We start from the raw sequence: 140394 nt of genomic DNA, 5'->3' as shown, positions 1-140394 counted from the left end.
TCAAAGAAATGGAAAGCATTTATGTTGAGACAAAGATCATTTACATCTAAAATGCTTTCCTAGGAGACAACAATGGAATAAACAGCTTTAAAGTGTTTTTCTGTGGACTCCATCTACATGTGGGGATTTTCTCCTACATCACTGAAGAGGTCCTGTCAGAGGTCCAGGTGAAGGATGGGTTCATCATGTTAGCACACGTTGAAGATGCAGGAATAAATAAAACTCAACAGTTTTAGCCTCTGAAAGTCATGTCTCTCAGAAAATGTATTTTTACCTGACTGTTGGTTCTGTTGGACTGAGTGGTTTCTGGTTCTGCTGATTAAACATTTAACTCTGGGGCCTCTGAGAAGAATGTTTTTATTTTAAGGGAATTAAAGGTTCATTTAGCAGCTTTTCTGTCTATTTTCTGCACAGAATGACAATAACAATAAAAGGAACATTTATTTTGCTGTTCAGTTATTGTTATTTTTAATCTGCTAATATAAATACGGCTCTGAAATGTCTTCCTTTTTTCTCTGTAAAAGTTAATTATTTTTATTTTATTCTAAAACCTAAACTGTTAAACAAAGTTGTGTTTTTTCAGAATAAAACCCACATGTAGACGTCTAACATGATGCTGCAGCTGCATGTTTGGAGCAGAAAACTCTGCGCACTGCTGCCCCCTGGTGGCCATGCCTGGAAATTTGAATCATTTCCATCGCCTCCTCTGGCTCCTTGAGGACCAGATTCCTTCCCTGTCACATCTTTCTGTGTTTGTTGCTAATAATTAAATTAAAAGGAACCTCCTGTTTAAAACTGAGCAGAATCCAAATCCTGACCCAGTTCTGACCCGCCCTGTGTTTGCCCTGGAATGAGGCGTTCAAGCGTTTTCCTCACATCTGCTCTGGGATCTGCCATCTAGTACTGGATCTTATTCCCATCTTACTGTTAGAACTTATTCAAGTTTAATGCTTTTCAGTTCAGAACCTGTGACCCATTGGATCAGGACACATTTGGTTGTGCATTCTTTAATTGGTGAAAAAAGGACCCAGAGTGGTTCTGAAACTGCTTGAATGAGCAGACTCGGTTTACTGCAGGTTAATGGTACTATGCTGTAAGTTCTGGTTCTAGGAACCTTTAAATGGTTTGGTTCTGTTGTCAAAACCTTCTCTTCTTTAGTTTATTGTATTAATTTGCTGCTCTGCCCACATCTGCAGATGTGAGGAACCACAGTAGAACTTCGCCATGTTGGTGCTTTTCTATTCGTCTTTCTTAGACCTGGGAACCTTTACCGGTCCTGATCTTTACTGTGTTCTGGTTCCGAGCTTCACGGACAGTTTCCAGGCTCAATCCTACGCAAGGAATCCGGACTTATTGAAGTTCTGTGAGAATAAATGAAGAGGAACACGTGGAGCTGTGGTGGACTCTCATTTTATTCGAACAGACGCTGATTGGCTGCATCACTTAGTCAAAGAGGAGGAGGTGGACGAGGAGGAGACCACCTTCCCATCGATGGTCTCCTCCACCACGGTCACCACTCGCCGGGTCGTGGAGGAGGAGGAGGAGGAGGAGCTGTGGATGAATCAGAGCACAGAGGAGCTGAGCCTTTGGACCACCTGTGGACCTCAGGGTAAATGTGAAAGGTGCGTGAGCCTCACCTGCCGCCTCCCTCTCCTTCCAGCAGCCGTCTGTACTCAGCGATCTCCATCTCCAGCTGGGTCTTCAGGTCCAGCAGCATCTGGTACTCCTGGGACTGCCGCTCGGTGTCTGCCCTCACCATCACCAGCTGCTCCTCCATGGACGACACCTGCAGACAGCACAGGTTAGACTTGAGCTCCTCCCACTTGGACCTTCTCACAGATCTAGAACAACAGAACCAAACGGGTCTCACCCGGTTCTGGAACCCAGACAGCAGCAAGCCGTATCTGCTCTGAGTATCAGCAAGGGTCGCCTCCAGAGATGCTTTCTGCACAGAAACCACAGAAGAACAAAGGTCATCCAAAACTAAAACATTAATTAAGCAACAGCATTAATCAGAGAAGTAGGAGGACCATGGTGGCTCTGGACGAGCTGCAGAGAGCCCCTACTCAGGTGGGATACCCTGTTGATAGGACAACTTTTAGTTGTACTCAGAAGATCTAATCTTCATGGAAGAAATGTGAGAAGAAAGCAAGAATAGTTCCTTTTAGCCACAAGCCCTTTCAGAGACACTGCAGGGATGTGGAAGAAGCTTCTCTGATCAGTTTCTTTGCTGTGAAACATGGTGGTGGCAGCATCATGCTCTGGGAAGACTCTTCTTCAGCAGCAACAGGAAAGCTGAGCTGCTGGGAAGATGGATGGAGCAAAAACAGGACCATCCTGGAGGACTGAGGTGGGGGTTCACCTTCCAGCAGGACAACCAGCCTGAACATGCAGCCTGAGGTATTATGGGATGGTTTAGAACAGAATCATGTGACTGAAAATGGCCTAGTCAAAGTCCAGACCCAAAAACCACCTGAGAATCTGTAAAAACCTGAGATCTTCATCCAGTCGAGATGTCTATAAAGAAGAATTCAGCCTGTAGACCAGGGGTGTCAAACTCATTTTGGTTTAGGGGCCGCATTCAGCTTAATCTGATCTCAAGAGGGCCACACGAGTAAACTCATTGCAAGATTAAATAAAACTAATAAATGTAGACTTGTTGTTGATTTTTATTAAATTAATTTCACTTTTACACAATATATTATGAATAACCTCAGCGTTTTTAAGAAAAGTATGTGCAATTTCAACAATACTTTTACAAGTTAAACATTTACTTGTGCATTATGCATAAGAACTGATCACAGTGATTATACAATGTTGAAAAACATTTATTCACATTTTTTGGAACTTAAAAACACTGTCCTGCATGACAAAATACATCAAACAGTTAAAAATTAAGAAATGATTTGAATTTTTCCACACCTGAAACTTAATCTGCTAATTAAAACACAGCGCCCCTCGTGGACAATATAGGAACTGCAGATTTTCAATTAAATGAAGTACATGTTTTTTTCAATAATTGTTTTATCATTCTCTTCCTTTTATCTTGTCCACTTGTGAAAGTCAAATCTGATGAGCTCTTTGTGGCATCTTATTGCCACATTGCCAGACAGGACACTGGGAGAAAAAATAATAATAATTTTTTATTTTTTTTTTTATAATGATAATGCATTTAGCCACAGGGCCGGACTAAATTGTTCGGCGGGCCGGATCCGGCCCACGGGCCGTATGTTTGACACCCCTGCTGTAGACGTTCAAAGCTGGTGAACATAAACCCCCAACAGACCTGCAGCCAGAGTAGGTCCTGCAAAGTTTGGACTTGATGGGCTGAATACTAATGCGTGCTTTTCATATTTTTACGTATAAATATATTTTCATCCATAATCTGGGGCCGATATGAGACCAGATGGGGAGAGTTAAGGGTGTGAATACATTTGTAAGGCTCTGTAGGTGTTTGTTTTCATTGTGGGTGTGTATCTCCTCACCATGCCCAGTGCGGTCTGCAGCTCCATCTCCAGAGACTGCTGCGTTCGTTTCACATCCGTCACTTCGCTCTTGGTCTCCTGCAGCGTCACCGTCTGGGCGACGACCTCTTTGTTCAGGGTCTCCTTCTGCATATATAGACACACACACACACACACACACATACGGATATACACACACACACACACACACACACACACACACATCCTTGTTTAATATCATAGTGGGGACCGTGCTAAACTCTAACATTTACGGGTCCATACGAAATACTTAGTCCTAAACCTAAATCCTAGCCCAGAAAAATAGAGAGAACATTTTTTTTTCAGTCCTCACTTTACTAGTAAAATGAGTAACACATGTGAGCAGTCTGAGGACAGGAAGTGCTGTCATGGCGGCTCACCTTGGTCTGGAACCAGGCCTCCAGCTCTTTTTTGCTCTTGGCGGCGACGGCCTCGTAGTGCTCCCTGATCTCCTCCATGACCACAGTGAGGTCCTGAGCCGGGGCGGCGTCCACCTCCACGTGGACCTGGCCGCTCATCTGGGTGCGTGTGGCAGTTAGCTCCTGCACAGACACACAGATCAGGCCCACATGATGTTAGGAGACCATGTGATCGTGATGTTGGAGCTAAATGTCTCCATGGCATCGGTCCTCGTGGTGCGTCCAGCTGTCTGTGGGACCTTCAGCAGCTTAGACACCAGAATCATCTTCAGCTGGAACCATCAGCTGCAGTGAGACTCATGCTGGACATTTTCTTGCAAAGCTCGTATTTCAGACATTTCATCTTCAGATGGAGGCTTCTGTGGGTCCTTCCTAAAGTCTCACCTCCTCATGGTTCTTCTTCAGGTAGATCAGCTCTTCTTTCAGACCCTCAATCTGCATCTCCAGGTCCGACTTGGACAGTGTCAGCTCGTCCAGGAGCCTCCTTAACCCGGCTATGTCAGCCTCCACCGACTGACGCATGGCCAGCTCGTTCTCGTACCTGCAGGAGGACCATGGAGGAAAAGTGAGATGTTTGATGTGGTAAACACCTCATCAGGTTCATGAAAATCTGATTTGGTTGATAAAAGATCTGCAGCCGAGCAGGACTCACTTGGTCCTGAAGTCTTCTGCAGCCAAGCGAGCGTTGTCAATGCTCAGGTGGACAGCGCCGTTCACTCGGAGAGCCTCCTGGATCTACAGACAGGAAGTTGGAAGTTACTCCTCTGGAGATTGAGAACACCTGAAGCAACAGGTGAGTTCTGATGTCGACAGGCTAAATCAGGGGTGTCCAAACTTTTTTTGCACATGGGCTGAAATCATCAAGTCAAAGGTACTCGAGGGGCTACAAAATGAATGAATGAATAAATAACCAAAAAATTATGTGAACTTGTTGTTTTTTACCTGCTCTACAAAACATGATGATTTTATTTAAACAAACGAGTCAGAAATTCAGCCAGAAAGGGATGTGTAAATCATTGTAGATCCGAAGTTAAGGGTTTAACTTCAAATTATTTTCACCTTGATTTAAAATAAATAAATAATTAAATAGATAAATACCCCGCCTCTCGCCCAGTGAGATCTAATGAATTAAAGCTTAATGAGAATGTAAGAGAGACTGAATCTGAAAGCTGATTCACAGATTAGACCCAGAAAATGTTGCATTTCTAAAACAAATACCTGCACAAGTCCGATTCTTTGGATGAGCCTGCATTAAACAGAGAGAGCTGGCTGAACTCTAACGAGCTGGCTGAGCCTAACGAGCTGGCTGGGCTTAACGAGCTGGCTGGGCCTAACAAGCTGGTTGGGCTTAACGAGGTGTTGCTGATGATTGACTGGAGAGAGCTGTCAACTGGAGCTATGGAAGGATCCTAAAGGTCCTTCAAGAAGCAAAATCTCCACAGAAGAAACTTCCTGCTGAACCCCAGTAAGAAACACTAGGCTTCACCAAAAGATGCATTAAAGCTTCAGGAGAGAGAACTCAGAGAAATTTGTCTGAGAATGGAAGCAGAACAAGAAATGCTTTGTTTTTTTCTTTTTAGCCAGAAATTTTAAATCTGCAGGAATTTGCATCTTCTAAAAGAAAAGTGTTGTTTTACTGAACCTCTCACAGTCTTCACAGCTGCTTCCTCACCTTCTCTGTGATCTCGCTGATGGAGGTGAAGGAGCCACTGTGGTCCCGGGTGGAGGGCCCCACCTTGCTCTCCACAAACCCCTTGATCTTCTGCTCCAGCTCAGCATTGGCCTTCTCCAGCTTGCGCACCTTCTCCAGGTAGGTGGCAAGGCGGTCGTTCAGGTTCTGCATGGTGAACTTCTCATTCCCCACCAAGCTGTCCTCCATTCCAGAGGAGCTGAAGCTCATCTGGGAGGAGAAGCCTCCTCCTCCACCACCACCACCCATGGAGGAGAAACCTCCACCACCACCCATGGAGGAGAAACCAAAACCTCCACCACCACCCATGGAGGAGAAACCTCCACCCAGGGAAGCGGCAGAGGAGATGCGGACCCCTGAGCCTCCAGCCCCTCCATACACGCTGCCAGCCCTCATGGACGAGAACCCTGCACCTCCTCCGTAGCCGATCATGGAGCCGCCGCCAGCCGAGGAGCGTGTAGAGCGGGAGATGAAGGTGGAGGTCATGATGGATGCTGCACTTCTGCTGTGGCTGGAGGCGACACAGAGAGGAGAGTGAGGAGCAGGGAAAGGGGGCCCCTTTTAAAGCTCCAGCAGGAGGCGAGGCTGCAGGAATTTGAGGCGCTGGGTGTGGAGGTGACCTTCAGCCAGACCTGTTCCAACAGAATCCCAAGCTGCAGGCTGTTCACTGAACCTGCAAATTAGACGCTGGAGCGTCTGCAAACGACAGCTTGCTGCTGAGGAATGTCAGAGTGTAGCCTGCAGGTCCAGGTGGCAGCTCAGAGATCTCTGTGTCAGAGAACCAGGATCAGCTTCTTCTCTCAGAGGTGTCCATCATCTCTGGAGAACCCAAGGCCAGGCGGCAACACATCCCACAGACATTTGGGCTGAAACAATCATCACTTTCCATTCAGATGCAGATCCTGGGGAGGTTTTCCCTGAAGGTCTCAGAGGAGTTAGAGGAGCCCCTGTTTGGAAGAAGGTCGTTAACATCAAAGTTTCACACAGAAGCAGTGGGAGGTCCATTCAGGGATGGACTTGAAGGTTCAGCGTTGTGCTGTCTGGTGTCTCTCACCCTCACCAGCACCTTAGGTTGGATCAGCATTCAGAGTTGGACCAGGATCTCCAGGATCATGGCTAGATGGGCATGCATGGGAAGGTTTGGGAATCTCTAGGTTGATCCCTGGATGTCAGATTCCTCCTTACCTGTCTTTCACATTCTGACCTTCTCTGCACGCAACATGAAGAACCTAGTGTGGTGAGATAATGAGGTCAGATCATGGAGATACGAGGTCCAGGAGGGAAACCCTGACATCTCTCCCCAGACTCCAGCTCCTCCTGGAAGATCCCAGCAAACTTCCGGGTCAGCAGGCATGTGGATGTTTCAGGCACAACATTATGACCGTTGGAGTAGACAACATCTCTTCATCCTGGCACCATTTTATCCTCAGAGCTGATATCAGAAGCAGGAAAAGTGGACATGGTGAGTATTTATCAAAGTTTGAACAAGTTTGAACCAAACAACTAGATGACTGGGTCAGAACCTCTGCAAACCTACAGCTCAGGTGAACCGGGGCCAACATGCATTGATGCACATTCAGAGTGAAGGTTGGACCATTTGGGCCGATCCACCAGACGAGTTACTGCAGCTCAAGAAGTTAATGCTGGTCCTGATAGAAAGGTGTCAGAATAGATAAAGCATCAAAAGTCTGTTGTGTTGACCCTGTTCCCCCCTGATAGGACCAACAAGCGGCGTGGAATCCCGTTCTTCTCTGACTGGGTTTGACATGCGGCACCTCTCCAGGAATTGTTGCAGAACCAAGAGTTTCCCTCACAAACTCTTTCAGCAGGACAATGCTCCCTGCCATGAAGCAGAAGTTACGACCAGGACCGATTTGAGGAGCACGGTGGCTTTGACTTGGCCTCCAGCTTCACCAGAGGATCTTTCTTCCTGTTAAAAGGGAGTTGTTCCTTTCCACTGTGGCCACATGCTTACTCAGGAGGAAGGATTGCTGTATAAGCAACATCTTGATTAGGGTTTTCTAGGGCTGGAGGGGACTATTCCAGGATAAACTGACTTCATTAGCTTTGACATTGTTCTATATTGGTTTTATATAAAAAAGTGAAGATATAAATGATGATCTGTTTCCTCTTTCACTCTGATAACATTCTCCCTCCTTCTTCACTGCAAAAGGGGAACAAAAAGGAAGTAAAATATTCTTAAAATGAGTGTATTTATCCTTGATTTGAGCAGGTAAATAATCTTCTCTGCCAATGAAATAAGATTTCTGTTCTTGAAATAAGAGCAACTCATCTCCAGCATCTAATTTCAAGTGCAGTATAGCTAATTATCTTATTTTAGGGGTAATAATACTCATTCCACTAGCAAATAAAATTATTTACCTGCTCAAATCAAGCTAAAATTCTCTAATTTTAAGAACATTTTACTTACTTTTTGTTCCCTTTTTGCAGCATTCGATCTTTGACTCGGATATCTCCTCTTGGTTGCTGCGTCCCAGCGGATCCACCCTGTTTTAAATTCCTCCTGCTTTGATCATCAGATGAACACGATCGGATTAACTCTTCTTGTTGGTGGACCTGACTCGAGCGGGAACCTTAAAACAAGTGTGTGGAACCAAAGTTCAGGGCAAAGAACACCAGAAACTAATTTGGAAATAAAATACAGAGAAATCAGGAAAAGGTTGAGAGTGAGCAGGTTTATTTTTTATTTTAGGGCAGCTCAGACCAATTTGTTGTCTCATATTCTCTAAAAAGCTCAACATGTCCTTTTATTTGTCTTTGGACCAAAGGTTCACAGAGAGCCAGATGGTCCATTGGGACGTCAGTAGCTCACCTGGAAGTGACTCCACCTGCGGCGTTCTGCTGTTTCCCATCATCTGTCGGTCAAACCCTCTGACTCTTCCCAGGGAATGAAACCCCACACCCAGTTAAACAAAGACAGACTCTTTATCGCTGGAGACATTCTCGCCCTCAACAGGACTGTAAACCTAACAAACCCAACCACAGACCCAGTTCTGCTCCCAGAAGCTGACCTTTACACCCCCACTCTGATGGTTTTCATTCCTGGCTGCCAGCTACGACACGCCGAGCCAGCACCCACCTGGATATCTCAGGATCATCTCACATCTATAGCTTCCCACTGTAGTCAGCACACCTGTCAGAGTGCTGATTAATTGGTCCTTAAAAGCAGGCAGGTGTACAGGACCGTCCCCGCAGGGGGCTCTGCTTGAAACTGTAATAATACCCCCAGAAAGACGTCTTCAGGTCGGTAATCCAGTAATTCATCACCCCGGTGATGCTTATTATGGGACTTTTATGGCCTCGGTGGGAGTTTCAACATGACTGTACAAACGACGCGCTACAGTTACAGTTTGTGGAGATTTTTGTGTTTTGCTCCCTGGATGGTTTAGTTTAGCTCTGGAGACCTGGGTCCATAGATTAATCCATTAACTTAATTCAGTTCAATTTTATTTATATAACGCCAATTCACAACAAACGTCAGCTCAAGGCTCTTTCCAAAGTCAAATTCCATAAAATCCTCCAGGCAGATTGATCAAAAAGCTTCCTCTCTAAGGAAACCCAGCAGATTGCATCAAGTCTTGACAAGCATCAATCAATCAATCAATCAATCAATCAATCAATCAATCAATCAATCAATCAATCAATCAATCAATCAATCAATCAATCAATCAAATCTTTTTTTATACACCCAAGGTGACCTAAGCAGGATGTGGGACCAGCTGCTGGTTGAAGGGAGCGTCTACCCAAGCATTAGGACAGTTGCAGAAGGAATATAAACACATCCTGGTGCAGAAAGGTAAGTAAGGTTTAATTTTGCAAATTAACCACAAACTATGAAAGCTAGACTGGACTACTACAATCCCAGGCAGACAGGACGCCGCCTCCTTTCCCGTCTCCTGGGATGGGTTGACTGCTAGAAACGACGCAGGAGAGCCAGAATGTCAGAAAAGGTCGGTGGTGGCGGGCTCCAGGGTCCGTCATCTGACTCCCACCTGAAAATAGACCTGTGAGACGGTCCGGTATGTAAAAGGTTGGCTGTCGTCCAGCAGAACATCACAGCAGCAGATGAGACAATGAAGAAAATGCAAGAAGACAAACAAGTCTGATAGACAGCGGGCCGCACATGTTGCCTCGTAAAGTGAACTGAACTGAGCATCACCCCTGCAGCCTGTTGGTCTGTTGCTCCTCCAGAACCAGAACATTATTCTTTGGGCCAACTCTGTGTCTGCAGCCACTGTACTTTAAATAAGAACCTGTTCTGATTCCCTCAGGGGTTCTCCGGTGATCCGCAGCAACAACTACTGTTAAGCCTGTGAGACTCTTCAGAATCCCAAATGTCCCTAAGCGGACAGGCCCAAACAAAACAGCAGCAGAAACATCCTTAAAAAGCTGAAACTCTGACTTTCTGTCTGATCATAAAACTGTTGAAAAATGGAGGACATAATGAGACGTCTAGGGGACATTAAATGGACAGTGACATACATTTTTCATGATAAACTCATAAAAAGGATAAATATTTGATAAAAATTTTTAAAAGTAATTTCATGGCGATTATTTTTTTTGGAAAACTTTACATTAGACAACAAATCATTCATCTTTCTTTCACTTCAAGTGATGAAGGGGAAAATCCTTTGGACCTGTCCATTTTCCTGTCGTCAGGATGTAACACAGCAGCTGCAGTTAAATATAGTAGCTAATATAATATTCTATAGTGTAGAACAGAGCAATTTTACTGTCCGTGGCAGATGATGACATTTTTTATCTGATCGCCAATCAATATCACCATTTCTTTAATTAAAATACAAAAAATACCATGAATCACGTGAAAGGGGGACAATTAAGAGAAACTGTTTGTAAAAATAGGCTCAGTTGTTAAAGTGTTCAAATATATGTATACAAACATGGCACTCCATCTAGCATTACAAATGCCGCCAAACTCTTAGTTTCTAAATGCATTCTTGCACAATCAAATTCTGCACAAATGGTTTTAAAAAATACTCACCTGTACTCTGTGACTTTCTCCTGCATTGTTTACATTTCAATTGTTTTACTTTTAAATCACTGCTGCACCTTATACTGTAATTTAATTTTACTGCAAATTACAAGCTGTATGCAACAAAACTTTGTTCTGTACGCACTCTGTGCATACAAAATGACAAAGTTGTCTAAGTCATATATATATATATATATATATATATATATATATATATATATATATATATATATATATATATATATATATATATATTTGTGTGTGTATGTGTCATGAATATAAGTGACAACATTTCTAACTCATTTTACTAGTACAGTGAGAATGCATTCATAAACACAGAAAATGTAATAAATGTGTATCATAAAATGAAAAATAATAGATGAGTTTCAGATAAAAATGTTAAAAATATTATACCACAAACGTGGAATGAAATACACAATAAAATCAGCCACATGAACGATGTTGCTGCACAGTTTACTTTTGATGCTCCCACAGTGAATGACTGGAGAGTTTCCCTTTAACATCACTTCTGGTTGACTTTGGGCTACTTTATTACAAACAAATTTGTCAACATTTACTTAGAATCCCTTTTAACTTCTTTAATCCGGATATATTGTAAATTACGGCCCAATTTCTTCAATATCCGAGACCATGGTCTTGAACCGGAAAAGGGTAGAGTGCCTCCTCCGGGTTGGGGAGGATGTGCTGCCCCCTAGTGGAGGAGTTCAAGTATGTTGGGGTCTTGTTCACGAATGAGGGGAAGATGGAGCGGGAGATGGACAGGCGGATTGGTGCAGCGTCTGCTGTGAAGCGGGCGCTGTACCGATCCGTTGTGGTGAAGAGAGAGCTGAGCCAAAAGGCCAAGCTCTCGATTTACCGGTCGATCTACGTTCCTACCCTCATCTATGGTCACGAGCTTTGGGTCGTGACCTAAAGAACGAGATCCCGGATCCAAGCGGCTGAAATGAGTTTTCTCCGTAGTGTGTCTGGGCTCTCCCTTAGAGATAGGGTGAGGAGCTCAGTCATCCGGGGAGGACTCAGAGTAGAGCCGCTGCTCCTCCACGTCCAGAGGAGCCAGTTGAGGTGGCTCGGGCATCTGGTAAGGATGCCTCCTGGACGCCTCCCTGGTGAGGTGTTCCGGGCACGTCCCACCGGGAGGAGGCCGTGAGGAAATTAGGAAGTAGGGGGAGTGGTGGACTAGTAGGATGTTAAACCTTCCCAGGATTAACATCCTGGGAAGGCTGAAAGTTCCCGGTTCAAATCCCACTGGTTGCTACTCTGCAAGACCTGTAGGCCCAGAATGCTCCCCTAGGTCCACCCAGGGTTGGACCAGTGGTCCCTGAGGGACGGGTTAGGGGTGTCAAACTCAAGAGGGCCACACGAGTAAACTCACTGCAAGATTAAATAGAACTAATAAAAGTGGACTTGTTGTTGATTTTTATATTAAATGAATTTCACTTTTACACAATATATTATGAATAACCTCAGCGTTTTTAAGAAAAGTATGTACAATTTCAACAATACTTTTACTCAGTTAAACATTTACTTGTGCATTATGCATAAGAACTGATCACAGTGATTGTACAATGTTGAAAAACATTTATTCACATTTTTTGGAACTTAAAAACACTGTCCTGCATGACAAAATACATCAAACAGATAAAAATTAAGAAATAATTTAAAATCAATTTTCCACATGTGAAGCTCGGTGCTACCATCTGCCGATTAAAACACAGCGCGTGGACAATATAGGAACTGCAGACGTACGTGTTTTTTTTTTTCAATAATTGTTTTATCATTGTCTTCCTTTTATCTCCTCTTTCTTTCACCTTTTGTTTTTTTCTTCTTGTTCTTCCTTTCCTCTTCTACTTTCCCATTGTAGTGTCCATATCATTTGAGATATTCCCCGCAAGAATCATAATAAAACTATTCACATTCATAAATCAAGCGGAGCACTATGGCAAAAGCAGTACTGCTCCACTTGTGAAAGTCAAATCTGATGAGCACTTTTTGGCATTAAGACAACAATTATTATTGCCACATTGCCAGACAGGACACTGGGGGAAGAAAATAATAATAATATATATATATATATATATATATATATATTTTTGAATAATGATAATGCATTTAGCCACCGGGCCGGACTAAATTGTTCGGCGGGCCAAAACCGGCCCGCGGGCTGTATGTTTGACACCCCTGGGTTAGATGCAGAAGACAGAATTCACTAGAATGGACGCTGCAAGGACAAATAAAGCTAACTGTTGGGTAGGACTACCCTCATGTGGCGGTCAGCAGGAACTGCATGTTGAAGGCAAGGCCAGTTTATTTCTGCAGCAGCGTTCATACAGAAAACAAACCAAGGAGCTTTACAGGTCTAAGACAGGACTGTTCGGAGGAAAATAGCAAAGTATAAAATAAAAAGATGTAAAATCACGATGTTATTGACAATTAAACATCTCTGTTTAAAATCCTTCTGAATAACCATCCCTGAGCTTTGACACCTTGTTGGTTTTAGCTTATATTTATATCAGCTGTTTTTAATTGATTTCATGTTGTTTTTTTATTGCATTAAAATAAGAATTTCACTTCTTTAACATAAATTTTTATTTTGTTCATTAACCGAATACCGTTGCATGGTTGATGTTTTTGTTTTATTCTTTTTAGTTTGAACATATTTTCACTGTAAAGACCTTTGGTCCTGTAATGGCTGGAAATCACTCAGATTGTTTGTTTTTTGGGGACCGATAGCAGAATTTATGAATCTGTTCTTTAAATCATTTAGTTAAAGCCTTGATAAAACTTAAGAGTGCTGTAAAAAATAGTTTTACATTTATTCATCCTCAGATTTGGTATATTTGAGTTTTAATTTGTTCTATTGTTAATTAATTAATTTAACCCTTTTCTTTTATTGCTCTGATTAAAGTTTTAAGAGATGTCTTATTGAAGTGTGCTTTTTAAAATTAATTCTATTTAATTTGTTCATTAGTGATTCCTCTTTTTGTTCTTTATTATCCAGTTTTTATCAGCCTGAACGCAGATTTTTGGCATTGTCCACTCAGTGGACCGTGAACCTCATCTGTCCTCCAGCTGAAGCTCGGTCCAGACTTTAGCGGTCTAGTCAAAGTCCAGACCTCCAGAGAGCTCTGTTTGATGCTTTACGTTCGTTAGAGGTTGGATTTATCTAGGTCTGAACTGATGCATCATGAAGCAGCGTTGACCCACGCGGGTTAAAACCCACCAGGAGGTTCTGGGCTACAACAAACAGAACCACAGAGACTCAGAGGTTGCTCAGTAGTGTTTTATTGGTGAAAGCAGCTGGTGATCAACGTCTCACGAATACTCCTGCGTTTCCGTAATGACCTCTCCGTTCTCTGAGGTCTCTTTGGTGACGATCATCACCTTCCGAGTGGTGGTGGTGGAGGTGGTGGAAGAGGAGGAGGAGGAGCTGAGGAAGAGCAGAGAGGAGTTAGATTCTTCTGGACTGGGATGGGTTTGTTCTGCAGATGCTTTGCTTTTACTTTGTGCTCCTTTATTTTTTATTTTTTATCACTCACACAAGAGGTTTAAACTTTTTCAAAGGCCCAAAAGGTGTAGCTTCTTCAGTGCCTAACTGTGATGGGTTACTTTGCTACACCTGTGCCAGGTGTGAAGAGGTTGCTCACCCTGACGCCTCTCCGTCCAGCAGCCGTCGGTACTCTGCGATCTCCATCTCCAGCCTGGTCTTCATGTCCAGCAGCATCTGGTACTCCTGGCCCTGCCGGTCCAGGTCACCCCTCAGCCTCATCAGCTGCTCCTCCAGAGACGACACCTGGTTCTGGTAGCCTGCTAGCATGTTGGAATACCTGGCCTGCGTTTCGTCCAGCGTCCCCTCCAGAGATGCTTTCTGCAGAGATGAGAGGAAGGTGTGAGGAAACGTGGTTGAAGCTTGGCTAGAGGAGAAGCTCCTGGAGACCCACCATGCTGAGCTGCGACTGGAGCTCGATCTCCAGACCCTGTAGAGTGCGTTTGAGTTCATTGATTTCAGAACGCGAGGATTGGAGCGTCTCTGTGCTCACGATGACCTCTTTGTTCAGCTCCTCAGACTGAAAACAGAAAACAGGAAAAAAACATCAGATGAAACTCTGCTGCTCAGGTCTGCTGTTGACTCGTTAACCACATAAAAGTTTTACTTTCCTTTTTTAATCTTTTTATGTTCATTTTAAAATCACGGGATTACATGGTTATGCCGACATCTGGTGGCGGTTAGAGGAATTGCGTTTTGACATTTAAAGTCATGAAATGCAGTTCCTCTTGTCGCCACTAGATGTCGACATAACGAGGACGGGCCGAACGTACGGAGGGCCGAATGTGTCACAAATTAAAAAGTTAATTAAATGAATTCAGTGTTATATATAATGTATTTATGGTATTTAATATTTAAATATATCATTGTTTCATTTTATTAAAAAACGTTGTAAAAATGATTCGGCTGTGAGCCTCGGCCGGCCTGTGGGCGGGGCTAGCACTCATTGTGGGAGGATAAGGCGGGGCTCATCAGAGGAACCACAAACTAATGAAACACTAATGAACTAATGAAGTATTTCCCATCAGATTGTTTAATTGTGTATTTTATTATTTCCAAGTGTCAGTGATTGCAAACATTTGTGTTGAATTTGATCTAAATTCTGATTCCTATAAATAATGAGAGTTATTTGCTGGACTGCGGTGCTTTTTGGAGCTCCACAGGTGAAAGTGTTTCCTCTGTTCAGATTTAGACTTTGGTTCTCTGTACCTGAACCAATAAAACCTCTTTTGGTCCTGATGCTTCACCTGAAATAAAAAAAAAGGCTCTGGGTGCTTTGGGAAAGCTCACCTTGGCCTGGAACCAGCTCTCCAGATCTTTGCGGTTCTTGTTGGCGACGGTCTCGTAGTGCTCTCTTATTTCGGCCATGATGGCGGTCAGGTCCTGCTGGGGCGCGGCTTCCACCTCCACGTTGATCTGACCACCCACCTGAGACCTCATGCTCAGCAGGTCCTGCAGGAATAATGTTTGTGACTGAGGCTCTGCTCCACTGACACCTGAGCTGAAGGCAGTTGGTTCACATCTTCATGCTCACCTCCTCGTGGTTCTTCTTCAGGTAGATCAGCTCCTCCCTCAGAGACTCGATCTGCATCTCCAGGTCGGACCTGGCCAGGGTCAGTTCGTCCAGGAGCCTCTTCAGCCCGGCGATGTCGGCCTCCACGCTCGTACGCATGGCCAGCTCGTTCTCGTACCTGCCACGTGGATCAGACAAGCAGACTGAGTGACAGGCTGGAAACAGGGAGGGGAAAAAGGTTCTGCACGGATCGAGTGTTTGGACTCACTTGACCCTGAAGTCATCCTGAGCCAGCTTGGCGTTATCGATGGACAGAGTCAGAGATCCGTTGTCGCAGGTGGCACTGATGATCTAAAAGGAGAAGAAACATGAACCGGCACGCCTGTGTCTCTGAGTAAAATATGGAAATCTCAGGTAAATGAGGCCGGCTCAGGTGGAGCTGTGGACTCAGGCGGTGTTCTGGGTGTGGTCGGCCCAGTTTCCTCCTGCAGGAAGCTGATCTTCCTGCAGGGCGTGGCCCGGCGGGGAGGATTTGTTTCAGGCATTGTGTTTTAACAAACAGAGCATCTCTAGTTTCTCTGCCCTGACCTAAAAAAAACAGAACCTGGACTCACCTTGCCCTGTAGCTCGCTGATAATCGTCAGGAACCTGGAGTAGTCTTGGCTCTCAGGTTTGGCCTTCTGCTCCAGGAATTCCCTGATCTTCCTCTCCAGCTCAGCGTTGGCGGTCTCCAGGTTGCGCACCTTCTCCAGGTAGGAGGCCAGGCGGTCGTTCAGGTTCTGCATGGCGGCCTTCTTGTTGTCAGAGATGTCCAGGGCGTCAGACAGGCTGAAGCCTCCACCAGAGGAGAAGCTGGCCCCACCACCCGAAGCAAAGCCTGCCCCACCACCAGAGGCGAAGCTCCTGGAGGCGCTGCTGCTGGAGATCCGGACTCCAGAGCCCCCGGCACCACCGTACACGCTGGGGGCCCTCATGGAGCCAAGGCGGCCCCCGCTGGAGTAGGAGATAGAGCGGGTGGAGAACATGGTGGAGATGTTGGAGGAGATCTTCTGCTCTGGATGGAGAGAAAGAGAGAGTGCAGGAGAGGATGGGCTGGGCTGCTTATATGCTGCTGGAGGGGGAGGGATCCAGGTAAGCCATCCACCCCCCCCCCCACCCATCCCCCCCCCACCCTGCCCCCCCCGCAGGCCGCAGGGCAGGATGGTGACAACCCACAGCAGGGCAAGAATGTTAGGCATTTTTATTTTATTGCAACATCACCCTGCAGTGTTCCAGGGACATTTTCCAGAACCAGTTTTTATCTGACATCAGCTCATTCAGACCCAGAACCCCCCCCCCCCCCCCCCCCCCCCCCCATCGATGTTAATCCAGCAGGAGTCCTGCTGTCGTGTCCTGACCTGCCTGTCTTGTTGCTTTAGTTCCTGCAGGTCTGTACACCAACCCCCCCCCCTCCGTTGTCTTATTGTGAAACCAAACAATGAAAGTCAGCTCTGATGAAACTGATGACTCCTGAGGGGAAAACCTGGTAAAGGGACCTAAACTCATGGAAGTCTCACCTTTAAGAGCCGTCCCAATGTGTGCCGTCTCATTCAGGCTGTTCTAGTGTTGTTTCACCACAGGTTTCATGTTTCCTAACAGCCACATGAATATAAGGGTCTGTTTGTCACGCCTCATTTCCATAAATGAGTCACAGCCTTCCCAGCTGCAGGACATATTTCACTCTTTTCTTTTAAATGCAAATATTTGCCGGTTTTTATCTCATCCACATCAAATGCTGCTGCCTACAGAACACTGCAGCTACATATCACCGTACCGCTTAGATTCCCACCAGAAAGGGTCTGATTCACATTGAAGCTTTAAATTCTCGTTTTAAACAGACAAAAAATCCCTGTAGTGAGACTTTTAGTTTTTACTTTAGGAAAGTTATCCAGACTCCAGGTAGATTTAAGCTTAAAAACAAATCTTTTAAATTTACCATCATGTTTCTCATGACTGTAGGTAATATTAAGGTTCTGGAGCGGCCCAGTAAGAGTCTGGGTCTGGATTTGATAAATAAATTGGAGTGAGCAAAAGTTTAGGGTGAACAAGAAGCTGTTTTCTCCTCAGACCAACTGAGCCAGCTTGTAGAAGTATTTTCACCCTGGACCTAATATTAGGTTTTCCTCCCTGGGCAGCAGCCTTCAGCTCACTCAGATTAACTTAAAACTATGTTGAATTTTGCTGTTGGTCTCAATATTTGTTCATTTTGGTGAAGTAGCGAGGAGTGGTGGCCCAGTGGTCAGAGAGCAGCGCGCTCTGGTTTGAATCCCACAGACTGCCACCACTGAGCTATATAATACACTGGAGTGCTGATTTAGCCTAAAAACTGAAGTCACTGGCCGCCATCTTGCTACTCCCTACTCTCACAGAATCCCACAGGATTTGGTTGCAACAACAAGCAGTTTTCTGGCTGTGTGAAAACGTTTCACAGGTAATTCTACAGTCAGTGGATGTACTAACACTATCAACTACTAGGAAATTATGTGCTGAAAAATTGTACATGTTAGTCATATTATATATATATATATATATATATATATATATATATATATATATATATATATATATATATATAAGTATGTGTATATATATATATATATATATATATATATAAGTATGTGTATATGTATACATATATGTAAATATATGTTTTTGTACATTGTTATTTATATATTTATAAATGTTATATATATATATATATATATATATATATATATATATATATATATATATATATATATATATATTTAAATACATTAAATGCAAAATATTTCAGCACATGACTTTCTCAGTACTTGATAGTTTTAGAACATAACATAAAAGTATATGGCATTTGACATTTTAAAAGTTTTAAGCCCCCCCTGAACATGAGAAAATCCTCGTTATTCGATGCTGTAGCGCACATATTCCCTAGTTACTGGAGGAAAATAGGGAGTACCAATATGGCGGCCGGTGGCTTGAAAGCGACTCGTTCTAACAGCGGCTATTAGCACTTCGGTGGATAATATAGCTCAGTGACTGCCACTCCCTGAGCAAGACCCTCAGGCCCAGAATGCTCTCTGGCGCCGCCCAGTGGTGGCCCGCTGCTTCCTGCGGGAGGACACGTCTCACTGGGATGGACGCTGCAATGACAATAAAGATTATTATTAAAACTCGTCTCCTGTGTTTAATAAAGGTTCTTCTTCTGGTGTCATTCCAGGGAAAACAGCAATAACTCGTTTGTTTAACAAAGTTTTTTTTATGGCTGGTTTATGAACAAGAAGACGTTTTACGGATCCGTCCTGCTCTGAAATGTTCTGTCCTCTGATCGGTTTGGGATGAAGGTTGATGGAACGGGTCTGCAGGAGGAGGAGGAGGAGGAGGAGGAGGAGAGAACCGAAGCAGATGAAGAAGCCAAATCAACATGCTTCAGAGTAATGGATGTTGCTTGGCCCCGTTAAATCTCCAGGATTTAATGGATTGGCTGACATGATGACGACGTTCTGAGGCCTGAACAGGCAGAACCTGCTTTCTGTCCATATTTCCTGGGTTTGTTGAGTTTTCAGGCGTCTGTGTTGATCCCTAAATATTTGGCCTGAATCTGACGGTGATAGTTATTCCTAACGTGCAGCAAACAGGCGCTGCCCTCAGACTCAGAGGCCGTATTGTCTTCAGGCCTTTTCTCCTAAAATAAAAACCCGTATTTGTTTCCAGGACACAAAGCGTGCCCTGAGGGACAGAAAACCAGTTTGACCACGGTGTCCAGCCAGAGCCCAGAGGACCTGCTGAACTTCTCCTGGTTCTCTGTCAGTTCAAACGGATCTGAGCAGAGTTTACTGGTTCTGAACGCCTTCGTGTGGCTCTCTCTGCTTTAAAACCAAACCTTTTACAGATCAAATGTTAAAGCTGTAACGCTGTAGGACATTTGATTCGTTTTTACAGCCAAATCTGTTGGGATGGAGACAGGCGGCCGCTGATCAGCAGCATGGTGTCCTCTGAGGGTCAGGGGGGTTAAAGCTGACCATCCTGATCTAATAAACTGCAGAGCGTTTCTGGGTTAAATAAGTGACTTTTACACGTTAAGTAGTTTTGAACCAGTGTTTTTATACTTTTACTGGTTCTGGTGAACTCCAGCATCGTCATGACGCTTTAACACAAACACGTGGTGCCAGTTTTAATGTGGATCAGCCATTTATCAGTCGCCTGTTCTCAGCTGCCGTTTGGGAGCAGCGCTGATGTGAGATTTGATGTTAAATTCGACAGACAGCTGAGGAGACGCTCCTCCATTCATCCTTTGTGTGTCGCCCTGTTGCCTGCAGGCGGTAGAAACTCAGCAGCTTCTGCCAGGAATCAGGATTACGCCACAGGATTACGTTACCTCTCTGGCCCGGTTCCTGGCTCATTCTGGTGCCGCTTCGTGTCAGAATCCTTCATCCAGCAAGACTTCTGCAGCCCATTGTCTACATTTAAATGGTTTACTTTTAAATCACTGCTGCACCTTATACTGTAATTTAATTTTATTGCAATTTACAAGCTGTATGCAACGAAATGTCGTTCTGTACGCACTCTGTGCATACAAAATGACAAATAAAGTTGTCTAAGTCTAAGCCCAGCAAACTTTCCCAGATCCCAGCTCAAAAATCAGGTCCAAAGGTTTTGTCTTGCATTCCAAAAAAAACCTAAAATCATGAAATATTAGATTGTGACATTTTGCCTTCCCAGCAAAAAACAAAAGAAAAACTGAGCCACAATATTTTAATTGAATAAATAAAATGCTGCACATCCAAACAGCCGAACTTAATTAGGTTCATTAAAAGAGAGGAATCTGGTTTGTAAATTGTCTTTGGCTCGATTAAGAAAAATAAAAATAAACTACGTCTGTCCTCAGCAAACAGAACCAGATTCGGGTCGCTCTTTGACCACGCCTCGCTTTATTTAGTCATGATTCTAAACGCTGTTATTAAAAGAAGAACCAAGCATTTTCTACTTTAAGAAGATTTTAAATGTCAGTGAAGATTTTGTTAAAATTATAACCAAACCATAAATAAATCAACATCTGCGCGGTACCGGTCCACAGAAACAAGACAAACGATAAAACCAACGAGTGTAATTCTAATCTACACAGCTCCTAATAAAGAACGGTGTAGTGACTGGGAAATGATTTTAAAACCCGGTTCTGATCTAATAGGAGAAAGTTTCTGAGTGGTTCTAATCCTTCGGCTTACCTTTGTGGTCGGCCGGTACCAGGCGGCCGGTACCAGACGGCCGGTACCAGACGGCCGGTACCAGACGGCCGGTACCAGACGGCCGGTACCAGATGGCAGCTGCAGCGGACCAGAACAGACGCATTGCTGTTTTCAGCTCTCAGACTCGGGTCTCTGTGGATGTGTGGTTCTGACTTTGGATCGCAGCAGAACAATCCTTTAATTTAAGTGACTTTAACGTCTAATAACTGAGTCTCAGCGGTTTTCAACATCCCTTCAGTCTCACATCCATAAAGTTCAATAATGTGAGGATAAATGACCTTTAAAGCGAGTCAAAAAACAGTTGATTAAAGAACAAAATAACTCACTGACGTCTATTCATCACCGATGGGCTAAACTATGAATTGCCTGCCTGTATAGAAATGGGTTTTTCAGTAAGATTTTTTATTCTGCCCGTTTCGTTGCAGGATTACTGGACTTTAACGGACCTTTTATCTTTCAGAGCTTTTTAAATTGAAACTGAGGAGATTTGCTTTATATAAATGAAGGTTTAAAGCATCTGCAGACGGCTTACTGAGGGTAAAAATCTCACATCTTTGGAGCTCTCTGACATCACAGATAAAGAGCCTTTCTGATTGGCCAATATTAGGTTCCTGTTATCTCATTGGGCAATATGGCGCTGCTCAAACGATTTATTGATCCGGCCTGTTGACCAGCAAAGGACCGACCACCATGTTGGACTGGGCCGGTGATAAATGCTTGTCTTGCATCATACGGTGCATAAAGTTGCTTGTTTTGACAAAATTAAGATGCATTATCAAACATTTTGATGAATACTTTGGCTTCTTAAAAAACTTTTAGCTTAACAACTGGATCAACAACCCAGTTCTGAGTCTTAGTCTCCGTAACAGGTTGAGTTAAATGAGACCACGCATTTTATTTACCAAACATACTTCTATCCACCTGGATGTCGTTCCTCCTGTTGGCTGCAGAATAAAGCTGAACTTTATGTGTTTACCAGCAGCAGGTGGAGTCCTAATGCCTCTGCTCCACCGACCAGGTGGAGGTTTGTGATCCGACAGAAACCGGTCCCATTTTACGAGCTGCCAGGGCGTTGCCTCCTTTCCAGCTGAGTTATGTTGGAGAGATGGAGGTTAACGCTGCCTGACATAAACTTTATGGACAGAGGAGGATCTTTTGCTTCCTCTGAGTTTGCTTAAGGAAGAAATTACATGTTGGGAAACAGAACACAAGAACTGCCCCAGGTTGGCGCCGTTGAGCTGACTGATGAGGTTCTCGTCATAAAAAAAGCACATACCTGTTGGATGACTGCACACATGTATTACACCATATGATTAAAAACTGAAGACTTAAACTAGACTTCAGGATGCAGTTCTAGGGGTCTAGGTCTCTAAACAAAACATACTTAGACCCCTAGAACTGAAGACCAAAGAGGAAAGGCAGGGTTGGACGTCTCAGACGACTCATCAGAGGAAGTACTGCTTAGAGAAATGACCAAAACCCCAAGAGATCCAGTTTAGACTCTACTATAAACTCTACAGGCCTTGGCATGTTAAAGGTTTGAGTTCATGACAGGACAGTTAGAAAAAGACTCAACAGGTACGGATGTTTTGTGGTTGACGCACCAGAGGAAGTATGAGTCTATCTGTCCAACAGCTGAAGTTGATCCAAACTGGGTCATCAACAGAACAACGATGCCAAACAGCAGCAGATCTACAACTGGATGACTGAAGGAGAAAAGGATAAAGGTGCTGCAATGCTCGAGTCAAAGTCCAGACCTCAGCCTGGCAGTCAGCTGTGGTGGGACTTTCAGCGAGCAGACCTTCAACGATCTGCAGCTCTGCTGTACAACCTGTGGATTGATGTTCTAAAAGCTGCTGAAGGAGGTTCTGTAAAACTCTGGAGCTGCGTGAGGTTCCCTTCTGCTTCAGTCCTCCTGGGCCTGACGTAACACGCTACCATGGAGTTAAATGAAGACAGCTGGGAGGCCCTGACGTCTGTAGTCATGAAATCCTTTGAGAGATCAGAAGCATCAGAAGGCGATCACAGGCCCCCTTGTGGACTCCCAGCAGTTTGTTCACCGAGGAAACACCTTGGCGGTGTAACAAAGTACAAATACTTCGTTACTGTACTTAAGTACACTTTTTAGGTATCTATACTTTACTCCATTACTTATTTTTCTTCCTACTTCTGACTTCTACTCATTACATTTTCACACAAGTATCTGTACTTTCTATTCCTTACATTTTTAAAACAAACGTTACTCGTTACTCTTGGCTTCAGTTTAATATTTATAAATATTTATTTCACGTAAAGTGCGCCACCCAATGCAGATCATTGGCGCCATCCAGTGAGAACTAGGTGTAATTGGATGAGTCATATAACGCAAACACTCATTGGTTAGCTATTCTATAGCTATTCTCTTTTTCTCTCTCTCTTTCTCTCTCTTTCTCTCTCTTTCTCTTTCTTTCTCTCTTTCTCTCTCTCTCTCTCTCTCTCTCTCTCTCTCTCTCTCCCTCCCTCCGCACACAAACTACATAGAAAGTTTTTGCACCAAAGGGTATAGTTTACCTTAGGTATTTGATAGAACTCACACATTTATGTTCTGGCAGTTCTGCAGGCTTGAATACTACCTCTGTTTGGAATTGAATTCCAATAAAGTTTGAGAGAGAACATGCTCCTTGAGTGACTTTGTCTTTGACTAATGGGTTAATGATTATGTTGTGTCTTGGGCCACATGTAGAACTAATCAGTGTTTAAATTAAGCTTTCAATTCATATAGTGCCATTTTTTTAAAGGTTACTTCATACTTTTATACTTTAAGTAGTTTTTGGAGCACATACTTTTTCACTTTTACTTGAGTAAAGAGGTCAAGTTGATACTTCAACTTTTACCAGAGTGTTTTTAAACTGCAGTATCTATACTTCTACTTAAGTAACAAATGTGTGTACTTTTGACACCACTGCTTGGCGGTAGACACCATCAACTCAGACATCCTCCACCAGAACCTCACCCAGCTCACAGTACCTCCATCAGTCAGGAGATGTCTCCCTACAGCCATCAGCAGCGGCGCCCCCCAGGGGTGTGTCCTCTCCCCACTTCTCTTCTCTCTGTACACTAATGACTGCAGCTCAGCGAACCTGACAGTGAAACTGGTGAAGTTTGCAGATGACACCATCGTCATCGGTCTGATCCTGGATGGGGACGAGACTGCATACAGACAGGAAGTGGATCCGTTTGTCCACTGGTAAAGTCAGAACCACCTGGAGCTAAGCCCGTTCAGGACTGTGGAGATGTTGCTGGACTTACGGAGAACACCACCTTCCCTCACTATCCTCAGCAGCACTGAATCATTGTGGTTCTGAGGATCCACCCTTTCTCTGGACCTGAGCTGGTCCTCACACATTGATACCGTTCAGAAGAAGGACTTCCTGCAGCAACTCTAGAAGTCTTCTCCACTGCTATCATGTGTTCCTCCATCACTGGGTGGTTCGGCTCATCCACCAAACAGACCCGGTCCAGACCACAACAACCAATCAGGTCTACAGAGAGGACCATCAGGGCAGACCTTCCCTCCATACAGGGACCTCTTCAGATCTAAGGTCAGGAAAAGAGCAGCTAACGTCTCTGCAGACCCCACACATCCTGGACAAGGTCTGTTCAGACTTTCACCTCCAGGGCGGCGCTACAGAGCGCTATCTGCTAAAACCAGCCGCTACAGAGGCAGTAACCCCCCAGGCTGCGTCTCTGATGGACACAATAATCACATGACAGCCTGAGCATTCAGCCACACTGCTGTGAAACAAAATATGTTTATTTCACATTCACAACCTCCCTTTTTTTACCTTTCCTACATAAAAAACATGCTGTTTTTATAAAATATAAAAACAGCATGTTTTGCTGTGGAGAGCATGAAGAGCTGTAACCAAAGACAAATTCCCAGATTATATAAATAAAGATTATTCTGATAAAGATCAGGTACTGATGCTTGGTACATTATTTCCTCACAACTTTTCTATTTTGGCTTCATTGTGGAACCAGGTGTGTCTTCTTCCTGATGTTAGATTATTTAATTCCTTTTAGAGCCATTTCCTACATTAATTATGTTTTTTTTTTCAATTTCAATTCCCTCAGTTTTGTCAACTATGTTTTCATCTAAGGGAGTTTATTAACAGAAAAACTTGGATTAATCTAACAAATTCTCAGGTTTTAAGTTTTCTGATGGGGAACTTTTAGAGCTAATATATTTTAACTTGCTTTGATGCAATAGCATTTGTTCACAAAATATTATATTTATTATAATTCCTGCTTATTAATTCTTATTTCCATTACAAACAAACCTACTTTACTAAGCTCAAAGGGAAATAAAATATTTTACCAACTCATATTTTCTATAAAGGAAATGGCTGAACTTTGCTATTCTTCCTTCTTTTAACTGAAACAGCTTATTTTTGACAACCAAATATTCATCTGTGCATTTATAAAATACTTAGTTTTTCCCATAATAAAAATGGCCAAAGCAGTCTTTGGTTTTCACCTGGTGGTGATCAGAGGAATTACAGACACATCAAACATAATTATTTTTTTTAGTTCTTTTTATTTCAAAGCACCTCAGCAGAATTAGTTTTCCGTGTTTGTTTCTGTGACAGCTTCCCCTGCGTGAGCTGGCTAGCCATCCTGTGTGGAGGTGCTCACCACCTTTCCATCCACCAACACCTCTTCTACGACGACGTACCTGGTCTTGGTGGTGGTGGTGCTTGTGGAGCTGGCGGCGGAGGCGGTAGTGGAGGAGGTGGAGGAAGTGACGCTGTAAATGAGACAAACAGGAAAAATACGTTTTTTAATGGATGTAAATATTTAGAATATAGGTCAGCTTAAAACATTGAAATTATTTGATATTGGATCACTTTGCATGAAATGTTGGACCTCGAGTCATAACATATTATCTGACCACATCCCATAAAAAATCACTAAAAAATCTTTTTGATTTTTATCGATACAAAATTAGCTGAAATATTATCTTTGAAATGGGATTTTTTTTTTTTAGATATATTGAAATATTTAAAACAAACCAAAGAACTAAATAAGGTTATTAAATATTTATGGCTATGATTTAGCACTGGTGCGAAAGATTTTCTCCCAAAAGTAAAAAAAAAACAACACATTTAGTATTTTATGTTTCATTTACGCCATGTTTAACAATTCATGAGACAGTAAACAAAACTATATAACAGAAATGTATGGTTTAATTCATAAAGTGTTTGTTTTAGGAGGAACTACTGGTTCTAATTTTAGTAATTTAATTAAGTTTCTTTTCATCTCTTTGCTGCTCCTTGATTGGTTGCTTTGCTGCTCTAAGTTCGACTTTATGCAGATGATGTGAAGCTATTTTTCAGTGTTCTTGGAGTTTTACATGTTTCATAAAGTAAATATATCTTTTTTTTGTAACTCTTAGTCCATGTAGATGCTTTAATAAATAAAAGCCAACACTGCTAAGGCAAATAGTTTTATTCTGACACAAGCAGAACCTTTAAAAGGAACCTGCATTTTTTTATGTTTTTATGAGCGGTCTAATCCAATTTCGCTGCTGTCTTTGGAATATTTTCCTGACAGTTATTTAAGGAAAGTTCTCCAGATGATCCTGTCTTACCCGCTGCCTGCCTCTCCATCCAGAAGTCTTCTGTACTCTGCAATCTCCATCTCCAACCTGGTCTTAATGTCTAGAAGCATTTGGTACTCCTGTCCCTGCCGCTCCAGGTCGGCTCTCAGTTGTGTCAGCTGTTCCTCCATACTCATTACCCTTTGCTGGAAACTCGACAGGCGCATGGAGTAGCGGTTCTGCGTCTCAGCCAGCGTGTTTTCCAAACCGGATTTCTGTTGGAGACACAGAGGAGAAGGTTAATTGTTCATTTACTGTTTGTCAAGGTTTGATCGTGCATGTTTGTCTGTGTTACTGCACCCACCATGCTGAGTTGTGCTTGCAGCTCGATCTCCAGGCCCTGTAACGTCCGTTTTAGCTCTGATATCTCTGACTTTGATGTCTGTAGAGTTTCTGTGTGGACGGCGACTTCTTTGTTGAGCGATTCTGACTGTGTGGAGGAAAAACATCAGAATTTTAGGAGACCATTAAAAGGAGCTATGCCCCCCTGCTGCCTCTAATGCCACAGTTCATTCTGGCAGCATTACTGTACTGCTGTAGTAAAACAGTTAAACTCTTGGTGGCGCTACTTCAAGAGTCAGAGAATCACAGAAGAAGAGGAATTCCTCTTCAGAAGAACTGATGTTTCAATGACTGTGTCTCTTTGAGAAAACAAAGCTATTTCTTCATATTTATAGCAGATAGGATCAATCAGATGCAGACATGTTGAACAGAACATGGACTCCTCACCTTGGTCTGGAACCAGGCCTCTAGTTCCTTGTTGTTCTTGGCGGCGACTGCCTCATAGTGCTCCCTCATCTCCTCCATAATCTTGGCCAGGTCTTGTCCTGGAGCAGCGTCCACCTCCACGTTCACCTGGCCGCTCATCTGAGTACGCATGGCCAGAAGTTCCTGCAGACATAAGCACATTTAGAAGTCAATGAAGCCGGACACGACCACGCCAAAACACCTCCAGAGGCTCTCACCACCCCCTCACCTCCTCGTGGTTCTTCTTCAGGTAGAGCATTTCCTCCTTCAGGCCCTCGATCTGCATCTCCAGGTCCGATCTGGCCAGGGTCATGTCATCCAGGAGTCGTTTGAGCCCGGCGATGTCCGCCTCCACTGACTGACGCATGGTCAGCTCGTTCTCGTACCTGCGGTGGACACAAATACAGATTCTCAGCAGGAACAGGTGTGATGCTGTGATGTCCTCCTAACCTGCAGCTCTGGTCTGAGCAGTTCTAACCTTAAAATGAACTTTGCCTGTTAGGTCTCTGTTTACTTACTTCTGTCTGAAGTCGTCAGAAGCCAGCTTGGCGTTGTCGATGGCGAGGTAGATCCCACCATTTGTTACTGTGGCCTGCTGGATCTGAGGGATGAGAAGGTCCAGTTTCATAAGTTTGTAATCCATGCAGACAAAATGTTCTAGCCCTTATCTGACTCTTTATCCTCACTGATGTATCCCTCAGAACCTCTACGTTAAATTAGTTGGTTTCAGCATCACTGAGCCTACCTTAGCCTGCAGCTCTGCGATGGTGACATAGTAGGCGCTGTAGTCTCTGGAAGATGGAGAGGTCTTCTTCTCCAGGAACTCCTTGATCTTCCTCTCCAGCTCAGCGTTGGCTGCCTCCAGTTTGCGCACCGTCTCCAGGTAGCTGGCCAGACGGTCGTTCAGGTTCTGCATGGTAGCCTTCTCGTTGGCTGAGATGTTCATGTTGTCTCCGCCCCCTGCACCACCACCAAAGCCGGCTCCACCACCAAAGCCGGCTCCACCGCCGAAGCCAAAGCTGTAGCTGGAACCTCCACCTCCGCCTCCGCCTCCACTGCTGCGGCCGCCGCCGTACATGGACATGGCAGAGGAGGCAGAGGACATCCTCATGCTGCTATAGCTGCCGCCGCCGCCGCCGCCGCCGGCCATGTAGCCACCGCCAAGAGACCTGGAGGAAAAGCTTGTCATGATGATGAAGGTTCAGGAGGTGTTTGAGCTTCAGCTGCAGGGGAGAGAGTGGAGATGTGAGGCAGCAGCTGCTATTTTATACTCTTTGGTGGGCTCCACAGGAGGAGGAGGATGGGGAGTCAAACTGGGGCGGAGAAACCTGTCCGTTAGGTGTGTCAGAGACACTCAGGAGCCAATCATTAACAGAATCAGAACAGCTCCACATGCCAACTTTCATTTTACTTCATAGATGCTAGTAAAAGGCCAGTTCAGACAGGGAAACCATTACCATCAAACCACTCCAGGAATGAGAAGTCACAGCCCAAAGTAAAAGGAGTGACCTGCGCGGCTTTGAAGAAGGTGCCAGAAGGATTTACAGACCAACCGGGCCGCATCTGTCAGCATTAATCCTCAGTAAATAGCGAAGGAGTGGCTCAATGTTCTCCTGTCAGAGTTAGGACATAAAATACCACAGAGGGATTATCCGTTTGAACAGAGTCCCCTCTAATGGGAGACGTTTCTGTGAGCAACGATGCTTGGTTTTAATCCAGGATAGAACAGGTGCAGCCTGATTTCATCCTGCTGCAGCGTTAAAGCAAACCTGGAGATGCTCTGGTCTTTAAATCAGAGCTCCGTACTTTTAAACTTTAAACTCTCTGTTTTTACCTCGTTCTTCTGTCATTTCTCTGTCCTGTCAATCCAACCTTAGAGATTTACTTTCAACATCTTATTGTTCTAGTGAGATTTAAAACTTCACAGACAACCCAGGCTGTGCATTTAAGACCACAGCAGCCCGATTTAATGCAGTTTAACTCAGCTATATTCAGCACCACTTAATCAGTGGTGATCCCAGTTTAAATCCTATGATCCAGAATAATCCATAAAATCCTCCACATGGTTCATTCAGAGCTCCGGTAGTTCTGGGTGTCATACTGTGACTTTTCCCGGTCAGCAGAGAGTGACGGCGGAGCAGAGAGGTGCGTTGATTAGTTGATCATTGTCAGTGTGATCGCTGAGTTTCATCAGTTTGCTGCTGTGAGCTAACAGGTGTGTGTTGGCACGACGCCAGGAGGCAAAGATAGCAGCGGCTGCAGCTGTTAGTGTGGGAACGATTATCAGGTCATTTCCAAACGATCTGAAGTCCATTCTGCTGTCAGGCACGGTGGTGGAGGGCTGATGATGTGGGTCTGTAACCTGTGGTTGTCAGGTTGGCCCTAAACTTCTCTGCAAAGCAAATAACTAACCCTCCTGTCTGAAAGCTAAAGCTTGAGCCAGTCTGGGTCACCAAAAGAAGAAAAGAACCAAGGGGCTAGACAAGACTTTACTTTAGATGTTCTACTGGTGCTGAAAGAGGTTCTACTGCTGCTGGAAGAGGTTCTAGTGGTGCTGGAGGAGGTTCTACTGGTGCTGGTAGAGGTTCTAGTTCTGCAGGAGGTTCTACTTGGTCTGGAGGATGTTCTACTGGTGCTGGTAGAGGTTCTAGTTCTGCAGGAGGTTCTACTGGTGCTGAAGGATGTTTTACTGGTGCTGAAGGAGGTTCTAGTGCTGAAGGATGTTCTACTGCTGAAGATGGAGGTTCTACTGGTGCTGAAGGATGTTCTATTGCTGAAGATGGAGGTTCTACTGGTGCTGGTAGAGGTTCTAGTTCTGCAGGAGGTTCTACTGGTGCTGGAGGATGTTCTACTGGTGCTGAAGGAGGTTCTACTGGTGCTGAAGGATGTTCTACTGGTGCTGAAGGAGGTTCTACTGGTGCTGAAGGAGGTTCTAGTGCTGGAGGAGGTTCTACTGGTGCTGAAGGAGGTTCTACTGGTGCTGAAGGAGGTTCTAGTGCTGGAGGAGGTTCTAGTGCTGACGATGAATGTTCTACTGGTGCTGGTAGAGGTTCTACTGGTGACGATGGAGGTTCTACTGGTGCTGAATCACCCTTTCGTGAGGTTGAATTGAGCTCATACTCAGATGAATGGGGTTCTGTAGTTTTCGCCGTCAGTCTAATGGTTCTGAAGGAGATCCAGCAGCTCGGCTTCAGCAGCGGATCACTTCAGTCACAATTGATGAGAATTACCTTAATAAAGTTTCAAACAGCTTGTAGAAGAACCTTTTTACAGACTATGCAGCTCGGCTGTTCTAACGGCTCAGGCACACCGTTCTATGACCCACGGAGGCGTTTCTCTGGTCTCAGGCCTGAAAACGTTAAAAAACCGTTAAAAGCTGCGGTATTTAATTACATTTGGAGGGAACCAGACATTTCTGCAGAACTCACTCAGGACCTGCAGCAACACGCATCAGGCAAGAGTCTCTGGCTGCAGCAGCAGCTCCACTGTCGTCCCGCTGGTTTAATGATTTCTTAATATGTTTTTGTGTGTGTGGTTTGGGTGTAACTGAACACGTCGCCGTCATCTGAAGACGCTGCTCCCAGCCTGCAGGGAAAACTGTCAGGGAAAGGAACAACGCCCAGGCGGAGCGCCGCGCTGCACCTGAACGCAGGTGGCTGCCGCAGGGAACCCTGGATGTTCAGCAGGGGAACTTCAGTTCGACCTTCAGCCCTCAGGACGGACACACAGGGAGATCTCTGCTAAGTTTGTGTCACTTAGTGGCACTATGGCCTTTATTTCACCGCAGGCTCATAGAACATGGGTTAGAGAGAGAGAAGGGAAGACATGCAGCAAAGGTCCACGGGTCGACTGAGGCCTCCGTCTTGTGCCACCGCCATGTCCCCGCAGCTTAGTGTTTTTAATCAATGTTACAGATTATTAAAAGTGGTTTGAAACTTTGATGGACATGAGACGGAGCTAAGGGGCTTTGCAAGACTTGTGGTCGTGATCCAATTCCAGATCATGGTCCAGAACTCAGAGAGCTGCGCACAGTTAGGAGCAGTGAAGTCTGTGGAACATTGTCAAGGTCAGGAAACGTGGAACCAGGCATGAAAAATGCTGGGCGTCTACTTTTGAGGCTTTCAATAGGCTGGGTTTGTCTTTCTGTCGGAGGAGAGTTCACGAAAGAGCAGGTGTGAGGAGTTAGATCTATTGCAGGTGCGGTTAATTAGGTTTAATTAACAACAGAGGTGTGAGGCAGACAGGCCAGATCATGATGGTCTGCTCATTCTTTCCTTAAGACGAGTCTGGACTCTAGAGGAGAAGGTGGCGGAAAGCTGACAACTCCCTTTAAAACAAAAAGCCTGGCCCAGGAAAGCTCCTGGGACATTTAGGCTCGGCGTCCAACCGGCGGCGATTGTCACCAGGTGGTGAAGAGGAATCACGGGTTTCCTACAGATGAGATGAAGATGATTCAGACACAGGATTGAAGGACAGTCACAGAGACAAACAAGTTGGATTAGAATCAGGTTGTGGAGAGAAAGGACATAATGTAAAAGTAGGGGAAAACCAGGCCAGTTAGTGTGTGTTGTGTACTGGTTTATGCTACCTATTGAGGACCTCTAAATCTACTGAGCTTTTGAAGACCATCGAGCATTTTGGGACCTAAGCTTGATCCTGATGAGTCAGAACCCATTCTTTGAGGTTAGGTGTTGGTTTAGAGGCGGGAATTAAGTTTCATTTTTCAATTCAATTAAATTGTATTTATATAGTGTCATCTCAAGGCTCTTTCCAAAGTCAGACTCCATCAAATCCTCCAGATTGGTCAGAAAGTTTCCTCTCTAAGGAAACCCAGCAGGCTCAGTGTGAACGCTCATCTGCCTGGACCCACTGGGATTAGATGTGTGTGTTTGTTCTTCTACTTTCAGCAGAGAGAGAAGATATTTTACCAGAAAAGTGAGGACTTTGGTATAAAAGGTGAACCTTTTTTAGGTCCTCGCGTTTTTTCTGGGCTAGGGGTTTAGGACTGAGGTGTGAGTTAAGTCCTCACTTTGATTTAATCAATCACCTATCTTTGTATTTAAATCAAAAATAGGTGCGTGTGTGATTGCTGGAAGAGCTTGTTAAGATACCCAGAGAAATGTGAACTAGTGTCTGAAACTGGTTGCAAACCCTTTAAAAAGTCTTCAGCTTATCTACGAGGAAAGAAACCCAGGTTTGAAGCTTAAAAAGCCAAACAGACAAACCGGACCAAATGTTTGGTCACAACCAAACGTCTACAGTTTCTGCAGACACATCTTGACGATGTTCTACAGCAGGATCAGATGGTCTCTCAGGACTTCCAGGAGTTTAGCTGCAGAAGATTTATGGACACCTGTAAGCATTCACAGATTTACAGAACCAGCCAACACACTGGTTCTGGATCTGAAGTCGCATGTTCTGCATGTCAAATATTAATTCATCAGTTTGTTCATTTCAGCCTGAACTCACCTGTCAACTTTGTACGTAAGCCTGAAGCAGAAAATGGGAACATCTGGCTGTTTATTGCCTGAAGTCAAAGGGGATTCTGTTTGCAGCTATGGTTGGTATTTACCAGAATAAAGACAGAAAAAATGCAAGTTTTACTAAAAACAAGGCAGATCTGCTCATATGAGGCTTTGCACAAATGCTCTTTCTCAACAACACTTTATTAAATTGTGCACATTTTTTACTCTCTGTGCTTTTAGTGGATATCCTGTATTATGGGATTTTATGGTTGATAGCAACTGATAATTCACTGGTTGACTGGATAATTTTCCTTCTTTCCTTCAGTCTCTAACCTTTCTGAAACAATGTTATGAATCTAAAATGCAATTAATTAAAATAATAATTTATTCATTTTTTTAAAGTTCCTGAATGGAATGGAATTTTTTATGTTTCCATACTTAAATATTTATTCATCAGAGTCAATAAATAAATAAACTAGATTACTACTGTACATTTCTGTCTGATTAATTGGTGTACCTTAATTAAGTCCAGTCTGCTGGTGTGCACTTCCCAGGAATATCAACTTAAAACAAGAAGAAATGTCTTTATTGACTCATTTCAAGCCTTTTTAATGTTCTGAGCTCTGGTTCCTTGAGCTCTCATTTCCACCACCCTAATCCCTAATTTTTATATTGACTTTTGCAGCCATGATGAGCAGTTCCAGTTTGCAGGAAATCACAGACGGTCTGAACGACAACACACAGCAGCAGCGGGAGTTTCCTTCTGCGCCCTCCCTGGAGAGACCAGCCTGCCAGTGTGTGATGAATGATGCTGGTGAGCCTGATATTCAGAGTTACCTTTCTTTAAAAGGTTTATTGTGAGGAATGAATAGTGGTACGCCAGGCAGGCACCAGAACCAGACTTTAAAGATGATTTAATGGCCGATGGTGCCGGCAGGAAGAGATGAGCAGGGGACCAGAGGATGCAGGCAGCGGTAGACCAGAACAGGCGATGTGGACCGGGGAACCACCAGAACGGGCAGAGCAAGCGGCTGGGGAAACAGGCAGCACCCAGACACAGGAGATTTTCTTTAGAGAAGCGAACAGAAGAGTTCAGCTGGCTGAGCACACAGGAAGTGGTAGAGATGAAGCACATCAAACGAGACTAGATGAGATGAAACGAGAAGAGACGTTCTGGCAGGGATGAGTTGGCTGAGGCAGGTGTGTGTAGACAGGTGAACAGAGTTAATTGGTGCAGCAGGTGAATCTGACTGAGAGCAAGGTGTTGACTGGTACAATGTTCCACCTGTGTTCTAAGACACATTCTAAGGAGGCTCCCCCATACACACCTGGATCAGCTCTGGATTTTTACAGAGTAGAGTTCAGCTGCATTTTAGACACAGTATAAATTACACATTACAGAGAGGGTTTTTGCAACCAGGCATTCAGATAATAAAATAACTGAAAAACTCACTACTGAATATCACCACAAAACACGCAGCAATTCACAAATATCCTGAAATGCAAGAGGAAGACTTGAAAGTGCAATTGGCCATGTTTTCTAAGACCAACATTATTAATTAAATAAACCAATCTACAACAACTTTTAGAGCCTCATATCAGAACATTTACTCACGTCAGTCAACTCTGCGTCACATCTGAGCCTCGGCAGGTTTAGTGTCCGCTTCAGTGAACACCAACGTTCAGACTGGATTCACAACGACATTCCAGTCTTTCACCTCCTGGAGTCATACTTTTTTGGTGTTATTTTCAAAGGATCTTTGACCTTTCTTCATTGTTTCGCTGGGAGATGCTAATAGTAGTAACAACTAATATGCCAGCAGGACATGATAATCTTTCATAAAAACTTTTTATGCAACCAGAGCGAGCTGCTGACGTATAAATTTTAAAAAGTCAAATAACGTGGCTATGCACCTTTAATATGTTGTTTCTCTTTCTGAGTTCATTCACAAATGTTTAATAAAACATATTTTGAATAAGGCATGATGTTTTGGTGGGTAGATGATTATGTGCTGTTGCTGTTGAGCACCATCTGGATCCAGCAGCATTTTTCTGTTGTTGACGGGCCTTTTTAGTGCAAACTAATTGCCCATAGGCTATTACAAAAGTAACTACTTAAGTACTACTTAAAGCCCAAATGAAATAAAAAGAACTTAATTGCCCCTGGCTTCAGGCACAGCAGTAGAACGTGTGACACTGAAAGCTTTGGCAAAATTAACAAAAGAAAGATTGTCTACCTTCCCCAATATATTTTATAAATATTGTGTAGAATTAATGTTAGAAATATCATCAAATGCATATAAATGCACATACTTAGTTGTAAATGTTTTATACATAAAGTACGGGGAACGGCAGCCATGTTTTTTCTCACTGATAGAAACTTGATATGTGAATGAATCGGCCAAATACAGCGTAGGACTCAAAGGTATCGAGGAGCCAAATTGTGACCATAACTACGATTCCCCCTGTGGTCCAACGTGGATATTATACGTTTTTCAGTGGGACTGGGCTGAGCCACGTTGTTTTTTAATCACAATTTATTCTTCTTTGGTTTGACAAGTTAAAGACTTTAACAACTGAAACTTTAAAACGTTAACTCTCCTCCCTGAGGCTCTGATTCTGCCGTGCAGCACTCGGGTTCCTGGTTTGAGTCCTCAGGATTTCTGAGATGATCTTTGATCCTGGAAAACTGGTTTCTGGGTGATTGATATGTGTTTTTTTTTCTCTCCAAGCAAACAAGCTTCAGAGTCCTGACAGCAGATCTGTTGCTGCTCGTTAAAGTGAAACAGTGTTCAGACCCACTTTCGTTCAAACTTTTTACTCTCTCTGTCAGCACTTGTCATAACGGCGTTTCTGCAGCAGAGAAATAACCTTTAGGAGGAACATTTAGATGAATGCTTCAACGGCTGTTTATCTGATAAATCATTTATTTGCTTCTCCGTCCTCCTTATGAATTTACTTTGCTTTAAGAAAACCGCTGATGGTTTAAATTATGCTTGATTGATTAGAATAGACTAGAAATAACCTTTATTGTCACACAGTGGAGAAATTCAGGTGTACCAGCGGCAAAGCCACACAGAAAAGGAAGCGTGCAGGGAAACACAAGATGTAAAATATACATTAAAACAGAACAAGAGACTACAGTAAGGGCAGATTTAGAATGTAATAAAAAATAATGTTCTCCATGACCATGAGTTAGACAGTGTATGTTTAACTGAGACGTGGCAGCAGCTGAGGGATTTTAATTCAATTCAATTCAATTCAATTTTATTTATATAGCGCGAGTTCATGAAACATGTCATCTCGAGGCACTTTACAAAGTCAAACTCAATCATATTTTGCAGATTGGTGAAAAATTTCCTATATAAGGGAACCAGTTGATTGCTTCACAGTCCCGACAAGCAGCATTCACTCCTCCTGAAAGAGCGTAGAGCCACAGTGGACAGTCGTCTGCATTGTTGATGGCTTTGCAGCAATCCCTCATACTGAGCATGCATGAAGTGACAGTGGAGAGGAAAACTCCCCTTTAACAGGGAGGAGAACCTCCAGCAGAACCAGAACCAGGCTCAGTGTGAACGCTCATCTACCTCCACCCACTGGGGCTTAGAGAAGACAGAGCAGAGACACAGAAAGCACAGAAGCTCACATTGACCTAGTAATCTGTTCTACATTAGACGGTAATAGCGGGTGATCGGTCTTCCCTTGAAGAATAAGGCTAAATTTTTTTTTACTCTTATAAAGTAATTTCTTAGTTGGCTACTTTTTTATTTGAGTAGAAATATATTGAAGTAATTCTGCTCTTACTGAAGTACAGTGTTTGACTACGACCATCTATCCAGGGTCAGTGCTACCAGCCTGTAGCTGCTGAGATTCATTGTGCGGTTCTGGTACCACACAGGAGGTCCTCCACAGCTGTGGTTCTCCCTCAGCTTCAGGCTCAGGATGGATGCATGTGTCCGAAACGGGTCGGTTCTGCAGACAGGATGAAACATGGCAGCTGGTTGGTGTTAGAGGATCTGAGTCTAGGTGATTCAGCACAAATTGCCAAGCCAGGAAGTAAATGTAAACCATATTCAGCTATAAACTTCTTTTCAATCTCTGTATTTACTATTTGATCTTTTTGTGTCATTTCTTATTTTATAAAGAATGAATGAAGCCATAATTTAACACAGATGAAATCAGAATAAAAGTTCACATGAGGCTGAGTCAGAACTTTCTCGTGCTTTACGACCCAACTTCTGCCTGCAGGATCTTTACATACCGAACAAGTCTAAACACACTGCACCTGTGCACATATAACCTGAGAGGAGCCTGGGGCGAGGGGCGGGGCTTAACATCCTTTTGTTCAGGTGTGTTGTCATGGAAGCGTTTCATTCAGCTCTGCAGACGTAAATTCAAGCTGATAGTGAACCAACATCAATAAAAAAACTGCCAGCCTGCAGAAACCAGAGGTGGTTAAAAGTTGTTGTTGTTCTTGAATCTATAATGATTAAATTAAACATTTCTCATGAAACACTCATGTGGTCTGCCGGAATTCAATTAAATTAAAGTTAGAGGCTTTGTTGTCATTAAACATGTGCATAATGAAAATCAAAGCACCCATGCTGCTCATAGAAAACATTAAAAAAGGAGCATAAAACATCTGCAGCTCCGACAGATCAGGCCAGTTTTAAAACCTTTTAATATTTAGTAACATTTAACATAAAGAAAACTCTTGACAGCGTGTTTTCTTCACCCCATTAGAAACGTCAGCCTAGCGGCCGGCAGCGACCAATGGGGCGTGACGTGCAGTCAGGGGAGGCCAGGCCTCCCTGGTCATCATGGAAAGAAAGAAAATATATAATAATGATAATATAAATTGTGATTCACTCCGTAATTTGTAATAAGTAATTTTTTAATCTAAGTTCCTCATTTTTTATCACATTCTCTTTAAAATCGCAGACGTTTCGCTATTTTTCATGTAAATCCTTGGTGGCGCTTGATAGTGAACCCGGTGAGGCCGCAGCAAGCTTGGCCTCCCCTGGGATTGCGCAATCCCATTAACTGCGCTGGCTTCCATTCTGTGATGCATCTTCCTGTCTCTAGATCATAAATTCAATTGTTCAAACAGTTATGAACTGATTTTCCACAATTTCATATATGTGGATAGCTTATTGTGTTTTGGTCATCAAACTGTGTGCAGGTAACATGTTTTCGTGCTGCTGGCCAATCATAACCAGTAAAGAACTGGTTGTAGGTGAGGCCTGTAGTTCCTTGGCCTCTAGGCAGGGGGCGCTCAAGGAGCACCGCTCCTGATCCTAAAACTGTAGAGTGACAGCAAGTTATGGATGTATAGGGCTTGGGATCCGCGTTGCATTGTGAGACGTGGCGGCCATGTTGATTAACCTGACGCCGCCAGATATCCAGATGTATTTGCTCCGCATATCCATCTGGAAACCTTCCGTTGAAGTAATTTTGGGAAGGGGCGAAAATACTGGTTAGCTGATTGGCCTATGTTGGTGATAGACGGGCCAAATAAACCAATCAGATCAACGAAGCATATGACGTACTCGTCAACATGCTTCGTCGTCGCTCGTAACAGAGCGACAACGAAAAAACAACCACAAGCCAAGCTACTCTTGCTGCTGCAGGTAAAGTCTCGTTAGCTCAGCAAAGAAATACTCTGTAATTCCGATAAAACTTGCTCGATAGCCACGCTAACGCTAGTTTCATCGGCTGAAGCCGCCATGTTCTTTAGACTGAACTGTCGCGCTTCTCGTTGCGTCACACCTCAACCCGCCTCAAAGCCAACACTGATTGGACGTTCGTTTGGTGAACGGCTCCAAATTTTCTTTAACGGAGAGTAGCCAGACTGATCTGCGAGTGAAACCTTGAAAGCTCGCGAGATCAGGATGGTCTCACGAGGCTACATGTTGATGGCAACGCAACGCTAAAATACCTCTGACATAACGTTATTGAACGAAGAGACGTAGAAGTAGAGTTGAGAAAGAATAGATAGAAAAAATATGTTAAAATCCCGAAAAGGATCTGAAATTTACCGGGACACATTAAATAGAGAAACCAGGGACCGGTATGTTGACAAAATCAGCATTATTATGGAGCGCCGACGACCACTTGTTGCCACTGTTTTGCATATCAGACGTCTTCGGCTGCCTTGTTTGTGGTGTGAGCGCCTATACTTCATAAAAGTTCCAAAGCTACAAATCCTTGGAGTCTCATGTGCAGTTCACGAATGGATGGGTTCAGGAGCGGCAGATCTTAAAGCCAGCAAACAGTGGGAACACGGTAATTCGTACAAAGGTAAGCTGCGCTCAGACGGGCTCTGGCACCTGCTAACCGTTAGTGCTAACAACCACTCACGCATGTAATGTACTTTTAACTAGCTGCTATGTGTTTCAAAGGTTTAGTTAGTAACGTTAACTGCCAGCCCTCCCTAAACCCTCCCTGTTTTCTCACGTATTTGAGCCTTTTTCTGCTGCCGTTTTAGTATTTATGTGCATGAATGTGGTGTCGCGGCTGAAGGAAAGAAACAATGTAGGCTATAAAATAAAACCGTGCATCTTTAACTTACCAGAATGAAAATGCAGGGAACACACTCTCATTGACATCGGGATACTGTGGAAAGTTATGATCGGTCATCTTACAGCGAGCCGACGACTCTTTGTTATCTCTGACACTTGTTCTCCGTGGTTCCGCCTCCAGGCAGGAAAGCGGTGGAAAGTTAACCCATTTTCTATGTTTTTCCCATGGCGATCATGTGTTGCGCTGTTACAGCCCACAATACAGCAACGGTTTACCATGGTTGAAATCAAGTTAAGGTAAAATTGATCAAATTAAAACACGACTGAGAGAGGGAGTACAGTGCGCGGTAGTCATAGGCAGTAGTCTGAGTAGCGGCGGCGGGGCATTCAATATGGCGGCTACACAAAGTAATATGTCATGACGCCCAAGCCCTATTATTAGCAAGTTTGCTAAACAAGTAAAGCACTAAAAAGACTCTAAACATCCAGCTGGAACAGGACTGATGAAGGAAGGCTTTCCTCCCTGGCAGTGAACTCCACTGAGACTGAGAGACTTTTAAAACTGAAGAAGATAAAGAAAACTTTTACCGGAAAATGACCGATATTTTTGTGCAGAAAGAGCGCCGCATGGACTTCATTTAAAAGTAGAGGTAAGACAGCGATAATTATTCATGTTTTGTTTTTGTGATAAAATGTGCGTAATGTGGGTTATAGTTTTTAAATGTGTTACAAATGCAGAAATCCATAATAACTCATAAACTGTTACCAATCAAATGACAAATAATTTAGTTTTATTTTTTTTCATCAAAGAATAAGACGACGTGGAGTCATAGATTTTCACTGGAGTGGTCAAAGTTTTGGCGCTACAGAAAACAGAACCAGGTGGTTCTTTCACACCGGCTGAGGTTGCTACGTTCCCCTTCTTCTCCAAGTAAAACCTGTATCTCGGGCTCAGCTGCTGTTCGAGACCGAACTCTGCACCGAAGCAACCGTACCGAGACCACCTCCTCCAAACCGACTCTAGAAAGGTTTGCTCATGGTGTGATTGCGATCCGACTTCTGAAAGAGCGACCAGGTGTTTGCTGCTAGCTAGAGCAACGCCTTGCATTGTGGGATACGGTTAAAGTGAACAAACGGATAAACTATGGCTGCACGATCTTACCTTAAATTAACTCCTCCATGTTTTCTACCTGCTCAGAACATCCGATGCATGCTTTCACATCTGGATCTCCTGATCGGGACGCATCGGAACCATAAACAGACTCAATGTTATGGGTTTGAAGTAACAAGTTAATCCCGCCCAAAGTAAACAGGCTACAGGTGTAGTCGCTAGTCCAGACTTTGTTTTTAACTTTGATCTCAAAGTACGACAGAAACAACACATCCTGAAAACCTTTCCAGGTAAGGTCTGAGTTTGAGTTCTGTTAAACCTGAGATGGTCATCAGTACAGCGCTGTAATCTGCAAATCACACGTTGGATGGAGAGTCAACACCCGTGTTGCTCTGTGTTTCAGATGAAGAGCCCTCCTCCTCTTCCTCCTTTGGGCGTGACAGCCCCTGAATTCCTCTGAGTTTTCCGTCTCATAACTTGATCTCATAAACCTTTTCGTCTTTGTCAGTCAGTTGTCACTTCTTGCTTTCATTTCTCTGCGTTGACAGATTTATGAACCTGAATTTATGAATTCTGGTTTACAGTAATGATCGAGCTGCAGTGCTCTGGAAAACGACTTTGCCCCAACGAAACATCTACAAATGTCCTCATTTAATTTAAATGCATTCCCTGAACCAGTGATGCTGACCTCTGACCCTGCAGCCAGAGGTGCTTCTGCAGACTAGATGCATGCCACATCTTTCAGATTTTTATTTATGTTTTTATTATATTTATGTTGAATCCCCTCCTTTGCAACTGTTGTACTTTGTGTTGTTTTTTTCAAATAAAGCCCCAATAAAACTCCTGCAGTTTGCGGCTGGACTGAGATGAGGCACGGCAAGGCCAGGCAAGGCAGGATTATTTATAGAACACCTTTCAGTAACAAGACCATTCAAAGTGAGATGTAGAACAGAACCCCAGGTTTTATATCTGTTCCCTACAGGTACATGATGGACTCTCCCCTCTGCTGGGCACTAACTTTAGCCAATATGGACCTGATTCTAGGTGCTGAGGTTCTGGAAGGACTTCATCACAACACTCTGCAGGAGATTTTCCTGTTTGACAGAATGTGACCCCACCCAACCGAGAAAACGCATGAGAACACTTAAATAAAACAAACACTGATAAAGGCCGTAAATATGCTGATTGTGGCACGCGGTTGGCATGGAGTCCAGCTCTGCAAATACCTGAAGGCGGTGTTCACGATGTTTCTGCTGATGACAGAAGAAAATAACGACGTTCCTGCTGTATTGTCTCGTAAACACATTGGATCCAGTTTATACTGGTCCCACTTTACCCTGGTCTCAGTTTATACTGGTCCCACTTTACCCTGGTCTCAGTTTATACTGGTCCCATTTTACCCTGGTCTCAGTTTGTCCTCATCCCAATTTATACTGATCCAAATTTATCCTGATCCCAAATTATCCAGGTCCCACATTAACCTGGTCTCAGTTTTAGCTGAACGCAATTTATCCTGATTCCTGTTTATCCTGACACCATGTTTTCCCAATCACAATTTGTCCCGGTCCTAAATTATCCTGGTCTGTTCAGAAGAGAATAATTCCTAACCAGGTCATCACGCCACTTCACAACAAGTCAAGCAGGAGCTGCATGGCTGCTGCACCCAGGACGATGTGTGCAGAACACGTCTGCTTTTAAACGGATCCTAAGGTTTATCGTCTCCCTTAGCAAAAATTGATAAAGCTGCTCCGACAATCACAGCCAACCGTCCGTCAAACAAAGCTATAAAACCTCGGTTAAAAGAACCCGTCACAGCGTCAGCATCCAATCATCTTCACACACTGACTCCACTGAGTCAGAACCGTCGCCTCCTGTGTTCCAGCTTATCTCTCCGTCTTTAATCATTAATGAGATTGATTACTGGGGGGTGGATTTATCTACTTATCGGCTGTTTTACAAATGCAGCATATTTGTGATTTGATTGTTGAAACCACAGTGAGGCGATCAAGATAAGCCTCTGTTGCCTCTTTAAATAGTCGCTAATGTTGCCTCCCAGGTGTTCCTGCTCACCTGGAAGGGTCTGCTTCAGGAACCGGACTCCACAGGTGACCAGCACCTTCTGTGAGTTCCACTTGGAGGATGCTGGTCATCAGAACAGAGCTGTCTGACCTCTACTTTAAAGAAGTTTCCAGCTAAATTGAAAATGTGCTTGATGTTCATCACATCCCAGGTTCTGGAGTCAAGTGTATCTCCTCCCAAACTTCCACTAAATCCCTGCGGTGGAAGCGCAGAATGTTTGAAGACGGCGGGTTTGGTTTAGTTTGCATTTTAAGCAAAGAGGGTCCATGATGTGAAGAACAAATGAGAATCTGTTTCTCTGGAAATGCTCTCTGCTCATCCATCATGCATCACATCTTTGGGTTTTACCGCTGTCATTGGTGGATAATCATGGACTACTTCTGCAGATTCTTTATTCTCACTTTTTCCCTAATTTTTCTGCCTTTGATCATGAATCAGACAGAGGTGATGCTGAAGGAGGCGCAGTCAGAAGGTGACCGGACACCTGGGGTACCTGGGCGTACCTGGGCATACCTTCAGCTGGAAAACACACGGCGCCTTCCTCTCATCAGGAGACTCTGACTGTTTGGAGTCTCTACAGACCTCCTGTTGATCTTTTAGAAAGAACCACTAGAACCTGTTCTTTGGTGCCGTGGAAGCAGCTGGTTTGGAAACTTAACAGTTAAATCAAATCTCAGCTCGACACTTCGTACCTGTTAAGACCACAGGTACAGCCGCGGGCACCTGGCCATCCGGCGAGCAGATGACAAGATGTCGGACACCACAGGTGTTCTGAAACCTGGAAGACGGCACCTGGTTCCACTCTGTAAACTCAACCAACATGTGAATTTTTATAAACTGGTGTTTGTGGGACGATGCAGCAGAAACACTTTAAATAGCCTTCTGTCATCATGAACGCAGCTCCACCTTCAGGTTCCTGCAGAACTGGTCTCCATGCCCACGCCGTTCCAGAAGGAACATATTTACGGCCTGAGTTTGTTTTATTGAAGCTGTTCTCTTGGCCGGGTCACATAACTTTCTGTGATTGTTTCCAACAATCAGTACATTTTGTTTAGACAGATATGGTGTTGGCTGCCAGGCCGTGTCCCTGTTTGCTTTTTGCTGTGTAGGATGGATGAATAAATTTATTCATCTATTCATTTGTTTTAGTGACTCTGATTATCGTGACTCGGCTCTTTCCTTTGCTCTGCTAATTTGTCTCTTTTGAACAAAACAGGGAGGATCATTGGTGTTTGATGCCAACATCCCTGAGGAACCCCGGCGCTATACTGACCGCTGTGTCTGAGAGGCCGGAGTAAATTTCACATGTTCTGGTCCATTAAAAAGAATTAATTTAAACAAAAGGATTTTTTTCAGAAGATTGTGTGGCTGAAATAAAGGCTGCGCTAAAATCATCTGGCATATGCAGAGGAGCTTTCAAGATGTTTGAGAACCAAATCTGAGGAGAATCAGTTCAGGAGACGCTCAGTGGACTCCTCTGTTCACACCAGGTGGTTCTGTTCATGTTTAATAAAGGACAAATGTGTAAAATAAAAGATTTCATGTTCAATCACAGCTGAATCAACAAGTCTTCTTGTTTCCACAGGCTCAGACTGAGAAGATCTGAGCTGCTGGAGGACGCAGCTTCTTCTTTATGTTCCTCTGGTTGTTCTCTCTGCAGCTTTGTGCTCCTTCCTGCCTTCTCCTGTTTCACATCCGGCAGCTCTACGTTTTTACCATAAAAGGAAATGTTACCTGCAGTTCTCCTGTTCTCTTGCCAGCGCCGATCTTCTCCGGCTCTAAACTTCAGCAGCTCCATTCACGTTGTGAGAAACACACCGACCGGGATGATGAAAGGAGACCGTCGGATCAGTCAGAACCGACTGCAGATCCATTAACCACTCAGAATCTGACACCGTCCGCCTGCAGCTGACGGCCCGGCTGTCTGCAGCTGCTCCAGTGATTAAGATCCAGTCTGAACGTTTCTCCAAGCAGCCGGACCTTCCACTAATCTCTTATCGTGATCTGCATCAATGGTTTATAGACATTTTGATTAACGGGCTTTGGTTTCACTCCGTTTCAGTCCAGTTATCGTATTGTTTGCCTAAATCAGAGGTCTGCAACTTGCAGTTCTGGAGCCTCAATGGGCTCTTTGGATCTGCCACTTAGTAACTCTGGCTAAAACAGGATAAAGAACCAAGTAATATTTTTGCCATGATCCTTGGGTGTTTGTGTTTTTGACCATTTCCTTGTTCTTTATTTAGGTCTTAAGGACTTGCCATATTCAGTTAATTTCTCTGTGTTCAACATCGTCTCTAAGGTGTTTCCATATAGGTCCATTCCTTTGTGTTTAGTTTACTCATTTCTTCTGTTCCTTAGATCAATGTTAGTCTTTTTTCCCTTTGGTTTTAGTTTCTCTTAGTTAATCTCCCTTTGTGTTAATTAGCCTCCCTCCCTCAGCTTCCCTGCTTCTCTTCTTCCACCCCTGCATCTGTAACTAAGATCCGTGTTTGTATTTTTTCCTCGCTGGATTCTCCCCGTTTTCTGTCTTGGCTCCATGCCAGACCTGTAAGTTTTCTACTTTATTATTAAAATCCTTCACCTTGATCCAACTTACAACCTATTACAAAACTGTATAACATAAATGCAGTTATAAAAACAAATGCAGATTTTTATTTAGCATTTTTTCAGCATTATGAGTGATATTTTTTCTGGTCAGCAGGGTGGAAACTATCTGTTTTTCTTTTTTTACATATTTTTTTCCCACAAATATCGACCTCCCTTAGAAGAAAATGTATCTTTCCCTCTTTTGCAACAGTTTTATGTTTTTCTTTATTTCGAAACTAAAAATAGAAATAAAATGTTGGTTCCTTCAAAATGACATCACATTTCTTATACTAGACTTATAAGTTGCCTTTAATAAACATTAGCAGCTCTAAACAAGAAGAGCGCCGGACTAGCAGATCAAACCAGGACATTTTGTTGTTTAGTTCAGATAAACTGTATAAACTAGGCCTAATGGTGCTACTTTAATCTTACTGTGCAACTTTTTACATTATCAGGTGAACTTGTTTAGTCTTGCAATATTTATATTGAAACCATGTCAGTGCTGCCCTCTTAGGGTCAAATGGTGGCTATTGCAGTTAAATTTTCCTAGTGGTTCAAACGATCATACTTTTGTCATCATAACCCGACGAAAGCGTCTCAGTCAGACACGTATTGCCCGTCGCCCCTGTGGCGAGTCAGATTAGTGTTTTGTGTTACTGCTTTTAACGTTAGCCAATCTCAGCAACAACGCTGCTAACGTCACTTTATCGCTCAGAAACTGCTCCCATCCTGTCCTCCACTGCCTCCACAGGACCGGCTTCAGACATCGCTGAGTCAGCACCTTGAGCCAGCAGCTAAAACGTATAACGCTCAGCCCCGCTGGGCTCCATCAACCTCCGATGATGAGGAGGGTGAAAAGTCCTCCACCTCAAAAGACTGATCAGTGGCTAAACCACCAGATGTCACTCTTGTCACTCCATGTTTTAACATGTCACTTTCCCTCATCCTGACCGCAGCCTCCACCGCTCATGCCCACGCTTAGCTGTGTCTCATTTTTCAAAATGTGCGGAGTTATATCTTTACCTAGGGGTGAGCTGCACTTTGAATTGTTGGTTTCTTTCGTCTTCAGCGGAAACATCATGAATACAGGCGCTGCCGATTCATGGACGCCACCAGAGCGGAGCTTGCACTCAAAAAAGTGAAGCAGGGCAGTGGTCCGTTTTATGTTACCATTTCATTTCCTGTTAACACATTGAAAAAGTTTTTTTTTTTATAAAAACAAGCAATTATGCATATTTACAAGGGAAATATCAATTTAATGCAACAAACAGAAATGAAATGTTGACATAAAGTTGTTCACTTTTTTGCGTGAAACGTCGGCAGCAGGTTGGTGGTTTGAGGAGAAGACTTGTAGCCAAAGAGGGCATAAAGAAGCATGCTGGGCCTGCAGAGACGGGTATAGGCAATGGATCGATGAATAAACTAAGTGGTGATAGGTCAAAGATCAGAACACTGAAACCTTGGGCCTGCGGTCAGGACCTGAAGTCAGTTCAGGTGGAGAAACAGAAAGGTCCAAGAATGGTCCACCATCAAAAGCTAATACCCAGCAGATCAGAGAGAGCTGATTTCATGTATTAAACAGAGAAGATGATTGAGTGACCTGTAGAGCACAAAGCAATAAACTATAGCCTGACATGATGAGACCCGAAGAGCTGCTGCAGGGTGGAGCAGCCCCCCTGAAACCCCCTTCTATGGTTTCACCCACAGGAATGCTGACTGTTTAGAAACTGTGAATGAAGGTCAGACGGTCTGTGAAGATCTGCTCTGGAGCTGCAGATGTTTATTGTGGGTTTATCCCAGTTTCCCACATGGTTGTGTGCATGTAATCAAGATTATATCACGATTGCTGCAGGTTAGCCTGCAGTGTGCGCTGATATCAGATCAGTAATCTGAGTGTTTATGGCTCAGTCATGCTGCGTTTCATCTTCTTGGAGAAGATCCCAGGATTTGTTCTTCTATTTGTTTTTACTTTCTAAAAAATCCACCTTAAACCTCCCAGATTCGCCGCGCCTTTGAACATCTGTCTGAAGAGATTTTCGGGGGATTTATTTCACGCCGAGTGTTTTCCTTACTGATCCTGGTGCTGGAGGGAGGTTCCTCCGATGTGTCTGAACTGGACCCAAGTGGTCAGGCCATGAGCTCCAGCAGCTCAGGCAAGCGGCTCTGGGTCCTCCGGAGCTTCACGGCTCTGTTCCAGCAGGTCTGTGGGAAATATCTGCCGTGCCACGCCGTCAGGTCCGCACACGCAGGGACCCGCCTCCTGTCAGGGTGGGGATGCTGTTGAGCAACAGCAGGTTTCTGCACGCTCACCCGGAGTGGTTCTGTTTGATGCTCCGCCGCTCATCAGCTGTGTGTTGATGCATGTTTCTGCTTCACTGCACACATGATGGACAGTTTTCAGTTTTCATCAAACTGATTTAAGGTTCTGTCTCATGGAGTTATGGCTGCTTAACTGTCAGGTCTCCAGTCTCCAGTCAGTCAGAGACACACACAGGCAGCATGACTTGCATGGTTTTGGATCGCAGGAAGAACCAGAGAGAACCCAAATAACCACGGGGGGAACATACCAATTCCACGCTGAGGGAAGCAGCCCTGATTGAAGTCAAGGATCTTCTCACAGTGGAGCAAGCGTGCAAACAACTGCACCACCGTGCAAACCAACTTTCAAGTCAACACGGTTCCTTTTCTGAAAATGGTAAACGAGTCCCACATTCAGATCCCACCTGAGATCTGCAGGACTTGGTTACGGTCCCAGCAGGTACTGGAGTCGGTTTACCATGATCTTTAGAAACAGAAACTATTAAACCTGCACGCAGTATGAAAATATACCAGAGCGGGTCTTTGTCAGAAAAATAACAAAGATTTTTCATGTGTTGGTCCTTCAGGACAAGTTGAATATTTTCAGAAGATCAAGTCTGCAGCTGGAGATCCAGGTCAGACGTTTCTCACCAACCCTGACCGCAAAATCCAACAGGGAGTTGAGATTTGTATCTCAATAAATAATTATATCTGTTTAAAATCTATTAAAAAGTTACAGGACATACACCAATGTTTCATAAAAGAAAGTTTATTTTAAAAACGAATAATACAAACAACCTTTTTTTAAATTAACACTACAAGAATTAAGTTTTCAGCTTTTAGGTGCATCCCTTGTCCAAAACATCTGAATAACTTGAACGTCTCGTTAGCAGGCCTCTGCAGAGCTGAATGCTGACTGTTGGTGCAGGAATGCATCTAGAAGCTGCAGCATAGCAGCTCTGGAGGACTGGACTTGGACCCTCAACCCGCCCCCTAAGGCCAATAGATTACTGGTGGCAAACTGCCACATCTGGGGTCCTTTTAATGAAACAGACATTCCTCCAAGTGATGTTTTAGATCTTAACATCTAAAGGGCTCCTTGTCAGGATTCATGCTGTTAGGAGCTTTGAAATCATTTGACTAATCAGCTCTGGAAAAAGGTTTTTAACATGTATGAAAGTCAACTATAGAAAAGACAAATGTATAAAATGCATTGGCTCTGGTTCCAAAACGTTGAACTGCTGTTTGTACGATGACACGACTGGCTTTAAACCCGATCTGCTGGTTCGGCCCCAAAACAATTTAGCTGCATGTACAGACAAATAGGATCTTATCAGTGGAAAGCAGTTAAGAGTGATTTTTATGGTTTGATAAAATTTCTAAATAAGAGCCTCCAGTCTTAGTCAGACATCCACACCCATTAATATTTCATCTCATTTACCCTTTGGGTTTCTTTGTTAATGATTAGAACAATTTAAAGGGTCTCCAAACACACCAGGTGTACCAGATCATTAGTTGTGACCTAAGAAGCCACCAGCCATTCCTCCTGGTTCCTCTCAGTCTCTCTTCATTTCACATGTGGATACATCCAAAACTATCTCCACCACATTTCTGTTTTAGAATGTTTCTGAAGAAGCAAAGGGGCTTTAATAAATCATCACTGGCTGGAACTTCCATTGAATCAAAGTTGTTTTTTTACTATTTATCTGGCTAGTCGTTAATAACCACGGTAGCTAAGGTAGCTAAGGTACCACCATCAGTCTTAGACTGTTTCCACAGAGGGTGTCTGAATCAGGAATATGTTATTCACCTTTAACAACACCTTCCCAGCACCACCTGCAGCCGTGAAAGAATACAGGAGCTGTTTGGGTTGTTTAGAGTTAAAGCCTGATCTAAGGTTTGAGTCACATCTCTGGACATTAATGCCAGGCGATGCACTGATTAATGAGACCTTACAGGAATGATTGGCCTTAAATAAAGTCCCTGATGTTAAATTTGAGCTGTGAGTAGATCAATAAAGAAACCTTTGATCATGTAAAAAGGTAATTCTCATAAAGGTGTTGCTTGTTGGCTGAAGAAAGAATCATAAATCAACAACTGGCTGCATGTTCCTCAGCTGACAATAAACTGTGCAACTGGATGGATGGATGGATGAATAAATGATGGATGGATGGATGGATGGATGGATGGATGAATAAATGATGGATGGGTGGATGGATGGATGGATGGATGGATGAATAAATGATGGATGGGTGGATGGATGGATGGATGATGGCTTGATATATGATGGATGGATGGATGGATGGATTAGGGATGGCTGAATGAATGGATGGATTAATGCCCGGTGAAAAATGACCCAACAGGTGAGAGGGTGGAGGACAAGGTTACATTGTTAAAGTCCTGTGAAACCTGAGAAAGAGCCTGGGGGGTATTTTGTTCACTTTCTGCTCACAATAGTGTGGATGACGTCACAGGCTGCTTCAGCGTTTGTAGGTGGAGAGGTAGGAGCTGCTAGCTGTTGGGCATAAAGACCTGACCCCGACGGCTAGTCGTTTAACATCTGTGGTGCAAAGTGTCTCTTTAATTGTAACACGTCCTGAGCTGCACCATCTGTTATTAACAAGCAGAGCCACGCCCACTCCTCGCTCCTTACCGCTGTCACTCTGATCACATGGAAGCCGTCTAGATCTTACATTTCCCATGATGATAGAAGGAAACACCATTCTATACCTTTTCCTCAAGGTATGTCGACTTCTCCCTGCCCGTCTCCAACAACTCCTCATTTTTATCTCCCTGGGGATTTATGGCTGAGCCGCTGCTGCCGTGGCTGGGTTGTTAGCAAGAGCTAGAAGCTAATCCCTGCCATAAACAATGGCTGCACGCCAAATTTCATATAAAAATGAATGAGCAGCAAAATTGACCAAAAATGGTTAGATCCATCTGTTGAATGCAAAAGGAACAGGTAGAAATGATTTATAAAGTTTGTAGAAAATCTTGGTGGAAACATGGAGCCAGTGACACGAGCCGCTTGCTGTTGCAGCGCTCAGGGAAAATAAAAAATGGTTTCCAGTAATTTAACTGACAACTTATAAACCAGATCACTTGGATAAACTTAATTAAATTCCTTGTCACCAACTGAAACGGTTCCTCTAAATTTTCTCTTTTAAGAGTTTAAAGCAGGTAACTCTCACATAATTATTCTAAAACATTAAAAATCTTTAATCCAAAGGACCCAACAGGGTTTTCAGTCCTTGTTTCCTGACCTGTGGAGTTCTGGTTCTGGTCTGCATTGAGAAGTAATGTGAGGACTGGTGTAATCATTCAGCTGCGTGATTGGTCACATTTCAACAGAGACCAGCGAGGACCACATCAGAGCCATCTGATAATTAGGGATGCCGCAGCTTTTCTGGACCCTGGTCTAACAGGAAACCCTTCCTGGTTTGGTTGTTTTTGGAGATTTAGCGACAGACTAACAGGTTGCTGATAAATTTCAGCTCTGAGTCCAGAACCACACCCTGGTTTCTGACCTGCTATGTGGCTTTTTTGGCCTCATTGGGCCTCATTTAGCAGAATCTGGAGCAGGTCTGGTTGTCGCAGGTCTCCCGGGTCAAGGTCCATGTCAGAAGCTGTGTGCATACGGGCCAACCCCAGTGTAGAAATAGCCGGCTGTTGATTAATGCCTGTTTATTTATAGTTTCAGTGGCTCTGTCCACACCGTTTCAATCATAGATGAAGTGACGCAATGAAGATGAAGTGACGCAACAGGACATTACTGACGCAGTAAAAGAGGCAAAAACTACCTGAAATGATGCTTATTCAAACTAACTCAGTTGCTCCAAATGTTTATATATTAACGTCTGACGGCCCTCGGACCCAGATCAGTTGATCGGAGCATCAGTCTGGGCCAAAATGAAACCACACCTGTTCTCAGGTATGTACAGCAGCGTTCCTCAGGCCGGTCTGAAGCAGACCCAACACTGAAGCAGCGCCACCCACAGGCCGTTGTTTGAACATTTAATGTTCTGTTCGGCCCGTAATCCCTCAGAGTTCAGAATCACGCAGAAACAGGGTTTCAGGTTCAGCAGCTATCCGCTTGAGTTTAGTCACAGTTGACCAGAATATTTCCTGTTTCACAAAATAAAACAAAGACAATTAACTTTTTTTTTTTTATATATACCGTTTTCAAAGTAAAGCGATAAACAGTAAAATCTAGGAAACACCTGTTTGGGCTGCATACGATAATAATTTTTCAACAAAGCTTGAATTGTTCTGCTGCACCACCCTGATGTGCACCTGGTGAGCAGGTAAAGGTGTCATCAGGTCAGCTCACCTCAGCGTTGGTGGCTCGTTGGTTTGTGTGCGACACAGTGGTGCATTCTGGGCCTCGTGAAATGCTAGTGTCCAATAAAGCTGAAACAGAACCAGTGAGCTCCAGCTTGTGCATCTTCATGTCTGATGACCTTCATCTGTAAACGATGCACAGAGTTCCTCAGTTTCACTGCATCAGCCAGGGAGGAAGAAAGTTTACTGTCATGTGGGAAAAAGTTGCTGTGCTGGACTCACATGACAGAAATAAAAATCACCAACTTCATGCTTAAAGTTAACTTCAATCCTATTTACTAGTATTTAAGTGCAGATTTAAAGCAGTTTAAGTCATTTTAACTTTCAGAGCTCTAAAATCAAATTTTATTATGCTCATAAAGCCAGTGGTGGCCAGATTTAGCCTCATGAGTTTATACCTTGAGGCCTAATGTGCCCACAGCGCCCCCTGCTGGTCAACACTTAAATTGACATTTCAGCAGTCTGACGGTCTCTTGGCTTCTATGCAGCAGTGACAGCAAGGTAAAAATCCTCCAAGAATATTCATTCATTCATTCATTCATTCATTTAATGTGATTTTGACTGTCTGGTTAACTCGTCACACAGAGTTTAAATAATATTTTCCAGAGGTGGGTGAGCCATGATGCTTATGATTATGTGGCTGATTTTGTCTTCATTTATTTTCATTCGGCGGCGGTATTTCTCCGCAGAACCAACCTCTTTGCTTTGGAGAAAAGCTTTCCAGACGCAGCTGAGGAGCCAGAATCCCGCATCAAGCCTGTACTGAGGGGATCCTCTGTCTTGGTGACTGGCCTGGGTTCTGCCAGGTTCTACCTGTGCACAGAATGAGCTCCTCTGAACTCCGTGACCAACGGAGTCTAGAGAAACGGACTCCGCTGGTCACTGTGTACATGTTTTCGTCATGCTTAAATTTCCCCATCATGGGACAACAAAGGTATTTCTATTCTATTCTATATTGGTCTCATGAAAGAGAACCCGGGGTTTGAGTTTGGTTGGCAACCATCACTGCACTGCTCAGATGTCAGCACAGGCATGTCTACAGAGTCTGGGCCCCTAGGTCGTTGGCTTTTGGCACTTCATTTGGACTTGCCTGTGTTTCTGTTGTGAGGCAGGCCTACGGCTACTTATCTGAAAGACAGAACTTCTCCTTTGATGTACGGTTCTGCATAAGAAATAAAAAAAAACTAAGCCAACTTGATCTAAAGCTTTACCTTTAATGATCTCAAACACAAACAGGGGGAAATGTGCTTTTGTCATCTTTGTTTCAAAATAAGAGTCCCACACAGGCAACAATCATGGACACCAAAGGAAATTTTTAAAGGTAAATCTGCGCACAGAGATTCAATTCATTCAATTTTATTTATATAGCGCCAATTCATGAAGTCATCTTAAGGTTCTTTCCAAAGTCAGACTCCATCAGATCCTCCATGTTGGTGAGAAAGTTTCCTCTCTAAGGAAACCCAGCAGGTTGCATCAAGTCTCTCCAACCAGCATTCACTCCTCCTGAAAGAGCGTAGAGCCACAGTGGACAGTCGTCTGCATTGTTGATGGCTTTGCAGCAATCCCTCATACTGAGCATGCATGAAGCGACAGTGGAGAGGAAAACTCCCCTTTAACAGGGAGGAGAACCTCCAGCAGAACCAGAACCAGGCTCAGTGTGAACGCTCATCTGCCTCCACCCACTGGGGCTTAGAGAAGACAGAGCAGAGACATAGAAAGCACAGAAGCTCACATTGACCCAGGAGTACTTTCTATGTTAGAGAAGACAGAGCAGAGACACAGAAAGCACAGAAGCTCACATTGACCCAGGAGAACTTTCTATGGTAGATGGTAATAGAGGATGATCTGCCTCCCCTGATGATGTCACAGCTAACAGAACGCCAGACCAGGGGTACCTTCTATGAAGAGAAAAATGACAGAGAACAAGAAGTTAAAAGCTGAATTAACAACAAACAATGCAGATTGGAGAGCAGTAGGAGAACTCAGCAGAGAGAGATAAATAGGCCCTGATGTCCTCCAGCAGCCTAAGCCTATAGCAGCATAACTATAGAGGTAGCTCAGACTTCCTGATAGTAAAGAATTACAATAGTCCAGCCTTGAAGTAACAAATGCATGGACCAGTTTTTCAGCATCACTCCTGGACAGAATGTTTCTAATTTTGCTGATATTCCTGAGGTGAAAAAAGGAAACTCTGGAAACCTGTTTAATATGGGATTTAAATGACATGTCTTGGTCAAAAATAACACCAAGATTTTTAACTTTATTACCAGAGGGCCAAGATAATGCCATCCAGATTAAGTGATTAATTAAGAAGTTTATTTTTTGAGGACTTTTGAGATGATTGTTCTTGTCTACAGCATGAATCCTGGACGGCACCAAGGAGAGGAGAGGTAAGTGTGTTACTATCTGGAACAGAGAACAGAAACGGGCTGAGGACGTGTTGTAGAAGCAGTGGAGATGTTAACCTTAGTCCAGTGTGTTAAATTACCTCTTTTATAATAAAGCAGGTCAAATACACAGAACATTTAAAAGTTATGGCCAACAGCGATGGTTGAACTGAGGTCTAACCACAATAATTATCACCAATCACACAAAGAAAAGACAAGATGGGATGAAAAGCCTGCGGCATGCTGGGGGTTGTAGGCAGGACGTAGCTTGCTCCTCCGTTATTCGTGCCCTCAGCAGCCAAAGACACGCGATTCCTCCACTAAACCTGAAAGGCAGGTAATCATCCGTCTTTTCTACTCCTGGTTATTCTTTGAGGGTCACAGGAGGCTGGAGGCTAGATCCAGAGTCACTGGGTTAGAGGTGCGGTACACCCTGGAGAGGTAATCAGCGTTCTTTTAATGACCGCAGACTGACGGGTAATTAGAAACAGACATCACTGGAGGAGCTTTGCACCCATCCTGGGCTGGAAACACTTTGGGATCCTCCAGAAGATGATGGAGGCTGTTCCTGATGAGACGGACATCTGGGTCTATTCTTCCTTACAGATCTGGAAGAATAGACCAGGCCACATTGCATCGTGGGTAACGTAGTCCGTTACCGCTTTCTGTCACGTCTGAACTGGCACAACATGGTGGAACCGGGTCAGGTTTATAGGCCTTGTTCACAAACTTTTTCAGCTCTGCGTGATTTCTCTGGGACTGCGACCAGCGTTTTGTGTCTGGAGATGTTTCTTCAGCAGCTCCCCATACTCTTCTTTCTTCATGGTTCCACCTGTTTTTCTAAAAGCATCATTCCCTCCTACATGAAAACAGCCCCACATCATGATGCTGCCACCAACGTCCTTCACAGCTGTAATGATGTTCTCTGCATTTCCCTCTAAATGCAACGATAGCGGTCACGGCCAAACGCTTCAGTTTCATCAGACCAGAGGAAGTTTCTCCAAACAGGGAAGGTCTTCATCTCGGTAATGGCTTCTTCTTCTCTGAGCGGCCTTTCAGTCCAGGTTGGTGCAGAACTTGCTTCACTGTTGATAATGACGATGATGTGGATATCTGACCAGCTTCAGCAGGATCTCCACAAAGTGATCCAGACATTTCACACCAGAACCCGTTCATCTCTGGAACCCGTCCCCTTTGTGAACCATGTGACGGCTGGACATTCTCATGCTGTAATGCCGGCATTGTTTGAGCAGATCATGCTCAATGGCACCTTTAGACACCTGGAAACTGAACCTGGTGGATGTCCATTAGTTTCTTCCTGATCTGGTGGCTGGTTTCTCTTGAGTTTTCCCTGATGTCACACAAAGAATCAGTGTTTGAGGTTTTGCCTTGAAAGACATCCACAGAAGGGTCTCCATTTAAATCAAATGTTACCTGTGTGACCTGATGTGACCTGTCAGAAGCTTTCAAAGTCATGGCATCATTATGTAGGCTTTCCCAACTTGTTTAAAGGCACCGTAAACTGAGTAAAGAAATTATCTTTCACTATTTTGACATTCGGGACGTATAACAGCCATGCATGCGGTCATATCTAAGCACAATTTAGATTGTCCTTAATTGATGGACATGTTTACGGACCCTGGCACATTAACTTTGTTTTGACTAAGGGGAAAACAAGGTTGGACCTGTTTATCTTGTAAATGCCTTTAAATTATTTTTTTTTAATGAAAAGTTATAAAAATAACTGTATTGAACTGGAGTCCTTTCAATATCATTTCAGCTGCCGGCGCTGCTGTTGGGCCATCCTCCTGTCATTTAGCAGCAACAGCTCAGTAAGGCCCAACAAATCTTCCATTGATTCATTAAAAACATTAGCATCATTGCTCCTCTATCTGATGTGAAAGAATTACGTGCTAGTAATTAAAATAATTTATTTTTTGAGTAAAGTTTTACAAAGCCAGAATGCTCAGGTGTTCATTAAATATTTATAAGAGGTCTGTTTTTTTCTTTTCTTTTCCTTTTTAGGAAGTAAATGAACACCGTTCAGCGGCAGCGACTGTGTTTGAGGCAGAGGTTTTTTATTTTTAGCAGGAGGAGTGGACTTGGGTTTTGTTGTTGCGCTTCAGCCGCTGACCGGCAGGGGGCGCTGGGAGCGCCGTCATCTCATCTGAACTCAACACACGAAGCGGAGCCAGCAGCCAATCAGCGGCCCGCGTTCAGCCGCTGCGCTGGGCTAATTGTGTTGTCATGTCGGCCGCTGGGGTTTAACCTGCGTTCCTGCGGGCTGAGGCGACCCAGACAGCGGCCTCCTGTGCGGGATCCGGCCCCATGGAGACCCCCAGAGACCCGGTGAGTCCCTGCCTCCTCTGCCCGGAGGCAGAGCTCTCTTCCCGCCTTGCTCTGCTCGTCGGAGCGGCTGCTCCAGAGAGCAGAGGCGGAGTGATCGACAGTCGGTGCTGACAGCCTGACTGCTGCGCACACTGCGGGCACAGAGGCGGTGCGTGTCTGCCGGATGAAAGGATGAGTGTTGCTGAAGGAAACCAGGCTGTGGTTCCGAGTCCAGAACCAGGCGACCGGACCCAGAACCGGCAGGAGGCTGGAATTGGAGGAATGCGGGAGGGACTCTGGTGCGGTGTCCTGTAGAGTCAGGCACTGCAGTGCAGAGCTGCAGACATCTGATCATTAAGGTGTTAATGAGCTGCAGACGGAACCAAGGTTCTGATGAGGTCAGAAATTTAACCCAATCAGGCTCGTTTCATGCATGATGGGAACAAAGGCTGTCAGAGTGACTGCTGCTGCTAACAAAGCAGGAAACCTGAGCGATTCAGACCCAATCAGCCTCAAAGACTGAAACAGGAGGAGAAGGTCCAGAGAAACCCCAGAGAGACCCGTTAACAGCCCGGAGAACTGCTGAGAAAGCTCGCGTTCACAGATCAGAGGAACCTCTCAGCCCCAGCGGGGGATGTTGAAAGAATAGTTTCTGAAGTTTGTCTGATGAATAGTCAGGATTTCCCTGAATAAGCCAGTTTCTGCAGATTACAAGCAGGAAGCGTGGCCCTCTGCAGCCTGTTGACACTGACGCCTCTGACTCTGTCCGTCCTCAGATGGAGCGTCCGTCCAGGAAGCGGCAGGATTCCTTCGGGATGCTGGACAGTCTGGAGGAGGACCGCAGCAGCTGCAGCTCTGACTCCAGCGGCGGCAGCGGAGCGTCCAGCCCGGAGGACAGCGAGGACGAAGACTTTGGAGTGGGAGGGGTGGGGAGTCAACTCACCACCTCGTCGTCGTCCTCCCTGATGCTCATTAAGACCAACGGACAGGTGTACACCTACCCGGACGGCAAGGCGGGCATGGGTCAGTCAGAAGGACGTCTCATTTCCAGGAGACGATAATTAATTAGTTTTAGGTGAAAACCCCGATAATCTCGCAGTTATTCAGTGATCAGCCTGGACCCGGCGGGTCTCTCTCGTTAAAATCAGCCGGATTATAAACATGCAGGTTCATCCGGCCCTCAGCAGACGGGGGTTCTTCTCCTGGATCAGGCGGTTCCTGCTGCTGAGAACCTTCTGTCTCTCTGTCCTCAGCCACCTGTGAGATGTGCGGGATGATCGGCGTCCGGGACGCTTTCTACAGCAAGACCAAGCGTTTCTGCAGCGTCTCCTGCTCCAGGAGCTTCTCCTCCAACTCCAAGAAGGCCAGCATCCTGGCCAGGCTGCAGGTGAGCCGCCGGTCCGAGCCAGAACCCCCGGTGGTTCTGATGTGTCGCTAACCCGGGGAACGTGTCTGCCTCGTGTCTGTCGCTGCAGGGGAAGCCGCCCACCAAGAAGGCCAAAGTCCTGCAGAAACAGCCTCTGGTGACCAAGCTGGCCGCGTACGCACAGCACCAGTCCAGCCAGCAGGGCGGCGCCAGAAAGAGCGGTGGGTGAACCGGGGCCTTCGCTCGCAGCGGCCCGGCTTCTCCTCATCAGACGCGTGACGCCGTGTGTTTGTGTCCCGCAGTCTCTGTGGACGGCTTCGACTGGGGACGCTACCTCGGAGACGGAGACGTGGCGGGGGCGCCGGTCAGCTGCTTCAAACACGTGAGCTCCTCCCACACGGCGCCGCGTGGCACCTGGGTAGATCCGACAGGTCATCCTCCCAGCTTGTGGGGATCCTCCCTGGGTTCTGGTTCTTGCTTTTAGAAGGAAGGGGAACCGTTAAAGTAAATCATCACAATGACTGAGTTAAAGAACAGCGACGAGTAAGATGAGATAAGATAGTCTTTAATGATCTCACAGTGGAGAAATTCACTCTTCACACGTCGGCTTAATAAACAAAAGAAGGTGCTAAATGGAGGAAAAGGTGCATAAGGTATATAGAGTGTGTCTACATATATACAATGTATCAAAACAGATGAAAAACTTTAAATCTGAAGGTTTTATTTGGGCGTTTCCCCTAAATAAAAGCTCCTGCTGCAGGTTCCTGGTGCTCTGAGCTCCGTGCTCCGTCTGCCTGGGTCACACCTGGGTCACACCTGGGTCACACCTGGGTCACACCTGGGTCACACCTGGGTCACACCTGGACTTTCTGTCTGTGTCTCTGTCTGTTCAGGTGCCGATGGGGAAGTCGTGGGGCAGCGTCAGTGAGGGGGTCCGGGTGGAGGTGCCCAACACCGACAGCGGTCTGCCCATGAAGGTCTACTGGATCGCCAGCATCGTCAAGCTGGCCGGTGAGCAATCCGAGGCCTGTTAGCGACATTAAAGCTTCCAGCTAAAATATGAACATATATTTCAGGATGTGGTGCATCCCTGTAAATATAGAAATTAAGAAACCTAACTTTCTGGGGGGAAAAAGCTGTATAAAGGCACAACTTGCCCCCAGTGCGGGGGAGAATATGTTAAAGGTAAATTGTGCCTTTTGATCAATAAAGTGAAATAAGGATATTTTATTCCCAGAAACTGATTCCATATAAAAATTAGACAGATTCAGTCCTAAACGACTAATTTAAGGTTTATTTAAAGTTGTTTAACAACATCAAGAGCCAATTTCCTACAAGCCTGTTTTGTCACAAGAGCTCCTCAAAGGTCAGTTTTCTTAAAGGGGACATGTAACATTTTAAAATTCTTACTTTTTATCATTTAAATTATTAAATTTTGGTCTGAATCTCTCAGTATTGTGGCTCTACGTTTCCCCTTTTTACCCCCATTCTAAGCTGCGCCAGAGAACAACTAATTTTGGTGCCGGCCCTTTAAATCTAAGGGAGCCCCCCCCCCCGGTGTATTTTTATTTTTGGTCTAATATTAGGAATATCACACAGTTTAACCTGAAAATGGAAGAATATTTTACAATAAAATAACAGATTTGAAATATTTACAAGTGGTGCCAGTGACACAGCTCACCCGACCCGACTATTTTGAATAAAATGCATCATCCAGCAGCTTTGAGCTAACTTTATGTTTGCTCTGTAGACTCGTAGTGTAGCTTAACGGAGCACTAAAACTTTTATCTAATGTTTTAAACTAGTCTATAACTGTTCAGACGCAACAATCAAAAAACATCGATCATTGAAATTTTACTTTGAAAGGCAAAATCCCGTTTTTAACCTTAATTCTCATGCAATGAGGCTCTCTTCTCTGCAGCAGGAGTGAAATGGCGGACTCTTGAAATGTGTGGTCAGGTTCTGGTTACCTAGAAACAGGTGGTGGGGGGGGGGTAAGGAGGTTCTGGTCCAACCCGACAGGTTCTGGTTGTTCCTGCAGGTTTTAAGGCCCTGCTGCGGTACGAGGGCTTCGACAGCGACTCGACCCGGGACTTCTGGCTGAACCTGTGCGTGCCGGACATCCACCCTGTGGGCTGGTGTGCAGCTGGAGGGAAACCTCTGGTTCCTCCTCAGAGTGAGTAATCCCGGGTCGGTTCTGCAGAAACGGCTGGACCTGCAGGACCAGATGAGCAGAGAGCGTTTCTAGTTTGAATACTAACTGACGGTGGCGCCGGCCCGTGATTGGCTGACGGAGTCTTTCTGCCCTCAGCCATCCTGCACAGGTTCACCAACTGGAAGACCTTCCTCATCAAGAGACTGACCGGCTCCAAAACTCTGCCGCCGGACTTCTCATCGAAGGTGAAGCACAAACCCTCCGGGTCGGACCCTCTGCTGGTACCGGGTTAGGTTCCCTGACCGTACCCATTCAGCGCTGCGGTTCTCCTAAAACACGTGGAAACGTCATTCCAGCAGTTATTGATAATTTGATGCTTGAAATATGATTCAGAACCAAGCAGCTCCGTGCAGAACATCAGAACTCAGAACTGGATCAAACAAGGCTTAAATAAACCGATGCTTTTCATCACGCTCAGGAGCTACAGCATAAACGTTTGTTATTGCCGTATTTTTCGGACTATAAGTCACACTTTTTTCATAGTTTGGCCAATCCTGCTATTTATAGCCAGGTGCGACTTATATGGTTATATGAAATATAACCATTTATATAAATATTAAATGGTTAAATATACTGACCAACAAGAACTAAGGAGTAAACATTACCGTCTATAGCCGCCAGAGGGCGCTCTAGGCCTGTGAAAACTTTATGCTGCTTCTGTACCGCTTAAAAAAATAATTAAAACATTAATTTTTTTTAAAAAACAAAGACTGAACACATGTTTGTATGTTTCACTGTTTCAGTCTGTATTCACGCAGCAGAGCGTTGTGGCTCTAAGAACACAGACAGCGACAGAACCTGTTATTGGGCCGTGAAGCTAACAGCAGCTAGCGCTAGCTAACAGCTCAGTTGTCCAGGCGATTAACAACTTTGCTGATGAACGTGAGCTTTATGTTGCTCTGAAACATCTTTATTATATTGTTAGCTTAGCACGTAGCACCGTTCCAGTCACGGTCTGATATCAGCGTAATAAAGAAAATAAATAAATAAATTATATATATTTATTTATTTATTTATTTATTTATTTATTTATTTATGAGCGTAATTAGACTGAAATGCTCTTACCAGAACTTTCCCGGCTGTAGTTGTTGGCTTTTTGTGCTAATTTAGGTTGAATTTACTCCATTCAACCTCCCTTACCAGATTTAAATGTTTTTAGTCTTGGATTGCGTGAAATAAATTCCTAAATAAACCGACTTATAGTCCGAAGAATACGGTAAACATAGATATTGGCTGAAAATGCAGTAAAGAATCAGTACATTTGTAGAATTTTGACCCGTTGAATGTGAGTCTGAGCAGCGAGGTCATGTGGGCGTGATCAGAAGAACGGATGTGATGATGCGGGTTCTGGGTCGCGGGAACCGGGCCTGCTTGTTAGAATCAGAATCAGCGGTTATTTAAAAATGTCTGAGAAAGGACAGGAAGCAGCTGCTGTCCTCCTGTGTGACGCGTCCTCCTGGTGGTCCAGGTGAAGGAGAGCATGCAGTTCCCCTTTAAGAAGCAGATGAGGGTGGAGGTGGTGGACAAGACCCACCTGTGCCGGACCCGGGTGGCCCTGGTGGAGCAGGTGAGTGCCGGTCGGAGCGCCGGTCGGGCCGCTTCTGTCCCCCTGACGGCGGTGTGCTCGCAGGTGATCGGCGGGCGGCTGCGGCTGGTGTACGAGGAGTGCGACGACGGGACGGACGACTTCTGGTGCCACATGTACAGCCCGCTGATCCACAGCATCGGCTGGTCCCGCTCCATCGGGCACCGCTTCAAACGGTCAGGTGGGTGCGGCCTTAGGCGGCGGCCAGGATGGCGGGCGGACGGACGGAGGATGACGGTGTGTTTGCTTTCAGACGGGACCAAGAAGCTGGACGGACAGATGGACGCTCCTGGACAGCTGTTTGCTAAGGTGAGCCTCAGCGTGGAGGAGGCGCGGCCCTCACAAGCTCTCAGCGGGTTCTAGGAGCAGGGATGGGCAACTAGCGACCCGGGGGCCGCACACGGCCCTCGTCATCACTCAGTGCGGCCTGCGAATAGATCAATAATAATTTAATAATGATTTAAAAAATAAATAAATAAATAAAATGTAATTATACTTTTGACCGATAGGGGGCCGTACCCAAACAATAGCAGGCACGGGCCGCTTTGCAACAGCGAGGAAGAAAGTCAGGAGCCCTGGCCACTAGCAGTGGCATAAAGGGAAAACTTGACGAGAAAGTCAAATTTTTCAGACAAAATGGGAAGAAGTATGGACATGGGGATTTTTTTTTTTGGTCTCTTGTCATTCACACACAACATAAACCGTGAGAGCTGACGTGAGTTTTGAAACTGCAAAGCTTTGTCTTAAGCAGATGATCAAACGTGCAGCACCGCGTTCACAGACCAATGTGATGCATTCGTGAGCGTCAGAAAGCTATGGTGCATTCAGGAGCATGGGACATTAGATTTTTCAGAATAAAAAGCTAACAGATGTGCATAATCAAAAAGTAACAGAAATACAATTATAGAGCATTCAGTATTGTAAGAAAGCCCACACAGTTTCTGGATAGACACATTATTGTTTGAGTTAAGTTCTGTTCCGTTTTATGCCTCTTTCCTTGTAAATTTGAAATCACCCATGCTCCTGAATGCATTGATATGGAGGAGTTTAAATTCCTTTTTTACAATTTTTTTTTTAAAGCAAACGGTTTGTCTTTTGCTTAAGGACATATTAAAATGCATTTATATGCAGAAAATAGTTATATGTTGGTGCAGTAAACATACAGATATAAATTCATCTAAAATTTGTTCTTATTGAGAATAATTTGTAGCGTCTTTCATATCCAGTTATTTGAAGTGCGTGGTCATGTGGCCCTCCAATGGTCGTGCTGAAAAGAATGTGGCCCTCTTTATCATGGAAGTTGCCCATCCCTGTTCTAGGAGCTCAGATTTCAGGTTTTAAACAGATTTACTGTCTTTACGCTAGTGCTGTCAGTTAAACGCGTTATTAACGGCATTAACGTAAACCCATTTAATTTTTTTGTCGCAGTTAATTGCACGTCAAAACAAACACACCGTTCCCTAATGTTTTTCCCCCCGCCGCGCTCTCCGGACTGTGTTTCTTTTACCCTCGGCGCTTTCCGTAGTTTCAAGAGTGCTAGAAAACTGTAGCAAAACAGATTTGTTGTCTCTGTATTTGACAAACTAAGGATGAATCACGTTGCCAAACGAAGGACCTGGAGTTACTAAACAGTTTCTAAACAGTCTCATTCAGGATATTAAGCTCCTGCCCAGTTGCAAGCACAGTGTAAGACTGGAATGACCTGGAGATTTAAAACCTTTTTCCAGGCTTAAACTGTATGAATATGGATAGAAACAGCAAGCAAAAATATTCAAAGAAATTATTGTTGTTGGTGTGAAAGCTCAGAATTAGATTTATGTACAATTTTTATTAATTTATATGTTTATACATAATACCATGTCTGTCTTTAAGAGGCAAAAAATATATATATCGGCATGAAAACAGGTATATATTTACACACTGTGTAAACATCAGGGCGTCATGATTAGTCATTTAGCCATTATAGTCCAGAGTTTAACATTTGGCACCAGGATGTTTTCATTCCAATTCTGAAAAGTGCTTGAAAAATAACAAAATAAAAATATTTTTTGTACAAGCATGTATTTTATTAGTGTCATTTATTGCAAAATTGCATATTAAAATGCCCAAACAGGCTTTTACACTTTCAGAAATAAAAGGATAAAATATGCAATTAATTTGCGATTAATCTCGAGTTAACCATCGACATTATGAGATTAATCGCGATTAAAATTTTTAATCGTTTGACAGCACTACTTTACACACTTGAGACGTTTGAATCTGAAATATCATGGGACCAGTTTCACCCACTTTGGACAAACAGTCCTGCTTTCTAAACTCTGTCATATAGGGAGTATCTTCTGTTAATTGCCTCATTTTTAATAATTCTCCTCAGTTTTACAATATTTCCTCATATTCTCACAAGACGCCCTTAAAGAAACAGGTTTTAATCGGCAGATCAACCTGCAGCATCAGACTGTTCCACGTCCGGCCAGCAGGGGGCAGCGTGGCGCCTGCTGGCTGTGACCTCACTCCTCTGCCTCCTGCAGGTGAAGGAGGTGGACCAGACGGGACTCTGGTTCCAGGACGGGATGAAGCTGGAGGCCATCGACCCGCTGAACCTGTCTGCCATCTGCGTGGCCACCGTGAGGAAGGTGAGGAGGAGCCCGGCCCGCTGGGACCGCCGACCCGACCGGCGCCGCCTAACCTGCAGCCTCCGCCCCTCAGGTCCTGGCAGACGGCTACCTGATGATCGGCATCGACGGCTCCGAAGCCGCCGACGGCTCCGACTGGTTCTGTTATCACTCCACGTCTCCGTCCATCTTCCCCGCCGGCTTCTGTGAGATCAATAACATCGAGCTGACGCCCCCCAGAGGTAGGTGTGCCCCCCCCCCCCCACCACCACCCGGCGGGGGGAACCGTCTGCTGAAGGGCGGATTCTGGAGGAAGAGAAGCGGAGGATTGGTTTTACACAGAAACGTTGGAACAATGTGTGAAAAATGGGAATTTGGATCATTGATGTCGGGAAAAATCCACCAAACGTTTAAATTGGGAAGGAAAGGCAGAAAGTTTGAAGGTCGATGAATTACAAATAAAGTGAAACGGGTCTGAAAAGATTATTGTCAGGGATGACGTCCATCTTGTCTGTCTCCTCAGGCTACACCGGTCTGCCCTTCAGGTGGTTTGAGTATCTGAAGGAGAGCACGTCTGTGGCAGCTCCAGTCAACCTCTTCAACAAGGTGAGACCACAAACCCCCAGATGACACGTCTGGGTCTGGTCCGGTCCTGAGGAACAGGTCAGGAGGTTCCTGTAGGACGAGCGGCTCCTCCTGGATGTAGAGACGTTCAGTCTGCTGAGATAGGAGGATAAAAGCATCAGGAGTTCCTTTCAGAACATTTTAAAGAACCGAGCTCAGCTTCTGGAAAACATCTCCAGAGCATCATGCACCAAACTCATGGATGGGTGGAGGCAGGTTTTAACTGATTTTGGAGAACAGGAATTATTGAGCGGTTTGATCTGAAGCTCAATTCCTCCAGCGTTTGGAGATGAATTCAATTAGATTTTATTTCTATAGCTCCAATTAACAATTCATATCATCTCAAGTCTCCTTCCAAAGTCAGACTCCATCAGATCCTCCAGGTTGGTGAGAAAGTTTCCTCTCTAAGGAAACCCAGCAGGTTGCATCAAGTCTCTCCAAGCAGCATTCACTCCTCCTGAAAGAGCGTAGAGCCACAGTGGACAGTCGTCTGCATTGTTGATGGCTTTGCAGCAATCCCTCATACTGAGCATGCATGAAGCGACAGTGGAGAGGAAAACTCCCCTTTAACAGGGAGGAGAACCTCCAGCAGAACCAGAACCAGGCTCAGTGTGAACGCTCATCTGCCTCCACCCACTGGGGCTTAGAGAAGACAGAGCAGAGACACAGAAAGCACAGAAGCTCACATTGACCCAGGAGTACTTTCTATGTTAGAGAAGACAGAGCAGAGACACAGAAAGCACAGAAGCTCACATTGACCCAGGAATACTTTCTATGTTAGATGGTAATAATGGATGATCTGCCTCCCCTGATGATGTCACAGCTAACAGAACGCCAGACCAGGTGTACCTTCTATGAAGAGAAACAAGACAGAGAACAAAAAGTTAAAAGCTGAAATAACAACAAACAATGCAGACTGGAGAGCAGTAGGAGAACTCAGCAGAGAGAAATAGACCCTGATGTCCTCCAGCAGCCTAAGCCTATAGCAGCATAACTATAGAGATAGCTCAGGGTAACATGAGCCACTCTGACTAGAAGCTTTGTCACAAAGGAAAGTTTTAAGATTAGTCTTAAAAGTAGACAGTATTTTGTAGAATAACATTATTCTGATCGTTTGAACCACTGGAAACCAACACTGGGTTAACCAAGTTTACAGCGCGAGTGAAGAAGTCACAGAACCTCACAGAACCTCAGGAAGCATCCTGGTGATCCTGATCAACCAGAAGAACCTGTCAGGAACTTACTGATGCATTTAGGACCCCTCCGCCATCTCTGTGAGCTTTAAACTCTGACGTGATGCAGAACCGTCTCTCTGTGCTCCACCAGGAAGTCCCAAACCACGGTTTCCGTCCTGGGATGAAGCTGGAGGCCGTGGACCTCATGGAGCCGCGGCTGGTCTGCGTCGCCACGGTGACCAGGATTGTCCACCGGCTGCTGCGGATCCACTTTGACGGTTGGGAAGACGAGTACGACCAGTGGGTGGACTGCGAGTCACCTGACCTGTACCCGGTGGGCTGGTGTCAGCTGACCGGGTACCAGCTGCAGCCGCCTGCAGTCACCGCAGGTAAACCTCACCGGCGGGGGGGGGATGCTGGGTTCTGAGGGACCCGGCAGGTGAACCACGTTAACCGAGGTGTTTGGTTTCAGGGTCCAGAGATCTGCAGTCTGCAGGATCCAAACAGAGAAGGAAGTCCCAGCAGTACAGAGGACAGAAGAAAAGTAGGTCCCAGCACCCGTTATCATAACCTCGTTAACAGAACCTCGTTATCATAACCTCGTTATCATGACCTCGTTATCATGACCTCGTTAACAGGACCTCGTTACCATGACCTCGTTATCATGACTTTGTCAAATTAACCTTGTTAACAATACCTTGTTATCATAACCTCGTTATCATGACCTCGTTAACAGGACCTCGTTATCATGACCTCATTATCATGACTTTGTCAATTTAACCTCGTTAACAGGACCTTGTTAACAGGACCTCGTTAACAGGACCTCGTCAACAGGGCTTCGTTAACAGGACATTGTTATCATGATCTCGTTATCATGACCTTAATAACAGGACCTCGTTAACAGGACCTCGTCAAATGAACCTCGTTAACAGGGCCTCATTAACGGGCCATAATTAACTTGACCTCGTTAACTGGTACCGCATTAACAGGACCTAATTAATTTGACCTCGTTAACAGTACCCAGTTAACAGGACCTCGTTATCATGACCTCGTTAACAGAACCTCGTTAACAGGGCTTTGTTAACGGGACCTCGTTAACTGGACCTAATTAAGTTGACCTCGTTAAGGATCAGTTTTTATTCCTGTTGATGGACTCATGCTAAAATGGTTTTAGGATGTGAAGAAATAGTCCTTCAAAGTAAAGAAATAAATCTAAAAATGTTTTAATAAATTTGTGTCTCCAAGAGAGGAAGTTACCCGTTGCTAAGCGCCCCGTCAGCCTCTCCGGCTCCATGGTAACGGGAGTTCCCAGGAACCTATCAGGAGACGAGAACGAGACTCCGCCTGATTACCCGTCGCCGCCTCCTCCGGCCTCGGCAGCCCAGCCGCGCTCCGCTGACCCCGACGCCGTGGGGGACGCAGGTAAACACTCTGCTCACCTGTACGCCACAACAGGAAGTGGCGCCCCCTGCTGGAGGAAACATGCTACTTCAGTGCCGTCTCTTTTCTCCTAAATGTTTCTCTGTGGGCTTCGTGTCTTTTAGTGGGGACAAACAAAGCCAGTGATGTGTTTGCGCCTCCTCAGCCTGCTAACTGGTTATAGTGACATAAAGCATGCTGCTGTTTTCAGTAACCGGACGTTAACGATGATCTCACAGGGATTTAAACCCAGAAAGCTGATGAGCTCTTTGTGCCTCCAGGTCTGCAGCTGGAGATCCACAACAACACAGGAGGGACGAACTCCTCATGTCAGCGATCAGCTCCAGAAACCAACGGCTCGTCCGGAGACTTCCTGGCCAACAAAGATCAGTAAAATCTGTCCTTTAGCATCGAGCCTTTTACTGTGATGAACACAAACTGCCGTCCGCTTCTCCTCGTCGCTTCTCTTCCACAAACCTCCAACTTCTCTGAAACCAAAGGTCAGAAACTGGCCTGAGAAAGAAGGAAATTCACGCTGATGGCCGAGAGTCTGGGTGCTTTTGCAAAGTGTTTAAAGTTCGGACGTTTTTTCTTTATTTAAAACATCTTTTACTCCTTTAAACCGTCCAGCAGTAGAAAATCTGAAGGGCATCCTGGAAACGACGGCTTACTTTCCATCATTTTCAGGTTTTAATTGTTTCCTGGAACTTCAGTTTATTGTTCTAATTGGTTAAAAGGTTTTCTGTCAGGTTGCATCGAGTCACTGACTCGCTGGGTCAGAACCTTCCTTCCAGGCTGCTTTAATGAGGCGACTCGTTAACGTGGTAATAACAGCATAACGAGTTACACGTCAGAGCGCAGCCTGATCATAACGAGTAGCCTGCAGGGTCCAGAACACATCCTGCAGGTTCCCGGGAGAACGTAGAAAGTACCGGGTCAGGAGATACTTTCTAATACCGATCAGTTTCCAAACAGTAACCATTGGCTCATGGATGGTGTTGTTTTGTATTTGCACCCTCAGAGAAGTTACCCCCATCTTTCAGAAAAGAGCCCTGCCGGTTACTGAAAAGTTCCCTGAAAGTTACAAAAGGTTACCTCTAAATTTAGAAAGGTTCCCTCTGAGTTACAGAAAACTACCTGCCATCTTTCTGAAAAGCATCCGGCAGGTAAGTTACAGAAAGTTTACCTCAATTTATCTAGTAAAGTAACCTCTAAACTCCAGAAAGGTTCCCTGTAAGTTTCACAAAGGTTACCTCTAGAATTTGGAAAAAGTACCCTAAGTTACTTAAAAGTAACCTAATTTTTTTAATAAAAGCACCTGATAGGTTATTAAAAAGTTACAGAAAGGTAGCCTCAGTTCTTTTGTTAGAAAAGCACCCTGTAGGTTACAGAAAGGTTACCTCTAAGGTAGTAAATGTTCATAAAGTGTTGATGAAGCAGATAATTCTGCTGCTATTTGAAAATATTTATTAAGGTGTATATTTTCTACTTTTGTTTCTCAAGCAAAAGTAGAAAAATGAAAGGAAAGAAAATGTTGCCATAAAGCAGATTTATCTTTTTGAATATTTAGCGCCTCAGACTCTCAGCACTGGGGATTAAACGTTAAATTTTAAGTCTTTTCGGCTTTTCTCTGGTTGAAGTTGAACGGACTCGGCAGGTTTCACTCCTGATGGAGCCGGGATTAAAACCCGGGTCGCTACATCACCGAGGGGCGGGGCTAGAAGACGACAAATATCTAAAAATCCTTCTGATACCTCAGAAAACAGATTTCAGATAAGCTGAAGAACAAAAAGGTTTAATTTGATAAAGCAGATTATTTCAGACAGATTAAGCAGAATATATTTGATTAGAGCAGAAATCCTTTATTCTAACAGTCTAACAAATTCACAGTTTATTCTCACTTTGTTGTCGAGTCCCTGGTATAAAAACTATAGAAATATAAATGTTTGTGTTTTTATGGTCAGTGCAGGAAATGTTTACTGTTTTTTTTTTTTTTTTTTTTTTTCTAGATGCAAAAGATGAACTAAAAGTTTTAAAGTTGAATCGTTGGTCTGTAACGTCACACATCTGGTTTTCTGACGCATAAATTAAAAAAAAATCCATTTTAAATGGAATAAACATCCCAGGTTAAAGACGTAAACAGGTGGGTTTATTTCATGAAGCACTGAAGGTTTTATTGATGTTAAACTGATGTTAGGAGACATTTATTTTTACATTCTAGTAAAAAATGTCAGAATTAGAAGTTTAAATGGACACTGGAAGGCAGTTTCTCCGAAGGACAATTCTCTGTCAGTCAGTATTATTTTGTTGTTAACGACTATTTGTTCATGTTTTGTGTAAAACTATAAATTTGATTCTCCTGAATTTAAACCTGAATCAGAATGAAGGGAATACGGTTTATTTATTTATCTGGTTTTGGTTTAATTATTTATATCCAGTAAATCTAAACTTTGAGGAAAAAGTCCAAAAACGAATTTCACAACGAAACGAGGTTTTTATTGCAGATCTGAGTCGTGTTTTTCTATATTTGATCCTACCGGAGGTCTGAATGGGAGACGAAGGCTTCCCTCCATCTCCTCTCATTCGCCGTCCAGCTGAAGAACTGGAACCAGTTGCAGCGGAGCCGTGAGAACCGGTTCTGTTGCGTGTTTTTTGTGTGTCCCGGTGCTGTTCGTGGCAGGAGGTTTTACGCCTTCAGCTTGTGTTTTTATATCTGTGTCAGATTTTCTACGATCAGAACATGTTGAAGGTCTTCCTCGTCTCTTTCTGACGTCGGCGTTTTAAAGCAGAGGTTGATCCCACAGGAAATATGTCCTAATGACCTCAGAGTCCGATCCGTTCACATGAAAGCTGAACCTGGTTCCCGGTGCCGGTTCTGTTAGCCAGATCTCTGTTTAAATCTGGAGCTGCTTCAGATGAGTTTATGTGGACGAAGGCTGAATTAAAGAAGAACGTCTGGAAAAGCAAATAGCATCCAGGCCGTCTACACCCAGGTCCTAAAGAAGAAGAATATGAAACATTTTATTAGTTGTTCTGCCATTTTTTCCATCTTTTCAAAGATAAGCAGCCCAGATCCAGAATATAATCTAGAAAGCCTGCTGGGATGGTTTAAACTGAACATTATTTAAACCAGGAGTACTTTCTATGTGAAAGATAAATGGCACCAGAAGCTCCTCTTGCGACTTCATCTAGGAGAGAAAGATAAAATCTATACGATAAAAACAGGAGAGGAGTTAGTCGCAGCAATAGCTTCTTCACTTTCTGTGTCTAGGAGAGAGACGGAGTTAGAGCGGTGTCATCTATAGAAAGAATGGGTGGCAGCGGTCGATGGTTCCCTTTCAAGGAGTCAGAGAAAAGCAGAGCCAAGAGGAAAAATGGAGAGTAGTAGGAGAAAGTAGCAGAGCTTGGAGAAGTGGTCACCTGTCACCTATGGCAGCATTAGAGGGACAGAAAACCTGAGACTCTATAAATTTTATCAATAATAGTTTTGGATTTTATTGCTTAATAGGTCCTTGATGTCCTCATGTTGGGAGTGTGACCTGAAAATGTTGCATTTAGCTTTTTGCCTGCAGCTGAACGCAAATCCTTCTGATTCCTGATCAAATCATCTGGGAAAAAGAATAAAAATGAAATCTCTTCCAGATTGATTGAGTTCTAGAGCGATGCTGAGGTCACGAGACGTTTATCTCCTGTGGGACCGCCGGCTCTCCCACCGCAGCAGTGGGTGTCGGCTGTTAAATGTGAAAATAAAGCTGAAGACGTCGAAGAACGAATCGTTCTCCATGAATCTGTGAGTCGTGGATCGTTGTGAACATTTATTGGTCTGAGTTCAAAGGTGTGAAAAAAGGGATTTACTGTAACGGAGCTGGTGTGTCGATGTTCTGATGAAGGTTTTTATACGTTGTGCAGTTTTTGGCAGCATGATTGTAAAGAAATATTAGATGTGATATTAATGACTTTTTATGCAATAAAAGGAAAAATATACAGTGGTGGAAATTTCATGAGCGTCTGCTTGAAGAGACAAAATGTCCAGTTTATGCATCCAACCGTCATCCATCCAACCATTAATTCATTCATCCAACCGTCATCCATCCAACTATTCATTCATCCATCCATCAACCATCTATCCAATAATCATCCATCCAACCATTAATTCATTCATCCAACTATTCATTCATCCAACTTTCATCTGACCATCATCCATCCAACCATCATCCATTCATCCATCCTTAATCCAGCCATCATCCATCTACACTGCAAAAACAAAACTAAAAATAAGTTAAATCTTCTTGAAATTGGTGCATTTATCCTTAATTTAAGCTGGTAAATAAGATAATTTGCCAATGGAATGAGATTTTTACACTTAAAATTGGAACAACTCATCTCTATCATCTTATTTCAAATGCAGGATGTCTAATTATCTTATTTTAGGGGTGAAAATACTCATTCCATTGGCAGATAATCTTATTTACCTGCTAAAATCAAAAATAAATGCACTAATTTCAAAAAAATTTGACTTTTTAGTTCTGTTTTTGCAGTGTAACCATCATCCACCCATCCAATCATATCCAGGGTTGTCCTCTCCAGCCAGCTCTTTGTCTACCCTCAGGTCTCCTTCCACTGTGACTTGAAGAACATCGTCCTACGAAGGCGTCCAGATGGACTTCTCTCCACCTCGGTGCCGTTCTGTCTATGCAGACACCGTGTTCTGTTACTCCACAAAGTTACTTCACTTGGAACAGTAATACTGGACCCGGTCGGCCAGGATTACCCCAGGAGGCTCCGTGTTCTGGCTTTCACCCATGGGGTCCAGCCAGGCACTCCCACAATGACCCACAGGGGACCAGACTTCTCCAGGTGGTGCTGTAAAGAACCAGTTGATTGTGGATTACTGTCCCCAGAATTGTTTGAGGTATTTTTGAATAAAGATCCAGGATCAGTCGGGTCTGTGGACATCGGATCAGAACAAAGACATCTGAAGTACAGAACCTGGTTCTAGCTCATTCCACTCCATATGGCAGCTGTGTTTGCTCTCTAGCTTCTCAGAGGTATCAGATCCGCAGTTTAAATGTCTAATTATCCTGTTTAAATAAATCATTAAAGTAGACAGCTGCTTAGGATCCACTTTCAGTCCAGAAGGCATGCTAACAGTGATTTATTGTTGGGTCGGGCCGATGACCCGGAGCCAAGAGTATCTCCTGACCTCATGTCCAACTCTCATCTCTACCCATACAGGCTTTATGTAACAGGGCCTGAAACTAAACATTTAATCTTTGAAGCAAACTGCTGGTTCTACGATTGTTTTTCCCACTGCAAATAAGAGAATATTAGATACTTTTTACGGTCCATCTGAAAATATTAGCATATTGTGATAAAGTTCATTATTTTCCATAATGTAATGAATATTCATATATTTTAGATTCATTGCACATTAACTGAAATATTTCAGGTCTTTTATTGTCTTAACACGGATGATTTTGGCATACAGCTCATGAAAACCCAAAATTAGCATACTTCATCTGACCAATGAAAGAAAAGTGTTCTTAATGCAAAAAAAGTCAACCTTCAAGTAATTATGTACAGTTATGCACTCAATACTTGGTCGGGAATCCTTCTGCAGAAATGCTTCAGTGCGGCGTGGCATGGAGGCAATCAGCCTGTGGCTCTGCTGAGGTCTTATGGAGGCCCAGGATGCTTCCATAGCGGCCTTTAGCTCATCCAGAGTGTTGGGTCTTACGTCTCAACTTTCTCCTCACAATATCCCACAGATTCTCTGTGATCAGGAGAGTTGGCAGTGATACCATGGTCAGTAAACCATCTACCAGTTGGTGTTGGCACTGTGAGCAGGTGTCAGGTCGGGCTGCAAAATTAAATCTTCATCTTCATAAAGCTTTTCAGCAGATGGAAGCATGAAGTGCTCCAAACTCTCCTGATAGCTAGCTGCATTGACGCTGCCCTGGATAAAACCCAGTGGACCATCACTCACTGTGGGTAGTTGACATTTTGGCATTTCCTTCTCCCCAGTCTTCCTCCAGACTCTGGCACCTTGATTTCCAACTAACACGCAGAATGTGCTTTCATCTGAAAAAAGTACCTTGGACCACTGAGCAGCAGTCCAGTGCTGCTTCTCTGTAGCCCAGGTCAGGCGCCTCTGCAGCTGTTTCTGCTTGACCTGGGGAACGCGGCACCTGTAGCCCATTACCTGCACACACCTGTGCACGGTGGCTCTGGATGTTTCTACTCCATACTCGGTCCACTGCTTCTGCAGGTCCCCAGAGGTCTGGAATCGGCCCTTCTCCACAATCTTGCTCAGGGTCACCTCTTCTTGTTGTGCAGCGTTTCTGCCACACTTTTTTCTTCCCACTGAGTTAATTTGATACAGCACTCTGGGAACAGCCTATTCGTTCAGAAACATCTTCCTGTGTCATACCCTCTTGCTTGAAGGATCACTGATGGCCTTCTGGACAGCAGTCAGGTCGGTTGTCTAACCCATCATTGGGGTTTTGAGTGATGAACCAGGCTGGGAGTTTTAAAGGCATCAGGAATCCTTTTTCAGGTGTTTAGAGTTAATCTGTTGATTCAGATGATTAGCTTCATAGCTCGTTTAGAGACCCTTTCATGATATGCTAATTTTGTGAGATAGGAATTTTGGGTTTTCATGAGCTATATCATGCCCAAATCATCCGTGTTAAGACAATAAAAGACCTGAAATATTTCAGTTAATGTGCAATGAATCTAAAATATATGAATGTTCAAGTTTTATCATTACATTATGGAAAATAATTAACTTTATCACAATATGCTAATATTTTGAGATGGACCTGTATTTAGAGCTGGGAGATTTTGATAAATAAATAAACTTTGTGAATAGGACTGCAGGCTCACAGACAGATATTCCACACGTCTAAATTGAGATAATTTAAGCCTTTATTAACTGCACTCAGCTGAACCATGGCTCCTTGACAGCAGGACGTTCCTCTGTCATCACTACAGTGGTGTAGATATGTGGAGCTAATTGTTATAATACTGTAATAATATCAGATATTTTTCAAAGTGTCCGCTGTCTGAACGGTCATATCGCACTTCATCTGTCTCTCACTACACGTCCAGACACACATCAGTAGTAGTTAGCACTCCATAAAGACCGTTATTAACAGCTATGCTGCTTTATTCTTATCTTCGTCTTGTTATGATGTGGTCTTAATATTATCGGCTCCCGTTGTTCAACAGCTTTCTAATAATAACAAGGAGAGATGTCAGCCGGTATCCGTGTTTTTTATTCACCTGCAGTGTGAACGTAGCCTATGAGGCATGTCAGTATCTGCTTACATATAGCCATCGTTTTAACCTACTGTCGGCTGCTTTGGTAACTGCCTGATAACATTATGACTCCTCCATTGGCGGAGTTATGAACACAACCATCCCTTCCAGTGGTTCCACCTCCTTGTTAATCAGTCGTTAGTATCCCCCCCCCCCCCTAACTGTCCTGTGTGTGGACCAAATGAAGACTACTGGAGACATTTCCTGCCGGAGGCAGAACTAATTCTAATTCTGTCTGTTGTATTTTGAACTGGAAATGGGTCGGGTTGCATTGTTGTTGAGAAATATTACCTTCGTACCCATAAAATATCCCAAATCAAGTGGATGTATGAGGAATGAAACTTAATTTTTTAGATGTACAGGATTTGTATAAAGAACCTTTGGTTTACCGAGGAGGAAATATTGGATAAGACCAAACAGCTGGGTTCTGTGAGGTTCTCAAAGATTGGTTAATTTGGGTTTTGTAGATTTGGTTTGTATTAATCCAGTCTGCCATCGAAAACCTTCTTAGACTGAAAGATGGCCAGACTTTGCCAAAGATGAGGACGGACTCTGGAGAAAAAGAATTGAGCTGCTGGGTTTAGTCAATCGTTTCAAGTCTGTCTCTGTCTACATTTCATGTTAGAAGACAGCTGTCTCCGTCCGTCTGGACCTGGATCAGAGCCTGATGCGTTTCTCTGATGGTGGAGGGCAGGATTCAGCTGATGGCTCTGTCTGAGATGTTTCAGCATCTTTGGCGTGACTGAAACTGAGCCAGAAACGTGTAGATTTCCCCCCCAGCACCTTCTAAAAACAGCTTCCTGCACCTCATGCTGACACTGGATACCTGCTGCTCGGGTACCAGCTGGAAAACTGGCTGAAGTCTGGAGATGATCAGATTCATGCAAACGGGGTAAATTTCTTCTTGCATGCTTGAGGGACTGGTCCTGTTCCTAGAAGGAATCTGTTTCTACAGCAAATCCCAGTTCAGCACCTGGAACCAACCTGAGAACCAGGAACCCGTTTAGGAGCAAGTGCTGAGGTCAGCATCCAGGAAGAGCCAGGGTCTATACTGAAGGTCCAAACGGGCCCAGGAATATGTGGACCACTGCCTTAACAAGCTCCAGAGGATGAGTCCCAGTGAGGCAGTCGCATTGCAGCTAAATCTTTGTGGGTTTGCATGGACTTTGTCTGTTCTCCCTGTAGATGTGTTCCAACTGCTCTTAAACATGCTGTTGTACAACCTCTGATCAAAAAGGAAAATCTAGATCCCTCTGTGTTGTCCAACTTTAGGCCTATCTCTAAATTGCCATTTTTATCAAAAATTTTAGAGAAATTGTTTTTTATCCAGATTGAATCATTCTTAGTGGCCAATGATTTACATGAGAATTTTCAATCTGGCTTCAAACCTTTTCATAGCACTGAGACAGCACTGATGAGAGTTTTTAATGATTTAATGCTGACTGTTGACTCAGGAAATCCTGCTATGCTAGTGCTCCTTGATCTAACAGCTGCCTTTGACACTGTGGACCATGGGATCCTCTTAACGTGACTTGAGCAGTGGGTGGGCATTACAGGATCTGCTCTCTCATGGTTCCATTCTTATTTGACTGATTGGAGCTTTTCAGTGCAGCTAGGTGAATTCACCTCATCTTCAGCTCCTTTGAGTTCTGGGGTTCCCCAAGGTTCCATTCTTGGACCTCTTCTTTTTATTCTATATATGTTACCATTAGGATCAATTTTCAGGAACCATAATCTTTCTTTTCATTGTTATGCTGATGATGTCCAGATCTACTTTCCTTTAGCATCAAAATCCAACAGCCCTGTACAGTCATTTTCTGACTGCTTAAACGATGTAAAATCTTGGATGACCTCAAACTTTCTGAATCTAAATGAAAATAAGACCGAAATCATAATGTTTGGTTGTAGTCCAGCAGACTTTGCTGCTGGCTTTCTGGGTCCCCTTACACCTAACATTCGATCATCAGCATATATCTTGGTGTAATATTTGATGACAGGTTGAAATTCGATCGCCAGGTTAGTTCGGTCGTAAATAACAGTTTTTACCAGTTAAGAATTTTATCGAAAGTGAAAGGGTATCTGCCACGCAGAGATCTGGAGACTGTAATCCATGCTTTTATTAATACAAGATTGGATTACTGTAATTCATTATAAATCTACTAATCCATTATATTTTTTTGCATTGTGTTTATGTATTTTAGCTTTCAGTTTTTATCTTAGGCTCTGCAACTGTGATTTCTGTACAGCACTTTGGAAAACCCTGGTTGTTTTAAATGTGCTTTATAAATAAAGTATGAGTTCAGTTGAGATACACGGGTTCTCTGGGTGCAGCTTCATCGCACCGTCCATAAACGTGACTGTCAGGTTAACTGGTGCCGCTGGATTGTCTCAGGAGTGTGTCCACAGTTGTGGACCTGATGACTTCCTCTCCCCCCAAATAACCGCTGGAGGCGGGCACCAAACCCACCGACGGGAAACCACTGGTCACATGTGGAGAAAGGCTCCACCTGAAGCTGAAGCTCTTTTATCGAGATTCTCTTAACTTTTCCTTTTACGCGCTGCTTCAGCTGTCACTCTGGACCAGAACCAGAACCATCCACACTGTGAGGGAAGGTCTGCCCAGACATCAGGGGTCCAACCTGAGCTCCGTCTGGAGGGGACATGTCCCTCATCCCTTCAGAGCAGTTTGGCTTGATGCCTCTGGGGGGCGCTGCTGCACACATACAAGCAAACCTAGCAGCTGTTCTGTGTTTTATTTGGTTTATTTTTCTTTTAGGCCACTTGGGCTGGTTTATGTTTATTAACTTTGATATGAAGCAGGTAAGCTGACAGGTTTTTTTTTTGTATAAATGATGGAGAATATGAAGTTTGGATTCAGGTGTTCTGGTTGTGGATTAAGCAGTAAAGTGGATATTTTCTTTCTGTGTTTGGTTCCGAAGTTAAACGTGTTTTATGGTTTATTTCCATCATTTCATGTGTTGCTCAGACCGCAGAGCTTCTGCCAGAATCTGACACTCGGACACATTTGGTGGTTAACATGAGACTTTATTGATCAGTGCTGCATGTTTGGTGGAACCAGTGAAGACCAAAGCGTCGACTGTAGAGTGGGCGGGGCTAACAGATGAGTGGGCGGAGCTGACGGACAGGTGGGCGGGGTTTACTCGTACAGGAAGGTCTGGGCGCAGGGGGTCCAGTTGACGAACTCCTCGGCCTTGAACCAGAGATCGACCTCCGTCTTGGCGTTTTCCAGGGTGTCGCTGCCGTGGATGATGTTCCTGAGGAGACAGCAGCGGATTTATTGTCTTCTACAGCTTAGAAGGTTTGGTTTTTAGCTTAAAGATTAAAGTTTCCTAATACCTTAAATTAGTAAATAAAATCAGAAGATTTATTTGACATTTAAAAAGTTTATTCTTATATTACAGAAGTGTTTTAATAAAAGAAAAAACTAACATTTTAAATTAAGATGTTTTTTTTTATTCTGGGTCAGATTGGATCAGAACCTCAATAACAGCAGTTTTACTTTTTCTGCCTCTTTAAAGTTTATCAATTTGTTAAAATCTGGGAATGTATGATGTCCATATTTTTTGGTTTCTAAATGCACAATTCAATAAAATTTTATTTATATAAAATTTATATAAATAAATTTATATGAATTTTACAAAGCTTTACAAAGCCAAATTCAATCAAATAAATGTTCTAGTGGTCAGTTAAAATTATTATTTTAGGATTTCCAATGTTTTTTATTTACTTTTTTAAATTTGTTTTAATGTTTTTTCCAGTTAATAGCTGTTTATCATTTTATTTCATGAAATTTGACTTTTTGTCCTCATTTTTCCTAGAGACCAAAGTTTTGTTCTGACTTGAGGTATTTTATTTATTTATTTGTGTTTCCTGGATCTAAATTTGAAGTTTTAATCTTCTCCATGTTTAGGTTTTCTGTAATGTTCTTGATGCAGCGGTAAAGTTGAAGCTTCCCAGGTGTTTTCCTCACCTGCCGATGTTGATGCACAGGTCTCCGCGGATGCTGCCGGGCTTGGAGTCAGCGGGGTTGGTCTCACCCAGCATCATCCTGGCCAGCTTCACGATGTTCTGACCCTCCCAAACCTGAAACACACGGGACATCGGTCACCTGCCGAGGTCCACGGCTCGTCTATTCTTCTATATTCTACTTTATTTCTGTTTGTTCAGAACCTTTGAGACCTCTGCTTTACTGAAAATCACCAGAAACCAGAAGGCGTCCAGGTAAAGGTGTTTGGCTAAAACTGATCCCAAACAGGATCCCTGCTGGGAAGCACGGCGGTGGAAGCATCATGATCAGGGATTCTTTTTAAATCAAGGGGATCTAGAGACATTGTTAAGTTTTCTTTTTTTTCTTCTTTAACTGATACCAGACCTTCCTGTCTGGTTTCAGTTAGTTCAGATTTTCTTTTTAGATGTTTAAAATATTCACCAGAAACTGGAGGAAAACCACAACCTCCATTATTCACTGCAAAAAGTTAACTAAAAGTAACATTTTCTTCAAATGAGCGTATTTATCCTGGATTTGAGCAGCAAGTTTAAATTATTTGCCAATGGACCAAGATTTTTGCACTTAAAATAGGAACAATTCATCTCCATTATCTTATTCCAAGCACAGTTTATCTTTTTACCCCTGAAATTATCTTATTTCAGGGGTAAAAATACTCGTTCCATTAGCAGATCATCGTATTTTCCTGCTCTAATACACTCATTTCAAGAATATTTTACCTTTACTTAATCTTTTTCCAGTGTTTCCTGTACTTTATCCATCATTTTAGTTTATATTCAGATATTGGTTGGACTTGCTGGTGCTTAGTCTGTCCATGTCTCTCATGTTTGTGCGTTTCTTTGACACACCTGAGAATTTATTTATCATTGAAGCAGGAGTTGAGAGTTTGACTCCTTTGCTTTGTCTGTATGGCACCAATCAGGATAAAAATGGCGGCCGGGCCCCCGCTGTGCGTCAGAGTGTCCTCTGTGACCGAGCCTTTAGAGCAGCTGACGCCACAGAAATAAAACCAGAAGGAATCTGCAGAGGCGACAGCCGCGTTGCTATTTGTGCTTTACCATGGCGAAGACGGGTCCGGAGGACATGTATTTGCAGAGGCCTGCGTAGAAAGGCATGTCCTTCAGGTCCAGGTAGTGCTTCTTCATGTGGTCTTCAGAGGCCTGGGAACAGAGCGGGAAGAAGATCAGCACCAGAACAACTCGTGACATCTCACCAAAAACAGAACCAGACAGAGATTTAAGAGAGAAAGGATCCGCCTCCAGCTGCTGATCCATTAATTAACCGTCATTCTCAGGCAGCACCGATAGAAACAGGCAGAGGCTGGAGAGACATCAGCAACAGGACCGCTAGAGAAAGGCTGAGGTCAGCAAAGCTGCTTCTGGATGGAGGACAAGGTCCTCTGGGCAGATGAGACCAGAGCAGAGATGTCAGAACAGAACCATGTCTGGAGGAACCCAGAGGCAGCGGATCAGCACCAACACCTCTTACCAACCATCCAGGATGGTGGTGGAGAACCTGGAGACCTGGCAGGTTCTACTGCTGCTGGAGGTTCTACTGCTGCTGGAGGAGGTTCTAATGGTGCAGGATTAGGTTCTACTGGTGCTGGAGGAGGTTCTAAGGGTGCTGGAGGAGGTTCTATTGGTGCTGGAGGAGGTTCTATTGGTGCTGGAGGAGGTTCTACTGCTGCTGGAGGTTCTTTTGGTACTGGAGGAGGTTCTACTGGTACTGGAGGAGGTTCTGCTGCTGCTGGAGGAGGTTCTGCTGCTGCTGGAGGAAGTTCTACTGGTGCTGGAGGAGGTTCTACTGGTGCTGGAAGAGGTTCTAAGGGTGCTGGAGGAGGTTCTATTAGTGCTGGAGGAGGTTCTATTGGTGCTGGAGGAGGTTCTACTGCTGCTGGAGGTTCTTTTGGTACTGGAGGAGGTTCTACTGGTACTGGAGGAGGTTCTGCTGCTGCTGGAGGAGGTTCTGCTGCTGCTGGAGGAAGTTCTACTGGTGCTGGAGGAGGTTCTACTGGTGCTGGAGGTTCTACTGGTACTGGAGGAGGTTCTATTGGTACTGTAGGAAGTTATACTGGTGCTGGAGGTTCTATTGGTACTGGAGGAGGTTCTGTTGGTGCTGGAGGAGGTTCTACTGCTACTGGAGGAGGTTCTACTGCTGCTGGAGGTTCTACTGGTACTGGAGGAGGTTCTACTGGTACTGGAGGAGGTTCTACTGGTGCTGGAGGAGGTTCTGCTGCTGGAGGAGGTTCTACTGCTGCTGGAGGTTCTACTGGTACTGGAGGAGGTTCTATTGGTACTGTAGGAAGTTATACTGGTGCTGGAGGTTCAATTGGTACTGGAGGAGGTTCTGTTGGTGCTGGAGGAGGTTCTACTGCTACTGGAGGAGGTTCTACTGCTGCTGGAGGTTCTACTGGTACTGGAGGAGGTTCTATTGGTACTGTAGGAAGTTATACTGGTGCTGGAGGTTCTATTGGTACTGGAGGAGGTTCTGTTGGTGCTGGAGGAGGTTCTACTGCTACTGGAGGAGGTTCTACTGCTGCTGGAGGTTCTACTGGTACTGGAGGAGGTTCTACTGGTACTGGAGGAGGTTCTACTGGTGCTGGAGGAGGTTCTGCTGCTGCTGGAGGAGGTTCTGCTGCTGCTGGAGGAAGTTCTACTGGTGCTGGAGGTTATTTTGGTACTGGAGGAGGTTCTACTGGTGCTGGAGGTTCTTTTGGTACTGGAGGAGGTTCTACTGGTGCTGGAGGAGGTTCTATTGGTACTGGAGGAGGTTCTACTGGTGCTGGAGGAGGTTCTAAGGGTGCTGGAGGAGGTTCTAAGGGTGCTGGAGGAGGTTCTACTGGTGCTGGAGGAGGTTCTACTGCAGCTGGAGGTTCTATTGGTACTGGAGGAGGTTCTACTGGTACTGGAGGAGGTTCTACTGCTGCTGTAGGAAGTTCTATTGGTACTGGAGGAGGTTCTAATGGTGCTGGAGGAGGTTCTATTGGTGCTGGAGGTTCTACTGGTGCTGGAGGTTCTATTGGTACTGGAGGAGGTTCTACTGTTGCTGGAGGAAGTTCTACTGGTGCTGGAGGAGGTTCTACTGCTGCTGGAGGAGGTTCTAAGGGTGCTGGAGGAGGTTCTACTGGTGCTGGAGGAGGTTCTACTGCAGCTGGAGGTTCTATTGGTACTGGAGGAGGTTCTACTGGTACTGGAGGAGGTTCTACTGCTGCTGTAGGAAGTTCTATTGGTACTGGAGGAGGTTCTAATGGTGCTGGAGGAGGTTCTATTGGTGCTGGAGGTTCTACTGGTGCTGGAGGTTCTATTGGTACTGGAGGAGGTTCTACTGCTGCTGGAGGAAGTTCTATTGGTACTGGAGGAGGTTCTAATGGTGCTGGAGGAGGGTCTATTGGTGCTGGAGGTTCTACTGGTGCTGGAGGTTCTATTGGTACTGGAGGAGGTTCTACTGTTGCTGGAGGAAGTTCTACTGGTGCTGGAGGAGGTTCTACTGCTGCTGGAGGAGGTTCTATTGGTGCTGGATGAGGTTCTACTGGTGCTGGAGGAGGTTCTATTGGTACTGAAGGAGGTTCTACTGGTGCTGGAGGAGGTTCTATTGGTACTGAAGGAGGTTCTACTGCTGCTGGAGGAGGTTCTACTGCTGCTGGAGGAGGTTCTACTGCTGCTGGAGAAGGTTCTACTGGTGCTGTAGGAAGTTCTACTAGTTCTGGATCAGGGGTGGACCCTGTTTCTCTGTGTGTCTGTTCCATCATGGCGTCTCATCGGTTACCTGCACGAATTTGGCGGCGACCAGCTTGAAGCCACGGTGCTCGAAGCGCTTGATGATCTCGCCACAGAGTCCTCTCTGGACGCCATCAGGCTTCACAGCGATGAAGGTACGCTCCATGTCTGCTGAGGAGGCTGCAGAGAAACACTCGTGTCAGTCATTCATGGCTTCACCTGGGTGAAGGATCAGGCTCCGCCCACTATCAAAACAACACATTTCATTGGACAAACATTCTGGGGAACCACAAGCTTGTGATTGACTTTGGAAAGAACCGTGATAACGTGTGTTGGTGCTATATGGATAAAATTTAATCCCTGCATCCTGACTCTGGGATAAAAACCCGTCGGCTGGTTTTAAATACACCCTCATTGGAAACCAGATCTGGTTTTCTGGGCTTTTCCAGGATCCAGAAACTGGGCTGCGCTGCTAATTTTACAGCTGCTGGTATTTGGTGGCGTGGCGCCGACAGCAGCTGAGGGTCAGCAGGAGATGCCCCGGTTTAACCTCCTGCTGGAGTATTATTAGGAACCCAGTTAGTGTTCTGCTGACCCTTCAGACCGTTTCCAGATGGCGGCAGAGACGCAGCAGAGCAGCACATGTTCCCACGGGTCCAACGAGTTCACCGGATCGTCTCAGTCCTTCTGCACAGATTCAGTCTGTTTTCAGGCGGTTCTGGAGGTCCGAGCAGAAAACGCTTCCTGTGCAGGTTCTGTTGGGTTTTAGTTTCTGTTAGCGGCAGAAACTTCCAGACCCTGAAGGTGGTTTTTAGTTCAGATGAGAGACTTAAAGGTTTCTCAGCTTCAGTAAGAGTTTCACACACCTGGATTACTTAATCATTCCTGCACCTTCAGTCTTTGTGCAGCAAAAAGGTCCGTTTTAACGGCACCAGGACCCCCTGAGGTCCAGGCCCGTTTTAAAGGCCCGGCTCCTGTTTGGCATGCTGGAGAGCCCGGCTGCAGTCCTGCATGTCTGAGATGCTTTAAATAAAAGGATTAGCAGCAGGCCGAGGAGATAACGCAGCCATTTGGACCTGGTGTGTCGGAGCAGGAACACGCCTAGAACCTGCAGAACTCGGGCCTGAAGGTTAGTGTCTCTCAGCTCTGGATCTGGACACCAGAGAACTTTAATTTCTGAGTAATTAGCCGTGCAGGTTCAGCAAAAGCAAAAAGCTGATTATTAAACATGAAGCTGGAGCTCTGATGTCTCTTTTTGGTAAATAGTTTCATCTTCTTTTTGAAAACAGAACAAGGACTTCAGTCTGGAAACAGTTTGTCTCATTTTACGGTTCTGAAAGCTCAGTACGACCCGCTGAAAAACTGAAAGCTTCTTAATGTTTGGCAGGAGGAGGATGCAGCTTTGTAGTTTTATCCTCCTGACTTCTGCAGCTGACCCAAACAAATCAAGGATTTTAACGTCCTCCTGCAGCGAGACCGAGTCCGACCGGTCAGTCAGAACCGAATCGTCCTCTGGTCCAGGATCTGAATTTGGAAATCTTTGGAAAGCTTCAAGGACGATTTTGGTTTTAAATCAAATAAAAACTGTGAAATGAACCAATTAAATCATGCAAACATGGACCAAAGGTTCTGAGGTTCTGCAGAATCTAGAGGACCCAACGAGCCATCAGCAGCTGCTCTCAGCCTGCAGAAACATCAGCAGCTGAGAACCCGGAGCTGCAGCAGGAGGCGGCGGTCGGGTCCACTTTAAATTCTGCAGGGCGCTGCAGACACACCTGAGCTCCTGGTTCTGATATCTACCTGAGTTCTGGGACTTGAGGAGAACTTGTGAGGTTGAGTTGCCGGCGGCTGGGATGCGACACCGAGGCCGAAGAGCCGAAGAGCAGCTGTATATGAAGGCTGGGCGGGGGGGCGGGGCCAGCTGGGGGTCCGGTTCTGAATCTGTGGCAGCCGCTGACGGCTCGCTCATTTGTGCATGTTTGTCCGTCACTGACGGGACCGTTTTAGAAGCCGCTCCAGGAGCCAGGAGCTGAAACTGAAGATGGTCATAAAAAAATAAAAACATTTTCACTAATTTACTCCCTTTGATCAAATATGGAAATATGACCAATAAAATCAGACTATTTAAATCAAATAAAAAACTACAGATGATTTTTAAGTTTGTGCTTAAAAGGGCCGGACTTTTTACAAACATTAAATTCTAACTGACCCTTATTTCATTTAAACCTGGTCAGTAGCTTTAAAAATTAGCAGCAGACGACAAATAAAAACTATTTTTTGGCCTTTAATCCAAAAAGTTAAACACAATATGAGGCGCTCAGTCTGATGATCGGAAGAGAAATGCCACAATTTCATAATGTTTACTAAAAAAATAATTCATAAAACGTCAAACTGGACCCACGATGGAACATATAGCGCTATTATCGGTACCACAGGTAAAAATGTTTTATGTATTTCCATGTTTGTTGTTCTGGGGTTGGGTTGGGGGGCCATGTGGTATTTGTTTGGTCATGTGACAGTGATGGGAGGGGGGGGGGTCATTTCACAATATCAATACCAACCATTGGTTATCCACATCAGAGCTAATTCTCCTATCAGAGCATCTCTGGTTCTAGAAAACATCCAGTAGATGAGAAGCCCTGAGTGCAGATCTGGGAGCAGCCAGCCGCAGCTCTGTTAGTCAGGCTGTCTGCTGCAGTAGAGCCGGCGGTCAGCGGCGTGGAGAACATGCACCTCCATGACGCACGATGGCGGCAGGAACAGGAGTCAGAGGCGGCGCCGCGTCACGCTGCGCTTCATGCATCTGAAAAACGGTGCAACACGTTCTCATTTAAAGGACTTTAACCGTTTAAAAGACACAAAGAAATAAAGTTTCCGTCTATCAGGAGGGTGAACATGGCAGTCCTTCAGGTTTAACGCACCTGGAGCAGGACGCCGTACCTGGACCTGAAGGCAGGCGCTGATCCAGAGCAGCAGGGCCCATCAGAACCCAAAGCTGCAGGGCGTCTGGTTCCAGGGAAGGCTGAAAATTCCCCGGTTCCAATCCCACAGATTCCCATTATGAGCCCCTGAACTGGGCACCTGAACTGGCCCCTGATTGCCCCCCCCCCCGGCGCCGGCCCAGTGACGGCCCACTGCTCCCCGGGGGACGGGTTGGATGCAGAGGACGTCTTTCCATGTATGCAGCAATGACAATAAAGATAATTATTAATGTAAGCCTGCAGGACTTGATGTTGGTTCTGATCCAAACCTCCGGTAAGGGGGGGGGGGGGGGGGCGCTGCTCAACTCCTTCACCTGTTAAATATAACAGTCCTTCACCCTTCCCCCAAATTTCTCCCTAAATATAAACCTTCTCCTTATCAGGGATGGAAAGCAGCCTCCTGTCAGAGGGAGGATGGGGGGGTTGTGCGGTTCTGTCCAGTCTGCAGCCCTGTGTGTGTGTGTGTGTGTGGGGGGGGGTCCAATCAGGACGCATCAAACCGCACGTCCTCTGACTGATTCCTCTCCTGCAGGAACCCTCTGCCGGGCTCTCGGGTTGCTCTCAGCTTCCAAGTCGTCCTCTTGTGTTCTGCTTCCTGCGGCCCGGTTCATCTGCAGAACCTTAACGGCCCATTAGAGCAGGAACCGGGTCAGTCCTGCAGGAGCTGAGGGGTTTTATTCCCCTCAGCTCCTCCTGGATGCACCTTTCTGTCTTTTATTTGGGCTGTTTTGTATTTTAATTATTATTATTGTGGTTCTGCATGCACTGCATGGTCCACAGAGACGTTTTGGTCCTGAACCTGGAGCGGGTCTGCAGTTTTTTAGGCTGCAGGGATATTTTATTTTTAAATAAATCAGAATTTAATCTGAATTTAAATGTGGGTTTTATTATTGTTTTGCTCCTGCAGCTTTCAGAAAAAAATAAATAAATAAATAAAAAACAGTTTCCTTCCATCGCCTTACTGGTGAAACTGGTTTTAGTTTCTGCTGCTGAAGATTCTCAGTCATCCAGGTCAGGATCATTCCAAAAAAATTTACAAAACAAAACAACTGGACTTTTTTCTAAAGTTTGAAGACGTTTCGCTTCCCACCCAGAAAGCTTTCTCTATATTATTGCCCAAAAAGGCGTTATTATGGCTTAGACAACATGCAAATTAAACCAATACAGGTCCACCCCTTAGTAATGAGACATTAACGACTCCCCATTACTAAGGGGTGGACCTGTTAAAGTTTAATTAGCATGTTATCTAAGCCATAATAACGCCTTTTTGGGCAATAATATAAAGCTTGGAGCTCCTTCTACTCCAGACATTTGAATTGAGAAAGTTTTCTGGATGGGAAGCGAAACATCTTCAAACTTCGGAAAAAAGTCCAGTTGTTTTGTTTTTTAACTTTTTTTGGAATGGTTTTATTTTCTGTTTTTCTAAGGAAACGGTTCTTTCAGGAGCTCTTGCTTCCCTGCAGGTGTGAGGATGGCGCCCCCTGCTGGCCGGCCGAAGCCCCTGCAGGTGAACACAGAAACCACAACCATGTTCTTGTTTCTGTCTCCAGATTTTATTTCAGCTTGTTGTGAGGCAGCAGAGGCAGCAGGCATCTGCAGGAGGCTCCTTCACCGAGAAATCTGCTCTCCGTCAGTTTCTGAACGCGGTTTTAAAAAAAGAAATTCAGCTGAATTAGCAACATTTTGATCAAATTCAGCCAAAACTTATTTTGTTTAACATCACGTTTGAAGGATGAGAAAACAGAAATTCATAAAAATGTCAAAAATATGCAATTTTGTGAGAAACGATTGGTTGAGCATGATTCAAAATGGCATAACAATCACAAATTACATTAGTTTAATAACTGATTGTAAAAGAAAACCATCAAGGTTAACAGATATACATGAAATCTTATACATTATAATTATTTAATACCGTTCTAATATTTTTGCTCATTTTAAATAAATAATAAAACTCATTGCAGCTAGTTTCTCATTCTGGTCTTTATTCATTTTTGCTTAATTTCTCTAAATAAGATTTATTAAAAAAAATTGAATTAAAATGAAACAATTTTCCATCACAACTCAGACTGGTTCCAGGTTTGGGCAATTCTTCTTCTTTGTTCATTTAATGAGAAACATTTCAACCAAAAGTTAAAAAAAAAATAGAAAAAGATAAATTTGGGACATTTTCTTTAAGGTTTATTCAAGTCTAAATTTACAGCTCAATGCAGCAAAACCAAAATTCAACAAATGATACAGAACATTTATCAAAATCTTAAAATTTACCTAACATTCAGAAACGAACACAAGTTCCAGGACTTATCAGGTACTTTCCAGGACAGTAACCCTGAAAGTACGGAGCTATCAGACGCCTCAGTAGAAAGTATCTCAGAATTTTGTTTGTATTACCAAATTAAATTACTTTTACTTAGTAAAAAAAAAAAATCATGACATTTGTCTTTTTAATTATTTTAAGTTTTTAATCCAAAACCTTAAATTATTTTCCAATGATTCAATTATAAATTAAAAAGAAAGAATCTTGAGGCCCCGCCCCCTGCCAAACCTCTGCTCCAATCACGTTGCTCAGAAAAAAAAAAGCTTAGTTTCCATGTAAACAACAACTTCGATACAAATAAAAACCGAACAGAACCAAAGTTTAGATAGAAAACAATCGAGCAATCAAACTGAGGAGGCTTCTGTACATTTCATAAAGTCATAAATTCATTTTTATAATCTCTCTCTGTTTCACGGTCGTCTTAAACTTTCAGTTTAACAAATAAAATAGACCAAATTAAAGTTTTCTCCATGAGGGGGCGCTGCTCTCCCTCCTTTCATACATAAAATAGAATCTCCGTACTTTTTATTTACACACTTCAGATATTTACACTTTTTAGTGTTTTTGGACCAGCTGCATCAAGGTTCTGGATCCCGGCGCGGTTCTGGGCCCAGGCGATGACCGGCCCGCGGACCAGAACCTGGCGGTCAGAACTGGACCTAAGCAGAATCAAAGGTTCTGGACATCAGCAGCTCAGAACCGGACCGGGATCCACCTGAACTGGGTTTCTGGACCCGACCGGACCACCGTGAAAACGCCTCAACAAGACCTTTGTTCTGGATCACAGAGCCCAGAAGTTCTTCATCTCAGCAGGGAAGCGGTTCCGGTGAACAGAACCGAGCTTTTGTTCTGAAAGAGTGAATTTAGTTTCGGTTTATTTAATCAGAACCTTTGGGGACTTCAGAGAAGTTTGGGTTTGTGTTTCAGAAGTTCTTCTTCCTGGCTCTGTGCTGGATCAAAGGTCCAATCCTGTTGGTTCTGTCCAGAACCAGCTGGTTCCGACACGTTTGACTCCGGTTCATCGCCGCTTCACTGCAGCAACACCAGGTTCTGTAAACAAGGAGTTCTGACCCAGAAATGCCAGAACCGTGCTGGGTTCCACCCAGCTGAACCGGGTCAGCAGGTTCTGAACAGAACCGGCTTCACACTGGATGCTATGGTACAGATGGAGGAAAAGATGTCAGCGGCCACCAGAGCAGAGAACCTGTTACAGGGAACCTCAACCGTCCCTCATCCAACCATCATCCATCCATCCATCCATCCATCCATCTATCATCCATCATTCATCCATCCATCATCAATCCATCCATCTATCATCCATCATTCATCCATCCATCATCCATCTATCATCCATCCATCCATCTATCATCCATCCATCCATCCATCCATCTATCATCCATCATTCATCCATCCATCCATCCATCCATCTATCCATCCATCCATCCATCCATCCATCCATCTATCATCCATCCATCCATCCATCCATCCATCCATCTATCCATCTATCATCCATCCATCCATCTATCATCCATCCATCCATCCATCCATCCATCCATCCATCCATCCATCCATCTATCCATCTATCATTCATCCATCCATCCATCCATCCATCCATCCATCATCCATCCATCCATCCATCCATCCATTCATCCATCCATCCATCCATCCATCCATCCAACTATCATCCATCCATCCAACTATCATCCATCCATCCATCCATCATCCATCCATCCCAGCTGCTCGTTCTCGTTCTCCGTTCTCGTTAATGCTCTCCTTTGTTTGCCTGGTTCTGGTCACATGTTCTCCTCGTAGTTCTGCTTTAGAACCTTAGATCTATCGGACCATGCGAGGAGAACAGGACGGACCGGCCCTCGGCTCTGGTGGCGATCAAAACAACAAGAACAACTCTTAAGATTTCTATAACTGGAGTAAATATGACAGCAGCGCGATGAGCTGTACAAACACAGAACCAAGCGATCCAAACACAACTGGACTGAACTGAACAGAACTCTACTGAAGAAGGAGTAAACAGAACCTCTGTGTGTCTCTGAGCCCTGAGGTTTGACAAAAAGTGCTTTGACCAGCCCACGCCGCTTCCCGTCGCCTCGGTTTATTGCCTCGGGCCCGTCAGAACCCATCAGAACCCATCAGAACCCGTCAGAACCCGTCAGAACCGACCAGCTCTGTGCAGAGGTAGGCGGGTCCTTGGTAGAGCCAGCTGGCCGTTTAGGTGTGACAGCAGGTAGAGAGAAGTTTGATCACCTCTGAGGAGTGATGTCATCCCACTAACGCAGCTGATTGGCTGGGGCTCCGACCAATCAGGTCAAAGAATCACGCTCCCTTAAAGGACCATTCCTGAGTTTTTGCTTCAGATTGAATGAAACAGACGGAGGTTTATCACGTTTCTATCTTCTGCTCTTAAACCCACCAAGAAAACCACAGACTGATCCTTTAAGCTGAGCCTCCTCAAACACTGTGAGACGTTCAAGGACCGCCGTCGCTGTCCGGAAACACAAAGACCGCGGCGTCTTCAGCTGTTGATCGGTAGAAAACCAGCATCTACTCTCTCTGATAAGAGCCGGCGCTCACCGCCTCCTCCGCCGTCCGCTGAGGTGCAGCCGACGACCTGAAGTCTGAGCGGAACATGGCGGCGGAGACGAAGCCCATCGCCGGGTCCTCCATTAAGACCATGAAGTCCACCTGCAGCCGCGGCAGGGATGGCCTCAGTGTGCAGTGAAATGACATGATGGCTGTTTTCCTCCTGTACACATTTACAGGTCAGTTCTGGACTGATGGCAGAGCCAAGGACCGAACAGCGGCCGGTCTCTGTCCATCTCCAGCTCCTTCAGCATGTTTGATTAGTAGCAGATGATCTGGGCCGGTCCCCACAGGGTCGCAGTACCATCAGCCCACTGTGGGGGGCGCCGTCCTGCTGTAAAGGCCCAGCTGTGACAATCCAGCAGATCTGCAGTGGATAGCTCTTTGTTAACGACCCGTTTGCTCCATGAAGTCAGTGAAAATAAAACAAAGTCCACTTCAGAGTCTGATCATATCGCGTTAAATCCTGCATCCGACTCTGGCTGAAGGAAGCTGATTGGATGACGCCTTCAGCCTATCTGCAGTCTGATTGGTCCAAAGGTCGGGGGTCGTGTCATCAGTTCCTAACACACAGCTGCTGAAACCGCTGAGATGTTTGTTGGTTTTCAGTTTTCTCCTAATATTGTTCCTGGATCCAACATCAAACCTGAATGTTTAACGCATATTTAAAGGGCCAGTGTTTGACAACTACTGCCCTCTACTGGTAAGGGCAGATACAGCAAACTGCTGCTCGTGTTTTCGCCTGACTGGCTTTGACTTTCACTCGGCCGTCTTTATTTGTCTCAGTTCAGGGCGGTTCTCCCGTTTGGAAACAAATAAAGATAAATATCTCAGGCAACAAAGACGATTCCATCAGCAATGGGACCAGATTGGAATGACGCAGTTTTCATCAATTAAATCAGTTTCATGGATCTTTAAAAAATAAATTTGTTCTGCATCTTTCTCTCCCATTTATGCCAAAGGTTTGGGGCGAAAACTAAAACTCTTTGGTTCTTGTTGTTGGATTAATTAAACTGCTCATCTTGTCGTGCTGAAGCACAAAAATCTGACTTTGAGCCTGAAAAGGTCCTGATATTAAACATTAAAGTAGGGCTGGACGATTTAGAAAAAAAAGCATATCGATAAATAGAAATCATATTAATCGAGATTGATAATTATCAACAAATTAAAAACATAAATTAAGTGCAGCCCAGGCCATTTTTAGATACAGAACTGAATTCAAACTCAACCTTTTATTCAACCAACTTTTTACCAAAACCGCAAGTTTCTAAAATAAAAAAAAGAACGCGTGCTCTCTGACCTCTATGAAGGGGGCGGAGCTTGGTTCCTGGGACTGAGTTTTAATTGGTTGGGAGGACATAATGACTGCAATATTAACCTACATGGCTAGAATTCAATATATATATATATATGTATATATATATATATATATATTGCTATTGAATTATCGTCCAGCCCTACATCATAGTCATGGCAGGAGCAAATACAAGTATTAACTGTTAAATTAAGTGCATCTTCAGCACACACAAATATATATATATATATATATATATATATATATATATATATATATATATATATATATATATATATTTGCGTGTGTGTGTGCAACGTTGTCGCAATGTTTTCAGACAGAACAGATAAAGTCCGAGGTAACAGCAAAAGGCTGTTTGCTGTTACCTGGATCACTGAGAATTTGCTCAGGCACGTGCGCTCTGTGTTTCAGCTGTGTGTTAGGAACTGTAGGAACCAGTGTTTAAGGTTTGGGTTGATGCAGGTTTATCGGTCTGGTTCTGGACTTTGCAGTGTTACAGATTCTGCAGAACATTGGAGTTTGGGGTCTCCTGCAGAATGGAGGTTGTGGATGTCTGGGTTTGTGGCAGAATGTGTGTCGTGTCCAGCTGTCTGGTGCAGATGTGGAGGAACAGGATGTCCTGGTCCTGGACCTCCTGCCCGTTCCTCCGCCCCTCTACGTGTCTTTGGGCTCCAGCTTGCAGGACATGTCGAACAGCAGGTTCTGGTTGTCGATCACCTGGAGCTGCCGGACGTAGGCCTTGGTCTGCAGGTGGGAGGGGGACGTCTCTGTATCTATGGCTGCCAGAAAACACGTCACAGTCAGTAAACAGCTGCAGTGGCAGAAGCCTGCCACCAGGTGGAGACACACGAGGCGATGAGGAGGAGACTCACCCAGCTGGGAGCTCCGGTACCGTCGGATGGTTCTCACCATCTCAGCCACTTTATGCTGCGGAACAACGATGAAGATGGTCAGAAAACGTTCTGTTTAAATCAAACAGAGTTTCCTGAAGTTCTACGGAGCTCAGCGCCGACCCAGCTGCAGCCCGGGCCGCTGTTCTGATCTATTCACATATTTCTACGGTAACTGTTCACATCGTTTAGATTCATTTAGCACCTCTGTGCTGTGATGACCCAGTTTGTGAAGTTCTGCAGACCTGCGGCCCCTGATGGGTCCCCAGGAGCCACACTGCTGCAGGGTTTAGACCAGGGGTGTCAAACTAATTTTGGTTTAGGGGCCGCATTCAGCTTAATCTGATCTCAAGAGGGCCACACGAGTAAACTCATTGCAAGATTAAATAAAACTAATAAATGTAGACTTGTTGTTGATTTTTATATTGAATTAATTTCACTTTTACACAATATATTATGAATAACCTCAGCGTTTTTAAGAAAAGTATGTGCAATTTCAACAATACTTTTACTCAGTTAAACATTTACTTGTGCATTATGCATAAGAACTGATCACAGTGATTGTACAATGTTGAAAAACATTTATTCACATTTTTTGGAACTTTAAAACACTGTCCTACATGACAAAATACATCAAACAGATAAAAATTAAGAAATGATTGAAATTTTTCCACACCTGAAGCTTAATCTGCTAATTAAAACACAGCGCCCCTCGTGGACAATATAAGAACTGCAGATTTTAAATTAAACGAAGGACATGTTTTTTTCAATAACTGTTTTATCATTCTCTTCCTTTTATCTCCTCTTTCTTTCACCTTTTCTTTTTTTTCTTGTTCTTCCTTTCCTCTTCTACTTTCCCATTGTAGTGTCCGCATCATTTGAGATATTCCCCGCATGAATCATAAAACTATTTACATTCATAAATCAATCGGAGCACTATGGCAAAAGCAGTACTGCTCCACTTGTGAAAGTCTAATCTGATGAGCTCTTTTTGGCATTAAGACAACAATTATTATTGCCACATTGCCAGACAGGACACTGGCGAAAAAAAAATAAAACATTTTTTTTTTTTTTATAATGATAATGCATTTAGCCACAGGGCCGGACTAAATTGTTCGGCAGGCCGGATCCGGTCCGCGGGCCGTATGTTTGACACCCCTGGTTTAGACGGTTCTCTGCCCCCAACTCAGCTGCTTTAGCCTGGTGGCTTTTTTTTTAACACCTCCAGAACACGATGACCCGCTGAGGAGGCGGTTTGACCATCTGATCCAGATGTGAGGGAGCAGAGACGGCGCCACCTGCAGACCTGGACTGGGAGCACCGTTGGTCCTTTTCAGCAATTCTCTCATTCTCATGCAGTGATCGTCACAGCGGGACTTTATCTGAGAAGTCTTCTCAATTAAATCGGATCGATCTGCTTCAAACTCGTTAAAAATGGGCAACAGTTTTTTAAGTTTTCAATTAGAAATGCATTTTCTGCTACTTTATTTTCCGTTTTTTAACCTCTGACCGACAGAAACTCGTCATTCAGACATCTGATCACTGCAGGTCTACATCAGGTGGAAACAAGTCTGTGATGAACAAACTCACCATCTTCTCAAAGTTGACGAGTTCACCGTGGAACGTCTTGCAGCTCTCATGAAGGAACGTCAAATCTGCCAAAACGAGATAAATCAGGTGAATCTCAGCGACGGAGCAGCTTCTTTTATTTACCATCATGCTTATTGCTTTATGATCTTATGATTGTGTCTGGCACTTTGGTCCTGTGGGTGCTTTAGAAATAAAACTGGTCTGGTCTGGTGTTTGTACAGGATTATAAAACAAGGTTAATGTCTTCGATCAGAAGGCGGCGGGGCGGAGAAGGTAAAGCTACAGCTGGAAAACTCGAGCAGAGCCAGCAACCAGACCTTCTCTGGTCCGTTTTACCTTAGTTTTAAATTCTATGTGAACGCTCAGGTTTACCCACAATAATCAGCCGCGACTCTCTGTCCTCTCTGAGCCAAATGACGGAGCAGGTGCTCCACAGCAGATGCCCTCTGATTGCATATCGGCAGCTTTCATCCACCAGGAGTGTAGCGTTAGCCTGAGGAGAGATTTTAGGACCAAGCAACGTGATGCTGGGAGAAACCTGACAGCAGCTTGGAGGTGAAGTGGAGGGACAGTAAAGGCTGTTTTATGCTTAACGCGCCTATGCTCCATGTGGAAATGAGAGATGTGGACACATCTGCAGCGTTTATGCTCCGTGTGGCTCTTCCTCTGAAGCAGCACTATTCTCCTAGACTCTAGGGGGCAGCATTGCGCTCCTACGCCAAGCGTGCTACACCCACTGCACGTAAAAGTAGAAAACAGCTGTTTCCAACATTTTAAAGCCTCTTCTTTCTTCTAAAGGGGACGGTATGATTTTGTGGCCCAAATCATAAAGTTGTCTATATCTCTGAACCTCCGCCAGAGGAGCGCTTGCTCATCCGCCATGTTCTTCCACTCTGCGTAGTTAGGAATTTCCCCAGGTGTGCAGAGTGGAAACTTTTGGCCAAAACGACGTAACATGGCTGCGTGGACCTGGTAGGCGTGTCACGCATTAACCAGGCGTGAGATGAGGGACAGGTGGCGTCCTCAGAATGACGCGAGGACAGCCTCTTCACTCTGGTGCAGTGAATAAGTAAAAAGCAGACAGTTCACCACAGGGAGCTTTTAATTCCCTCCAAATGGTGCCGGTCTGCTGGGTCTCCATGCTGGTTCTGCCTGAACACCTGGATCAACGTGTGAAGCTTAATTACCTGAACTGCAGGTAACTGCTTTCCTACCCCTGCCATCACTTTCCTGCAACGTCCAGCTGCCATCAGAAAAGCTGCTTTAGGTCTTTAATTTTAAAAATGGGTTTTACTTTCATGACCCAGAGAATCTTTTAAATGTCGATCCTTTAAACCCTTTTAACCCGTTTTCATTATTTTCTTTGTAACCCACTTTCATTCATCCTGTTCTCCGACTGTTACCATCTGGCTTTAATTCGTCCGGCTTTAAAACATTTACCTGATGGTGTTTATGGGAACCTGGAATGATCTGATCCAAGATCGGATTCATAGCAGGTCACCAACCAAACATCCTGGGTAAGTTTGTAAGGAGACAGGACTGTCGCACTCTTCCTGAAAACACGAGCGTCTTCTGGTGCAGAAATAATAAAAACACATTTTGCTTCATCCTCTTTTCCCTCTTGGGTCCAGAAAGTTTTGTGTCGTCAGAAACCTGCCGGGCAGCAGGAGAGGACGCAGACGTGTGGGTATGTGTGACGCAGACCGGCCAGCGGCTCTAATTAACCAGACCTGGACCTGAGCTGCAGGCGGACCGAGTCCCAGCGGACCTGCAGTTACCTGAGAGTGAACCGATCCGCTAAAGTCTCACTGAGGAACTTCTGAGAGGAAACAGCTGCAGGAACAACGTTGTGTCTCTAATCAGAGGACGATAAACCAACCTCCAGGGATCTCTGAGTCCCAGAACAACAGATCAGATGTTTGTCTTTATGAAAAAACAGGTCATCCCTTCCTTCAAGCTCCAAACCAACCAGAACCAGAACCAGAACCAGAACCAGGAGCCTCTGAATCACCTTTTAGCAGCAGTGGGGTGAAGGGGATCAGCGGGGGTCTCAGGCTGGTCATCAGGTCCCTGTAGGACTTGTGGTTCCTGGAGGGATCCTGGAGGAGAAGAGGTCAGAGGTCAGCTGCACCTTGATGAACCAGCTCAGTTCTGATTGGTGGATACTGAGTCGTGTGGATTACTCACAGCGACGCTCTCAAACTGCTGGAACTGCTTCCTGAACTTCCCTGGAAGACCCTGGACACACCAGAACAGAATTAATCATGAAGAACCCGTCTGCACCGGTTCTGTTTGGTTCTGCCGTCACTGAGGCCAGCAGCTGATCCTGCAGCAGGTACGTCTCACTTCGAGAGAGCCCGGCTGTTTCATTAAAGCATTTTCACTCATCTGGTCTCAGATCTGGTTTCAGGTAAAACTCGTACCTCCCAGGTGAGCCTCAGTCTGCTGACTGCGGGGTTATCCAGACCCAGAACCACGGCCAGGAAGGACAGCAGGTCCTGCTGCTGTTTACAGCTGAAACAGAGAAGAAACGTGTCGTTTCACAGCCTGAACACCGGGGGGCAGCAGAGAGCTGCAGGATAAATGATGGGATTCAGTTTAAAAAACCATTGCCCAGTTATTCCTAATATTTTATCACTGTTATGTTGATAAGAGTCACATTTATACCCATAGAAATTTATTTCCATTAAAGGATCATTTCGACTCATGAACAAACCCGTCTGACAAAGTAATACATCATTTTTATTATTTTAAAGGAAGAAGTTCTCAGGTATCATTGGGTCAATCTCTGCATTTTGGCATCTGGAGGCATTTTTAATTATCATATTTATATATTTACATCTGCTGATGGCTATAAAAGGGAAATGTTTTAATCTTTTCAACATTTTATATTGTTTTATAGCATAAGCGGGTGCATAATGTGTGGCGCCATGTGTCCGGACTCACAGCGCTGCGATCTTGATGAACTTGCGCAGCAGCTGGATCCTCTTGGGCAGAGACTGGCACTGCAGGATCTCAGTGGCGACCCAGTGTTGCACCTCGCTGCAGCGCTGCAGTACCAGCTCCAGGTTGAGGGGGCGCCAGCGGGACTGCTCGCCGTGAAATACGTAACAGATGAACTCCACCTGTAGGGGGCGCATGGGAGTAACATTCAGGGTTGGTCATCTTTGAGCAGAACTTTAATTATCTCTTGTGCCGAAAAGCTGCAAAATTCAGTTGAATAAAAAGTTAATATTTACTGCATTCTTTTAAATTAGCATGATAGGAGCTGAAGATTCTTACAATCTGTTCCTCTCATCAGAGCATCCCAGGTTTTAAGGTTTTTCTCACCTCATGAACGCAGCTGAAGAGTTCCCAGTCGAACACCACCAGCTGATTGGCCACTTCCTCCGCAGACATGTCATGAAGTTTACTGTCACCAGGCGTCCAGTGGATCTCCTCAGGAAGAGGAAGCTGCAGGAAGTCCCGTTAAAATTAAAAATAATAAAGCTTCCGTGCAGAAACTCGTTATTGTTTCACACTGAACCCAACTTTAAAAAGTGCTTTGGGGAAACCATCTTTGCTTTTCGGAGATTTGAGAACCAACCCAGGCGTCCCTCAGGGCTTCGTGCTCAGACCCTTTTCTTTCTCCTGATTCAAACCTTCTCGCTGTTTTGGAAAAAGTCTTTTTCGTGTTTCCCTGAGTTTCTGTGATGTTCTGGTGACACCACACCTCTACACCGTTTACTTTTCACTTTCTGTGAGATTAAAATACTTTAATTAGAAATATTTTCTGTGGAAAATAGACAGCTCAGTTTGAGCCGATGTGAACTGAACTGGGTTGATTCCAGACTGGACTGGATCGCTGCTTTTTGAGTGGTGGTGGCAGTTAAATGTAGGATTTCATGACAAAACATTTGGAAGATGTAGCACAGCTCCCCTTAATGTCGCTGAATTACGACCAAAGCTCTCAGGATCCACATATTTAGATCAAGCTAAATACACTAAAAGGGAACAATGTGAATTGGATGTAATTTGGTCTACATGCTGACTAGTGATGGAAATTAAAACTTATCTTATTTTCAAGGAGAGGTCACATAAAGAATGACCACCAAAGGTAACTGTAGTCCCACCAGACAGCTTTAGCGGCACCTGACAGAGATTAGGGAAGTCACATGAGGTCCAGGGCTTGTTTTATGCAGCAGCCCTCAGTCACTGATGATGAGGGGCGACACGCCAGGCAGGAAATGACCCAGCTAGTTAAAACCATAGTCAGTTAAAATTCTGTATAAAGTGTATCACAATCAGCGCTATAATGGTGTTCATGTTGGGATGGTTTCAGTTAGTTTTCTTTAATTTGATAATTACATACAGAGGTTTGAAGGGGATGAAATGTTTGTAAAGCCAAATTAAAAAGTTTGCCAGTTTGATTGGTTTTATATGCAGGATTTATTGATAAATGAGCCGGACAGTGGAGACTGTCAAACGGACTGAGAAAGATTTGTTTTTTACATAAAACTGCACGGCTTATCATCAGGAAGGAGACCAGAGGAGAGTATGAGCAACGGTGAATAAAACCCTTATTGTTATTTCACTGAAGGAAAACTGTCTGAACATGTTCACTGTTATCTTAGAAGAAATTCCAGTTGTTCCAATAAATACTGGCTACTCTTATCTGTTTATCTCGTACTTTTGGTTATTTATTTAATAAATGGAGCTGAACAACTCTGGTAATGATGCGCAAAGCATCTCCATCACACCAAGAGGGATCATATTTCTCCAATTTTAGCTTCCCTTCATTGGCTTCCTGTTAAATCAAGAATAGAATTTAAAATTCTTCTTCTAACGTATAAAGCCCTTAATAATCAAGCTCCATCATATATCAGTCAACGTGAGCTTCTGAGCTTTCTGTGTCTCTGCTCTGTCTTCTCTAAGCCCCAGTGGGTGGAGGCAGATGAGCGTTCACACTGAGCCTGGTTCTGGTTCTGCTGGAGGTTCTCCTCCCTGTTAAAGGGGAGTTTTCCTCTCCACTGTCGCTTCATGCATGCTCAGTATGAGGGATTGCTGCAAAGCCATCAACAATGCAGACGACTGTCCACTGTGGCTCTACGCTCTTTCAGGAGGAGTGAATGCTGCTTGGAGAGACTTGATGCAACCTGCTGGGTTTCCTTAGAGAGGAAACTTTCTCACCAACCTGGAGGATCTGATTCCTTGTTTTAAAGCTTTAACTGTAAAACCTTTTATGGAAGACAAAACATTTGCTTCTGGTGGGATTTTCAAAGCTTAATGAGAACCAGAACCAGCTTGGTTGGTGCTGACTTTGTGTACAAATAAAACAAATAAACAACAATATTTAAATAACAGCATGTATATTTATGTGTATGTACACCCAATATTTCTATTTTATTGTTATTTTTTACCATCAGGTAAGAAGAGTGCCACAAGCTAACCAGCATCAACAGCAGGAATGTGTCTCCTGTCTGGTTTCTGACTCATGGTTTTCCTCCAGACTTTCCCAACAGAAAGTAACTGATTTCCTGTCTTGTTGTGCAGTTTTCTGCAGGGATCAGCATTACCGAAGCACTGCGACACCACCCCGATTTCATTGGCTGCTGTTACCCAACAATCAATCAACCTTTCAATAAAATGGATCCTCACCAGAGAGTCGAGTTCAGAGGGTTCACAGGCGAACAGGTGGGTGTTGACGCCCAGCGTGGTGAAGACGGCTTCATCGCTTGGACGAAACACGGCTTTCTCTGAAACACACAACATCCATTAGTCAATTCGTCCGCACACAGCAGCAAAAACACCCAAAACATGCAGAAAACGTGGTACCTCCCGCTGAGGTGACGGCCACCAGTATGAGGTTTCCAGGCAGCACTGGCTGGTCTTCACTGTACTGCAGTTTCTCTTTAACCAGAGCCAGAATCTCTCCGACCCGACAGGACAGGCGGCTCCGGATGGTCACGTATGAGTGATCCGGGGTGTACACCCTGCAGAAGACTAAAAACAGGCAAAATTATGGAGGTTCTAGCTCCATCTACGGGTCGCTTGTAGAGCTGCAGGCTGTGATTTGGCTTAAAGGTGCATAGCCACGATATTTTGGCTTTTTAAATTTATACATCAGCAGCTCACTCTGGTTGCATACAAAGATTTTATGAAAGATTATCATGTTCTGCTGGCATACGAGTTCTTATTTTGGTGTTTTACGCTTTGTTTTTGCTCAGTTTGTTAGTAAATGAAGCCTTTCGTGTTTATTTTTTATAACAGAGGAAGTACGTACTGAGCATGTGCAGCAGGAGATGAAACAAGGAAGTGGCTAACGGCTATTAGCATCTCCCAGCGAAACAATGAAGAAAGGTCCAAGATCCAGTGCAAAAAAGCGCATAAATATATGATTGCAAGAGGGAAAAGCCTAGAATGTATCTGGGAATCCAGTCTGAACGTTGGTGTTCACTGAAGCGGACGGTAAAAATGGCGAGGCTCAGATGTGACGCAGAGTTGACTGATGTGACTAAATGTTCTGATATGAGGCTGTTAAAGCTGCTGTAGATCGTTTATTTAATTAATAACATTGGTCTTCATCACGCCGTGCGGCTGCTTTGCTGCAGGCATTGTAGAGGGTCAGGCTCAGTCTGACATCATTTAATACTGATTTATTAATTAAGCAAATCGGCATTATGATAGTTCTGCAATACTGCCAGTAGATGGCGCCACATCTGTTTATATCTGGTCATCACGCCCGTTGTGGGGCTATTTTTAGCCTCAAATAGGACCATCACAACATCATCAGGATGAAGGCTTAGTGTATATAACCTTATTTTATCATGATCAAACAGTTTGGTCTTTTTTTAAGCAAATAATGTGGCTATATACCTTTTAACAAAACCTGAAATGGTTGCGTTGCTCCTTTGTATTCAAGTTAAAGTTCCAAACTCAGATCTGAGAGTCTGTTCTGGGCGTGTCCACTTGTGATTTGTATATCACGACCGCAGATTGCAGCTGTGTTTGCATTTCAATTGTGAGCGTGTGTGTTTACAGATCACAGAGCTGCACAGCTTTTATACTGCAGGTGTGTGTTTGTGTGTGCAGGTATCTGTAGGCGTCGTACTTTCGTCTGAGCCTCTGAAGGCCTCACGGGGCTGCAGACAGGCGTCGATACGTCTGAAGTGTCTGAAGAGTGGACGGACCTGCTTCTTCTTGCTCTCCTTCTCCTCCTCGGAGCTGCGAACACACAAATATACCAAAAACAAAGGACAAAAGAGAACAGAAACGTGATAAATATGGACTAATAATACAGATGGACAAGCCTGTCTATGAAACATTTTGCACCACTGGGATCATGCAGCTTCAAAGCGCCTCAGCAGTGAGGGCCAGTCCAACATGTTCTGACCCAAACTGCTCCGTGTGGGAGTCTTACGGGCAATGCAAGATCTCGGTCCATCGCTGCAGCTTGACGACGTCGTCCACCAGGTCAGGATACCGGGTCAGCTCCTTAACCGCACACGTGTACAGCTCCTGCACGCAAACGCAACAAACAGTCTCACAATCTGGAATAATTCAACTCAAACAGATCCGTGATTAGGATGTAGAGCCAGCTGCAGCTCAGCTTCAGCTGATTTCTGTCAGTTTAGGGAAAATCCGTCGGCTTCACTTTCACTTTCAGCCTGATGTTGTTCTCCGATTCAGGTTCCGGTCCTGGAGATTCCCATCGGGCTGCTTTCCAAAGCGTTACTGTAATGCCGTGAATGCAGGAGTTGACTGATAATTATCAGGAAGTTGGACATGTTGAGGCCTGATTGCGTCTCGTTCGTTGAGACAGTTGATACGCAGATTAGGTCGTTTTACTGAAAGGCTGCAATCAGGCAAGCGTTTCCTGTTGTTGGCCTGGAACAAGAAAAACCCTAAAACAGCAAAGTGGAACAGCCACAACATGACGGTGATCCCAGGAGAGCGGCTGGCAGTGAACCTGCATGCTGAACAAAGAGTCTAAAACAGATCGGCAGGAGAGGAGCATGAACCTACAGCCACGTCTTTAAGGAACACGCGTCAGTCGACCGTCTGTTCCACTGAAAGCTCTGATAAAATACAGTTTATATGTGCTGCCTTATTTAGAGGTAAAACCACATTTACTCAATGACTCAATGATCATTATGAAAATTAATAGTAAACAAAAATTACTTTTCTGTTCCATTAAAAATGTAAAGAAAGTGTTAAGATTTTTTTTACCTGCTCAACAATAAAATATTTGAACTAAAGATGTTTTTGGTTGGAAAAGGGTTTGCAGATCATTTTAGATCTTTAAAAAGAGGTTTTACACGTGTCTCATTTTGTGCTTTCTTTTTTTTTCTCCATGGTTCAAAATAGAGTTTGGCTCTTTATTTGAAAACGCTTGATGTATTTACCCAATTGTCTTTAATTCATTACGAGCAGATTTAGGGGCAACCAAAGGCTGCTTTCAAGTAAAGGTCACTGGAAGGATGTGGCCCTGTTTACTGTGAAATTAAAGAGAAAGCAGGAAGCCTGGTTAAAGAGGACCACTTTTTTTGGATCATCGTTGGGATGTTCTCACTTTGCCTCGTTAAAACAGAATCCCAGTGAAATATTGACGCAGACCGGATGGAAATAAATGTCCTGATGAAGGAAACACGCCTCCACATCTAAGCTACCCAGAGTAAAGTGTGATATTAACTCTGAGTCACTGATTATTGAAGACCACTGGTGTCACCCGGGTTGGGTGTGTTGGTACCTTTGGGAAGCTGTTGCTGCGCTCTCCCTCCTCCTGCAGCAGCTCTCTGTAGGTGTCCAGGTAGCGGAAGGCCATGTTCAACACCGCCTGCTTCCTCTCTGCGCCGCTCATCCACGCCTCCGAGTCTCCGTCTCTCCTCTCCCTCTCTCTGCCTCCCCCCTCGGCCTCCAACGTGAATCTAGAAAAGTGTTTCGTTAAGGACTAAACGAGTCGACCTGAACGCTGAGCGTGTTTCCTCCTCTGCTGCTGCTGCAGCACATAGGAAGCTGCATGTGTTGCAGCAGGAGGAGCATCGCTTTCAGCTCAGAAAGAGACGCCACCATGATGACCCACATTACACTGCAGACACACACACACTGTCATCCAGCTGCCTCGCCAACGCACACACACACTCGCTCTCTGTCTCATCCTCTGATGAGAGGCGCTTGTTCTCGTCAGAGTCCAGCGCTGAGAATTTCAGCTCTACTTCCCGCGAAGCTTTGGCCTTCTTTGAAAAGACGTGTGCGCTGCTACCTGCTCCTGTTTATTCAGATTTTTTATCAGGACTGTTGAATCCTGACAAAATGAGAGATCCTGAGGTGATCTGACAGGAAAAGAGCCTGAATTTCCCATTTTAAGCTGCTGTTCCTCCATCTGTGTAATACAACAAAGGGAGATTTATTTCTGTCCGTTTCTTTCGCTCTTCTTCGTCCACCCACGTCCCCGTCTTCCTCTCCATCTCCCTGTGGGGGAGGATTCATGTGGACCGATGTGAAAACCAGCATTTTTTCATGTGAGCTGAAGGAATCAACTGATTTTAATGATGACGGTGCGTTCATTCGTTCATTTCCCCCTACACCACGCTCCAGATGTGCAGGGTTTCCAGGTCAGCCGGATTCAGAACGCCGTCTGGAGGAGATGCAGTCAGTTTTGTTTCATTGATCAACGACTTTTTAATCGTTCTGCAACAGCTGGGCGGTAAACGTGAAACAGTGGGGATGATTCAGGTTGTAAAGTCGTTTGCAGATGACGCAGTTAAGTGTCATTGTTCTGAGAGCTTGCAGTGATTTGTGGGTGAATGTGAAACATGCAGGATTATAACCAGAACCTTGGACTCTGGTCCTGTGCTCTCCATCTGGAAAACTGCAGATTTCCACCTTCAGGTCTGGGCTGAGCTGCCAGAAGCAGAATGGAGTCCAAATTTAGGGTCTGGGGGAATGAAAAAGTGGATTTACCAGTCGGTCACCTTTCCATTTCCGGCCTCGGTCATTAGTTAGGCGTCGTTACCAGGAGGATGTGATCAAGAATAGAAACAGCTGAAGTAATCGTGCCTTCAGGGCTGGGTTCAGCCTCAGGCAGGTTTCACACATGCCGTGCATATCGATGCTCTGCGTAAGGTCGCGCCTCCATTAAGTCACTGTTTCTGATTTCCACACATGAACAGGAGGCTGACACGTTGCATTATTTCAGCTGTGCTGCCGCCGCTCCCTCAGAATATCAGCAGATCCTCTCTGCCTGGAACCGCCGCTGATGGCTGCAGGTTCCAGTTCTAACAGAACCTCGGTCAGGCAACGCTAAGCTAGCACCTGACATGCATCCATGTGCATCCAGCCGTCATTACAAGGCGGGGAGCTCCGGCCTCCTCCGCAGCCACAGGAACCGGTTCAGGTGGTTTGGGAATCTGGTGCGGATGCCTTCTGAACATCTTGTACGCCGTCTCCAGGCTCCCAGGAGCCCAGGACTGCTGGACACAGCCAGACAGATGGACCCCGGTTCCTTTATTCACCTCGTCTCAACAACTTTACAGCGTCTCAGATGGACCTTAGTGTTAAACATCTGGAAGGTCTTTATGCAAACTGTGGAGCTCATTAGGGGGCAATCAAATGAGATCAGAGTGTGAGAACGTTCAGGTGGCGGTATCGCAGGTAAACAGCATAAGGGAGGGTTTCTGTTGTGGACGTGTTGGACCTGGAGGAACGTCCCGTTTCCTCTCACCTGGAACACAAACAAAGCGAGAGCAGGCGGGGCAACAAACAGGAGGCAGAGCCGCCTGTAGGCAAAGACACGACTGGAACATCGCTGCGGTTAATTCCCTCACATCGAACCTGCGAAGCTCGTCTCTCATTCCTGTCGCATTAAACACGCCCCTGGATGTACCTGGGCATGCACACGGCGTCACGGCGCCCTGAGCGCATTCTGCCCGGGCGCAGGAGAAGGATACTGCTGCAGCAGGACTTGCTGGAGCCTGTCGGCCGTCAGGAAGATGGGGTGGGTCAGCATGAAGTCATCCAGCAGGGTTTCTGCACACAGACACACACACAGAGCTTCAATGTACACAGTGTGCCTGAACGCAGCATCAACATTTCAAACCCAGAATGCACGCCCCGCCTGAAGGACTCCACCTGAGAGCTGCACCCAGACATCGAGGCCAGCAGCTCCCAGAAAGCGTGGAGGCCCCTAATCAGCGGTCCTCGTCCCCCGAATGGCTTCCAGCCTCACAGCTTCTGCTTTCTACATGCAGAGGGAGTCCTGGCAGGAAAGCCGCGTCTCCCTGGGCTTCAGAGGAGGATGCGGAGCTGAACCCTCCTCTGATTATACGTTGAGCCGTGACACACAGCCAGAGGAGCGGCGGCTGTAATTTAAGACGCTGAAGCTCCAGGCTGTGGTCACGTCCACTAAAATACACGCTGTGTGTGTCTGAGTGTAACCGTGTGTGTGTGTGTGTGCGCCATGCTGCAGTGGGCGTGTCCGGTCCCAGCCCGCCTCTCTGCAGGCGGTTACCATGGAGACAACACGTTGCCGGCTGCGAGGGAAATGTGAGAGAAGAAGAAGAAGAAGAAGAAGAAGAAAGTGATAAAGAAGGAGAGGAATCAGAGTGTGTGCGGTAAGGAGCCGGATCAGAACCGACGGCGCATCCTCAGTCTGATAGATTCTGGTCGCCTCGTTGCTCAAAGGTGGTTCAGAACCGGGTTTTAAACTAGCTGAACAATTAATCGCATTTTCAATATAATCGCGATTTAAAAAAAACGCAATTTCCAAATAAAAATCGCAGAGTCTGCAATTTTTGGCTATGTAACAATCAGTGAATTAGACGCGTCCATTAGGTGTTGGTAAAATGTTTAAAGTGGGTTTGCCTCCACATGGAAGGGAAGACAGTTGCAGCAGTGAGATAATCTAATTTTATTACTTGTTTTAGAGTTTATATAATCATACATAGCATTAAGTACAGGTCAATCAGTTTAATACATAGACTTGCTTGGTGGTTGCACTTTATGTTCAACAGGGATTGATGTCCAATTAAATTAAAAGCTGTTCTCTTGAATAATATTCTGATTAATAGAAACATTAAAAGTTCATATTTAAAATAGTCCTTGTTTACAAACATCTTTATCTTTATTTTAGCAACTAATCCACATGGCGAGGAAACAAATTGATTTGTTTTTGTATATATTTTAAAACACATGATAAATTAAACTGAAAAAAAAATGAATAAATAGCATTAAATCGCAATATTAAGAAAAAAAATCGCCATTAGATTATTTTCCAAAATCGTTCAGCCCTATTTTAAACCCACAACCTGCAACGTTTTTTTTTAAAAGACGCGTCGTAGTTCAGATCGACTGGCCGAGGTGAAGGTTACCAGGAGTCCAGAGCGGGTGTCAGGACCCGGGTTTGGATCGGATCCACAGACCCGATCCAAACCCGGTTGGACCGCAGCTAAAGTCACAGAAAAGTCCAGATCAGTTCTGGACCCGTTAATATTCTCCAGTGAAGAATCCAAAACTATTTCAGGAAAATATTTATTCCTGTATCTCTGGAAGGAGTCCGGTCTAATAAATACCGGTCCAGAACCGGTCCAAAACCATCACTGGATCCAAACCCACCAACACCAAAAACAAGATTTTTATACAAGCAAAAATTAAGCTTAACTTGAGTCCCGACCCAGTTTTCAGAAACTAGACGTCGAGCAAAGAAGTCAGAACATCTGCAGATAACAAACCGGGTCAGGAGTTCTGTCTGAAAAGGTTCTAACAGAACCAAAAACCAATCCAACATCAGCTCAAATTAGGTCAGAAACCCAGTTGGACCTGCAAAGGTTTGACTAAAATAACTCCAGAACTTTTGGGAGCCGGTCTAAAGGTCCAGTAAAGAATGGCTAAACAGGAAGGAATGAACCCAGAACCAGGCCTGAGGTTCTGTTTAGATATCAGTGAGCTCTCACCAGAATCAGATCCACACTGAAACATATCGGTCCTGGCCCGGTTTAAATGTCCAGTGAGACTTCCAGTCGGTTCTGGGAGTAAAAGAACCGAGCACCAAGAGAACCAGGGAAAAGAAACTAGACCCAAAATAAAGTTCTGGAGTTTTCCCAGAACCTGGTAGAACAATTTCAGACCAGAGCCTGGATTTGGTTCTGGAAAGAGTCGGGTCTAAAAAAAAAAAAAAGTGTCTGGAAAATTATAAAAAGGTTTATCCTGAATTCCTTTGATTTATTTTTATTGTTTTATTATTTTGTTTTCTTTTCGTGGTTTTTAAATTTAATTTCACTTTTTAAACTTCGTTCTTTATTTAAAGTAATAAAATAAACCTTAAAAACTAATTAATTAACCAGAATCGATTAAAACACAGAACTGGAGGTCCAATAGGACTCTTCCCAGAACAGTGCTGACCCAGTCCAAGATAACAGAACCTGTTCAGCTGACCCATAGTTCCGTTGGGATCCATCAGAACCATCAGGAACCCATCAGAACCCGTCGCCTCTCTGGGTCAGCACCTCCACACGGACTCAGAAGAACCTCAGCAGACCATCACTGGCCGGCAGAACCGGGCCCTGGGCCAGAACGTCACGTCTCAGCAAACACACGGCACCGTGGGCTCGCCCCAGAAGGACGAAAAGAACCGTGGTTCTGGGGACGGATGGGACCGACCCAAACCAGGACAGCGGCACCAGAACATGGACCCAGCAGGGTCAGAGCTCATCATCAGGAACGAGGAAAAGATTCTCCTGATTCCTGCTTCACAGACGATTCCAGTCAGAACGGACCTCAGAACCGAGGATCCGCTGAGAGGAGGAGAGAGAAGGTGGGAGGAAGAGCAGGAGGAAGAGAGAGCAGCTGATGAAGAGAGACTGCAGGCGAGAGAAGAACTGAAGGTGTGAAGAAGCGGCGAGGGAACAAGTTGTTGTTCATGAAGGGATGGAGACGCTTTGAACTTCATCAGAGCTGCTGAGACGCTCGGTTCAGTTTCTGGCATCAGGTCAGACTCACCTGGAGCTTCTGGCTCCATCACACCTGTGAAAGTGTGAGGAGAACCCAAAGTTCAGGGAGTCTGCACAGCTTTAAAGGTCCGCAGCAGGGAGAAAAATCTGGACTCGCACCAAAAAGCCAGACGTACGAAACCGTGGGAGGATCACATGATCCTCGTCCTGCCACTAATTAAATATAACATAGAAAGTACTCCTGGGTCAATGTGAGCTTCTGAGCTTTCTGTGTCTCTGCTCTGTCTTCTCTAACATAGAAAGTACTCCTGGGTCAATGTGAGCTTCTGTGCTTTCTGTGTCTCTGCTCTGTCTTCTCTACCATAGAAAGTACTCCTGGGTCAATGTGAGCTTCTGTGCTTTCTGTGTCTCTGCTCTGTCTTCTCTAACATAGAAAGTACTCCTGGGTCAATGTGAGCTTCTGAGCTTTCTGTGTCTCTGCTCTGTCTTCTCTAAGCCCCAGTGGGTGGAGGCAGATGAGCGTTCACACTGAGCCTGGTTCTGGTTCTGCTGGAGGTTCTCCTCCCTGTTAAAGGGGAGTTTTCCTCTCCACTGTCGCTTCATGCATGCTCAGTATGAGGGATTGCTGCAAAGCCATCAACAATGCAGACGACTGTCCACTGTGGCTCTACGCTCTTTCAGGAGGAGTGAATGCTGCTTGGAGAGACTTGATGCAACCTGCTGGGTTTCCTTAGAGAGGAAACTTTCTCACCAACCTGGAGGATCTGATGGAACCTGACTTTGGAAAGAACCTCGATGATGATGTGATGTTAATTGGAGCTTCATGAAAAAACTAAACTGGATTTAATTGAATTGAAATATGTCTTTGTGGCTGATGTTAGCTTAATGCTGATGGTTGTGATGAGGTGAACATGCCTCCTCCACCGAGGACGTCTGTCTCTCCACTCACTCAGCGAAGGGCTTTAAATCTTTAAAACCAGTCAGGATGCTACAGAAAGGACCGAGTCGGCCATCGTGCACAGAGCTGCTCATTTGTTCCAGGCAGCTATTATAATGAGATGATCCACGGTTCTGGAGCCGTTTGTGGACCAGAACCTCACGGATCTTCCCAGGAGGCGGGGGTCGGCTCAGGAATCATCACACCTGCCTGCTTCTTCTGCTGATCCAGATCATCTACCTGCTTTTTATGCTCCTCAGCGCACAGATCCACGTTAATTCCATCTATATGCCACAAAAACATTCACAGTTTCCAGCTGGCTGAGCCTGTTTCCATTATTTTACTATATGAAGGTAAATGTTATTCTATGGTTTCTTTATTTTTAGTCCGGATTTAAATCATAAAAGCTCATGATAAAAGCATCCAGTTTGACTTAAATAAAAGTGACCAGGGTTAAATTTTACTGCGGTGGACTTCTAACTTGGATTTACTACCTAATCTAAAACATCTTCCTTCAGAACCGGCCTGTATTTGAAACGGCTCCTGACCCGGACATAAACCCCGGTTCCATCCACAGAACCCCTCAGCATGATGCTGCCGCCACCGTGTTTCTCTGCGGATCAGCTCTTCCTTTCACACTTTGGGATTCTATCCTGCAACCTGCCGCTCAGTCCAGACGGGTGGGCCATGCAGGAGACGGCGCCATCTTGCATTCTTCGTTGGGGGAACCCATGTTGCCTCCAGTTAGTGATAACTTTGTCCTGCATGGCGGGTAAAGCTGTTTTCTACCCTCCTCCTGACTGATACCTTTAAACAACGACCCGCCGGCACCGCTCTGCCAACCGTGGCTCCAGCTGAAGGAGGTTAATGAGCAAATGTGAGTTTTAGCTTCTTCAGATTCACTAAAACTCAGAGTAGTGAGAACGCGGCTCCATCCGGGTCAGCGCCGGTCCAGACATGCCTTCCCTAACAGATACGGCTGTTTTCCTGGTAAATGATGCGGGGAGTCTGTCAGGAAGGTGGAAAACATGCGGGAAATATGGTGTTTCCATCCCTAAAAGCTGCTACTGTAACGGGAAAGGTTTAAATGTGGCTCTGCAGCTGGAGATGAAGGAGGCGGCAGAGAAAGGCTCATTCACAGAGTGCAGCCGTGCAGAAACTCATATCTGGGAGTCAAAGTGGATCAGACGGCACAATGAGTACGCCGAGGAACAAACGCGGCCGCAGACGAGCCTTTCCTGGGGGGAAACGTTCTGTTTGGGGGGAAAGCAACAGCAGGTGGAGCTTCTGCAGACTCACTGAGCCGAGGTCCGTCTGAGCAGCGGAGACGTCGCGTGTTTGTCTTTATTGTGAGGAAACGAGTGAAATGCTTCCTTTGAACGGTTTTATCAGGACGTCTGCGGGGCAGAAGAGGGACGCAGAAAGGTTTTAAAGTGCATGTCGCTCTGAGTCCAGTTACATCACAGCTCAGGACATTCCTGCAGGGAAGTCCCATTCTCCACCGGATCGCTTCACGGCCGGGACCAGGAGCAGGGATCTGAGTCCAGGACAGACGGGTTCTGCTCTGACGTTTGGGTTGAATCACCTGATTTATCCTCTGTCTGCCTCTGGGACAGCAGCAGAACACGTGAGCCGTCCAGCTGCAGCGTCCTGGAGGAGCAGGAGAAGCCGGAGCTTTAATTCCAGCCATTTTCCTCCCACCTCCTCGGCTCGGTTCCTCTTTCCGCCTCCCACTCCTCCTCTGCTGCCAGCGTCTCACAGAGAGCCCGTTGCTATGCCAACAGGTGCTGAACGGGCCTCTTCAGGCTCTGCACACGCAGAACATGAAGGTCCATGCGATGCACCAACAGGACCACCGTGCAGCTCAGAGGTCGACGAAGAGGAGGAGGAGGAGGAGGAGGAGGAGGAGGAGGAGGAAGAGGAGTGAAGGTAAAAGCCTGCAGAGAGCTGAACATTTGTGTGCAGAAAAGCTGCCTCCCACACACAGACGCATCCCATTGTTTCTGCACAGCTCGGCTTGGTGAGAACATTTCGGACCAGAGGAACGTGTGAAGTTCTCCCGACGGGCCGAACCAGCGCCACGTCCCCAGCTGCTGCTGAAGCTCCAGCTTCAAGCGGCTTCAGCTTCAAGCAGCTTCAGCTTCAGCCGGCTGCGTTCAGCCGGAGTGAGGAACACGCAGACAGATGAGCGCCGGCTCGGCTCGGCTCGGCTCGGCTCGGCCCAGACTTCAGCCGGGGGACAGACGGACTCACGTTTGACTCCAGACTAGGGCTGAACAATTAATCGCATTTTCAATATAATCGTGATTTAAAAAAAACGCAATTTCCAAATCGCAGAGTCTGCAATTTTTGGCTATGTAACAATCAGGGAATTAGACACGTCCATTAGGTGTTGGTAAAATGTTTAAAGTGGGTTTGATCCACATGGAAGGGAAGACAGTTGCAGCAGTGAGATAATCTAATTTTATTACTTGTTTTAGAGTTTATATAATCATACATAGCATTAATTACTGGTCAATCAGTTTAATACATAGACTTGCTTGTTGGTTGCACTTTATGTTCAACAAGGATTGATGTCCAAATCAACTAAAAGCTGTTCTCTAGAATAATATTCTGATTAATAGAAACATTAAAAGTTCTTGTTTTAAATAGTCCTTGTTTACAAACTTCTTTATTTAGAGGCCATTTTTGTTGCTTGTGGTTAACGCAGAGAAAAGTCAAAACAGTCGGTAGAACGCAATAATTTCTGCTCTGAGTTTAGATGCTGCGGCTCTTTTAGCAACTAATCCACATGGCGAGGAAACAAAATGATTTGTTGTTTGTATATATTTTTAAACACATGATAAATTAAACTGGGGGAAAAAATCGCATTAAATCACAATATTAAGAAAAAAAAAATCGCAATTAGATTATTTTACAAAATCGTTCAGCCCTAGTCCAGACACAGAGCCGATCACGGTCCACTCAGTGACTGCAGGTCCAAAACGAGCCCACAGTACCGACCACAGTAGGTCCATCACAGACCTTCTGTTTATTTTTATTAGAGTCTAGTTGATTGTAACTCTTAGAAAAGTTGGACAACCCCAGTTTAGATCAGGAAGCCACGGGGATTTGTTTTATTTCTTATTCTGAACAGAAGTAATCAGTGATGAAGCTGATTCCAGTGGCACTAAAGACGAGTAAAGGATTTACTGATGTTTCTGTTCATGAAGCGTCTGGTTACTGAAAACTGCCTCAGAGATAAAGCTGCCAGGAAACAACGTCTGAAACATGTTTTAATAAAACGTCTCCCTGCAGGATGAGGGATTCTGGGTAAAAATGGGTTTCTAACCCGTCACCGGTTGATCAGCAACAGCATTCAGTTATAACGGGACAGAAATGAGGAGAACCCCAGGATGGAACCAGAACCAGGGTTAGAACTGGGCTGAAACAGAAACAGAACCGAATCAGGATCAAACGTGTTCTGTGTGGACCGACGGTACCGTCTGGGTTCCTGAGGTTCTGACGTGTTTCTGTCTGTTTTTCATGACGCTGTCTCCTCAAAGTTAGAATTTGTTTTTGTTTTTTTCCTGGTGTGGGACAGTAAAACGACTGGAACGTGTAATCAGAGTCAGGAAGAGGCTTAATTAGAGTCTAAGGAGGCCGAGCTCACAAACATCCAGAACCAGCTGCAGTCCTTCTGGACCAGAACTCCTGAAACGTGTCAGAACTCCTGGAGCTCCGGTCAGATCCTCCAGGAAGCTGCAGCTTTGTTTACCTTCTGCTTCATGCCGCCTCACCTGGACACCTGCCTGGACACGCCCCCCCGCCGGGCGCCCGCCCTGACGCTGCATGTTCTGACAGGCGGCTTTTGCTTTCATTTAACTGTCGGTACGCTGTTCCAGGTGTTCCAGGTGTTCCAGGTGTTCCAGGTGTTCCAGGTGTTCCAGGTATTTCCAGGTGTTCCAGGTGTTCCAGGTATTTCCAGGTGAACCATCTGTTCCAACCCTGAGCTGTACTCTGTGTTTCAGCTGTGATGTCACCAGGTGAGAGCGTCCCACCTGCAGCAGGACCGGCTCTGGCTCTGTAAAAGATCAAAGTGTTCCAGCCGGCCAATCAGAGGCCAGGGTGTGACGGGGGGGCGGGTCTGTGGAACGCAAACAAACACACGGAGTACGAGGCGAGACCAAACCTGGATCCTCTGCTATCTGACGCAGAGGAATCTCCCTGCAGCGTAAACAACCGGCTCTGATTGGCTGCGGGTTCAAACCGTCACCCTCCTCCTCTTCCTCCTCCTCTTCCTCCTCCTCCTCTTCCTCAGGGCCGCCTGTCAGGTGAGACGTTCCGGGCCTCAGCAGGTAAAACCCGCCAGGTGAGGAGGAACCTGCTCTTCAAACCGTCCAAACCGCCTGTGAGGCGCTCCACCGGTCCTCTCTGAGGAGGTCCAAACGGTCCAGCACCAGCACCGCTTCCCATAATCACCATTTCACATCATCGTTCCCCAAAGTCCAGAGAAAAACTGAAACAGCGGCTGAAGCAGATTTCATGACCAAAAACACGATTCCAGCTCCAACCAGGAGGATTCCCAAACTGCTGCTGGCTCAAAGTCCAGCCAAAGGACAAAGAACCTCCCAGAACCTCCCAGAACCTGCCAGAACCTCCCAGAACCTGCCAGAACCTCCCAGAACCTCCCAGAACCTGCCAGAACACGGCTCTGTGAAAGGTTCTGGACTGAAACTGGGGCAAAGAAAAGCAAATAGAACCTCCAGCTGTTGGTCAGAACCGCTTTAGTGATGCCAGGACCGACTGGGTCACAGAACAGGAGACGGTCTGTCAGGAGACACCAGGGTCCTGTAATCTTTACCGTCTATAGAACCATTTTACCTCCAGTCCACCTGAATTAAACTGATTCAGAGTCATAAATGTTGCCTGGTTATAAGTTATAATTTGTGATAAAGATCTGCTGTAGTAAACATGTTGTCATCGTTAAAGAAACGTCTTTTGTGTCTATTTTGAGATTTAAAAAAAGAGGATGGACGGGATGTTGATATTTGTGGATAATAATGTTTCAACATAATGAAACAATAATAATTTAGAATTAAATATTATTGGCACTTATAGCATCATTCTGTTGTGAAAATTAAAAGCAATTATTCCAAGAAAAAACTGCTGAAACCTGCATTTATTATCATTATTACATTTAAATACCATAATAAATATATATGTAGCCAAAGTTATTAAGAGCCACAGGCTGCAGACCAAGAAGCTGCTGCTCCACCTGAAACGCTTCATCATAAAATATTCACCAAAGATTTTATCTGACAAACCGACACAAAGACGTGAAACGACATTTTTACAGATGCAAATCTGAAGTTTGTCGTGCGTCAGAGTTCAGCTCCGCTGGATACAACACCCTGAACGCACCACGCCACCCTGAACGCACCACTTCACCCTGAACACACCACACCACCCTGAACGTCACCCTGAACGCACCACGTCACCCTGAACGCACCACTTCACCCTGAATGCACCACGTCACCCTGAATCGTCAACCCCCTGAACGCAACCACTTCACCCTGGAATGCCACCACGTCACCCTGAACGTCACCCTGAACGACCACGCACCCTGAATGCAAACCACGTCATACCTGAAGTCAACCCTGAACGGCACCACGCCAACCCGGAAATCACCCTGAACGCACCACGCCAACCCTGAACGTCCCCTGAACCGCACCACCACGCCACCCTGAACGTCACCCTGACGCACCACGCCACGTCACCATTCACCCTGAATGCACCACGTCACCCTGAACGTCACCCTGAACGCACCACTTCACCCTGAATGCACCACGTCACCCTGAACGTCACCCTGAACGCACCACGTCACCCTGAATGCACCACGTCACCCTGAACGTCACCCTGAACGCACCACGCCACCCTGAAAATCACCCTGAACGCACCACGCCACCCTGAACGTCACCCTGAACGCACCACGCCACCCTGAACGTCACCCTGAACGCACCACGTCACCCTGAACACACCACGCCACCCTGAACGCACCACATCCCCCTGAACGCACCACTTCACCCTGAACACACCCCGTCACCCTGAACGCACCACGCCACCCTGAACGTCACCCTGAACGCACCACTCCCACAGGGAAACATGGTGGTGGCAGCATCATGCTGTGGGACAGGGAGGCCGGTCAGAGTTGATGGGAAGATGGATGGAGCTGAATCCAGGCTGGAGGAGACCTGAGTCTGGGTGGAGGTTCTCCTGCTGGAAGGAGAACCTCCCTGGCGGTCCAGTTCTGCAGCCTTTCAGGGTCCAGCAAACAGAACCCGTCGTATAAGAACCAGGAAAAAATCCTGGAGAACCTTTAATCACAAACCGCTGAGCTTCACTCAGATTTAAACAAGTTAAACTGGAAATATTTCCCTGCAGTAAAAAGGTTTATTACAAAAATACTTAAAATATTTTCACTATTTCATTAAAGGGGAAAATATTTAGATTTCTTGGGTAAAACGTTTTTTGTTTATTTAAATGCACTAATTTATTAGAATAAATCGAACAGCTTAAAAAAATACAAAATAAATACAGTTTTGCTTTTAAGTTATAAATATTTTAGTATTTTTATTTTTAATATTCAGAAATAAATAAAACAACAACAATCAACTTAAACAAAATAAGATGAAAATAAAGTAAATAAAATTAAAAAATAAGATCTCCCACATTGAGGAAGTTTATTATAGTAAATTTATTATTTAGTGAAAATCTGTTGGATTTTCTAGCATCTATTTATTTATTTTTTTATTTTTTTTTTGCATTTGAACATTTTTATGTATTTAAAATTTGGTGCTTTTGTGTCGGTGGGAAAACGGAGCGCCTGCAGGCGGCAGAGACACAGCAGGAGACGGAGCTCACACACTCCCACTCAGAGACAGGCAGCCAGGAGCAGGAGGAGGAAGAGGAGCAGGAGGAAGAGAAGCAGGAGGAAGAGGAGCAGGAGGAAGAAAAACAAGAGGAATAGGAGCAGGAGGAAGAGAAGCAGGAGGAAGAAGAGCAGGAGGAAGAAAAGCAAGAGGAAGAGGAGCAGGAGGAAGAGAAGCGGGAGGAAGAGAAGCAGGAGGAGGAGCAGCAGGAGGAAGAAAAGCAAGAGGAAGAGGAGCAGGAGGAAGAGCAGCAGGAGGAAGAGGAGGAAGATGAGCAGGAGGAAGAGAAGCAGGAGGAAGAGCAGGAGCACACATGCATGAGCAGCCAGTGGAGCAGCAGCAGCAGATTCATGTTATGTAACTGGTGGAGCTCCCAGCTGAGGCTGCAGATCATGCAAGAAAATCCTCCTGCAAGCCTCCATCTGGACTCTGAACCAGAACCAGAACCAGAACCAGGGTCTATAACATTAAACCTCCATCTGGACTCTGAACCTGAACCAGAACCAGAACCAGAACCAGGGTCTATAACATTAAACCTCCATTTGGACTCTGAACCAGAACCAGAACCAGAACCAGGGTCTATAACATTAAACCTCCATCTGGACTCTGAACCTGAACCAGAACCAGAACCAGAACCAGGGTCTATAACATTAAACCTCCATCTGGACTCTGAACCAGAACCAGAACCAGAACCAGGGTCTATAACATTAAACCTCCAGCAGCTTTTCTCAGCAAGACCAGACAGTTCCAGAGAATCATCATCCATCCATCCATCCATCCATCCATCCATCCATCCATCCATCCATCCATCCATCCGTTCATCCATCCATCCATCCATCCTCCATCCATCCATCCATCCATCCATCCATCATCCATCCATACATCCATTCATCCATAATCCATCCATCCATCATCCATCCATCCATCCATCCATCCATCCATCCATCCATTAATCCATCCATTAATCCATCCATCCATCCATCCATCCATCCATCCATCCATCCATCCATCATCCATCCATACATCCATTCATCCATAATCCATCCATCCATCCATCCATAATCCATCCATCCATCCATAATCCATCCATCCATCCATCATCCATCCATCCATCCATCATCCATCCATCCATCCATCCATTCATCCATCCATCCATCCATCCATCATCCATCCATCCATCCATCCATCATCCATCCATTCATCCGTCCATCAGATCTAAAGCTGTGTATGTGGGCGGGGCCTGAGGCTCCTCCCTCCAGGTGAGGTCTTACCTGCGCAGTGTCCGAAGCGTTTTCCAGCCACTCCGTCCAGCACAGCGAGGGTCAGGTTGTCTGGAGTGTCAGGATGAAGAGGCGTCCCTCCTCCTCCTCCTCCTCCTCCTCCTCCCCCGCTGCCTCCCTCTGTGATCAGGCTCGCCTCGGAGCTCTGCTCGTCGCTGGACAGAGACGGACTGCGCACGTCTCCTCCACCAGAACCAGAACCGGGTCCAGACCCAGAGCTGGGGCCGTTGGCGCTGCAGGGAACCGAAGCCAGCCCGGTCCCTGCGGCTGCGGGCCAGGAGGGGGGGTCCTCGCTGTCCGGGCTGGAGGGGACAGAGGCCAAAGTTACTGACAGGGGAGAGCTACTAAACACCAATCTGCAGTTTATGTGACACGGATCCATCAGAACCGCCCGTTTCCTCAGCAGAACTGAAACATCTGGAGATGCTGCTGCTAACCTCCAAACATCTTGAGAACCTGGGTTTGACACGAGCGGCAGAAATCATCCAGACTTTAACAACAATTAACTAAAGCTGCAGGGATGCAGGTCGGATTAATGGGCATTTTTTAGATTTTGGTTCTGATTCTGAGACATTTCTCCGGTAATTGTTCCGTTAATTAGCCGTTTCTGTGGCGCTGCGCTTAAACTCCGGGGCCTCCTCCCCTCCTGAAGCCTGACCGAGGAGGAACCGCTGAGGTACGGTGGCTGAGAGGGCTCAAAGGAGCAGAGGAAGACGGCCGGGTCAGGGTTAATCAGGAGAGGTTGGTGGGTCAGAAGCAGAAAAACATTATTGTCCATCAGAATGAAATAAAATCAGCTGCTGGGTCAGAAAGGTCCGGTTCACCGGCGCCTGCAGCGTGTTCTGGGTCAGCATCCACACTTTTCCAGACTAAAAACCATTAATGGAGCTCAGTAATTCACCAGTTGGGTTTCATCGTTGGTGTTTTCTGCGAACCATGAAAGAATAAAAACTGAATCTGGTTTAAATCAGCTGTAAATCAGATTTAAGGCCGTCATCCCTGGACCGGATTACCGCTCTTCTGAAACGGACCCGTTAAATCAGTTTGGGACCTTTTATTATTCTTCAGGTTGAATATTTTTATTTGGGATCTAGACTCAGTCCTGGATTAAAGTCCTGCTCCGGAACTAGCAGGACGACCCGATTAATCCGCGTTAATCTGACACCACGATCAATTAGTTCAAATTTAGGTCATTTAAACATAAATTCACGTTGAAAAATAGTTTTTACTTTTTATATCAGAAATTGGGACTGACCCGGTAAGCCTGGTGATAAGAACTGGGTTCTGGTCAACCGGACACGGTTCAGCCCATCACTGACCGGCCACTTTATTAGGAACACTGGTTTCAGGAACCCGGACAGTGAAGACGGCGAGCCGGTTCTGGTGCTGACCGGGCTTTGAACCCGGTTCTGGTGCTGACCGTCTCCATCACCTGACGGCAGGACCTGAACCCTCAGATCAGAACCGACTGGACTCCAGCGGTCACCAGATGCCGGTCCAACAGAACACATGAGGAGGTTCTCATCATGGAGGTCCAGCTCATCTGCAGTCAACATGGACCAGAACCTCATGCTTCTGACGCCTGGTTGTGGCCGTTTAAAGGGGTTCTGGAGGTCCAGTGCGGTGTTCCTAATAAAGTGACCGGGAAGGGAACCTGTCCAGATGATGTACGGAGCTTTTTCTTCGGACTCGGAACCAAAACGTGCTGCGTTTTGGTTCCAAATGACATCAACCTTTATCCTCAGTGGGACCAGCCTCTGAATTTTGATTATTTATCAAAAATTAATTCTCAACCTTCGTTAGATTTTTTAAATATTTGTAGAAAAGCTCCGGAGCCACTCTGAAGTCCACAGCGGGACCTTCTGGCCCAGAACGGAGCTGGTTCTCACCTGAACACCTCGCGCGCATGGCCGCTCTCAGGTGAGGTCTCCCTGAAGAACGGGACGACCCGGGACAGGCTGGCCCTCCTGCGGGACGCCCCGGTGCCGCCGCTGGCCTTGTCCCCCACCCCTCCGAACCCCCCGGCCCGCGTCAGAGCGGTGGTCTGCTTCTTCAGGAACTTCTCCAGCGGTTTCATCCCCGCCGGCATGGTGCTTCTCTGGACCGGGGACCTGGGGGGCTGAGACCTGGGGGGCTGAGACCTGGGCTCCAGAGACCTGGGTGCGGAGACTAGGGACCCTGAGTTCGGGGTCCTGCGACCTGGACCGGTAGCGGTGCTGCTGCGGGTTTGCGGGGCAGCGGCGCCTACATCATCCGGCCCCCGCAGGTCGGCTCGGGTGGGCAGGTGCGTGCAGGTGAGAGCGGAGCCTCCGGGGTTCTGCGGGCTGCTCTGGACCACCAGCCCGGATCTAACCCATGGGTGAGGCGGCCGGTGGACGGTCCGCCTCGGTCCCCGGGCACCGACAGCCGCTCCTGCCGCAGCGGTCTTCAGGAGCTCCCGGAGCAGCGGCGGCGGTTCCGGGCCGCTCCTCCCCCAGCTGCTCTCCGCCTGCAGCCGCCGCGTCGACGCGGAGCTCCGGCGCCGAAAGCGCGTAGAACCCCGAGAGAGGGGTCCGCCGGTCCGCGCTGCGCCTCTGCGGTTCCGGGCTCAGATCAGGACCGGGATCTCTGCGGATCGCTGGTTCCCACTCGCTCACCTGGAGGAGCGCACGCCGCTCGGCGCGGTGCGTGTGGGCGCGGTGCGTTTTCTGCGCCTCGGCGGCGCGTCTCTGGTTCCGCTCGGGTTCTGCGGGTTCGGACGGTCCAGCAGCCTGGGATCCTGTCGGCTCTCCGGTCCCGGTCCTCCTGGTGAATTTCTGGATGAGCAGTGATGAAGAGCACGCGCGCTCCCCCCGCCCTCCACGAGACGATCTGCTGCAGTTGCGCGCTCCCGACGCTCGCGCTGCACAGTGGCGCGCAGGCACGGTGTAAATTTAATGGAAATGGAAATATCCTTGACGACAGAGCCGAAACACCGCGAGATTTCGGCCTGAGCGAGCTCTGATTTGTTTTATTTGTCGCTTATGATCCTGACAGAAAGTTTTCCTCTGGGTCTGCTGGTTATTGACCCAGTAGAGATCTGAGTTCTGGAAGATGATCCGGTCTGGACCAACCTGACACCGGCCTGTAATCTGAACCCAGCAGAGGAAAAAAACGTCTAATATAATTTCCCTCAAGTGTCAGTTTCTGTTTCACCTTGGCAGGATGGAGCTCCCCTCACCTGCCGCCCCAGGAACCATCAATCACCTGTGGAACACCACAAGGTTCTGAACCCGGGACCCAGTAATTAGGTTACATCAAGCTTGTGTTTGTTAAGTTTTCACTTCATTTATAGAACTCTGCTGACCTCTGTTATGCTGGCAGACCTGAAGTAAATCAGAACATATGTTTTATTTCAGGAATTCAGTTTTAAAAAAAAGTAAAAGTTGTAAATGATTTTGATGGATTTTTTCCACACGATGTGACAATTTTCAAACATTTATTCGTGTTAATTCTTGTGAAGACCCAGAGTTCAGTATCTTGGAAAATTTGGATATTAATCCAGACCGATTGAAGCAGATTTAATACAGAAAAATTATCCTATTGGACATTTTCTTCATGCATCTCCGCTCAGTATTTAGTCTGGGCTCCTTATGCATGGATTACTGCATCAGTGCAATGAGGCATGGAGGAGACTCTGGTTCTGCTGAGATGTTCAGGAAGCCCAGTTGCTTTAATAGCAACCTTTAGTCTGCGTTATCGGTTCTGGGGTCTTTCATCTTAGCATTTTGCCAATGGGTCATAGAATCTCTACGGGGTTCTGGTCAGAACCAGCAGATGGTACCGAAACCATCACTGACTCTGGACCTTGATTTCTGAATGAAATGATCCAAAGTGGCCTTTGGACCATTGAGCAACGGGCCTGTTCTGGTTCTGCTCAGCCCAGGTAAGGTGGTTCTGATGTCTCCTGCTTATGAAAGTTAGAAATATCATGACCTGTTTTTCATATTCCTGCACAGGGTCTGTTCTCAGCAGACTGGATTAAAGAGTAAACACGGCTTTGCTCGTTATGGGGGGGATTCATAAAAGCAGCATTAAAATATATATTTTTTTATTTTTAATCAAATATAGTGAAGCAGTGTGGAAAAGAGAAGAAAACAAAGGAATGCAAAAACTAATTTTGATTTTGAGTTGATTTGATCAGTCGTATTAATAATTAAAAAAAGGTATTGAATTAAACAAAAAAGGAAACAAAAAATAAAGGAAATGATCCAAAGAAATAAAGATAAAAAAAACCATGAAATCTGATTGATTTTATTGAGCCAATGACAGCGTCATGGCTTCATACCAGGAAGTAAAGTGAAGCTCCTTGCCTTTCATTGGCTCGTTGTTTGCAACTCTGCAGTTCCTCAGCCAATCAGAACCGAACGTCTCCTCTGCCTTAACGAGCCAATTACCCAGAAAGCCTCAGCGTCCTGCTGTCCATCACAGGCTGGAGGGGCGGGTCTGCATGCCAGGAGCAGACTGGGCCTTTGTGCCGAGCTGTGATGAATATTCATGAGGCCATCCGGCAGCTGATTGGTTATTAGAGTTTATATAAGAGCCCCGCCTCCTGCTGCTCATGAATATTCATGTTGGCAGACATAAAATCAGGTTTCAGGCTGAAGGAGGAAGATGATGCTTACCAGGACTAACTAAAAACCTTTTCTTAGATGAAGAGTTGATTAACCAGGTCCGTCCAGCCTTCTGATGATCTCACACGTTTACGTCCGGACTCCTTTACTCGTCAAGGCATCCAGTTTGGTACCAGAACCGTCTAGTTCTGGAAGCTAACGCGACAAACTCTCTTCCAAACCGCAGCAGCAACCAACCCTAATGTTCCTGAGAGCCATGAGACCCAGTCAGACCGCGGCCTGAGGTCAGAACCGGTCCAGATCCGGACGCCACAGGAGCAGGCTCAGCTAGAGCCGACCACTTTAAAGGAAGCAATGCGTTAAAATAGGGCTGGACGATAATTCAATAACGATATATATCGACGATAGAACCGAAACAATGTCGATAAAGAGTTTAATAGAATAACAGTTTTCCTTTTTTTTTCTCTCGCATTTTACCCATTTAGGCTAATATTACATCATTACATCCTCCAACCAATCACAGACGCAGACCCCAGAACGCCCTATCACTAAGCCCCGCCCCCTTCAGAGAGCATGTGTTCTTTTTTGGTTAAAAACCTGCAGTTTTGGTAAAAAAAATAAAATTGTTGAATAAAGGGTTGAGTTTGAATTCAGTGTTTGTGTCTGTATCTAAAACTTAGAATGTGTTTTGATATCGATCAATGATATTTATTTATTCGATATGCCTTTATTTCTTATATCATCCTGTCCTACGTTAAAGTTAACAGTGGACAATACTATAAGCTGGTAACGGTGTTCCACACGGTCGTGTTTCAGGACCGTTGCTCTTCTGCTTTACCTGAACAGGTGAAGAATGAATCCCTCAGTCAATTATTCTCTGAATTTCTCAACGATTCCGTCTTTCTACTGATTAGAGAGAAAACTAAAGAGATGATCAGATGTTGCTGGGAGTTGTTTTGGGTTCCCAGGTGAATCCTGCAGAGGCTAAATTAGCTTTAATCACCAGGCTGTGAAGACTTTAGACCAGCAGCCAGTAAATCTCCCTCACTAACAACGCTGAGTGTTTTAAGCTTTATTAGCTTCGTACGCGTCTCAGTGGTGACTACGGTTCTGGTTCCGGATGCAGCAGCGGGTCAGAGACGACTCGGAGACGTTCAGGACCGAAGGAAAAACTTTATTGTGACAGCAAACCACAGACGTTTCAGAGATGTGAGCGGAAACGGGACAGAAACTAAAACACAAAGAGACTTTTTCCTGGAAACCTTCCAACTAAGATCGGTTAACAGCGGCTCAGTCTGGGGGGTTCTGCTACGCTCCGGTCCGAACGTTTAACACATGGAAACAAAACGTTGAGCAGACGGTCAACGAGGCGCCGCTACACAAACTACAAATAAAAAAAACAAAAATAAAAACAACCGTATGAAAATGAAAGATTGGTTTGATAAAAGGAAGACAAACGAGTCGTAACAACCGTTAACGGTCCGGGTCCCTGCCGACAGCTCAGCGCTCCGCCTTACAATAACTTCTGCATCTCTTTCATACCTTCCAGCTTTTATTTACAGTTAGCTTCTATTTACAGCCACTCCCCCCCAACAGAACCGCTCCAACGGGCCGTTTAGTGACGGAGGCGGTACTGAAGCAGCTCTGCGTCGTGAAGATCAGCGTTTTCAGGTTCTAGATGTCGCCACCGGGAGAAAATAACTCATTAATCTCCTTCATCTGAAATGATTCTGATGTTCTGGTGATCCAGACAGAACCTGAGCCGGATTCTGGATCGGGTCTCAGAACTGTTCAGTTCTGATGGTTGGATCACATCCAGACTGAAGTCATGTGACCCCTTTGGCGAGGCCCAAAACCGTCAATCTGGAAACCAAAGCGCCCCCACCCCCCCACCCACCCGACAGGTGTGAGTCCGATCCGGCCCCCCCGGCAGAACCGCTCCACGTTGCTGTAAACCCGGCCGACATCTTGGTCCAAACCGCTGAACTGAAAGGGGAATAAAGGAAGTCCAGATGCAGCAGTGATGCTGCGGGTCGCCTGCAGAACCCCCCCCCCCCTCTCGGGCCCCCGCCCCCCCCGCTGGTGCTGGAGGTCCCCGTTCAGGCTGCGGCTCCTCACCGACCCTCCCACGCTGCTCCTGCACACAAACCAATCAGAGAGCCAGATTAGCCGACAGCAGTGACGTGATTGGACGAGTTTCTGGAGGACGTCTCAGACGAGCTTCGTTAACAGGAAACATGAATGTTGTGACCAATCAGAATGAAACGGAAGAGTTCATTTGCAAAAACAGATAAACGCCATTTTACTCTTTGCATGGCGCTGCTTTTAAAGCTTAAACCCATTTTAATGGGTTAGAAATTAACTTCCTCGTTCACTTCCTGCTAAATGTCTCCACATAACCGCGCTGCGTGGTTAGCCTGAGCTAAACGCTAGCTGTTAGCATGCGGACGTGACGTAGCTGCGGTCACATGTCAGTGTTTCTGTACGTTTGTTGTCATACGATCCGACAGTAGAGGAAGATGAAGAAGCCCCACCCAGATGAAGACCGGAAAACACGACTTATTTGGTGCGTTTATGCTAAGCCTCTGAAATTTACGTGCCTTTGCCATCTGGAGAGTTAATTTCGGACCCTGACTAGAAACTCAAAGTTCCATCGAGCCAATCAGCGCAGCGCTACAGCACTGAGTGGGGAGAAAGGTAAGTTTTCTCGCTAAAACCACAGACTTCTGGGCAGATTACAACGGAGACGTTGTGTTATCGACAGACGGACGAAAAAGGAAGAGAAAAGCTGATGAACGTAACGTGGTGAAAAAGCCCCGGCACAGTGGGGAGCCCTAGCATCCTGCGTAGCCTGTAGCCACAACAGGCTAACGTCTGTCAGGCAGCGATGATGTCCCACATAAATAGATTACTGTATTCTACTATAAATAAGCTGAATCTGTCGTCTTATACGGACGTAATGACTGTTAAAGACCAGAAGTGGACGACTGAGCACAACAAAAGTCAAACTGAAGCATTTAGTCCTGAATGAGACGCAGGAGACAATCCCAGCCTGTAAAGCCTCGTTTGTGAGTATTTAGTTAATTTAAAACCAATTTTTAAATTTCTGATAAAGGTACGTCAGTCAAAGCAGCAGTAATATGGTAATAAGTCTGAAACTTTAGAATGCTACTACTGTACGTACCGGCATACGCTACTTAATGTTTTATTAATATTTACTGTTTCACATTGATTTACTACTTCTTAAAATAGCTTTTGTATATTTATTGGAGTTTCTGCCCAGTAAAAGGCCAATTTTATTTTATTTCTATATAGATACTAGACTTAGTTCGCTGTATTGGGCAAAAAAAGGCCGAACGATTTTGGGGGGAAAAAAATCCTAACTGCGATTTTATTGTGATTACAATTCATTTTGTGATTATTTGCCACCGTATTACTATTATTTAGTTTATTATGTAATAGTTTTCAGCAGTGTAGCCTTTAGCCGTGTTTTGTACAGTTTAGTTTAGTGTGACTGCAGGCAGTGAGAAAGATCAACGCGTGGTGCCGGAGCGCGGCGGTGCAGCCGGCAGAAAACGCCTTCCTGTAGATCTGAACGCTAAAAAGATGCATGAAAAGAAGCAGAGAGAATTCCTACGCTTTATTTTTACGTATGATTTTAACCGTGTTATCTAAAGATGTGTAGCGCCTGCATTAAGTTCACAGACTAAAAGACCCAGGAATGTCAGATGAAGACCAGCGCATCTCTTTATGTTCCATAGGGAGGCAGATTTTCTAAACGCTGTGTGTGAATGTTTTATGTTCTCGTTTGACGACTGGAATATACCTTTCCTGAGCAGGAGATCAGAAAGAAGGACGTCATACTATCACCATCTGAATATGAGGACATTATGAACTAGTGTCCATGTTCATGAGCAACACTGGCAATGCGTTAAAGCTGCTGCAGCTAAACAACGTTCCTCTACTCGTTTAAAATGAGTGATGATCATTTAGATCAAGCTGCTCTACTGTTTTCTGTCCTCATCGTCTGTGGAAGCGTGGCAGGAGGCAGGAGACCAGCTGTGTCCAGACGGCAAAGGAGGACGATGTCCTAAAACTTGGCGTTTATGAGGACGCCTTGGCAGAAAGGACCGAGGAAAGCAGCGATGAAGAATAAGCTGTTAACCTAATATAAGCTACACCCTTATCACCACATAGTGCAGTTTGGCTTTACTGCTTTACTTAAAGGTCTAAGTTATGGAGCCGCCTTGCTGAAAACTACGCAGCACTAAATAGTGGGCAACTTTCAGTTAAACGCAAACCAAAGGTAAAACGTTTAACTCTAAACAAAGAGCAGCACTGAAAGCAACGTTGCTTTAACTAATGAATGATGGAAAAAACTGCAGTTCACAGCCTGTTTTGCTTTTTATAACAGAATAATGTGTAATCCTGATTATTAGCACCAACCATGAATGTCAAATAATGCAGAGAGACTGTTTTAACAGATTTGTACGATCCAGATGTTATAAATTGATGAAGTTTTAAAGGAGCTCATCTGTTTGTTTTGTGATCAGCGCTGTTTACTGTGATCACTGAATGTGGAATACATGAGCTTACTGACTAAACTTAATGCTGCATGAGGTTAATTTTATCACTTTTTTTGCTTGTTTTGTGATAAATTAATTTACTGTTGCTAAGAGAAGAAGCACGGAGTCATTGTTTAACTTTATTCAGTGGTGAGACGTGAATTTTAGTTAACCGAGTTTGTGAAAAAAGTTTGTTGTTGAGGTTTTGCCAAAAAAACAAAAAAAAAACAAACAAAAAAACTAAAATGTAAGTTTTTATAAAAACAGAGTTTTCTGTTTTTGCAAATCAACTCTTGAATTGTGTTGCAGATAGGAGCGATTTATGCTGATTAATAATCTGACCATCGTGTGTATTATTCTGAATGTGGTGAACTGACCTACTGCAAACGTTAGACCGACATAAACGTATTTCTGCGTTAAGTAGCAGAAACACGTCTGGAAGAAAAAGTGTCAGGGCTCCAGATAAAACCGCTCAGTTTGAAACATTAAAAGAGCTCAAAATGTTAATTTATTCGATAACGTTTCATTTTTAATTAGAAGCTGGGGCCAGTCCAGCCTGGCGTGTATAAAACTGCTTTGTTTGCTATTCTCTGTTCAGCAGAGATACAGTTCTTCTTCTTCTGTGGTATTTTAGGGGAATGTGATAACTGCATGTCAGAGAGGTTCTATTCTGAATAAAGCCAGGTGCATAAAACGCACCTTATGATCAGACTAATTGATTGTGAGCCCATATAAACGGTATAATCTGATTATTTAAACGTAGCTGCTGTGTTCTGTTTGGACCTCAGACGCCAGCAGAACCTGCTGCCTGAAGATTATTCCCGCCTCACCTGTGGATGTGAGGTCAGGGTGGGGCGGAGTCTGGGGGAGGAAATGAGGGCGGAGTCACTCTGAGGCGAACTGGACCTCTGGAGGGGGCGGTTTGACGGTGACGGGCTGGGAGGTGCGGCGGGGGGGCGATGGTTTGGGCTGGGCCTGCTGCTGCATGGTGTCGTAGTAGGTGACGCCCCCGTAGGTCACCTGGGACTGGGCCTGAAACACAGCGGAGAGGTGAGGCCCGGTTCTGATCGGTTCTGGTGGGTTCTGGTGGGTTCTGGCTGCCGGGGAGCAGCGGGCGGTTCTTACCGGTGGGTTGGGGTACATGGTGGGGTACGGGAAGGTCACGACCCCCGGCGGAGGATAGAACGGCGGCGGCAGCAGCTGCTGGGGCGGTTGCCCCGGTGACAGGGAGACGGGCGGGCCGCCGTAGAGGGTGGGGTTAGCGATGGGGGCTGCTGATTGGTGGGGGTGGAGACCTGCAGAGAGGCAGCAGAAAGGGTCAGCGACCCGGCAGGGTTCTGGATCAACACATTTAGAGAGTACCCACCAGGATGAGGGATGTGCATCTCTGGCTGGACCAGCATGCCCTGGGGGGGGATGGGGGCGGGGCCTTCTCCGTGGGCATAGATTGGTCCCTGGTACGACACTGAGGGGAGACAGAAGAAGGGTCAGCAACTTTTCTGGACCTGCTTCCTGCTTCCAGTCAGTTAGGATCATCTCAACAGGATAACTTAGCTACTAAACCCAGAATCAGAGGTTCTGACCAGAACCGGGCTCCCACCTGAACACGACCCACTGCAGACAAGGAGTTCTACTGACCCCCGCTGGTCACAAGCAGGAAGTGCAGCACTAAGGCGCAGACTGCAGACTTTAACGCCCAGCTGATGCCTTAAGGTTGACGGTTTGTTTGTTTGTTTTTATTTTCAAATTTTATATATAAAAAAACAAATTCTGGTTTCAGCATCCAGAACCAGTCGGGCCCAAAAGCTCTGCTGCTGGGCTTCAGCAAGAACTAGAAGAGAGCAGCAGGGGTTCAGGACCGACCTGCTGATGCTTTATGGTTAAAGGTTTATTTCTTTTTTTTTATATATATATATATATATATATATATATATATATATATATATATATATATATATATATATATATATATATATATATATATATATATATAAATAAAAATAAATAAGCAATAAAAAATAAAAATCTAAATTAAATAAAAAAGATGGTTTGTTTCTTTTATTTATTATTTCTAAATAAAAAAATAAAAAGTAAATTAAATTAGATAAAAACAGTTTGTTTCTAAACCTGCTGCTGTAGGAGGTCCAGGTGAGCGGTTCTGACCCGCTGGTCCTAATTTATGATGTGGATGTGGGACCAAAACAAACCGGTCTGTGACCACACTGCTGCTGAGACGCTTTATTTACATTTATTTTGGTGCCTTTAATGTTTAATTGATAGGTTTTGATTAATTAAGTTAATGCATCGTGCAATAACTGATCAAATTTACACAATTGCTAAAATACACAGATAAGAATGCGTGCATATTTATTAATATAGCGAGTTATTTAAGAAAACCTGGACCGTCTTTAGTGAATCATTGCTGCTAATAAACAGGATGATAAATCAGGGCTGTGCGACACGGTTATAAATAAAACCTCAGATTTTATTATCGATTCATTTTTCCTTCTTTTTGACACAAATAATTATTTTTTAAAAAGTGCTTTTATATCAAACGTTTCATCTGGGAGTTAAACCTTAATTCAAAGTGCAACTAAATCCAAAATGTGAACCAAGATGGCCGCCCTGTTATTATAAACAATGAGAATAAAACTAAATGTTTGCTTCTGCTGGTTTTACTGAATGAGCAACTTAAAAACACGAGTTAAGAAATAAAAGTGATAAAGAAACGTACACTTTGACAACTTTGCTGCTGTTCTCTGCATCAGAGTCTCAGCTAAATAAAATCCAGATTTTCCAAAAATTAAACCTTAAAAAGCAGCAATTTTAAATGAATCCATTAATCGCTCCGCCTCATAATAAATTATATATTTTCTGACCATATTAATAAAACGGATCACACTAATAATCATCGTTGATGATCCGGACCGGCCCGTCTGACCAGAACCTTTTATAGCAGGCAGGGCGGGTTCTGATCGGGTTTCATCAGCTGATGTTCTAACGTCAGAAACAGGAACCAGGAAGCTTCTCTGGGTTTGGTTCTACGGGACGGAGAATGTTTTCCTGACCCGTTTCCAGCCTCATTCATCCATCAGGAGTCAAACTGAAGCCTGGACATAAAACCCGGGCAGAACCGGGTCGGACTGGAAGCTCTTACTCGGCTCGTAGTAGTGTCCCTCCATCACTCCCAGGTGGAGGGGCGGAGCCGGTTCCGGCACGGCTCTCTGGCGCTGGGAGGAGTAGCGCTTGGCCCGGTTGGAGCCGACGCCCATCTCCTCCATGTTGGAGAACTGAGGCGGGGCCCCGGCCAGGTGCATGGGGCTGGGAAGGCCTGCAGACAGAGCGGACACGCGGCTCAGGTTCTGCTATCAGGGCCCGGTTAAAGGTTCTGCAGAAACTACTCACCCCTCATCTCTGGCCGTATAAACGTCGTCGGGTTCTGGCTCCAGTTCTGCGGGGCCAGATTGAGCCGGGCCACGGCCTGGTCCAGCTCGGCCACGCCCCCGCCTCCTGGCTGGCTCGCCCCGTCTCCCTCTCCCGCCCAGGACTTCCCCCCCCTGGCGCCGGGCGAGGAGGCGGTACCGGCGGTACCGGCGGCGGCAGCGTCCTCCACGGAGGCTTGCTTGCTGCCCAGGTCCGAGGGCCGGGAGCGAGTTCTGCGGGCCAGAGAGTACGACTTGCGCTCCACGGGGCGCTCCACGGGAGGAGAAGCCTCCGCATTGGCCGCTGAAGACTGGAGGGCGGGGTCAGAGGCGGAGCCAGCCAATCCGGAGGCGGCTCTGTCAGCGCCGCCTCTCTGGTCCTGCTGCTGCCGTCTCGGGGACTGGTACCCGCCCGGCTGGGCCGCTGCGGGCGGCGCCGACCTCGGCTCGTCTTCCGCTGCGCCTGATTGGCTGACCGAAACCTCCTCGATGACCACTGAGGAGCCTCCTCTGCCTCCGTGGCCCCGCCCTCCCCTGCCGGCCCCGCCCCTCTCCCCCGCCGGGTCGGGCGGAGCTCTGGGGGCGTGGCGCTCTCTGGGGTGAGCGTGGGGTGCGTTGGATTCGTTGTTCCTGAACTCGGGCTGAGAGGACGGGTGCGCTTGGCTGTGGTGGGGGGGTCTGCTGTGGGAGGGGGGCGGCCTGAAGGAGGCGCCGCCTCGCTGGGCGGCAGAGAGGGGGGGGAAGGCCGAGGAAGAGGAGGCAGGAGGGTCGGATGAAGGCGGGGGAACGCCTCCCGCTCGGTTCTGCCAGGACCGGGCCGGTCTCGGTCCGTCTCGCCACCGCTTGTCTCTGGCGGGCGGAGAGCTCTGCCTGCAGGAGGACAGAGATCAGAGAGGGAGAACCTCCATGTAGGTTGAACCGGGCCGAACCGGACCGAACCGGACCGGACCGGCAGCTCACCTGGGCCGGCGCTGGCGGAACGCCCGCTCTCCGGACCCGGCGCCGTTGCGGATGTCGTAGCCGTAGATGGCGATGAGCTCCTCGCGGCTCTTCGGCGCCTGCTCCTCCTCTCGGAACCGGTCGTGTTCCCAGCGGCCCTCGTCCTTCCACAGCTTCCTGTTCCGCCCTTTGGGCCTGAGAAGACGAGCGGTACCAGAGTCAGCCTCCGTCTGGGCCCGGCGGGGCGGCCCGGCGGCGCCGGCGGCTCACCTCTCCTCCTCCTGGGTCTGGCCGCGCACGTCGTGCTCGAAGAACAGACCCTTCCTGGGGATGTAGGCCGGGTTCTTCCGGTCCTCGTCGTCGTCCAGGTGCTGACCCGGTTTCCCCCCCGCCTTCGTCTCCGGGTCGTCGGTGGACTCCTGTCAGCGAGAAGAGACGCCATGACTACAGAGCGGAACCAGACGGTCCGTTAGCCGTCCGGTTCTGATCCGGAAACAGGAACCATCAGCAGCATTAGAAACAATAAAACACAGAACCTCCTGCAAAGGTTCTGGTTCTGGCACAGGAACCAACGGGTCCGTTCAGCGCCGGCTGCACCTGCAGGCCCGGCTGGGACCGGGTCAGAACCTGAAGCCTTTCATACAGGCGATGAGAGGAAACGTGAAATGAAGCGGATTTCAGTTCTCCAGAACCGGTCCATCACTACCAGAACCTGGACCCGGGCCCACCTGTCCGTCTCCGCTCTGCCGCTCTCCTGCCAGGTTCCCCTTCTCCTCGGCTTTGCTCTCCTCCTTCCTCCCTCCTTCATCCTCCTCCTCCTCTTCCTCCTCTCCGTCATCCTGAGTCGGACCTTCAGCAGCGGCGCCGCCGGGTTTGGGTTCGCTGGCTGCAGCCTCTTCCTCGCTGAAAGCCTCTTCCTCCTCCCCTGCCTGACAGAACAAGCAGAACCATCAGACGGGTCCGGCGGGCCGAGCCAGAACCAGCCAGAACCGGGTTTACCTCTGAGTGGGAGCCGTTTTCCTCCGGTTCTGCGCTGTCGTAATCCGAGAGGACGGCTTGAGGAAACAGAACCAAACCGGGTCAAGCTGAGTGAACCGGTGCGTTACCAACAGAACCTGCCGGGTGTCGGGTCTTACCTTCTCCTGCTCCGTCTTCACTCTCCTGTAAAGACAAACAGAATCAGAACCAGAACAAATGCCACAGAACCCATTAAACCCAGAAACATGGCCCAGATGACAGAACCAGCGAGGAAACGGGTCGGTCCAAACGCAGTGTAACCCGGACAGTAATAATATAAGAGATGGCACGGATAAATTCATTTATTATATCCTTTTATTTCAATTAACATTTCAAAGTTCATATAAAGTTATGAAAGAATATGTTTGCATTGTTTAATATAAATTCTGTATTTTGTGGTGAATTGTCAGTGAAAATTGTATTTTCCTACAGGAGTACGGTCAGTGAAGGTAGCACAGGGGAGGAGAAGCAGTTAGTGGAAATAAAAGTGAGTGAAAATAAAAGTTATTGAAAATAAAAGTTATTGAAAATAAAAGTTATTGAAAATAAAAGTGAGTAAGGTCAGTTTTAATAAACAGCAGGCCAGGTAGATGTTGCATGGTGTGCCTGTTTTTCTCGGTTGCTGTACTCATAGACATCATATACGTAGACGCGTCATAGGGCGCAGGATCGCACGTCAATGTCACCGCCATATTGTATGTGGCAGAAAAAAGTTAAATTCTGTTATTGTGAACGTGAATCAGAAAAGATGCCTCACTCCTGTGCTGCATGGAAATGTATTCTGGCTGATTTCACTACTTGTATCTGCCTTCAATAAACTAAGGCTGCACCATGTTGCTAAACTGGACAGACTAAAGCTGCAGAGTGGTAACACAGGCAATATATATATATATATATATATATATATATATATATATATATATATATATATATATATATATATATATATATATATATATCTAAATATATATCTATATATATATATATATATATATATATCTAAATATATATCTATATAAATATATATATAAATATATATCTATATAAATATCTATATAAATATATATCTATATCTATATCTATATATATATAGGTGTGTGTTATGAATATAAGGATCAATTTGTTAAATCTAAACACTGTGGTCTTTTATTTCATAAAACCGTGTCACATGTGAACCTTTAGGAACAGACTTTTTGGGGGAGTATTAAAGAGGTAAAATTAATAATATCAGGAAAAAAAAAGTCCTAGGTCAATAAAGTAAAAAAAACAAACACAAAAGTGATAATGTTATGAGAAAAACGTCAAATTATGAGAATTAAGGGGGAACATTTCCAGAATAGTCACAGTTTGCAGAATTATTTCACTCCTGGAGTAACAGGGCCAGGTTAGATTATTTAAATTATTTTTATTCTTTAGGAGAATAAATGCAGGAGAATGAAGCTAAAGGGATACGAAAATAAACTTGTAATATTACAAAAACAAAAATACTACGAATACAAAGTATATTCAGAGATTAAAGTCCCTCTGATACTGTTTAAGTGACTGAGTAACTGCAGATTTGCCTCATTAAAGATGGCGGACGCTCTGACGCATCGCAGCATAGGCAGAACTGCCCAATGACACGTCTACGTCTTCATGGTACGGGTGATAATATTATGTTTTTTCTGTTTTGTCTGCATTCCAAAAACCTGCCTTCTTTTTATATTATTATCTGTGGCTAATTAAAGGAGAGTTACTACGGTGTGTAATGTAATTCACTTTAGTACTGCTCAATGCTGCTTGATCCAAAAGCTTTAGAGAGATTTAGACTGAATAGTAAGAGTGTATATAGAGATTTACAGGTTGGGTCAGAACCGCAGCACGCTCAGAGGAACCCGATGCTGGTTCTGTTGGACTCTGATCCACCAGAACCTCTAACAGCAGAGCTTTATGTCTCGTGGTGAAATTCATCCTCTGAGTCCAACCGCCGGGGACAGACGCCTTGCTCAGGGGCACAGGGCAGCCTTCCCGGGCCACCTCTGTGGATATAACACCCATCAGTACCGGGACTTAGAACCCCTGGTACCGGCCCTCTGGGTCCATGATCTGACCCGGCCAGTGAGGAAGGTTCCACACTCCGGGTTCGTTCTCAGAACCGAGAGAGCAGAGCAGAACCGGGCCGAGGCGCCATCAGCTCCCTCGCTCGGATTTCAGCTGCGCTGTGATTGGCTGCTGCTAGAACCCGGGCTCGGGCTGCCGGTTCCGATGTAACGGACCTTGCAGGAGGTTCTGGGTTCTTTAGTTCTGGTTCCTACGGTCCAGAACACACCGTGGCGGATGTTCTTAACACGCTGCCTTGGACCGGGTCGGGATAGTTCACATGTTGAGGGGAGGCTGGAAGACATCTCCGGGACCAGAACCGGTCCAGTCTGTCCCTCATGGAGGGGACATCCAGCGATGAACCCTAAATTCATGGTTTCAGGGCGGAGTTTGGTTCTGGTCCTGGGGGTCCATCAGCGGCCCTAGCCTCTGGCTGTGAGGGTCTCAGCGCCTTCCTCTCCGGTTCGGACGGGTCCAGCCCGGAGCAGCCACCGGAAGCCCGCAGACGTTACTTGGTAACCCCCAGAAATGTCTCCCAACTGGCGCCGTTTGGTCCGCTTCTCTCCCGGAACATCCCAGCACCGAGCGGACCCTGGATGCCCCACCGACCCTTTAATGTTCGCTAAATAACGGAAACCTCCCGTAGCGTCCCGGTGAGCTAACGGTCCGGTAAATCTCCCGGGCAGCGGGCGGATCATGAGCTCTCCGGCCGCACACGGAGCTCCCGGCTCCGGTAAGCAGCGCTAGCTTCGTGGGGCTAGCCCGGAATGATACTCACACACTCGGACTCTACGACGCTCTTCGCCTCGGCCCGGACCACCGTCACCTCGGCCGGCTCGGGCTCTCGGCCTCGGGGCTTCGCCGCTGGAGAACCGGACCTCCCGCTGTCCGAACCCGAGCCGGACTCGTCGTCGTCCTCGCTGTCCTGAGACGCGCGCCTCCTCCTCCGCCGCCGGTCCGCCATCTTAGAACTGGAATGGCTGGAAGCGGAAGAAGTGAAGCATTTGGGGTAATGGAGTTCCTGTATAGCTTGTTTTAATGGCGGGTAGTAAAACGACATTTTGGTGCATTACCGCCACCAACTGTGAAGGAGTGAGTTTTGGATACTGATCTACTTGAATATGAATATTGAACTGGATAATATGTAACAAATAACTTGGTCCTGATCTCAGACCCAAAATATGCCGTATATTTTATATTTTTTTGTAAACTTGTCAGTGGGACAAAGACTCCTTTGGTTCAGTTTTTGTCTCAACATTGAATCTTCAAACAAAACAAAAAGTTTATCAGCTGATGAAATATATAATTAATTCTTTGTAATTGTAACATTTAAATCTTTAAAAGCTAGTAATTAAAATGTATTATACGTGAACAGCTTAGAACATAAAAATACTAAAAGCTGAGCTATCAAAGGTGAACTTAGTATGTAAGCAATGAAGGAACATTTCATCTTCATTATTCAGCATTTCGTTTATCGATTTTTAAAACATTTTAAAACTTTAAATGAGACCAAAACCATAAAAAAACTTCATCAGTCACCAAATAATTCAGGTCAAATAGAATGTGCTAAGAAGATGCAACAAATGGTTATTTTTTTAATCGACTAATCTATCGATTATTTTTTCAATTAGTCGATTAATCACAATTATTTTTTCTGTTGAGCTTCATCATCACTTGAGTTGCTTGTAAAAATATTTCGACTCACCTGCTTTTGTCTACAGACCTTTGAACTAGCCAGGCTAACTTCTGCATCTCTTCGATAAGGCTGAAGTTCACATTCAAAGTGGGAACTCAAGTACCTGCCGCACACACGACCACTTAAAGCTCTCGATAAAGAAGCAGATGTGAGGCCGTTAAGAGACTTAAAACCTGTTGAACAAGAAGTCTGTCTTCTTCCTTCAGCTTTTCCCTTTCAGATGTCACCAGAGTGTCTCTGTTTGCATCCAACCCGATCTTCTGCATCTTCTTCTCTCCAACCAACTACCTTCATGGCAGTTCGTCCTGCAATTGGCGAGTTGCCGGTTCGATCCCCCACTCTGACTGTCTCTGTCGTTGTATCCTTGAGCAAGACACTTCACTCACAATGCCTGCTGGCGGTGGTCAGAGAGCCTGGTGGCGCCAATGTACGGCAGCCTCGCCTCTGTCAGTCTTCCCCAGGGCAGCTGTGGCTGCTGAGAGCTCACCACCGTCAGGGTGTGAATGAAGTTATTTAATGTTTAATAAATAACTCTCTGTCTGTTAGGTACTGTCCAATGAATATTAGCCCAAACAGCTGATATCGGGACAATAGTAGAATGGGATGATTCAAGCTCTGGCGATCTTTTAACAGCAAACTCTGCACACACATAGAATAAAGGAGTGACAACTTCTCTTTAAGTTCAAGCGTTTATTAACAGAAATAAATGAACATCCAGAGAACATCACTATATAATGCTGTTTATCTGAATTAACACCATATTTGAATCAAGAAATCCTCTCTACCAGGCCAGTGAATGAGGTTAAACTAGCTTCACTAATTTAGAACAATTAAAGAATGATTTGCTCAGTAAAAACCAGTAACATTTAGGACTCTTGATTCCTATTAATGTAATTATTTCTCAAGGAAATAATTAAAACTTGAATTGGTAACTGAGGAAGCTGGACGCTGTAGCGGATGATGACTGGAAATGACGTGTGTCAGGGCGCGTCCTGGTCAAGAGTCTTTATTGTCACCGCGTGTTACCAAGGAAGAAATTTCTCTTTGGTCACTCCGGTTCACATCACACATAATGAAGGCAAACTGAAAAACAAACAGTCAATGAACAAGGGTTACATTGTTTTTTTAAGCATTGAGTAGTGTCACAGATAACAGATAATGAGGTAGTACGGTGCTCATTAAACAATGATGATTGAGGCTTCATTTACAGCAATGTGCATTTTGAAATTCAGAGATGATAGTGTGCAGTAGGCAGTAACATTAGGGTGATTATAACATATGACGGTTAGTAACAGTGGGGTGATTTTAAAGCGTTGGACTGCAGTTTCTCATCAGGTGCCGATTGCCCTCACAGCTCTGGGGAAGAAGTTGTTTCTGAGTTTATTTTGTTTTTGGCTTTGAAGCTTCTGAAGCGTTTACCTGATGGGAGAGGGGCAAACAGCACATTGCTTGGGTGTAGATGGGGGTGGTAGTGGTGGTGGGGGGATCAGTGGAGATGCTTCTGGACCTTCTTTGGATTTGTTCTGCATAAATGGAGTCTAGATCCTGCAGACGGCATCCCATAATCCCCTGTCCTCTGTGCTACGTCCTTCCTCTCCTGGACTGTGCAGCTCCCACACCTCACAGTTATGCTGAGACATAAACGCTCTCTATTGTAGCTCTGTAGAAGTTCTTTAGCAGCTTAGAGGGAAGTCCAGAGCTTTTCAGTTTCCTGAGGAAGAAGAGCCGTTGTTGGACCTTCTTCACCAGGTGGGAGGTGTTCACAGTCCAGGAGGTCGTAGGAGATGTGATTGCCCAGGAACCTGATGCTGTCCACGCCTCCACCACCTCCCCCTGTATGTAGAGAGGAGGTGTTCAGTCCTCCTGGACCTCCTGTAGTCTATCATCACCTCCTTGGTCTGACTGGTGTTCAGGATCAGGTTGTTCCTGGAGCTCCACTGGGTCAGATTGCTGACCTCTTCCCTGTAGTGGGACTCATCATTGGTGGAGATCAGACCCACTACAGCGGTGTCGTCCGCAAACTTCATCGTGTTGATATTAGTTTGAGGAGTTAATCCTAAAGTTACATGAATCACCATTAAACCAACATCAATGCTCCCCATTAATGCTGCACGAACGCTCTTAGCACTATCGAACGATGGCGGAGCAAAACGAGACATACATTTTGTTTAAAACAAACCGTGTTTATGTGTAACTAGGTTATTAGCAGTGGGTGATCCAGGAGGCTAATAGCGCTATGCTAGCGGACATTGGGTGCTAATTTAAAAAGACTCATAAGCTCTATTGGCCGTAAAGAGCGGACTGGACAACACAAACATGAATATCCCATTGATGTATAAACTCCTTATGGAAACATAGTTTGTTATAACTGTAAAACACATCAGCAAAGCTGGAAGCTAGCCTGTGAGCTGAGTCTAAGTCAGTCAAGCCTTAAAGCACAGTGAAAAACATAAAAATAAACCTTTTTAAACTTTCTCTGCCAAACTCTACCAAACCTCTGCCTTTGTGTCTGTTCGGTCGACTTTGGGCATCCAGTTGGAAGCGGTTGGGCCATGGTGAAGCTGATTCGGTGCAGCAAGCAATCCTCCTATTGCTCCTTGTGAAACCCGGCCTGGCATGACGCTTCCACGGTCGCTTCCACGGTCGCTTCCACGGTCGCTTCCACGGTCGCTTCCACGGTCGCTTCTCCTGTGGTCGCAGCGTGGCTTGTCTGGTGTGGCTGTGTCCTTAGGCTCCCTGCACAGCTTGAAGGGGCGATTTTCTGATCAGCTTTTATCCTGCAAAAGCCGAGGAAAGGTTACAAGAAGCCTGTTTGTTTCAGTGTTGAACAACAGGCTGTACTTGGCTGCAGTCCATGTTGCGCTCGTGTTAGCCGGTCTCTCCAGTGTGGATGCCTTCACAGTCCACGGGCAAAGAGGGAGATGAATCAGAGTGGGCTTGCTACATATCAGGGCTGGCACCCCCTGCTGTGATGGGCAGTCCCCTGGGGGCCTTTAAGAGTCTCACATTTCAGTGGCTTACTTACAGTCTGATTTTCTCCCACATGGCTGATTGCACAACACATGCAACGAGAACCTTAACAAGCCAGCATGACAAATATTAAAGAAGAGTGATGCGTGCACGTCTGCAGCTTTCTGGACAAGGTGAAGGAGATTTAGGTTCGACTGGGAGACTCCGAGTGTTACAATAATCAAGTCTGGAGCTAAATGAAGCATGAACGGTCTCCTCCAGATCAGAACAATAAATGAAAGTACTTTGGCTAAAAGGTGCAGCTAAAAACACAGTTGGCTTGTCCACAACGTCAATCTGATTTTTAAATGCAAACCTTTGTCAAATATTACCAATACATTTTTAACAATGTTCTGATTAAAAGTAAAAGCACTGACATGTGAAGAAAATACAGATCCCATCCGCCCATCTGGACTCAAAGGAGCAGAATCCAGGTTACCTGCTTTGTGACGCCCTTTACTTTTTGTCTTCTTCGTGTGAGATTCCTACTTCTAACTTGATCAGGTCGAGCAGATGATGCTGCAACGATTGATGCTGGAAACCTGAAAGCGCCGCGGTGCCGCCAGTCTGGGTCGATTCAGTCTTCTACATTTTACTGTGCGGCCCTTTGAGAGACGCCTCAATAGAAACACCAGAAGAAATGCTCTCCGCTAAGTCATGGCGTTATCATTTAGCTTTGCCTTGAACATAAAAATATACATGTATATTTTTTACATGGTTCTCGCCCTCTTTGTGTTTCCTTTAATCAGTCCTAGCAGCAAAGCATGAATGTGACCCTGTGTGTTTTCTTTAAATCAATACCCCCCCCCCCCCTTAAAAATGTTGGTTCTCATTACAAAGAAATTTCACTGCTTAAATTTACACGGGCTTTTTCCTCCAACTGGCAACCGGTAAAAATTCAGAACTTTTTAATTAAAACATTGACAAATATTAACAAATCACACTCCTGCTTATTCTGTACAAAAAGATCCAGATATATGTTCAAGATTATCGCATTGATATCCGTAGGTAGATTTGTTTAGCAGTGATTCAAACATTCCCACAGTTATTCAAATATCTTAACACAACCAGAACCATATTATTTTAATATAATAGTGCCCAACGTGCTCCAGGCTTCACAAATCAAATCAAAGGACACAAAAGAAGCAAGCAGGACTTTAAAGAAGGAAAAGTATATGAGAAATAACAATTATAAGAACTGGTTAAAATCATGACACTAAAACTATCTAGACTTAATAAATCTGTTTAAGCCAATAAAGCCGACGAGAGCAGCTGTTTAATTTAACCTTGTTTAGTTCGGTACCAGCAGTCGGATCAAAGCTGGTTTTTAAAAGTCTGGTCCTACATTTAGGATGAAGGTCATTTCTCTTTTGTTATCATTTTAGTACATGTCTTGTGTATTACTTTTCTACTCTATTCTTGTGTTTTTGTTTATTTAGATATTATTTTGCTGAGACATCTGTTCCAGATTGTCCGCTGGGTTTCTTGTCTCTTTTCAGCTCTTAAGTAGTCTCCCTCCCCCAGCTCCGCTGCCACACCTGACCCAGCGGAAGTGTTAACTCTCACTTAGAAAATCCAGATCCAGATACAAATTATTTATGTGAAACTGTTCGGACATTTCTAGTTAAAATATTTGTTTTTTAAATTGTATTAAACCTCCTGTTTATCAGGTAGTAAAATACCCAGACATATTCAGAGGTTAATTCTAATTTTACTATGAGTAGAAACAACATATTTCCTAACTGCTGCTTACTTAGTGGCAGGCGTTTCAAACTCATCTTCTAAAAGTGGGCAGACAGTCAC

At 45.2% G+C, this 140394-nt stretch overlaps 8 protein-coding genes and 3 long non-coding RNA genes across 15 annotated transcripts in view; 3 read left to right on the top strand and 8 right to left on the bottom strand.

Annotated features, from left to right (window-relative positions):
• Positions 1-1394: 1394 nt before the first annotated feature.
• Positions 1395-6158, bottom strand: LOC105921637 (keratin, type I cytoskeletal 13). 3 transcript variants are annotated; one of them, XM_036148668.1, is made up of 8 exons: positions 5595-6158; positions 4575-4657; positions 4307-4463; positions 3884-4045; positions 3486-3611; positions 1871-1945; positions 1635-1786; positions 1395-1551 (listed from the first exon to the last, which is right to left on the bottom strand). In XM_036148668.1, the coding sequence occupies exons 1-8, from the start codon at positions 6096-6098 to the stop codon at positions 1440-1442; spliced, it is 1371 nt and encodes a 456-aa protein (XP_036004561.1). In that variant the 5' UTR covers positions 6099-6158; the 3' UTR covers positions 1395-1439. The 3 variants fall into 3 exon arrangements, with proteins under 3 accessions (XP_036004561.1, XP_012712937.3, XP_021169166.2); XM_012857483.3 differs by having other exon boundaries at positions 1638-1786; XM_021313491.2 differs by having other exon boundaries at positions 1395-1548; positions 1638-1786.
• Positions 6159-13911: 7753 nt separating this feature from the next.
• LOC110366373 (keratin, type I cytoskeletal 13) lies at positions 13912-16791 on the bottom strand. The gene is made up of 7 exons (XM_012857488.3): positions 16319-16791; positions 15973-16055; positions 15726-15882; positions 15482-15643; positions 14586-14711; positions 14292-14512; positions 13912-14074 (listed from the first exon to the last, which is right to left on the bottom strand). The coding sequence occupies exons 1-7, from the start codon at positions 16727-16729 to the stop codon at positions 13960-13962; spliced, it is 1275 nt and encodes a 424-aa protein (XP_012712942.1). The 5' UTR covers positions 16730-16791; the 3' UTR covers positions 13912-13959.
• Positions 16792-25528: 8737 nt separating this feature from the next.
• Positions 25529-28601, bottom strand: LOC110366374 (keratin, type I cytoskeletal 13). The gene is made up of 7 exons (XM_012857486.3): positions 28099-28601; positions 27872-27954; positions 27583-27739; positions 27336-27497; positions 26911-27036; positions 26598-26821; positions 25529-25754 (listed from the first exon to the last, which is right to left on the bottom strand). Exons 1-7 carry the CDS (start codon positions 28540-28542, stop codon positions 25616-25618), a joined length of 1335 nt encoding a protein of 444 aa, XP_012712940.2. The 5' UTR covers positions 28543-28601; the 3' UTR covers positions 25529-25615.
• Positions 28602-56266: 27665 nt separating this feature from the next.
• LOC105925012 (MBT domain-containing protein 1) lies at positions 56267-68730 on the top strand. 2 transcript variants are annotated; one of them, XM_036148656.1, is made up of 18 exons: positions 56277-56490; positions 57246-57492; positions 57723-57856; positions 57945-58056; positions 58138-58217; positions 58729-58846; positions 59877-60011; positions 60147-60235; positions 61519-61617; positions 61681-61816; positions 61889-61944; positions 64164-64268; positions 64342-64489; positions 64771-64853; positions 66198-66435; positions 66519-66590; positions 67292-67468; positions 67747-68730. In XM_036148656.1, exons 1-18 carry the CDS (start codon positions 56470-56472, stop codon positions 67857-67859), a joined length of 2163 nt encoding a protein of 720 aa, XP_036004549.1. In that variant the 5' UTR covers positions 56277-56469; the 3' UTR covers positions 67860-68730. The 2 variants fall into 2 exon arrangements, with proteins under 2 accessions (XP_036004548.1, XP_036004549.1); XM_036148655.1 differs by having other exon boundaries at positions 56267-56490; positions 61519-61816.
• LOC118566460 lies at positions 58322-58752 on the bottom strand. The gene is made up of 2 exons (XR_004933038.1): positions 58696-58752; positions 58322-58662 (listed from the first exon to the last, which is right to left on the bottom strand). It is a non-coding gene; the product is annotated as an uncharacterized LOC118566460 (long non-coding RNA).
• A 9079-nt stretch (positions 68731-77809) lies between the features above and the next one.
• On the bottom strand, positions 77810-84512 carry LOC105921658 (nucleoside diphosphate kinase B). Its single transcript, XM_021313506.2, has 5 exons — positions 84329-84512; positions 82578-82708; positions 79871-79972; positions 78777-78889; positions 77810-78060 (listed from the first exon to the last, which is right to left on the bottom strand). The coding sequence occupies exons 1-5, from the start codon at positions 84495-84497 to the stop codon at positions 77943-77945; spliced, it is 633 nt and encodes a 210-aa protein (XP_021169181.2). The 5' UTR covers positions 84498-84512; the 3' UTR covers positions 77810-77942.
• LOC118566457 lies at positions 80408-81893 on the top strand. 2 transcript variants are annotated; one of them, XR_004933035.1, is made up of 3 exons: positions 80408-80546; positions 81501-81560; positions 81807-81893. It is a non-coding gene; the product is annotated as an uncharacterized LOC118566457 (long non-coding RNA). The 2 variants fall into 2 exon arrangements; XR_004933034.1 differs by lacking the exon at positions 81807-81893 and adding an exon at positions 81684-81717 and having other exon boundaries at positions 81501-81602.
• Positions 80875-81110, top strand: LOC118566459. The gene is made up of 3 exons (XR_004933037.1): positions 80875-80915; positions 80976-81038; positions 81096-81110. It is a non-coding gene; the product is annotated as an uncharacterized LOC118566459 (long non-coding RNA).
• A 7596-nt stretch (positions 84513-92108) lies between the features above and the next one.
• rapgefl1 (Rap guanine nucleotide exchange factor (GEF)-like 1) lies at positions 92109-120165 on the bottom strand. The gene is made up of 16 exons (XM_036148657.1): positions 119162-120165; positions 117264-117574; positions 105148-105226; positions 102948-103125; positions 101619-101716; positions 101310-101422; positions 100034-100201; positions 99857-99954; positions 97550-97672; positions 97166-97344; positions 96643-96733; positions 96407-96457; positions 96231-96318; positions 94220-94284; positions 92612-92666; positions 92109-92518 (listed from the first exon to the last, which is right to left on the bottom strand). The coding sequence occupies exons 1-16, from the start codon at positions 119359-119361 to the stop codon at positions 92394-92396; spliced, it is 2022 nt and encodes a 673-aa protein (XP_036004550.1). The 5' UTR covers positions 119362-120165; the 3' UTR covers positions 92109-92393.
• Positions 120166-123017: 2852 nt separating this feature from the next.
• casc3 (casc3 exon junction complex subunit) lies at positions 123018-134876 on the bottom strand. The gene is made up of 12 exons (XM_036148654.1): positions 134665-134876; positions 131927-131951; positions 131790-131845; positions 131519-131719; positions 131061-131209; positions 130812-130985; positions 129835-130721; positions 129587-129760; positions 127796-127894; positions 127555-127724; positions 127260-127461; positions 123018-124001 (listed from the first exon to the last, which is right to left on the bottom strand). Exons 1-11 carry the CDS (start codon positions 134848-134850, stop codon positions 127315-127317), a joined length of 2268 nt encoding a protein of 755 aa, XP_036004547.1. The 5' UTR covers positions 134851-134876; the 3' UTR covers positions 123018-124001; positions 127260-127314.
• Positions 134877-139482: 4606 nt separating this feature from the next.
• LOC105921662 (NLR family CARD domain-containing protein 3) overlaps positions 139483-140394 on the bottom strand; it is a 9618-nt gene continuing 8706 nt past the window's right edge. The window contains 1 exon segment of the mRNA XM_021313504.2: positions 139483-140394. This exon segment is cut by the window's right edge and continues 192 nt beyond it. Coding sequence (XP_021169179.2) covers positions 140341-140394 — 54 coding nt within the window. The 3' untranslated portion in view covers positions 139483-140340.

This window comes from Fundulus heteroclitus, chromosome 16, assembly GCF_011125445.2.
Source record: "Fundulus heteroclitus isolate FHET01 chromosome 16, MU-UCD_Fhet_4.1, whole genome shotgun sequence".
NCBI lineage: Eukaryota > Metazoa > Chordata > Actinopteri > Cyprinodontiformes > Fundulidae > Fundulus > Fundulus heteroclitus.
The sequence above is the reverse complement of the archived record's forward strand: the minus strand, read 5'-3'. Positions and strand labels throughout refer to the sequence as shown.

Excerpts from the sequence above, each read along its gene's own strand:
- LOC105921658 (XM_021313506.2), bottom strand. The coding sequence starts at position 84,497 with ATGAGCGAGCCGTCAGCGGCTGCCACAGATTCAGAACCGGACCCCCAG. Across the intron at positions 82,709-84,328 it reads CCTCAAGTCCCAGAACTCAG|CCTCCTCAGCAGACATGGAG; the intron begins GTAGATATCAGA and ends GTTTCTCTGCAG. Across the intron at positions 78,890-79,870 it reads CCGGACCCGTCTTCGCCATG|GTTTGGGAGGGTCAGAACAT; the intron begins GTAAAGCACAAA and ends CGTGTGTTTCAG.
- LOC105921637 (XM_036148668.1), bottom strand. The coding sequence starts at position 6,098 with ATGACCTCCACCTTCATCTCCCGCTCTACACGCTCCTCGGCTGGCGGC. Across the intron at positions 4,658-5,594 it reads TCAGCGAGATCACAGAGAAG|ATCCAGGAGGCTCTCCGAGT; the intron begins GTGAGGAAGCAG and ends TCCTGTCTGTAG. Across the intron at positions 1,552-1,634 it reads GGAGAGGGAGGCGGCAGGTG|CTCCTCCTCCTCCTCCTCCT; the intron begins AGGCTCACGCAC and ends ATTCATCCACAG.
- rapgefl1 (XM_036148657.1), bottom strand. The coding sequence starts at position 119,361 with ATGCCGGCGGGGATGAAACCGCTGGAGAAGTTCCTGAAGAAGCAGACC. Across the intron at positions 101,717-102,947 it reads GCAGCAACAGCTTCCCAAAG|GAGCTGTACACGTGTGCGGT; the intron begins GTACCAACACAC and ends GTTTGCGTGCAG. Across the intron at positions 94,285-96,230 it reads CACCCCACTGCTGCTAAAAG|ATTTGACGTTCCTTCATGAG; the intron begins GTGATTCAGAGG and ends TCGTTTTGGCAG.
- casc3 (XM_036148654.1), bottom strand. The coding sequence starts at position 134,850 with ATGGCGGACCGGCGGCGGAGGAGGAGGCGCGCGTCTCAGGACAGCGAG. Across the intron at positions 130,986-131,060 it reads CAGACCCAGGAGGAGGAGAG|GCCCAAAGGGCGGAACAGGA; the intron begins GTGAGCCGCCGG and ends TCGTCTTCTCAG. Across the intron at positions 127,462-127,554 it reads CCATGTACCCCAACCCACCG|GCCCAGTCCCAGGTGACCTA; the intron begins GTAAGAACCGCC and ends GCTGTGTTTCAG.
- LOC105925012 (XM_036148655.1), top strand. The coding sequence starts at position 56,470 with ATGGAGACCCCCAGAGACCCG. Across the intron at positions 58,847-59,876 it reads CAGCATCGTCAAGCTGGCCG|GTTTTAAGGCCCTGCTGCGG; the intron begins GTGAGCAATCCG and ends TTGTTCCTGCAG. Across the intron at positions 64,490-64,770 it reads CGAGCTGACGCCCCCCAGAG|GCTACACCGGTCTGCCCTTC; the intron begins GTAGGTGTGCCC and ends CTGTCTCCTCAG.
- LOC110366374 (XM_012857486.3), bottom strand. The coding sequence starts at position 28,542 with ATGACAAGCTTTTCCTCCAGGTCTCTTGGCGGTGGCTACATGGCCGGC. Across the intron at positions 27,955-28,098 it reads TCGCAGAGCTGCAGGCTAAG|ATCCAGCAGGCCACAGTAAC; the intron begins GTAGGCTCAGTG and ends CTCATCCCTCAG. Across the intron at positions 27,037-27,335 it reads AGGCCTGGTTCCAGACCAAG|TCAGAATCGCTCAACAAAGA; the intron begins GTGAGGAGTCCA and ends TCCTCCACACAG.
- LOC110366373 (XM_012857488.3), bottom strand. The coding sequence starts at position 16,729 with ATGTTCTCCACCCGCTCTATCTCCTACTCCAGCGGGGGCCGCCTTGGC. Across the intron at positions 15,644-15,725 it reads TGAAGAAGAACCACGAGGAG|GACCTGCTGAGCATGAGGTC; the intron begins GTGAGCATGAAG and ends TTATTCCTGCAG. Across the intron at positions 14,513-14,585 it reads TCCAGTCGCAGCTCAGCATG|AAAGCATCTCTGGAGGGGAC; the intron begins GTGGGTCTCCAG and ends TCATCTCTGCAG.